This window comes from Trichosurus vulpecula, chromosome 9, assembly GCF_011100635.1.
Source record: "Trichosurus vulpecula isolate mTriVul1 chromosome 9, mTriVul1.pri, whole genome shotgun sequence".
NCBI classification, from domain to species: Eukaryota; Metazoa; Chordata; class Mammalia; order Diprotodontia; family Phalangeridae; genus Trichosurus; species Trichosurus vulpecula.
The window spans coordinates 7,681,335-7,791,935 of record NC_050581.1 but is presented as its reverse complement, the minus strand read 5'-3'; the positions used below and the strand labels follow the sequence as shown (position 1 = coordinate 7,791,935).

Sequence of the window (110,601 nt, the reverse complement as noted above, 5' to 3'; positions counted from 1 at the left end):
CATGTGGATTTTTTTAAAAATACAATTATGTCCGCATAGTCAATGATTTTTTTTAAAGGAATATTTAGGTTTGTTCCAAATTGCTTCCTTGCAGGTGCTGTTTTCAGCTACCTTGTTTTCAATTACTCTTTAGAAGAAGCTCAGGCAAATTACGAGATGTTACATCATGCGTTCATTTGTTTTCCCCTTGGAAACTGCTCCCGAATAATCTGAATATTTTACTTTACCACATTCTACCTAGCAGTGCCTTCATTTCTGGATTTGCTTGCAGAATATACAAAGGATAGTCCATGTTGAAAATCTAGTAGTAGGAGTTGGCAGTTTATATGTATATATGTATATGCATGTAGTGAGAATGAGGTTACAGTTACAGATGCCTCCGAATGTAAAATTAAAATAGAAAGTAGTTTCTCATGGTCTGGAAATGAACTAAAATACTAAATGAGCCTGTTAGTTTCCCTACCTGGACTCTTCCTTTCTTCTATTCAATTTAGATCAATTCAGTTATACAGGATTCTGCTAAGTGGCCATTATGTGGGATACACTGCTTAGGTCTTTGGGAAATATTAGAATAGAGATAAGGGCAGGACCGGTGGTTTCATTGATATAAAATATTCCCTAGGTGAGGGCACTCCCTCTACCAATGCAGGTTGACTTCTCCATTAGAAGGTGAGTCCCTTAAAGACAGGGCTCTTATTTTCAAGTGAAGACAAGCTTTCTCTCCTTCCCATCTCCCCCCTCTCACCTGAGAAAAATCAAGAAAAACAAACCTCCTATTACAAACATGCATAGTTAAGCAAAACAGATTCCTACATTGTCCAAAAAAAAAAATCTTAATCTGAACTCTGAGACACCATCACCTCTCTATTGGGAGGTGGGCAGCATGTTTCATCATGAGTCCTCCGGAATTGTGATGCAACCTAAAGTCTTAAGATTTTTTTTTATTTAGTATTTTATTTTTTCCCAATTATATGTGAAAATAATTTTTAACATTCTTTTTTAAAGAATTTTGAGTTCCAAATTCTCTCCCTTCCTCGTGGCTCCGCTTATTGAGAAGGCAATTTAATGTAGGTTATACATGTTTGGTCATGCAAACATATTTCCATATTAGTCATGCTGTCAAAGAAAACATAAACCAAAAAAGAAAAACCAAGAAAAATCAAGAAAGCAAAAAAAAAAAAGTATGCTTCTATCTATGTTCAGACTCCATCAGTTCTTTCTCTGGGGATGGATAGCATTTTTCATAATGAGTCCTTTGAGACTGTCTTGGATCATTGTATTGCTGAGAATAGCTAAGTTATTCACAGTTGATCATCTTACAATATTGTTATTACTGTGTACAATGTTCTCCTGGTTCTACTCATTTCACTTTGCATCAGTTCATGTAAGTCTTTACAGATTTTTCTGAGAGCATCCTGCTCATCATTTCTTATAGCATAACAGTAATCCATCAGAATCATATACCACAACTTGTTCAGCCATTCCCCAATGGATGGGCATCCCCTCAATTTCCAGTTCTTTGCCACCAGAAAAGAGCTGCTAAAATATTTCTGTACATATAAGTCTTTTTCCTTTTTTTTTTTTTTTAAAAAATCTCTTTTGGGATAGAGATCTGGTTGGGCAACTTAAAGTATTAAAGAGTGTCCTGGAGCATTAAAAGATTAGGTGACTTCCCCTGGGTCACATAGCCAATATGTGTCACAGGCACAATTTGAAGGCCTTCCTTCCAAGAAAGCCTTCCTTCTTGGCTATGTGACTGGTATCTGTTACATCGTGTTGCCTCTCTACGGGAAATGTAAAGACAAATAAAACATAATTCCTGCCATTAAGGAGTTTACAATCTGATAGGAGGGTAAGTCCACAAATAACTAGACAAGGGATGTGACATACTTGCTACATTCTAAGCAAGCCTATGGTGCTTATCTGCCCAAGACTTTGTACCTTCCCCATATCAAATGCAATTTGACTTATGTTAGAAGCAATTAACTATGCCATTTAAAGTAGGATTTTCTGGAATTAGGAATTATATAGGAATTAAGAATATATATATATATATATATATATATATATATATATATGAATTAGGAATTATATAGGAATTAGGAATATATGTAGGAATTAGGAATTAGCAATTATAAAAAAGTAACATAAGACCTATTCCTCAGTTACTCCCCTGTGTACTATATTTTAGAGTTAGCTACCTACCTTGTCTACCCTCAGTCCTAAGCTTGTAAAATAAATACCATAAAAAGAGGGCAAGTGCTATGAGGGTTCAGAAGAGAGAGATCATGTCTGGTTGGAAAGATCAGAAATCATGGAAGAGCCAATACTTGCAAAGAATTTTGAAAGAAGTATAGGCTTTTGATAGGTAAAGATTGAGGCGGGGGAAGGGAACAAATTCTAGGTGGGAGAAAGAACATGAGTAAAGACATGGAGGTGGGAAAGTAGATGGTATGATGAGAAAAGAATAAGTAGTCTAGTTTGTAAATTGCATGAAAACAAGTAATAGTATTTTATTTTTCCCCAATTATATGTAAAAATAATTTTTAACATTCTTTTTTAAAGAATTTTGAGTTCCAAATTCTCTCCCTTCCTCCTAATAGGAGTAAGACTTGTAAGTTAGGTTAGTCATATATGTGGAAGCCTTGAAGTGTATGGACTTAATTTTTTTTTAAATTTATTTAACATATTTAGTTTTCAGCATTGATTTTCACAAGAGTTTGAATTACAAATTTTCTCCCCATTTCTACCCTCCCCCCCACTCCAAGATGGCTTATATTCTGGTTGCCCTGTTCCCCAGTCAGCACTCCCCTCTGTCACCCCACTCCCCTCCCATCCCCTTTTCCCTTCCTTTCTTGTAGGGCAAGATAAATTTCTACACCCCATTGTCTGTGTATCTTATTTTCTAGTTGCATGCAAAAACATTTTTGTTTGTTTTTGAACATCTGTTTTTAAAACTTTGAGTTCCAAATTCTCCCCCCTCTTCCCTTCCCACCCACCCTCCCTAAGAAGTCAAGCAATTCAACATAGGCCACAAGTGTATCATTATATATAACCCTTCCATAATACTCATGTTGTGAAAGACTAACTATATTTTGCTCCTTCCCAACCCATCACCCTTTATTGAATTTTCTCCCTTGACTCTGTCCCCTTTCGAAAGTGTTTGTTTTTGACGACCTCCACCCCCATCAGCCCTCCCCTCCATCATCCCCCCCATTTTTTTTTATCTTCTTCCCTCTTCTTTCCTGTGGGGTAAGATTCCCCATTGGGTATGTATGGTATTCCCTCCTTAGGCCAAATCTGATGAGAACAATGTTCACTCATTCCCCCCTCATCCGCCCTCTCCCCTCCTCCCACAGAACTGCTTGCTCTTGCCACCTTTATGCGAGATAATCCACCCCATTCTATCTCTCCTTATCTCCCTCTCTCAGTATGTTCCTCTCTCATCCCTTAATTTGATTTTATTTCTTTTAGATATCTTCCCTTCATCTTCAACTCACCCTGTGTCCTCTCTCTCTCTCTCCCCCCCCTCTCTCTTTCTCTCTCTCTCTCTATATATACACACACATAGATATATACATACATACACATTCACCCATATATATACATAAACATATATATATATATATATATATATATATATATATATATATATATGCATATTCCCTTCAACTACCCTAATACTGAGGTCTCATGAATCATACTCGTCATCTTTCCATGTAGGAATGTCAACAAAACAGTTCACCTTTAGTAAGTTCCTTGCAATTTCTTTTTCTTGTTCTTTTTCTTGATTACCTTTTCATGCTTCTCTTGATTCTTGTGTTTGAAAGTCAAATTTTCTATTCAGCTCTGGTCTTTTCACTGAGAAAGCTTGAAAGTCCTCTATTTTATTGAAAATCCATATTTTGCCTTGGAACACGATACTCAGTTTTGCTGGGTAGGTGATTCTAGGTTTTAATCCTAGCTCCATTGACCTCCAGAATATCGTATTCCAAGTCCTTCGATCTCTTAATGTAGAGGCTGCCAGATCTTGGGTTATTCTGATTGGGTTTCCACAATACTCAAATTGTTTCTTTCTGGCTGCTTGCAGTATTTTCTCCTTGATCTGGGAGCTCTGGAATTTGGCGACAATATTCCTAGGAGATTTCTTTTTGGGATCTATTTGAGGAGGTGATCGATGGATTCTTTCAATTTCTATTTTGCCCTGTGGCTCTAGAATATCAAGGCAGTTCTCCTTGATAATTTCTTGAAAGATGATATCTAGGCTTTTTTTGTGATCATGGCTTTCAGGTACTCCACTAATTTTTAAATTATCTCTCCTGGATCTATTTTCCAGGTCAGTGGTTTTTCCAATGAGATATTTGACATTGTCTTCCATTTTTTCATTCCTTTGGTTCTGTTTTATAATATCTTGATTTCTTATCAAGTCACTAGCTTCCACTTGCTCCAATCTAATTTTTAAAGTAGTATTTTCTTCAGTGGTCTTTTGGACCTCCTTTTCCATTTGGCTAATTCTGCCTTTCAAGGCATTCTTCTCCTCATTGGCTTTTTGGAGCTCTTTTGCCATTTGAGTTAGTCTGTTTTTTAAGGTGTTGTTTTCTTCAGTGTATTTTTCAGTATTTTTTTGGGTCTCCTTTAGCAAGTCATTGACTTGTTTTTCATGGTTTTCTCGCATCCTTCTCATTTCTCTTCCCAATTTTTCCTCTACTTCTCTAACTTGCTTTTCCAACTCCTTTTTGAGCTCTTCCATGGCCTGGGACCAGTTCATGTTTTTCTTGGAGGTTTCTGTTGTAGGCTCTTTGACTTTATTAATTTCTTCTGTCTGTATGTTTTGGTCTTCTTTGTCAGCAAAGAAAGAATGCAAAGTCTGAGACTGAATCTGGGTGCGTTTTCGCTGCCTGGCCATATTCCCAGCCAACTAACTTGACCCTTGAGTTTTTCAGTGGGGTATGACTGCTTGTAGACTACAGAGTTCTATGTTCCACGTTTGGGGGGGAGGTGCCAGCTCTGCCACACCAGCACTGCTGCTTCCCCAAGAACCCCCAACCTGAACTGGGCTTAGATCTTCAGCAGGCTGTGCACCCCTGCTCTGATCCACCACTTAATTCCTCCCACCAGGTGGGCCTGGAGCCGGAAGCAGCAACAGCTGTAGCTGCCCCACCTCCGCTGCCCCCGGGGTTGGAAGCCGAACCGCAAACTTCTTCCACTGCCGCAGCTTTTCCCACTAACCTTCTCAGCAGTCTTTGGTGTTTGTGGGTTGAGAAGTCTCGTAACTGCCGCAGCTCACTGATTCAGGGCGCTAGGGCATGCTCTGCCCGGTTGCTGGTCTTGTTGGTCCTTGCCGCTCACGCTGGGCTCTGCTCTACTCTGCTCCCAGCTTCCAGCTCCGTGTGGGATAGACCTCACCCAGAGACCATCCAGGCTGTCCTGGCTGGAGCCCTGCTTCCCTCTGCTGTTTTGTGGGTTCTGCCATTCTAGAATTGGTTCAGAGCCATTTTTTATAAGTTTTTGGAGGGACTCGGTACGGAGCTCATACTATTCCCTGCTTACCAGCTGCCATCTTGGCTCCGCCCCCCGTATGGACTTAATTTAAGGAACCACTCGAAGTTTTAAAGTTAATGTGATTAGAATAGCTGTGAGTAGAACAGATTGAAAAGGGGAAAAGATTAGTGGTAGGGAGAACAGCTTATGCAATTCCAAAATGATGTCACTGGAATACGGATGTGGTTTTGTGGTATTTATTTTCCTATAATCTACAAAGAATTGGATGATCCCATTAGGTTTAGGAAACTACATAAAAGGGAGGACCTAGGTAAAGATGGTGGTGAGCATAGTTTGCTTTAACATGCTTGGTATTGTTCTTCTAATGATAGAATAATTGAAATTCAGAGTTTGAAGGAACCTCGGAGGTCATCTAGTCAACCCATACCTAAAAACAAACAAACAAAAACTACAACATTCCTAATAAGTAGCCATCTAACCTTTCGCCTTGTAGTCCTCAGTGGGAAAGGGGCCCCAGGCAGCCTGTTTTGATCTAGGACAGCTCTCATTCTTCACAAGTTTTCCTTTACATCTAGCCTAAATCTACTTCTCTGCAATTGGCTCTCATTACTGCTTCTAGTTCTGGCCCCAGCACCAACTAGATCAAATTGAATTCCTCTGCTACATGACAGACCTCTACACATTCAAAGCTAGCTACGACGTACCCTTAGCCCTTCTCTTGGTTAAACACCCTATTTTTGGTAGTGAGGGAACAGAATGCCACGCACTGGAGATTTAATTCTGTCCATTTTGCCTGTACTTGTTAGCAGGTAAAATATGTAGTTGTCTGATGGTATTTACAATGAATTGTTTAGGAAAACAGGAGCAAACATTCAAGAAAGGCTTGTGGAGCAGTATGGTAGTTCTGCTATCGTCTGCTTCCCTCTCTTTGTGGGCTTTGGTGATTGACCCTCAAACATGGGAGCAAACATTCAAGAAAGGCTTGTGGAGCAGTGTGGTAGTTCTGCTGCGGTGGTCTAGCGTTCCACTACCCCCTGCTTCCCTCTATTTGTAGGCTTTGGTAATTGACCCTCAATCCCCGCGGTGGGGTGGGGAGCTCAAATGGCCTGTCTACATCCTTTGGGTATGGGGGTTACTTGTATGGGTCATGTACTCTTCTACACCAGAGCTTAAACTTAGAGTGGACCAAGTAAAACGTTTGAGTGACGATAGGTTCCAAATTCAGCCTTGAGTTAACATATCTTTGCCCAGTGGCCAAGCTCTGTACCCTGTCACTGAAGAACAGTGCGTGACACTGGGCACCAGAGTTTTAGGGAGCCTCCCAATAGGGCTGCAAGCATAGGAGCTTATTATCCAAGTCATTCTGGTTTATGCTCATATATACTCACACAATTATTTATTTTCAACCAATCAATTAATCAATAAAGATTTATCAAGCATCTACGTGTCAGGCACTGTGCTAAGTGTTGGAGATACAAAAAGAGGCAAAAGACAGTCCCTGCCCTCAAGCCCACGATCTAATCGGAGAGAGGGGCCCAGTAAAGTCTCTATCCATCCATTTGTGTGGAAGTGGTAAGCTGTCGCTCTGGAGGAACTTTGTTGCCATATCCGTCCATAAACATCTCAGAATTCCAAAGAGAAATTTGGAATGTTAATCCAACAATATTAAAGTAAATTTAAGGTGTAAGAAAGTCTTCATCAAGAGCTTCCATTACTCCTGGAGCTTTCCAAGGTGAAGCATAAGGCTATCATTGAGAGTACCATGCTATAGAGGAGGGGGTCTTAACCTTTTCTGTGTCATGGATGCCTTTGATGGTCTGGTGAAGCCAATGGACTCTTTCTCTAAATAATGTTTTTAAATACATAAAACAAAATACACAGGATTAAAAAGGAAACCAATTATATTGAAATAGTTACCAAAATTTCAAAGAAAACCCACACACATAAAAGGATGTTCATGGACCCCAGGTTAAAAACCCCTGCTTGAGGTGGGACATTACTGCCACGTATGAACACTGTTTTGAGCAGGTGAGCACAAGAACCGACACTTCTCTCTCCGATGCCTGGCACCGATGCCACTTGGTGGTTTTGCGCGGTGCTGCTGTTGCAGCTTTTGCCGGTCACAGTGTGTGCTGACGACTAGATTTCGGATTTACCGCAGCAGATCCTGTCTCTTTCATCACCTGTAAGATTTGGTAGTCTGATGAACTTTTGGTTTGATCTAGCATAGGCTCTATTTTTCTCTCTTGGATCGAGATTTGCCCACTTTTCCCTAGGAGACTTTTTACTCCTTTTTAATTGCCTTTCAGTATTCATCTCTACAGGCCAGGGATTCATCAAGTTTGTTCTTGGGGTAACTAGTGATAAAGTCAACCACAGCCTATATAAAAGGCTTCCCCTTTCATGAAGCTCTGGGGGTGGAGATGGGAGTGTTGAAGGTACCTCTAATATCCTCTCCTAAAGTGGAAGTTTAGTTTGACCACTTTCCCCCATCCATTGACAAACCTACCAAGTTTTACAATAATTGGGCTAATACCAGGCTAGGTGGATTAACGAGAACTTAGCTAGAATCTCTGCTGAATTCCCATCATTCCAGAGTCTCTCAAAATGGACAGATCTGATATCAGCTTAAAAAATTTCTCTTATGGAGAACAGTTAAGTGCATCACCGACTTCTCTGTCACAAGGGGTGGTCACATGCTGCCAGTGGCTGTGGTGCCAAAATGGCTGGAGGTGGCCCAATGCTGCGGAGAGTGAAAAGAAAAACACAAAACATGGGCCAGGTGGAGGAGTAAAGAACAGCTCCGTTTATTTAACTGAGGGACAGGACTTATATACCTTTCAGGCAAGCAGAATCACCAAATCCACTTGCATAATGCATGACTTCCTCATGCTTTTGTTCCCCTTTTGTCGCAAACAATATTGTGTTAATAGCCCACGGGTGGTATTTAGCACATGTGTGTCATAGGGGTTTTGGAGAGTGCACATGTGTACCAAGGAGGCTTGAAGAGCCTTCATCCTGAGCAGCATGTGCATGCTGAGGCGGGGGATGGAGAGGCCACCTGCCGAGTTATCAGCCCAAGGGCAAGAACAGGCCTCTGGCCTGTATCTTATCCCAGAATGGACTTTCTCAGAGCTGGCCCTCTACAGTCACATACTGTAAGGAGTCCTATCTTAAATGCAGCTTCCATTTTCTTTAGAATGAATTTCTTGGTACAATGTAATTTGCCTCAAGATTTGGGAGGGAAAAAGTGGAGACAGAAAGAATCCCAGGTAGTAAAATGGACAGTTGTGATTACATAAAATTGAAAAGTTTTTGCACAAACAAAATCAATGCAATTAGAATTAGATGAGAAATAGATAACTGGGGAAAAAATCTTGGCAGCAAGTTTCTATGATGAAGATTACACAGGGATATAGCGATACATAGGGAATTGATTCAAAATTTTAAGAACAAGAATCATTTGTTAATAGACAAATGGTAAAACATTTTAAATAGGCAGTTCTCGAAAGAATGAAAACAAGTTGTCAACAACCATACAAAAAATGTATCAAATGACTAATAAATGTAAATTTAAACCCTGGGGTTCCACCACACCCTTATCAGATTTGTAAAATGATCAAAAAAAAAAAGAAAAAAAATTGTTGGGAGATTAAACACACTAATGAACCATTGTTGGAGTTGTGAACTGGTTTAGGTATTATAGAAAGCAACTTAAAACTATACTAAAAAACACTAAATTGTGTCTATGTTTTCATTCAGCAATACCACCATTAGGTCTGTACTACAAAAAGATAAAAAAGGGTGTCAGGATCCCTATACCAAGACCACCCTTCTCATTGTACTCCTCCCTTTTTACTATTAGGAGACACCCTGTTTTCCAGAGCTAAGGCCCAGCAACAAGCAAGTTATGCCCCGAGCTTGGCATAACAACAATCCTTTGTTCTTGCCCTCTGGATGAACTCAGCTGCAGCAAAATCCCAGAATTATTTCATACCAGCACCAGGTGGTCTCTGAGCTGACAAATACCTGCAATACACACACCCTGATCATGGAGCCCTGCCCCTCATTGTCAGGGCTACAGCTTACTGAGTTGTCACTAGTATAGGTAGTGAGATTTGCCCCTGCTAAAGTGGGTCTCCTACTAGAAGAGGGCCTGACACATGTGTCCAGTTTCCTTCCTCCAATGGAATAAAGAAAACTTTTTGCTTGTGACCACTGTTAGCTCTCTACTTTCATTTTGTTTTTATTTTATTTTTATTTTCTGAGTTGTGATAACCTGTGGTATTTTTAGAGTTAATAGAAGTTGCAAAACCTCTGTGACCCTTGGCCATTTGTTTTCAGGGTTGACAAGAGAAAGGACTTATATGTATAAAAATATTCATAGCAGCATTTTGGTGGCAGCAACAAACTTGAAACAAACTGGGTGCTCATCGATTAGGGAATGACTGAAAAAATTATGGTATATGAATGTAATGGAATATTATTGGGCTGCAAGAAATGGGGAAAGGGATGGATTCAGATGATAATGACAGCTAGCTATGGGTTGATGCAGAGCAAAATGAGCAGAACCTTGAGAATAATTTATACAATGACTACAACATTATAAAGAAAAACAAGTTTTGAAAGGCTTACAGGCTCTGATCAATGCAGTGACCACGCATGACTCCACAGGCCAGAGGACAAAGCATGCTGCTCTTAGTAGGAGTGCTCTGTGGTCTCCTGTGAAATTAGCTGCTACATTGGGGAACATCTTCCAAGATCCTCTCTTGGGAGCCCCACATATGTTTGGGGATCCTCTGACTTTGCCAGCTTTCTTTTTGAGCTAATGTGCTTGTCCTATAATTGGATGGGTTTGGACTTTCATCTGAAATGCCCTGTTAATGTGAAAGGGATCCAAAGGAGAAAAATAGAGAGTTCTTCTACGTGTTGTAGGGATCTGTGAAGAAATTTTGTCTGGGCCTTTATTTGGCTTTCTCTGTACACTAGTACATGACCCTCTGGGGAAACTGTTACCCCACCTGGGATTGGCTATGTGCTAGAATTTTCACCCAAGGTGGTTTGGTTTCTCACTTGGATGTATGTATGGTGAGGTCTTTCAGTTGACCCATGGATTAGGAACCTAATGCCTGCTAGGAGAGTTCCACATACTCTGGGAGCTAATTTGGGATTAGACTTTTCCATTGAGAGGGATATCTCATTTTTCTCTTTCCTTTATTTTGTTTTAATTTAATTTTTTATTTAATTTAAAAAATTTTTTCATTTTATTTGTGTTTTCTCTCTCTTTTTTTGTGTTGAGACAGGCCCTTTCTTATAAGTGCTAGGCAGATAGTAAAACCTGTAATTTGGGCATTTTAAATGGAGCTCCACAGTAACCTCAAGCCCCATTTGTGCAACATCTCCATCCTAGAAAGCTAAGGAGTATGACACATTAGATTTCAAGACACAAGAAAGAATAATTTGCTTTATTGAATCAGGTCTTGCCATTTATTTGCCCAGTTTGAGAGCCTTGATTGAGTAAATGTTGAAAGCCGTTAAGTACCTTATAGAAACTGTGTATCACAAAAAATAAAATAATAAAATTAAGGAAAATCAGTGTACCTGCTCTGCTCTGGCAGGTTTCTTCTTAATTTTCCTGATTTGCTCCTCTGTGCAGCAGATCCCAGCATCCCTGATTAGAATGATCCATACCCAAGCATTCCTTAAACCAGCACCAGTTACATTTTAGATTCTCTGTTTAGTTTCTAGTCTACAGTTACATAAGCTATTAGTAGTCCTGGTACAATATCACATTTCTGGTGTCTCCTTTTATCTACATAATCAATCTGGTCAGCTGAATAAAACATCAGCAGAAGCAGTGAGATACCCACTCCAGGACCAAGGTTAAGCTAAGCACTCTGCACTCTGCCAAGGCCTAAGAATTCAGGGTTTCTTAAACTTTTTCCACTCGTGATCACTTCAGCACTTCTTAAACTGTGGGAAAGTCTCCATAAATCACTTTGCAAACTTTAAAGTGCCGTACGAATGTTAATTATCATTGTTATCGTTATCATCATAGCACCAGCCGAATGTCTGCAAAGAGAGTCCTTTCCGGTACCCTTCATCACTTACCCTGGGACCAATCCTCTCCTGGGATTAGCAGGGGCCCTATGGCAATTTACGTATGGTCATTGATCCTTCCCAAAGCCTGAGTGCTGGATAAAGTGGCTCTTGGAACCTTGAGTAAAATGTGTGCAAGTGTGTCATTCCACATGTTATATCGTAAAAAGAGAGAATTCCAGCCTCATAGTCCAAAAAAATTCCAATCCTTTCGGGATCGTGATCTATTGCTATTCGTGTCCTTTCTCCATTATGAAATGCCCAGTATTCTAGATCGAATCTTTTTAAACACCAAGACTCTCGATTAAACCCCAAACGACTGGCTTCAGAATCTCCTTTGCGCTCAATAGAAGAATAGGCTACCCCTATCCACCATCCTATCCCAGACTTGAGTAAATCCACCTCCCAATAATGACTCCCAGAAAAGAAAGAGTCCCGGCTCAGCACCTGCCACAGTTTATCAAACCTCTGGGGATTACATAATTGAATCTTGCCAATCAAAACACAGGTCACAGTCAAACGGTCTTCAGACAGCCGCAGCCGGGGATGCATTGTGTCTGGCTCCAGGGTTGGGATTCTGGCATCTGTTTAAAGACAATGCCCCAAATGAATTAGCCATTCTTTCCAAAATATAGCAAAACAACAAGAATAAGACACCTGAATAATCTGAAACATTCAGAGAAGGATATTTTGGTTAATTGTAAGTTAATCAGGCCCTTGGTTATGTTTCAAGCTGTGTTAAAAGCCTTTCTAAATTGTATCAGGTTTTTTTTATGCTTTTGTTTTTTTGCCAGTATATGACAAAAATTTGGCTCTTCCTTCAATGAATGAGAATCTTGAAATCATGACAGATACATCACCATGAAGAACTATGATCATTAAATGGGACTGTAGATGTAAATGGTATAGAAGTTGCTAGTCGTCAGGGATTTATTAAGTTTTCTGATTTGCTTTTCCTTCCTCCCCCCCACTCCCATCCTGCAGTGCTTATACTATGCTTAGTGCCGGGTCCCACATTTTGGGACAGATATTGATAAGCTGGAGTGCACCCAAAAGGGAGACTAGGACATTGAAGGTTCTTGTGATCATGTTACACAAGGATTATTTGAAGGAACTAGAGATATTTCACCTGAGAAGAAAAGCCTTGGGGGTTGGGGGTGGGGGTGGGTGGGTAGCTTTCTTTAAATGTTTGAAGGTCAATCCTATAGAAGAGACATTAGACTTGTGATGCTTGGCTCCAGAGGACAGAACTAGGAATACAAGGATAGAGTTGGAAGGACCTCATGGGCCCTCTGGTTCAACCCTCTCACTTTAGAGATGAGGAAACTGAGGTCAAATTTGAACCCACATGCTCTGATTTCAGGGCCCAGAATCTGTCTGCTTCACCAAGCTGTCTCTTAACTGGTGAGAAGCATCAAGTCAGATTTAGGATTGATGTAAAGAAAAACTTCCAACAGTTAAAGTCATCCAGAAATTGAACAGGCTGCCTTGGGAGGCACTGGGTTTCTTCTCACTTATGGATGACCACTTTGGACAGACTTTATAGAGGAGACACCTGGCCAGATACTGATAAGACTAGAGGGACTTTAAGGTTCTTTCCAACTCTGAGATTCTGCAAAATAAGAACAGCCCAAAAATACAAGTTTAGAAAGGTGGAGGCTATATAGGAGGATATGAGGTTTCTTAATTCATAAATGTTATTCACCAAATCTTGGAATCCCCTAGGAGCAGAGATTCCCCTTTAAAATACAGTGGGATAAATTTGGAACACAGAAAGGGAACCCTAACTTTACAGAACAAGTGTTCATTTATGGAATTCACCATACCAAGATGTGGTAGTAAGACCTGGGAAAAAATATTTTAGAAAAGGTTCAAAAGAAGGGGTTTGGACAAATCAAACTCATGGAAAATCCATTTCAAGAGAAATTAGTAAATTTAGGGACATCCCTAAACTTTTCAAGTTGATGATATCACATGACTTAATGTTTATCTTCACAAGCTGGAATTCATTTAATCCTCTCAACATCCCTGTGAATTCACAGGGTTGCTCCTTTTCCTCCTCACTATTATTATTAGGCTTGGAATGATGATTTCATTAATTCAGGAAATTCCATTGACTATTCTGCAACTCATTGTCTTAGAGAGTTATTTGGTGGCCCTGAGAAGTTAAATGACTTTTCTAGGGTCGCATGATATATCAGAGGTGAGGCTTGACTCGAGTTCTTCCTAACTCTATCCACCATGCCCCAATGCCTCTCAAAGTAGTTACTACCATCCTCATTTTACAGTTTAAGAAATTGAGAATCAGAGAGGTTAAGTGTATTGACTAAGGCCACACAGGTAGATTTGGGACCCAAACTGAATTCTTCTGACTCCCAAATCTGGATTCTTTCTATTATACATGCTGCTACCAGGGAAGAAAATATTGCTCTCTTTTGGGGGGGGTGATTTCTTTCTTCTTTTTCTTCCTTCCTTTCTCTCTTTCTTTCAGAACTAGGACTGTATTTCATTGGCATAGCAAACCCCTACTGAGGAAATTCCTCTCAAGTTCAGACAGGCTTCTGCTTTGCATTTATAGTCATAATGAGTTGCCTGTAGCACTGAAAAATTAAGGGACTTGCCCAGGATTGCAAAGTCATTATATGCCAAAGGCAGCACTTGAACCCAGGTCTTCATGACTCCACAGCTGGCTCTCTAACCACTCTACCACACTGCTTATAATCAATGTCCTTTTACGGTTGTACCTTGGTGTCACTGTGAGAGGTAGAAGCCTGAGCTTGATGAGCCATGAATCTGACTCAGTGTGACATTTTTAAGGTTCTTAAAATATTAACCCGGGTATGTGCATCCTCTTAAGCAATTTTCCATACTTCATAATAAGCAATTCAAAACATTCTGTCTCTGTCAGAGCTATGAAGATACAGCTTCCCTATGCTACTCATGAACTCTTCCCTTCAGCTCTGTCCTACTCAGCAAAGACGGCATTGGTTCATAGAATGATTGCCTGCTTATCTTCCTCCTCCTCTTGACATCATCATACTCTGTGGGTACTCAGATACTTTTACCTGGAAGGCCTCCAGAAACTTGTAATGATTAACTGGAGCATGCATGCAATTATATTTAAATTTACTCTCACTAATGCCACTCCAAGGTGGACAGCACGGTGGCATGGCAGGAAGAACACTGGAAAGTGAATCTGGACACTCGGCTTTTAGTCTTACTTCTGCAATCTGCTTATGGGAACCCTCAGGCAACTTACTTAGCCTAAGTCTCAATCTGCTCTTCAACTGGCCCAGATCTCTAAGGTTCTTTATGGCTCTAACATACTATGATTCTATCCAGCATCCACATTTAGGCCTCCATCTCCTGACTCCCACCCCACTTCAACCTATGTGAATACATTAAAAACTGGGCTAATATATTCTTTATTATTGTCATGTCCTCATGTGGGCCAGAGTCATTACTGAGGATCATTTTATCTATTTGCTATGATGTCTCTGGAGAGATTTAGGACTTTTCTCGTCAGTATATTTCCGAAAGACGATTTGCGTGATTTGTTTAGAATGCTGCAGTACCAATGGTGTGGTCACTCACTCAACCCCATGAAGAGCTGCAGGCACAAGAGGAACAGGCATGAAGGCGAAGCAGCCATGAGTAAGTCCTGTTATGTCCCGTGCTAGCTGAACTGTACAGTCTGTCTGCTAGTGATACAGTTTAGTAACAAATGACTTTTAAGTAATACCAGACAATATTTTTTAAAGTTTCACATAATGGTCACACCCCACCTTTGTGCAAAAAAAAATTTGGCATAAAATCTGTAACGATTATGCAGTGAGATGTGGTAGGTACTTGATACAACGCTTGCTGCCTTGTCGCTTACCAAAGCCTTCTCTTTTCCAGGGGAAATATCCTCAGTTTTTTCAAATAGTGCTTGCATCACATGGTATTAAGTCCCCTTTCTGTATCAATTACTCTATGCTTGACTAGGCTCCAGAATCATAGAACTGCAGAATTAGAAGGGAACTCAGAGGCCACCTTGTCCAAAATCTACCTGAAGCACTCCATAACCCATGGGGAATTATCCAACTAGTGGTCATACTGTGTCTGACGCTCATTTGGATACCTCGGGTAACCTGCTACCTCTCCTGAGGCAGCTCATTCTGTTTCTGGACAAGTGCTCATTCTTAGGGAGATTTCTTTTACAGTATATTGACCTGAAACATGCCTTCCTGGAATTTCCATCCATTGGTCCCATTCTGCCATCTGCGGCCAAGCAAAATTAATGGCATTCTTCTTCCACATGATAATGCTTCAAACATCTGAAGACAGCCATCATGCCCTTTCTTTGTCTTTTCTCTTTGCCTTTTGTTTTTTGTCATGCCTTCTCCCTTCCAAGCTAAACTGGGGGGAGGGGGGATGGGGGGGAGGAGCGGTCTTTAGCCTGATGTCTTTCACCATGCTCTCTTACCCCAAAATGAGAAGAAGTGTGAAAGAGTGGAAAGAATACAATTCATCAATGAATAGGTGTTTAAATCCTGGGCCTGTCTCTCTCACACACACACACACACACACACACACACACACACACACAGTACTGCCACTATTTTTATCCCCACTTTTTACAGATGAGGAATAGGAGCCTGAGAGAAGTTAAATGATTTGCCTAGGAGTAAAAAAAAAATTAGGTATCTGAGGTGGGATTTGAACCTAGGTTTCCCTACTTCCAAATCTGGTGTTCATTCCACTCCACCAGGCTTCCTTTCAGTCATGTAGCCTTATTGGACTTTGATCTCTTTATCTATGAAATGAGTTGGAGTAGATAATCCATAATCTTAGAATACTATCAGATCAATTTTTCCAACCAATATGCATGTATTATGATTCTGAATCACTCTTTATCTGGATTCTCACCTATGACGCGGCTTATCAGTTTCTCCCCAAATTGTGACCCTTAGAATTAGAAACTTTCAGATGTGTGCTCTCCAGGTAAAAGTGGAATGGAATGATCACATCCCACGTTCTAGATACCGTGCTTCTATTTACGCAGATTTCATTAGTTTGTTTGTTTGTTTTCTGGCTACTAAGCAGCACCACTAATAAAAATAGTGCTTGATCTCCACCCAAATGGCTTGGTTATCTCACGTGGAATATTTTCTAACCCACGTCACTCTCAACCTGTGCCTGCACAGTTGATTTTTAGAGCCTACGTGCAGGACTTTGCATTTATCACTGTTAAATTTCATCTCAGATTTAAAAATCCTTTGGGGCAGGGGTGTTGTGGTCCAGTGTGGTTTGACTTTCCATGACCAACACTGATTCTAATGCTTTAAAATGCAACTAAAATACTTTGTTTTGACGAGGAAAACATTTTAAAATAATGAAAGTATACTCTATCTCAATTTGTATGTGAAAATAGAAAGTGTCATAGATTTATGCCAAAAGTCCACAGCCTTATGCTATTCTATGTTCCTTTACACACCAACGTTACCTTACATTTTAAGAAGAGTGAACGCTCAGGTGTGGGTGTTGTTTTCAGCAATGTGCCGGGTTTCGACTTGGACGATACAGAAAGCTGACTGCAGATATCTAGAAGAAATTGCAAGAGACTTGTTACGCACCCAGAGAAACAACTCGCCGTTCTAGTCTGTAGTGGTTTTGATTCTTTTTTCTGAAGTAAAATTTAACCTTACTGTATTACGGGTGATTGAGGAAGAAGTTAGGAAGAAAAAAAAAAAGCATATTTACTGGTAGCAATACAGGAAGGCAGCCTCAGTCTGTACCAGATGATAGGCAGAGAGAGACTATTCTAGTCCAAAAGCAAGTCTTGGAAATTGGAACAAGGAGTTAGGTAGGGCTGATAGTTCCTAAGAAATTGAAGTGGAAAAGCGTGGCTGGGCACATACAAAAATGGGAAGATGGTGGGCACAGTGTTTTAGAGATGAGGTAGGGTCAGATAACAAGTTTTTATTACAGGCAGGTAAATTTAGGATCAACAGTATGAGTTAAGTCAGTGGTCCCTGGGCAATATTGATGCATGCTTTTGCACCTGATCAAGAAGAAATTACAAAAACAGGTGGTATAATCTTCTTTTCTCTTCTCCTTTCTTCTCCCCTCCCTTCTCCTTTCCCCACCCTTCTCCTCTCCTTCCCCATTCCCTCTCCTTTCCCTTTCTCCCTTTCTTCTCTTCTACTCTCTCTCCGCCATGTCCTTTTCCTTTCTTTCCTCCCTCTTCTCTCCCCCATCTCTTTTCCTCTTATCTCCTCTCTCCTTCCCATCTCCTCTCCTTTTTCATCTTTCTTCTCTTCTCCTCTTCCTTCTTCTATGCTTTACCATTTTCTCTCCTCTTCTCTCTTTTGTTTTCCTTTCCCATTTCCTTTCCTCTCCTCTCCCCTTCTCTTTCCCTTCCTTCTTTCCTCCCCTGCCCTCTCCACCTCATCTCCTCTTTCCTTCCTTTGTTCCATCCTTCCTTTGCTCCTCCTTTATTCCCTACTTACTACGTGTGGAACACTGTGTTAATTCTGTGCATACTTCAAAAGTGCTTGGAGTAGATTTATTTTTGATTTGGGGTGTCTTATTGTGGCATTATTTAACCTTCTGGAGGCTTTTCACTTTCTTTTCCCTCTCCCCAAATGTTCACGTATTGTGTGTTCCTCCTTTTTTCCTTACTCATTGTTTCAGTTGTCCTTTTCACTTTTCTGTAAAGTACTTTTCCCCAGAAGGATTTATTTCATTCCCCTTAGCTTCAGTAAAATGATTTACCTTCTTTAAGGCGAACTTCCAGTGGCAACTGCAGAGTGGTAAAAACAGCCGTTGCTAAGTTCCTATAGTAGGTCTTAGCATGTTCGAACTTGACAGGTACTGGATGGCATAGTTCTGTAGGAATCAGCTGCTGCCTCATTTCCTTTTCTGATGCTGTATATTCCTAAAGGTAAGAAAATTGATTTTATGTTTGGTTTACACAAATCTGTGAAAGGGAAAAGAATGTCTCTGCCCTCTTTACGCCTACTTACCCACAAAACTCAGAAGCCCATTCCCTCCACTGACTTTCACATTATTTAGCTTGGATTCCCTCCAGTGAAGTCCTACTCCGGTGTCTCATTGTGGGACGGAAGTGACCTATGTTCTAAAAAGCTCTTCTAGGAGAGCATAAACATTGACAGGTAGGGGCACAGAATGTCTATCATTCAAACAGCAGCCTGGCTAAGGGCAATGAGTCTCATCAATCTGTGGCTCACGAAGCATTTATTAAGAGCCTACCCTTCACCAGGCACTATACTGAATACTGGGCATACAAAGCCAAAAGAAAACAAAAACATTCCCTTCCCTCAAGCAGCTTACATTCTAATGCGGGAGACAACATATATAAATCAGAGCATACACAAGACATAGGAGTAGATGGAGTACAACCTTAGGAGGGGTTGGCACTACCAACTGGGGAAAGGGGGAAGAGAAGGGACTGGGAAAGGCCTCCTAGAAGAAATTGTGCTAGAGGTGAGTCTTAAAGAAAGTCGGGGGTTTCATGACTCAGAAGTTAGGAAGGCATGGGGAAAAGCCAGTGCTAATGAGTATTTCTGTCATGACAACTCTCAGAGATCATCTACTAAACTGCAAAAGAGTTACTATCTGTGTCAATGAACGGGCAGTGTTGGGTAATGGATAGAGTGCTGGAGTAGGAGATGGGCAACCTTGGGTTCAAATCCTGCCTCTGACACTTCCTAGATGTAAGACCATGGACAAGTTAACGAACCTCTATTTCCATATCTGTAACATGGGAAAAATAAAACTTTCAGTCCCTTTTACACAGGGCTGCTGAGAAGCACAAATGAGATAAACTATACAAAACTCTTCGTAAACCTTAAAGCTTTATCTAAATGTCCACTATTATACTGTTATTATTAAGGGTGCACTTACAGCATAGAAAGCAAAAGTCCTTGAAGCATGAGCTTGAAAATATGAGCATATGCCTACAAATAATATATTTTATATATTGTTATTTATATATTACATTTAAATTTATAAATATAATTGTATAATATGTATAAATATATTCATATTATGTTTTTATTTATATATTATGTTTTTAATATGATAAAAGTTTATTTTTCCAAAATAGTCAATTTTTATTTTAAAAAATCTAGTCAGAAGCTCACATTTCTATAGTACTTTAAAGTTTATGAAACAAATTTCTATAGCAACCCTATCGGAAATTGCCAGTAATAGGATCCTCATTTCATAGATGAGGGAACTGAAGCTTAGAGGAAATGGTCACACAGCCAGGTCTTCTGACCTCAAGGCCAGCTCCCTTCCCAGCATACCACACTGCTTAACAACATGATAACTGGAAGGATTTTTTTAAAAAAAGAACAAATAAGAAAATAAAATATATTAAGATAGTGTATAACCTACCCTCAACTATACACTCTTTGGCAGCTTGAAGAAAGGAAGCCTTATCTATTGTGACTTGGACAAACCACATCAGTAATACTGCATTCAGATCAGGACACAACACGATAAGAGGACCACCAATGAACCAAATACATCCAGAGAAGGGGCCTCAGAACAGTCAAAACCATGCCATGGCTGACAAATATTAATTAAGCAACAACTGTACACTATGCTAGGTGCGAAGAATGATGATGAAGTAACACCTAGTCTTTGGTATTGAAGACGGTTCAGTCTGATGGAAAAGGGATGACAACAATATAAACATAAAATCAGACAGGATTATATTGTATTATGTATGATATATCCATCTCTAGAACTCTCCGTCTGTCTCCATATCTATGCCTACCTATGAATGAAACATAGGACATATAATGAGCAGTTGTGGGAATTGAGCAAGCTTGGTCCTGAAGAAGGCAAAGAAAGGTCTTCAAATAGCTGTCTTCAACTATCTTAAAGGCTACCATATGGAAGAGGAATTGGAGATACTGTGCTTATCCCCATGAGGGATAATTAGGACTCATTTTGGTTCAATATAAAGAAGACCAATGGCTGTCCCCAAATGGCATGATTGACCTTTTGAGAGTGTTGGTGTTGAGGGAGATTCCTGTGTTGCATAAGAGGCACAGTGAGATAACCTCAAAGGTTCCTTTTTTAAAAGAAGGACACTGTTGGGATATTAGAAGGATTTTTAATGAGTGTGGTCCTTTGGATATTCTATGTTGCAGATGATGGTCCCCCTCCAGCTCTAAATCTATGATCCTATGATATGTTTATTGAATCAAGCCCTTGAACACTGTAGGGTCTCCTAAATGGGATTCATAATCATTCAAGAGACTTCAGCTTAATTATTCACATAGGAAAAGCCGAGTGCATGAAGAATGACTTGGGTAGATGGACAAGCTCTTAAGCTGGTCCATCAGTACATATGTCTTGGATAGACACTGTGGACAAACAATGAGCAATGGTCAGAGCTGAAGAGCAAAGTGGAGTGGACTGCCTTTGGGTTATCAAGCAATCACCTTTGATGACTCCAAGCTTCTCCCTGAAACAAAAGCCCATCTTTTGAATAATGATACTTTTCTGGTGATCTTATATGGCTATGAAATACTACAATGTCCAAAAAATTACAGCTGTAGGTCACCCAAAGGATAATGCAAAAGTAGGTGGTGGGTATGAGTAGGCTGTAAAATGTTACCAACAAGGAGCTACTGGAAGAAGTCAGGATATCATTAAAGACATCTCAGCTTTAGCCACAATACCAAGGCCAGGGAAAATGGGAAGCATGTGACTAGACTGAAGAGATGGCTTTCTTTTTCTTTAATATTGTTGGAGCTCTTTGAATTCAAAATTGATTTAACCCTTAAAAAGAATAAAAACTTTTCCCCCACTAGTCTAGAATCTGGCATAGATCTAGAAATGTCGAAAGATTGTGAATTTTCCCCCAACCTTTGGCAAGGCTAAGGTAATAGGCTACCAAGACTCTTAATGAGGAGAAAGTTAATTTTACAGAATATGACCTGAGTAGACTAAAAGGAGCAGAAGAGTTTTAAGGATCCATGTGTTCTGTGTTCTCTCTTTGATTTTTCTTCCTGGTGGGAAGAGAAAAAAGTGACAGCACACCTGTCTCTTCTTTTCTGTCTGTGTTTTCCTGTTTATCTATCTGCCTTTCTTTGGTCTGAAGTTGAGAAGCCTACATGATTCTCATGTTAACTTAGGTCCCACTAGGTACAGGATTGGCAATCTAGTTTCATCCCATGTACAAGAATGCTTGCTTATCTGCATTATATCTTTAGGGTTTTTTTGGTATTTTTTTTGTCCTAATGATTTAGTTGCTACTGGGAACTTTGTGAGGAAGCTCTCGCTATCAATTTAAGTCACTGGGGTCACCCATTCTGCAACTGACAGTGTTATAGGGTTGTCTGGGACAATGACGAGTTAAGTAACCTAAGATCACACAATCAGTGTCAAAGACAGGCTTTAAACCCAGGTGTTCCTGAGCATGAGGTCAGCTCTTTATACCTCATGCCTCTCATCTTTAGAGTTTCTGTTAAGAAATGTATTCTCAATTTGTAGAAGTTGCATAGATTTTATATATTTCTACTGAAGTAGGAAGTTGTCTGAAAGTTTAAGTGCTTACTAATCATCCTTATGAGGTGGTGCAGTGGATAGAACACAGGAAATGGGGTGAGGAAGACCAGCCTTAGACGCTTCCTAGCTAGGGGACCCCTGGCAAGTGACTTAACCCTGTTTGCCTCAGGTTCCTCATCTGTAAAATGAGCGAGAAGGAAATGGCAAACCACTCCGCTATCTTTGCCAAAAAAATCCTAAATGGGGTCATGAAGACTGAACTGAAACTACTCAACATCAATCATCCTTAACTATTTCTTTCCAGTTCTCTTGAGAAAAATGGTCTCTATTTCTTAATAGTTTCTAGAAAGTTTTCTCTAGTGTACCCTGATACAGCAGGAGGGACAGAAGAGAGAGGAAACATAAGCATCAGGGTATAGTGGACAGAAAACTGGCCTCAAAGCTAGAAGACCTGGGTTCCACTTTGTAAAGCCAATCAGAGATCTTTCCTACCCATTGAATAGGCTTCAGGTGGGGCTTTAGGTGGGGCCAAGGGAGGTCTGATTAGATCTCTGTTCCCAAGTAGGGAACCCCTAGTTACTAGGTGCTAAACCAATGTGGAAGTGAAGCCCTCAGGACCCTAAGGGGAGTTGCTAAGACCAGAGCCAATGGTATGTGCCTAAATTCTGGTTAATCAGATGATGTTCTAGTTGATGGGATGACAGTTAAGGACTGTATAAAATGACAGAACAGAGCTTGGAGAAGCAGAGGAGGAGGAAGCAGGAAAAGGAGAAGCAGAAGGAGGAGCAGCAGAAGGAGAACCAGCAGAAGCTGGAGCCATAGAAGCTGGAGAAGAGGAAGCTGAGGAGCAGAAGAAGCTGAAGTACTAGGCACTGAAGAAGCCTAGAAACTGAAGGAGCAGCAGAGGCTGGAGAAACTGAGGATTAGGAGGAGCAGAAACTGAGAACTGAGGACTGAGAGCAGTGTTGAGGTTTGGGACCTGTGAGTGATCTTCTTACAGACCTGAGTTTAAGGCCTGCCTCTTACACTGATTGTGTGATCTTGGACAGGTCACTTAACTTCTTAGGGCCCTAGCATTGGGGGGAAGCACAAGTATGGTTTGGCTTGCTGCCATAGTATTTTTCTGTAATCTCCTGGTTACTATTGTGAGGTGGGTTTATTGGTTCTGGAAGGTTTTTGCCACAATATTGAATTAGGGGCATTAGTCCTTGGGTCTGGTCCTTTGGAGTTTAAATAAATGCTTTAATTCCTCTGCCTTCTACTTACAGAATTCCTTATATCCTGCGATTCTGAACCATTCAGGCATGCTCATGGTCTTCTTTGAGGTCATGAATTTTGTCTTAATGATACAGAGTTCCTCCTCTGGCACATATTGGCTGTGTGACTCTGAGCAAGGCGCTTAATTTCTCAGTGCTCTAGGCAACTAAAATTAAAAGTTGCAGAGAAGTTTTTGACCTAAACTGGTGATTTCACCTGGGTAGGAAACTCTAGGAATGCAGATCAGCAACTGTCCTGCTATTTATGATCTCTGAAAGTTGCCTGGGGGGCACTAAAGGGTTAAGTGAGTTGCCCAGAATCCTATAGCTGGAAAATGTCAGAGGAAGGTTTTGAACCCACATTCGTCTCTTGACTCTGAGGCTGGCTCTCTATTCAGAACTCCATGCTGTACTACATATTCTTGTTGTTTAGACGCTTTGGTTGTGTCCAACTCTTCGTGACCCCTTTTAGAGTTTTCTTGGCAAAGATACTGGAGTAATTTTACCATTTCCTTTTCTAGCTCATTTTACAGATGAGGAAACTGAGGCAAATAGGGTCAGTGACTTGCCCAAGGTCATACAGCTAGTTAGTGTCTGAGGCTGGATTTGAACTCAGGAAGATGAGTCTTTCTGATTCTATGCCTAGTGTTCTATCCACTGTGCCATCTAGCTGCCCTGTACTATGTTTACTGAATTGAATGTTAGTTTGGGTACACAGCAGGCAATAATTATTTGTTGAAGTAAATAAGAGTTTGACTATACTGAACCACTTATTTTATGTCTGGGTTTGATCACCCCTGGATGGAGTTACTATAGACACTGGAGACCTGTGGGTCTGAGAAACTGAGACAGGTAACAAGTACCAGGAGGTCTTTCTATCGCCCTGCTCCCCATCACTGCGGCTATCATTGAAAGTGATTCCACCGTGCTGTCCCCGCCACCACTGGGATGGAAAGAGGCTGATGGATTCAGATAAATGTACATTTGGAGCAATTCTCTAGAAATTCTACTTTTGTGTGCAGAGACACAGAAAAGGGGGGAAATGCAAGTGTGTGTGCACGCCTTTAATGATGACTCAAAGTTCACTGACCGGTTAATTTTTGGACTGTCTGGCTACTTTTAAGATAAACTGTGGAGGGCATATGCTTTTGGTATGGGTAGAGTAAATGCTATTTCCTTCTTCTGCCCCTTTTCTAAATGCGCTCCAGCAGGTGAAACGGGGCGGGGGGGAAGCTAGGTGACGCAGCAGATAGAGCACTGGGCTTTAAGGCAGGAAGACCTGAGTTCAAATCCAGCCTCAGAAACTTCCTTGCTGTGTGACCTTAGGCAAGTCACTTAAGCTCGTTTTGCCACTGGAGAAGGAAATGGCAAACCGCTCTACTATTTTTGCTGAGAAAACCTAGAGGTCCAAAGAGTCACGAAGAGTAGGACATGACTGAAATGACCAAGCAACGACAAGGTGAGAAGGAGTTCTGTCTTTTTACAATATCTGGACCAATCTAAGCTTCCTTAGCAAATGATACTATCCATTGTAAATGAAGTCTTATGCTGTATCCCAAGCAACCCCATTTTCTCATTGTGAAGCAATGCACCAATGCATGAAATGAGAAGGAAAAAAACCAAAGAAGACAGGGCTCTTAAAGTGCTTCAAATGCCACATAAATATAGACACTAATCACTATGAACTAAGATTAGTGGTTGATGACTTAAGTGCCAGAAATCTCTTGTTACCTGTAGCAACCGAACAGGATCTTGCTGTTGGTGTATTCTTTGGATCTTCCTGGAAAGGTTGTCTATGATGTTAATTCGTTCTTGACCCAATTCCACTTGCTCATGATATGTTCTAAATGCCTGTTCTGTGTTTTTATCAAGGAATTTCTTTGCAACCATTTCCTCTTCATCAAGTAATAACCGCAATTCACTAAATTTTCCTGTTAGCCAGATTTTGGTAGCCTCAGAATGTTCCTAAAAATAAAATGATTTTTAAAAAATTTCCAACTGATCATCCATTTCTCATACATGGCTGACTAGCATTATGCCAGGGACTAGGGATAGAAGTGAATATATGTGTGTGTGAGGCGGGGTAGGGGTAAGGGAAGGGGTGGGGGGTGTGTAGGATGGTAAATACTCCTCTGAAACCTGGAGAATAAAAAACATTCCCTGAGCCATCAGGTTCCCTTCTTTAAAAAAATCAATTTTTTTCCAATCACAAGTAAAGACAATTTTTAACATTCATTTAAAAAATTTTTTGAGTTACAAATTCTCTCCCTCCCTTCTCCTTCTCCCACCCCGAGACAGTAAGCATTTTGATACAGGGTATACATGTGCAATCATGCAAAACATATTTCCATGTTAGTCACATTGTGAAAGACACAGACCAAAAAAAGCCGATGAAAAAATAAAGTGAAAATGGTACGCTTTAAATCTGCGTTTAGACTCCATCAGTTCTTCCTCTGGATGTGGACAGCATTTTTCATCATGAGTCTTGTGAAATTGTCTTGGATCATTGTATCGCTGAGAATAGCTAAGTCATTTACACTTGATTGTCATACAATATTGTGTTACTGTGTCCATGTTCCCCTGGTTCTGCTCACTTCACTTTGCATCAGTTCATGTAAATCTTTCCAGTTTTTCTGAAAGCATCCTGCTCATCATTTCTTATAGCACAATAGTGTTCCATTACATATACCACAACTTGTTCAGCCATTCCCCTACTGATGAACATCCCCTCAATTTCTAATTCTTTGACACCACAAAAAAGCGCTATAAATATTTTTGTACAAATAGGTCATTTTCCCTTTTTTTTCCCCCCTAAAATTCTCTTTGGGATACAGACCTAGTAGTTGTGTTGCTGGATCAAATAGTATGCACAATTTATAGCCCTTTGGGCATAGTTCCAAATTGTTCTCTGGAATGGTTGGATCAGTTTACAAGTCCACCAACAATGCATTAATGCGCCAATTTTCTCACACCTTCACTAACATTTATCATTTTTCTTTTCTGTCATATTAGCCAATCTGATAGGTGTGAGATAGTACCTCAGAGTTGTTTTAATTTGCATTTCTCTAATCAATAGTGATTTAGAGAATTTTTTTCTTATGACTATAGATAGTTGTGATTTCTTCATCTGACCATATATTGATTGGGGAATGACTTGTACTCTTATAAATCTGACTCAGTTCTCTATATATTTAAGAATGAGGCCTTTATTAGAGACACTTGCTATAAAAATTTTTCCCCAGCTTCTTGCTTTCCTTTTAATTTTGACTGTATTGGTTTTGTTTGTGCAAAATCTTTTTACTTTGATATGATCAAAATTATTCATTTTATATCTCATGTTCTCTATCACCTGCTTGGTCATAAATTTTTCCCTTCTCTATAGATATGACAGGTAAACTATTTCTTGTTCTCCTAATTTTATGGTTTATGGTTATTCTCCTAAGTTTATGGTTTCAACCATTTGTGTCTAAATCATATACCCATTTTGACTTTATTTTGGCATACAGTGTAAGATGTTGGTCTATACCTAGTTTCTGCCATACTACTTTCCACAAGTTCCCTTCTTAACAGGTGGTCAGAAGGGTGGTACAGATTCCCTTCTCAAGGGAAACAATTTCATCAGAGAGGGCCCAGACTACCCGGGGAACTGACCTCCAATCACCCCCTTGAATCCCTCACTCCCTCTGACCTGCTATTCTTTGTGTTTTGGAGAGGGGAAGGCAGGGCAATTGGGGTTAAGGTGACTTGCCCAAGGTCACACAGCTAGTAAGTGTGTCAGATGTCTGAGGCCGCATGTGAACGCAGGTCCTCCTGACTCCAGGGCCGGTGCTCTATTCACTGTGCCACCCAGCTGCCCCTTGACCTGCTATTCTTGTTACACTAATTTTCAACTCTGGGTATTTCATACCTTCCCTTTCCAAGCCTCATTTCTGGCTCCTGGACCTCTAAACGTCCCCCAGTGCCTGGGGCCTCTTCACCCTGGATGATTCAACTATCCCCATGGCCTTCTAAACATGGAGCATCCCACTCTATAAGACTTTCCCCCTTCTCCCATTGATGAGTGCCTCCAGCAGCCACCATTTTGTGGAGGTGCCTGGACTTGCCTTTATTCTCCTTCTGGTTCTTTTCGTGTACCTTTTTTCTCCCCTTTTCCCCTTTTCAGCTCCCTTTTGTGTGCTGGCTTCCTCCATTAGAATGTAAGCTCCCTGAAGACAGGGACTATTTTTTTCTTTTTGCTTGTATTTGTTTCCTTAGTCCTTGTTTAGACATTTCATTTGTATCTGACTCTTCTTGATCCCATTTGGGTTTTTTTTTGGCAAAAATACTAGAGTGGTTTGCCATTTTCTTCTCCAGCCCATTTTACAGGTGAGGAACTAAGGCAAATCACCAGCAGCAGCAGTAGCAGCAGACTCCCTTTATTCCCCACTTCTGGTTCTGTTCAGGTACCTTTTTCCTTCCCTTCCTTTTCAGCTCCCTTTTGTGTGCTGTCTTCCCCTTGCGAGCAGGGACTACCTTTCTTTTTGCTTGCATTTTTATCCTTAGTACTTAGCACAGAGGCATACAGCAAACCTTTAATAAGCACTTCTTTCTGTTCTTCCTTCCTTCCTTCAACACTTCCTCCCTTCCCTCCCTCCTTCCTTCAACACTTCCTTCCTTCCCTCCTCTCTCCCTCTCTTCCTCCCTCCCTCCCTTCCTTCCTTCCTCCCTCCCTTCCTCTCTCCCTTCCTTCCTCCCTCCCTCTCCCTTCCTTCCTCCTTCCCTCTCTCCCTCCCTCCCCTTCCTCTCTCCCTCCCTCCCTTCCTTCCTCCCTTCTTTCTTTTTCTCCCTGTCTGCCCACTCGCTTTTCTAGTCTTGCTCCTGGACTGCTCAATCCCCAAATCAAGCCAATTTCATCCAAATTTATGCTTCGCTTTTCCTGATGGCTTCTCATTGCTTCTTAGCAATCCCTTTATCCTAACTTATTGATTTCCTATCTCATTGTGCACAGTGACTCTTTCTAAACTTTGAAATCCTGTTCAAATACTCAGCCCCTTTCTCTTCTCTATACCAATAGCTTATTATTTCATTTATGTTTATCACTGAGAAATGTAGAGCCATCTTTTGTGATCAATCTAACAATCCTGTCTTCAAACCTCAAAACTTCTCAAGATATTCCTCCTTCCTTCCTGTCTTAGAGTTGAGGTGTCTCTATTCCTGCTTAAGGATAACTATTCCTCCTGTTCTAATGATCCCATTCCCTATCACATTCCTAGGATTTTGTTCTTTTGAGCATTTCTTATGAATTTTCAATTTCTCCCTTTCTAGTGACTCTTTCCCCCCTCCAACCCCTCTGTGTTCAGATCTCCATTCTCTTAAAAATATCTTTGGACATTGTGAACTTCACACATACACCCACAAACATGAACATTTCCACATATAAAGAACAGAGAAAAGAGGATTGTACATAGAGCAGTGTATCTATTTTCTACAGCTTTTTAAAGTATAAAGCTAACGCAGTAGGACCCACACTGTCCTGCTTTCTGAGTCCCCCTTTGAACTTCCTTCTGCTTTCTTCTGTTCACTTTCAGTTTTCATCAATGACCTCTTGAATTTTCCTATTCTTTTTCAAGATCATTACTATCCTCTCTCTCCGCACAAAAAAACCTGAAAGACGTTCTTTGTAACAAATGAGTATAGTCAAGCAAAATGAATTCACACATTGATCATGTCTAAAAATGTAAGTCTTATTCCGTCCTTATGTCCACCACCTCTCTATCAAGATTTGGGAAACGTGTTTCCTCATCAGTCTTCTGGACTTGTGTTTGATCATTGAATTAATTCAAGTTCTTAAGACTTTCAAAATTGTATTCCTATATAATGTTGTAATAATTGAATAAATTGTTCTATTTTTTCTACTCATTTAATTATGCATCAGTTCACACTAGTCTTCCCAAGTTTTTGTGAATCCATCCCTTTGGTCATTTTATGGCCCAACAGTATTCCATTCCAACCACAGATTGCAATTTGCCTAGCCACTCCTCATTTGCTGGGTACACGTTTTGTTTCCAGTTCTTTGCTATAATAAAAGTGCTACTACAAATTCTTATTTCTAAGAATAACTTCATTAATGCTTTTTATCCCACTGAGCTAACTATAGTCTCTCTCATTGCCAAATATCTTTAAAAAGTAGCCTACATCTGGTGTCTCTGCTGCTTAGCTCCCGCTTACTTTTTAACCCCTTGCAATCTGGCTTCCCTTTGTTAAAACTGCTCCTTCACAGTTCGGCAATGAGCTCTTTATTATAAAATCCATTGGCCTGTTCTTAGATTTATCCTTCTTGATTTTCTTGCAGCATTTGGCCTTCTGCCTATCCCCTCTATACCCATACTTTCCATTCCCTTGGCTTCTCTAATCCCTTTGTTCCTCTTGTACCTCTCAGACTACTCCTTCTCTGTTTCTTTCCCTGGCTCTTTTAGTTTGTATCTGTAATTCCATCAGTGTAGGGAACTCCCTGGGAGGATCCTCCTCCTACCCAACGCAATTTGGTTTCAGAGTTCCCTGTGAGAAACAGTGAGAAATAAAGTAGCTTGTCCAGGACCAGAGGTAAGAATTAAATCCAGGTCTCTTTGACTCTGAGATAAGTTTTATATCCACTAAGACATGCTGCCATTTTGCTGGCTCATGTCCTTCCAAAATTCTTCTACAAAGGACTTAACCAACGTAAAAAGTGAGTGGGTACAGAGGCTTCTTCTGAATTTTTGTTTTGTTTTGTTTTTGGAGCGGGGAAGGCAGGGCAATTGGGGTTAAATGGCCTGCCCAAGGTCACACAGCTAGTAAGTGTGTCAAGTGTCTGAGGCCGCATTTGAACTCAGGTCCTCCTGACTCCAGGGCCGGTGCTCTACTCACTGCGCCACCTAGCTGCCCCCCTCTAAATTTTTTTTGATATTACATATCTAAAGCCTGAAGTATACAGGTTATCCACCTATTATCCATAGCTCTCATAACACGATGTTAACCTCCTTTGGTCATATATCTCTTGGCTGAGATCCTTTACACTTTTTCTTACATCTGAGTCATCATCGAAAAAACAATGCAACTTACTTATGTCCATCACCTATGTCTTAGCTGCCCTGAATGTGATCTACCATTACATGCTTGTGCTGGGAAAATAAGTTACTTCAGCCCCTATTACTCTGTATCATTATTTAACCTTTTCACACGTTCTAAAGCATTTTCTGTTGCCTTTAAGAGCTCCTTATACTCTAATACTGTAATATGCATTACGTTTACTTGTGTAATCTTGTCCCACTTAATTGTAAGTTTATTGAAATCAAGGACCACTTCTTATTTATCTTTGTATTGTTTGTTCCTCTATACCTACCTGGTCCTTCTCCATGTCCCTAGCTCCTACCAGTGGCTAACACAATGCATAGTTCATACTAGGTACTTAATATGTGTTTGTCAAACGAACAGATGAATGGCTCGTCTGCTTTCTCCAACTAGACCATGTACTTCCAGAAGATAAGCACTGTATTTTTTTTCCATTTCTTATGTATACTTCCTCAGAATCAATCCTGGTGCTATGATTATAGGTACTCAAAAAATTCTTACTGAATAAATGAATATATGAATGAACGAATAATAGAAGAAAGTTTTAATACCTGTACTTGTTTGCCTTGTGACTGTCCAGATTCATTCCTAGGGAAGAGGGCTTGCTAGTGGAAGAGATTCAGACTTTTAATTGCTGGTGGCTCTTAAAAAGAAAGAAGTCCTCTCTGATAGAAATCTATCCTCCAGTTCACAAACAGTAAGTGAATATTCCATCCTCTGCCCCCCACAAAAGGGAGGCCCTCAAAACCAAGCTAACTGCTGTGCCTACTCCTTGGTCCTATTGAATCCTCTCCTGTGTTCTTGCTGTGTACATGGAAACGTTCTTTTTTTCTTTTCTCATTTTGTATTTAAGTTCAGGTTGAATAAAAAAATTTAAAAAAGGAAGACATGAACAAGAATCACATAGGGTAAGAAGATATGGATGGATTATGATTGGCATTAGTGAGGAAGCACCGACAACTATGAAATCATAGATTCATGGAAGGATCAGATTTAGAATTCAGTCCAACATTCTATTTTGTGCCTATCTTGTTTGGACCCTACCTTTGTCATCCGTCATTTCAGTCTCCTAGTTTCCTGTCATCTGCAAATCGGATAGGCATACCACCTATGTCATTATATAGGGCTAGGGACTAAATCTGTGATTTCATTGGTATGGGAGAACTCCCAGGTGAGAAAACCCTCTTTATTAATGAAGGACAGCACCTCTTCTGAAACCTCCAGTCTTAGAGAGTTGCCTAGAACACTGGGAGCTTGGGTAACTTTCTGGGGTCACAGACACAATGCATGTCAGAAGCAGGACTTGAACCCAGGTATTCCTGGCCTTAAGGCCAGTTCTCTATCCATAGTCAATAACAAGCATCAGAAGTGGGATTTGAACTCAGGCCCTCTGACTCTGGGGCCAGTGCTTTTTCCACTGTACCACTAATAACAGGCAAATACATATACAGTACTTTGCAAATATTAAACCTTTATACATATCACTTCTGATCATTATTTACCTCAGTTACTGACAGAAATGCTGAAGTGGAGTGGAGGCCAGAGTCGTAAGGCCATTGCTAAAACCTCCAAAGAGACTGAAGTTAATTCATTAGTCAATACTCTTTGAATATAGCCATTCTACAAGCTATGAATCCACCCAACTATAACCTCCTACAGCCCACATTTCTCTGCTTTCTCCACAAGGATATTATTATAGACTATTAGATTCCTTTAAAAGAAAATCCAGATAATAGCACATCTATGTCATTGCATTGATTGGTGGTACCTCCTCAAAAAAAAGTTTGGCATTAATTATTCTTTATGAATCCATGCTTGGGTCCTGCTCCTGCTATCTCCCCTTCACATCAGGAATGGTTATGGGGCTAGCCAGGCAGGTAACCCAGTTACTTGGGTTACCCTCCATGAGGGGTTAGTTAAGTCTATAATTTGTTCTGGAAAGCAAGATACTTATCAACACCTGGAGCCTTAGGTCAATAGAAACACTCCAAAGGCCAGAAAAACTCTGGCAGAGGCTAGGAGAGAGTTTATCCACAAAGCAGCAAGCCCAGGAGCTAATTCTTTGGTAGTTAACAGGAAGATTTGCAGAGCAGGTTCAAAGGGCCAGCTTTACTGATTTCAATAGGCTTGGACTTGATGCTTTTTGCAGCTTGAGCAGTTCTAGTCACCCTTTTAAGCTGCCAGGTAGTATGCCGACCACATGGTCCTGCCTCCCATCGCTTGCCTGATGGGTAATATCTAGGTAGAAGGTGAGCTGGCTTCTGGGGAATCACTGTTTATAAGAGCTTATAAACTATCCACTTTATAATAGAACTTTGCTAAGAATTGACATCAAGCACGTTGATCTACAGTCTGTGGAACTAGCTTTCATTTCCCTTCTGAAAACTGGGACTTCTATTTACCTCTAAGAGTTGGAATACCTCTCATATTCTCCTAGGTGGTGGCTCAAAATCATACCCACAAACGTTTCCAGAACTTTGGGATAAGGGTGGTGTGGTGTGGTGGAAAAAGTATTGGATTTGGATTGGATTTGGAATCGGAAGACCTAGGTTTGAATCCCAGCTCTGCTCTTTGCTACCTTTGTAGACTTGGGCAAATTACTTATTCTTTCTGGACTTTAGTATCCTCATCCGTAAAATCAGAAGGTTGTGACTGCAAGTTCCTTCCTGCTCTTAATCTATGATCTTATTGTAATCTATAGCTCACTTCTCAAGTGTTGGGTTTATATGGATTGGATTCAGCCCTGGGGTACTTCACAAATCGCTCTATTTGGCTTGTGTCCTACACCTGGGGTCTGCTTTGCAAACATCAGAATCTGGCTTGTTTTGCTCTCACCCAGGAAACACTAGAATGTACTTTGTGTCTAGGTCTCTACAGAAAAGGCTAAAGGGTCCCTATCTCATACCAATGTAGTATCTGACAATAATTCAGATAAAGGACGGACTTTATTTAACTGTTATATCTGTATAGACATCTACTTATATATGATATCTATCTAAAACACAGAGCACTTACAGATAAATCCACGAATAATCAAAACTTGATGTCCTTCTCCAGTTGGCACTCTTCTTTTCCAAGGATCCATACATTTCCACATACTTATGGTGGTATCCTAAGGTTGAGAGTATTCTCCCAAAATGGGAAAGCACTGAAGGTGGAGGGAAGGGCAGAGAACTGACCCCTTCTCACCTAGATCTGCACAGTCTATTTAACCCACAATATTAGTAAAGAGTGGGTTTGCTCCTCCATATCACAGGTCTGTTTCTCACTGCCCTTTCCTCTTTGTTCTAGAGTTCCTTCATTTGGTCCAGAAATTTGGCATCATCCAGGAACTTCTCCTCTTTTATACATAAGCTTTGGTTCAAGAATTCTGCATTGCTGTGAACAGATCCAAACATTCTGAAGAACAACTTGGAACTATGTCCAAAGGGCTATAAAACCATGCATACCCTTTGACCCAGCAATACTGCTACTAGGTCTGTATCCCAAAGAGATTAAAGAAAAGGGAAAAGGGCCCATATCTACAAAAACAAAGAACTGGAAATGAGGGGATGCCCATCAATTGGGGAATAGCTGAACAAGTTGTGGTATAGGATTGTGATGGAATACTACTGTGCTGAAAGAAACGACAAAGGGGATGGTTTCAGAAAAACCTAGGAAGATTTATACGAGCTGATGCAAAGTGAGCAGAATGAGGAGAAATTGTACACAGTAACTTCAATATTATAGTGATAATCAACTGTGAAAGCCTTCTCTACTCTGTTCAATACAATGATCCACGATAATTCCACAGGACTAATAACGAAAAATGTTCTCCAGCTCCAGAGAGGGAACTGGCGAACTCTTGAGTACAGCTTGAATCAGATTTTTTTCACTTTCTCCTGCTTTTTTTCAATATAGCTAATCTGCAAATGTGTTTTTTATGACTTTGTGTGTATAATGGGAATCATACTTCTTGCCTTCTCAATGGCTGAGGGAGGGGGTGGAGGGAAGGAGAGAATTTGGAACTGAAAATAAAAATTAGAAAAAAAAGAATTTTGCATCGTCCAGGAATGCCTCCTTTCCTCTCAAGGAAGCCTTGTTCAGGGGCTTGGGGTTGTTCATAAATTCATTTCTGTCCACAAAGCTTTGATCCAGTAACTTCCCTCTCCCTCTTCGTTAGTTTCCATAATGCCCTCTGTCAGCTGTCATCTCTGAGGCTACATGTTTCTCTTTTCTCAGTCCCTCCCATCCCTCCTCTCCTGGACTCATATCTTTTCTCCTTTTTTTCGGCCATTTGGTTCCCTAGAGAGGCCTTAGAGAAGTACAGGCTTTCTCACTGGGGAACTGAGTCCAAATTTATTACGTGTAGCCTCTGTCCTCTCTGCGTCTGTCAGGTGTGGTTCTCTTTGTCTCCAACGCATTCATCGGTTTGCTAATTGTTTTTTCTTGTTTTCTTTAAATTATATATATATATATATATATATATATATATATATATATATATATATATATATATATATATATATATATATATATATATATATATATATATATAATGTATGTGTATATATATATAATGTGTGTGTGTATGTGTGTGTGTGTGTGTGTACACACACACATATATATGTATATATTTGCCAGGAATGGTTCTCTGGGAAGGGTGAGGGGGAAGGACACAAGCGAAAACGTAGGTAATATAAAAACAAAAGATAGTAATAATTTAAAAAAAACTTGTCCCTTCTCACCATATTCCTGTAGCACTTTAGTTGGATTGGCATCTTTCTAATTCGCTAGCTTTGAAATCTGAACCTTCTTTGATTCTTCCCTCTTCTTCATCTCCCCTCACCCCCCCCCATTAGGCATCAAATCCCTTTCTATCTTTTGCACCTCTCTCATGCCCTGCCAAGGGCCTAGTCTAGGCCCTTATCACCTCTCACCTGGACTATATTGTAACAGCCTCTTGATTTTGATGTATATATGAGAAATACTTCATTTGTCAACTCTTAAAATTGCATTTCCCTCTTCCAAGTCAAATGTCATCTTACAGCCTCACAAATTGTTAAGAGCTGGAAAGAACTTTGGAGATCAGGGATCACAGATCTGGAGTTGGAATGTACCTCAGATGCCATCTAGTCTAATCCCCTCATTTTACAATGAGGAAGCTCAGGCCTAGATAGAGTATCTTGCATTAGTAAAAAAGAGGTAGCAAATCACTATACCAATGAAATCACAGGTTCAAACCCTATTTCTCTCTCTCTCTCCCTCCCTCCCTCCTTCTTTCTTTTTCTCTGATCTCTCTTCTCTGTCTCTCTCTCACTGATCTCTCTCTCTCTTCCTCTCTGATCTCTCTTCTCTGTCTCTCTCTCACTGATCTCTCCCTCTCTTCCTCTCTGATCTCTCTTCTCTGTCTCTCTCTCACTGATCTCTCTCTCCTCTCTCTCTCTCTCCCTCTCTGATCTCTCTTCTCTGTCTCTCTCTCACTGATCTCTCTCTCTCCCTCTCTGATCTCTCTTCTCTGTCTCTCTCTCACTGATCTCTCTCTCTTCTCTCTCTCTCTCTTCCTCTCTGATCTCTCTTCTCTCTCTCTCTTCCCCTCACCCCCCACATATATCTATCCCTGTAGAAATGCCAGCTGATGTCACTTCCTCACTAAAAACCTTCAATAGATCCTTTTGCTGTCGTTGAGTCCTTTCAATCACGTCTGACTCTTCATGACCTCATTTTTGGGACTTTCTTGGCAAACATACTAGAGTGGTTTGCCATTTCCTTCTCCAGGTCATTTTACAGATGAAGAAAGCTGAGGCAAACAGGGCTAAGTCCCTGCCCAGGGTCATGCAGCTAGTAAGTGCCTGAGGTCAGATTTGAACTCTGGAAGATGAGCCTTCCTGACTCCAAGCCCAGTGCTCTGTATATACTGCACCACCTAGGTGCCTTTCGATAGCTTCTTACTGTCTACCAGATAAAATTCAAATTCCTTAGACAGGCATTAAAAGTCCTTTAGAATAATAAAACTGCTGGACACTTAGATCATTCTCTAATGTTTATAATGTACTTTACACACATCTAATTTGAGCCTCACAAGAGCACTATGGGATAGTTACTGGGCAACTTGCCTATTGTGCTGTTATACCAAGAGTGAGCTGGACACGCCACAGAGTATAAGTTTTAAATGGAGAATTTATTAGCCAGCAGCCATTCGGGGTTCAACCCAAATCAGAATGGCCAGGAGTTGGGGTGAAGAAGTCGTACTTATACAGCAAAAACAGGGTGCAGTGGTTAAGTCCGGGGGAACAGGAACAAAGGTCCTGACAGATCAAAGATTCTGACAGGTTATCATTAAGTGGGATAATCTTATCTATTGACATTCCTTGGAGGAGTCAAGGAGCTCCAGGGACATTTGTTAAATGCCAAAAGGTCTGAGTTCATTCTTTCTTATGCAAACTGGGGCTTTCTCAGGGGTCTCCTTAGCAATAACTGATTTCTCCAGTACCACAGCGCAGCTAGTAAGTGTAGAAGTTGGGTTTGGAGCCCTGCTTTTCCCGACTCCATCATTTCCTGCTCTGTACCATGTGACCTTTCACAATGAGTCTCTATTGACTTTTCCAGTCTTATTTCCTGCTAGTCTCCTACACTACCATATACTGTAGCTAAATTGAATTATTGTGTTGTCTAATTGAATTACTGTGCTGTCTCTCCTCTTGGAATGTCCTCCCTAACCCCTTGCCTTCCTTCTGCCAATATTTCTTATACTAGTACATGACATACCACAGACTGCAAAATTTTCTAAGGATTAGGGTATGAACAGGGACTAGATCTGTGATTTAGTACAGTATGGGGAACTCCTGGGTGAGGAAAGTCCCTCTACCAATGTAGGTTGGCATCTTCTCTGCTAGATTCTCATAAAGCGTTGCCCAGTGCATTAAGGGTTTAAGTAATTTACCCAAGATCACATACCAGTATATGTCAGGGGTAGGACCTGAGCCTAGACTTCCTGTCTCCCAGGCTAGGTCTCCATCCATGCTGCTTCTCTTTTGATGATGATACAATAAAATATACTAGACCAAGTATATACAAGATACAGGACATAAGTATTGAAGAATTCAGAAGGCACATGAGGGTCTTGTAGTAAGTAGATCAGGTCTCATTACGAACATTAATTATCACTGCATCATGGTAATACAAGTTTCCATATGTTATTTACTTATGCTTCCTGACTTCCATCTGGCGAGCTTCATCTTGGGATAGGAATCTATGCAAACATACGTTGGAACAGGGGTGGAATGGCTGACAACACTGAAATTTGGACAATATGGTTTTTTTCTCCTTAGCGGCAATCGTTTAGCACCAGATCTGTTTTAGACAAACTGATGCCCAAACGGAACCATGTTTCTGTGCCCTTACTAGAAGAGCATTATCTTTCTTGGAGATAAGTCTTGTGGTTGCTGCCTTGAAACATCTGTACAACAGTCAGTAAAGAAGGGTTTCCTCTTACCTTCAGATCACTAGCAGCCTTACTGACTTTGCTGATGTTGCCAGCTTCCTGTTTCTTCTTCAAGGCTAGCTGCTTCAAACACTTCTGAATGTCTTTCTGTGTAAGATGTTGGAGAAAAACCACATTAGCACGCCTGAAACTTCAGGACTCTTCTCCTGCCCTCTTACTGAAGCTTGCTTCTTCCTGTGTGACAGTCTATGACTATCTCTGTCCCTTTATGGAATCACAGATTTAGAGGTAGGAGAGACCTCAGAGGCCATCGAGCGTAACTCTCTCCTTGTATGGCTGAGCAGACCGAAGCACAGAAAGGCTGAATAACTTGCCTGGGTTCGTGCAGCTAGCAAATATCTGAGGCCAACTTCAAACTTAGGTCTTCCTGATTCCAAGTCCAGCACTCTGCCTAATTGCCTAAAGCAGAGGTAGGGAACCTGCGGCCTCCAGGCCACATGTGGCCCTCTAGGTCCCCGCATGCGTCCCTTTGGCTGAATCTAAACTTCACAGAACAAATCCCCTTAATAAAAGGATTTGGTCTGTAAAACTTGGACTCAGTCAAAAGGCCACACCCAAGGACCTAGAAGGCCACATGTGGCCTTGAGGCTGCAGGCTCCCCACCCCTGGCTAAAGTTTTAGTGAAGAGTCTGGTTGTGCCCTTTCCAGGTGACTTTGCCCTTTTCTATGATTATCTTTCCATATATCCTCATCCTTCTTATCCTTTACCCCCATTCTCCCAGCCCACTGTTCTCTTAATTTGGGTAGTGCTGCCAAACTGTCTTAGCCCGTTGTTTTTTACCACATCACGTCTCTCTCTCCCTCCCTCTAGATTCTTCCCCCCACAACAATGCTACTTGCTGCTACTGTGACTCTGCGAGGCCAACAACACCAGCACACAGGAGGGCTGCCAGCACAGGTTCTTTGATCTGCTTTTCTAAGGAAAGCCACTTTAAGGGGTTTACAATCTCACTTTAATTAAACACACGTATATCATTCACTTAGTTCAGGGGGAGAAGCCAGCACCCTGAACTTCAGAGCAAATGCAAACAGAAATTACAGAGACAATATAAACAGAGCAAATAACACAGTCACAGTAGTGGCAAGTAGCACTGTTGTTCCAACGTCTCACCCTGACCACTTACAACCCTTGTGATCTGGGCAAATCAATTAGTTTTTTGGGGCTTCAGTTTTCTTCATCTGTAAAATAAGGGATTTGGACAAGATGATCTCTAAGGTTCCATCCAGCTCTAAGCCATGGTCTTAAGTTGAGAAATTGTGTAGTGATTTAAAAGAATCTTCAAACTTAAAATTTTTTTTTTCTTTGAAACTGCGTAAAGACGATGCTTCCTTTGTTCTTAAGGATGAAATGTGGAGCAACCTTTTCTGTAAAAAACTCCCCAAAATAAAAGGACTGCCTTTGGTGGTAGTGAATTTCCCATCACTGGAGGTTTTCAAAGAGGAGGCAGGCTGATCACTTTTTTAGGGATGTTTTAGATTTCTCCCACCTCGGTGATTTTCTTATTCTCAAATCACATCGACCAATGAAAAAAGCATTTATCAAGCACATATTATATGCTGGGTACTGTGCTAGGAAGTGGGAATACAAAGACAAAAATGAAATAGTTCCTGCCTTTGGGAAAGCTTATCTTCTATCAAGTGGAAACAACGTGTATACATATAAGCAAATACAAAATATATACAAAATAATTACCAGATGGGGTGGTAGGTGGTGCAGTGGATAGAGCTGGGACTGGATTAAGGAAGATGAGTCTTCCTGAGTTCAAATCCAGCCTCAGAAATCTACTAGCTGTGTGATCCTGGGCAAGTTACTGGACCCTGTTTGCCTCAGTTTCCTCATCTGTAAAATGAGCTGGAGAAGAAAATGGCAACCATTCCAGTATTTTTGCCAAGAAAACCCCAAATGGGGTCACAAAATGTCAGACAGGACTGAAAACGATTCTACAATAACCACAATAAAAATTACCAGGTGATTTTGGCAGGAACTGGGGAGAAACTTGCTGGATAGGGTCAATATTGCACATTAAGCTGTAATAGTGCAATGGATCTGAAGGATCCCATCGATGTGGCCATTCCTTCTACTGGTGCAGATCGCAGCCCATCCAGGCTTTCTCATGATGTGATTCTTGTCCATGTCCTCCCCTTGTTCCTCTCTGTGCTTGAGGACTTCCTTCAGGTTATTTTAGATTTCACAAATACCATAAGATCATAGATTTCAAGCTAGAAGGCACATTACAGGTCATCTAGTCTCATTCGAACCAGGAAAGTGAAGCCCAGAAGGGTTAAGTAACTTGTCTGACATCACACATGAAGTACGTGGTGGCTAGGGTTTGAATCCAGGTCCTCTTACTCCAAACACCAGACTCTTTCTGCCAGACCACAACACTCCAGCTGTCCAGATGCTTCCCTCTCACTGTCACTACATACTGCTCTCCCCGCCCCCCTTTTCTGTCTTTCATTTCCTCAATGATACAACTCCATCTACTTCTTGCATGTAAGTCATTGTTGGAAATGTGTTGTAGCCGACTTGAGCTCACCACATACCTCTCCCTCAACCCCACATTTTCACAGTGTATGCCACACTGGGAACTGGAGGGACCACAAAGAAGTATAAGGATAGGATTTACTCCTTACCCCCAAGCGCCTAATGATCTAGCAGGAAGGCGAAATTACTACATGTGAAATAGCAGAATAAAGGCCTGCTGAAGGCAGATTCTGTTTCATTTTTATCTTATATACCTTGTGCCTGCGGCCGCTAGGCGGTGCAGTGGAGAGAGGGCTGGGCTTGGAGGCAGGAAGACTCATCTTCCTGAGTTCAAATCTGGCCTCAGACATTTACTAGCCATGTGACTCTGGGCAAGTTACTTAACCCTGTTTGCCTCAGTTTCCTCATTCATAAAATGAGCTGGAGAAGGAAATGGCAAACCACTCCAATATCTGCCAAGAAAACCCCAAATGGTGTCACGAAGAGTTCGACATGACTTAAAAATGACTGAATAACTGAACCCTGTGCCTAGCGCAATATGGATTTAATAAGTATTTGTTGAATTGAGCTGAATTATAAAGTAATAAATAGGTCCAGAAGAACTATATCCCATGCTACTGAATTGCTGAGTCAGTGTCTGTATTCTCTGAAAGACTGTGGAGAAGAGGAGAGATGGGATAGAACTGGCAAAGGAACAACTCTGTCCTGATCTCCTCCCACTTCCACTCCCCCAAGGGAAGAGTGTAAACTCTAGGCCAGCGAGTTTGATTTCAATTTCTTACAATCAATCATTCAGACTCATTAAGAGCTTCTTAGATGCTGGCAACATAATGTATTTTTAATAATGTATTATTAAAGGGATGATTAGTGACTATCTAGAAAAGAAAGCAGCCATTATGAAGATTGCTACTGTGATGTGACAGTAGAAAGGGGAAGGATTTGGAAAGACTTTGGGCAAATCTTTTACTTACTCTTGGTTTTCTCACCTGTAAAATGAGGATGCTGGCTAGATGACCTCTAAGGTGCCTTCCAGAAACCAAGTGCTAAGGACACAGTGGAGATTTGGAAATAGGATGGAAATCATTGCGGGAGGGGAGAGCTGAGTCATTGCCTGAGGCTTCAGAGCAGAGCTTTGGAGGATGGCTAGGTAACATTTTACCGACTGAGGCAGGATGTGGGAAATTAGCTTTGTAGCAAGTAAGAGGCTAGAAGGGGGTAAAATATTACTACTCCCTCCTTGCTCCTCCAAAAAATGGTTAACACCTCTCAAAAATCTCTTCAGCACCCTGCAATGTAAATACCATTTAGACAAGTTGATGATGTGCCCTGGCACTGGTAGGTTTAGCTGGTGTCGTGTCCTGGCAACCTTCCAAAGACTGGGCAATAATAAGAAATGCTTCCTGTACCCAACTGCCTGCACCCCTGCCTCCATGTATTTCTTGCAATGCTTTCCCTCATCTCTACCTTTTGGAATCCAAATTCCTTTCCCTTCCACTCCCAGGTCATGCGCCACTTCTTACCTATGGTGTAGGGTTCACCCTGATCTCCCCAGCTGTAGTACTATGTTGCACAAATTTCTTTGGATTTAATTTATTACATACATTTTGCGTTTAATTACACCTCTCCTTCTCCCCGCTTCTGCCTCCACTGTAAAATGTATGTCCTCTGAGGGCAAGTACTGTTTCCTTCTTTTTTTTGTCTTCATATCTTCCTAGCACTGTGTCTGATGCACTAGGCACTTAAGTGCCTGTTGAAATGAACGAAGCTCACACTTACGAAGCACTTGAAGGTTTACAAAGCACCTCCTTCTCCCAATGAGGCAGGCAGTGTAAGTATGATTATCCTCATTTCACAGATGAGGGGAAACTGAGACTCACGGACGGTTAAGTGACTTGACCAAGGTCACGCAGCTAATAAGTGTCACAGTCTGCATTCAAAACCAGCACTGATTTCACTGCTCCACACGGATTAAACAGAGCCAAGAAGTGTTCCCACCACACAGAATAAGTTTCCCACTGGCTTCGATTTCTCAGCCCTAAGAAATATGCTCGGCGGGAGGCCCGTTGGGAGACATCTAAAAAGGGAAGTGGGGTAAAGGGAAAGGGCTTCCTTCCATCCCCAGAAGACGCGGCGTGTGACCTGTGACCTCGCCGCTGCCGGGCACCAGCTGCCCTTTTCTTCCCCTGCGGGGCCCCTCCCGGCTCGGCTCACCTGCTTGATGCCCACTTCCTCGTGGACAAAGCGTACGGGATGGCCTCGGTGCGACCCCAGCAGCGGGCACAGGGCGCACACGCAGCGTCTGCAGCGGCTGCAGAACAGCTCGACGGTCCGGTTGCTGTGCTCCGAACACAGCCAAGTGGGCGTCGGCTCGGGCTCCGCGCGCCCCTGGGCCTCCTCCGCCGCTGCGGCTGCTGCTGCTCCGGGCCCCGCACCTCCTGGGCGTCCGCACCAGCTCCCGGGCTTTCGCTGCGCCGCAGCATGCGCGCTATTCGGCGCTGCCCCGGCCTCGAGGATTCCCCAGGGTCCCGGGTCCGCCGCAGCTGCTGCCCGAGGAGCAGCCATAGCCATCTGGGCCAGGGAGGAGCAACATGAGGAAGCGAAACTTGTGCATCCGCAAAACCTTGTTGTGTATCCAGAGCAAAGGGCGGGAGAGAGGCAGCGGGCAGGCCTGCGGAGCTTTGATGGCTGCTTAACCTTTAAACTTCCCCTCCCCCTTCCCCTCCCCTCCCCTTTATTTAATAATATAACCTTTATTTAATCCTTCCCTTCCCCCTTCCCCTCCCCTCCTCCCTCCCCTCCCCGTTCCCCTCCCTCCCCCCCTCCTCCTCCGCTCCCCTCCTCCTCCCCTCCTCTCCTCTTTATTTAATAATATAACCTTTATTTAATCCTTCCCTTCCCCTTCCCCTCCCTCCCCCTCCCCTCCCCCTTCCCTTCCCCTCCCCCTTTCCCCTCCCTCCCCCCCTCCTCCTCCGCTCCCCTCCCCTCCTCCTCCCCTCCTCTCCTCTTTATTTAATAATATAACCTTTATTTAATCCTTCCCTTCCCCTCCCCTCCCCCTTCCCTTTCCCTCCCCCTCCCCTCCTCCTCCCCTCCTCTCCTCTTTATTTAATAATATAACCTTTATTTAATCCTTCCCTTCCCCTTGCCTTCCCCTTCCCTTCCCCTTCCCCTCTCTCTCCCTCTCCCTCTCCCTCTGCCCCTTTTTCTGTCTCTCTCTCTCTGTCTCGCTTTCCTTTCTTCCCTCTTTTTCTTTCTTCCTTCCCTCTCTTTCATAGAGTAGGACTAACAGTTCTGTGTTTTGAATTTTAATATTTCATTTTCCCAATTGTTGAAAAAAACCATTCTTAACCTTCGTCTTCTAAAAATTTGAGTTTCAAATTCTCTCCCACCTTCCTTCCTCTGTTATTAAGAAGGCAAGCAGTTTGATGAAGGTTATATATGTGCAGTCATGCAAAACATTTCCGTATTAGTCATGTTGTGAAAGAAAACAGATCCAAACCGACAAGAAAAATGAAGTAAAAAAAACCTTGTATGTTTCCACCTGCCTTCAGACCCAATCAGTTCTTTGTCCTGAGGTGGAGAGTGTTTTTCATCATAGGTCCCTCAGAATTGTCTTCACAGTTGATCATCCTAGGATATTGCTGTTACTGAGAGGCCCGTAGATGATGGCAATAAGGATTTAGATGGGGATGATGTAGACAGAGTGAACCTCAAAAGATGAGACAGAGGGCAGGATAGGAAGGAACATTTAGGTGAGAGAAGTATGCTGACTCCTCCTGGTCACGTGTCTTTAGGTGAATGGGAGAAGGCACACAGCCCAGACAGAGCAGCATCTTTCTAGATTATTTTTGTTGTTCAGTTGTGACTGACTCTTCATGACCCAGTTCGGGGTTTTCTTGGCAAAGATACTGGAGTGGTTTGCCATTTCCTTCTCCAGTTCATTTTATAGATGAGGAAACTGAGGTAAACAAGGTAAAGTGACTTACCCAGGGTCACAGAGCTAGTAAGTGTCTGAGGTCAAATTTGAATTCAGGTCTTCCTGATTCTGGGTCTGCCAGAATCCGCCACCTAGCTGCCCTCAGGTTTTTTTTTTGTTTTAGAATAACAATAATAATAGCCATGACTGAGTACTTAAGAAGAGTCATTTTTTAAATCAGTATTTGCAATCCCTTCACCGAAGGTGATCATAACCTCTCTTCACTTGAGTGATTTCATGAGTGGCTGTCTCCCCCCACCCCCACCTCCATTCCATCATTTAGTAGGTAGTAGATGAGCCTCTACACACTTAGCTTGGCAGGTCCTTGCTCAAAAAGACACAGTCCATTTCTAGCTGAAGCCTTTGTGGTTTGGTAAGGCTGCCAAAGCTTGTGCCCTACTGGCACCGACTTGGAGAACTTAGGGTCAATTTCACTTCATACTGAAATACTGGAGTAGGACTTTTTGGAGTGAGTGAGTGAGTGAGTGTGTGTGTGCGTGTGTGTGGTGGGCCCGTGATTACATTGCTGTAAGGAGGAGCTCTTGGTTGGGAAACTCCCTCCATTAATACAGATCAACAACTCCTTTGCTACTTACAGTGTTACAGTTGCCTAGGGGCGCTGAAAGCTTTACCCATTATCACACAGCTAGTGTGTATCAAAGTTAGTGAATTCAGGTCCCCCTGATTCCAAAGGCAGTCCTTACTTGCTATGCCTTGCCTCCAAAGAAATGAGAGGTTAAGTGATTTTCCTAGAGTCACTGAGCCAGTGTGAGTGAGAGACAAGACTTGAACTCTGCCAGGTTTTGTTAATGCTAAGGCCAGCTCTATCCCCTGTGTCAGGCTGCATTAGTGGACAACATATGGTCTCTTCATATGGCATAGTTATGCTATGGTCTTGGTCACTCACTTCTAGATACAGTTTGCTATATCTATATCAGATATATAGATCTCTCTCTCTCTCTTTCTCTATTGTTTGTCAACCTCTTTCTTAACATGTGGTGCCCTGAACTGAACAGATGTAATTTTCCTTGGGCAGTTTTGCCTAAGGGACCCCACACGATAGGGGCATACTTCTGGGGGTGGGAGTGGAGTTTGCTTCCTTTCTACTTTAACTGTCTCCCTCTTTCCCTTTCACACCAGTCCTCTAGGTCTTCTGTGTCCTTCTCCTAGGCCTTGCCTTTTCTCCAGAGTCTAACAGGGATCTGCATGAGGTTAATAACGCTAAGGGCTGGAGATTCAAATCAAAAAGTAAAACAGTGACTGCTTTCAAGGATTTCCCATTCTAATGGGGGAGATAACACATATGGAAGATTTCATTTGTAAGTCAGATGGAAACGTCTCATGGTCCTAATGATGTGGGGCAGCTAGGTGGCACAGTGGATAGTGTGCCAGGCCTGGAGAAAGACCTGAGTTTAAATCTGACCTCAGATACTTCCTAGCTGTGTGATCCTGGGCAAGTTGCTTAATCTTGTTTGCCTCAGTTTCATCATCAGTAAAATGAACTGGAGAATGAAAAGGCAAACCACAATTTTGGCCAAGAAAACCCCAAAGGGGCCACAACTGAAATGACCCAGCAACAACAATAACCTTAGGGTGCCCCAGCAAAGATGTTAACAGCTCTTCTTTAATGCCATGTCCAGTGATAAAGTGGTAGCGGTTTCTGAAGTGGAACTATTTGGACTTTGAGGCAAGAACTTTCTCTTTGAGTCTTTAGTAGCCGTGGCTTTAACAGCTGCAGGAATAAGCTGCCAGGCTTGCATCTCCAGAGGTGGCCAGCCACAGAGGTAGTCCTCCTGGTGTGACTGTCTTCTGGACTGCTATTCCCCTAGTCCTCTGGGCCATGGCCACTGTCAGGACTCCCTCCCCACAGCCACATTTGCTCCAGTCTCAGTAACTCCAAGCTATGGTTCTGCCCGTTAAGGAGGATACTTTGGCTAAGAAACATATAAAACAATGGTTTCTTTGAAACCTGAGAACTTACTAGAGATTCTGGGGAAAAACCACTTGAGAGCCACACTCTTCCCCTTGAGCGTGAATCACAGGGAAAATTGCCAAGTCTGCTTCCCAAAATCCTTCTGCAAGAAAATCTACCAGATTGTTTCCCCGAAACATTCCTTTTGCAAACATAACTGGGTTTCCAACCAAGCTTGAGGTGTTTCTGCATGTTGTTTGCGAGAGGGCCAAAGCTCTTAGCTAGTGGAAAGGAGGCTGACTACCACACTGCATACCTGTGTAAAGGATTTACTGAGCTGGAGCTGGAGATTCTTCAGGAGAGATAAGATACAGATATGTAGCGGAAGCTGGCTCTTCAAGATGTTGCTGATTTCAATCTGGCTTCCCTAGAGACTGCTAGAATAGACCGCCTTGGATGACAGGAGTCTCGTCTCTTGGATGCGCTGAGACGTTGTCTCACTCTCAGAGGAGGGTTGTTGCTGTTTTTTCTGGTCCACTCTTCTAAACTGTAGAGAGTCTTCAATTGCTGGTTGCTGTTTTGCTTGAATAAATGGTTTTACTCTTTATTTGCTTTTTGTGTAACCAGTGTTTGGAGGGAAGAAGCTAAAGTGGAGATTGTAAGCGAAGGATCATGTTCTCCCTTAAGAGTAACCAGGAAAGCGGCTTTCCTTCTGAACCATGAAACATTGTATTCCCTAGACCGGAGATATTTGAGCGGGGCAAATAGGTAGAATTCTAGCCTGATAGCCTTCTCATGGACTGGAAAAAAGAGTACCCAGCTTTGTGGTGCTACTGACTTTTCTTCAACGGGCAAGGAAGATCCCTGGCTTTCCTCCCACCAGACAGAGCTGGGTCGATTCCCAGACGTTGTCACCCACAAGCAGCATTTATACATTTAAATAACTCACGTGGGGGCATAAATATCTTACATAGATAATGACACGCCTAGAGTTTGAGTCCTGAAATCTTCAATGTCATTTCCATGAGGTTCAAGATTGACATTCTGTTTGGCAGGCAGCACTAAACCAGCAGACTCTTCCCAAGCGGCATCTCATTTGAAAGCAAAGTAGGGCAAAAGAGATGCTGCTTTTGGTTACCAGTGTGAATTGTTTTTCAGGTTTAAACATCTGTTTTTATTAGAAAGAAATGGAATGTAGCAGCTTACATATAACACACAAGGGCAGGGTCCACGAGTAGGCCAAAGGTTTTGTTGGGTGAACCACATGCATTTACATGGGTGCACTAGCGCCCAGTAGGAGGAGGCCACACGATCTCCATAAATGAAAGATGGGCCAACTCACAGCCCATCCCACTCCTTTCATTTTCTTGATTTTTCCTTCGAGCAAAGTGAAGTAACATACTATTTATTTAAAAAACTATGTGTTAAAAAGTAGAAGTCTAGGCAGTTATTTATTATTTTGTTACATTTGTTTTTCATTGCACAAATCCACAACGTCTATTTTTTTTTTACAAAGATACAAGGAATTTAAGAATTGACAATAAAATGATTATTCAAATAGTTTTAGGCACAGTTTAATAAAGCATAAACCAATTTTGTTATTTGATCTTCTGTATAATATGGTTTTGAACAAATTTGAAATGTGCTCACAGGCAAGGGGAGTGGAGGAAACAGATTTAGAACTCAACACTTATACAGAGGCATTTTTCCAAAGATTATACTCAGGGGCTGATTCCATAGCTGTTGTTCATGGAAAAGTAAATCAGTAAACAAACTATTATTGGGTCAAGTACATAGATCAGTGAGCACTCTACTAATTGTGCATATGACTAATTTTAGCCTTATTGGGTCACATACATAAACAAAAATACAATTAAAAAAAGACTGGTTAAAAAAATATTGGGTAAAAATTACCGGTCCCTTTCCCTAGCTGTCAAATAATTTAAATAATTTATTCTAGACATAAAAAAAAAGAAAATGAAAAAAGGATTTCTATCTATCTCAGAGAAGCCACATACTATTTTTAAACATGAAATTTTGGTCACTGATATATGAGTTTTACTTGAGAAGTAGTTGACATGTTTAAAACATAGTATGCCATGGATTTCTGCTCCCCCAATTATCAGCTGTGATTCATTCTTTTCCTCAGTGCAGTAAGGCATGTTTTGCAGACAATGCTTGTATAAAAATAAGTTCCAGCATTTTAAAGTATTTACAGGACAGAGCGTTGCTTAGGTGAGAAAAGCATGCCTAAGGAGTTGTGGCCTAGTGAAAAGACAGATACGGTGAGGCCCCAGCCTCTCAGGATATGGGGGACATGCAGATTTAAAATACAACCAGATAGGGCATGATATACCCTCCTCGGTTGCTCAGAGTGGAGCAGTGGGAAAGGCATGAGCAGCAAAGTGCTTCATGGCAGCCTTGATGCTCGTAACTCATTTGGATCTTTTCCATTATTTTTGCAATGGCTTCTAGAACACCTGTGAGGGTGAACTGTATAGGTTCTCCATCACGAGCCATAAAAACCCAGGTTTCCAAACAGTAATATAGTAGCCCTGCAACGATAGAGAGTAAAAATCGCCTCTGACCCACTGGCTGAGTGACTTTTACTCTCAATAATCCTTAGTGTGTTGCTGGGCTATTGTACCAAGGAGTACCAAATGTCTTTCACATTTTTTTTAAAGGAAGAACAAGTTTGGATTTGATTATCTGCATTCTGGGACCAGAACCAGAACCAGAACCTGAACCATAACATCTACTGGCAAGTAATCTCTTCAATTTCTATGAAAAATCTCTATAATTGACCTTAAGTCGAGAACCAGCTACTCAGTTTAATCTGAGTACATCTGTCAAGGTCTCTTATTTCCAAGGGGAAAAAAGAGATTTATTTAAATCGATCTGTTTATGATACAGGGGCAGTACGGTAAAATGTACTGAGTGCTGGGCTTGGAGTCAGTAAGACCTCCAGTCAAGTCCTATCCCTGATACTTACTAGTTGTGTGATCCTGGGCAAGTCATTTAGCTAGATGCTCCTCCGGCAGCTTCCTAGGAATCTTCTCCTAAGGGCTGTGGCCTGTGTCAGTGGAAAGAATCCCTGCAGGAGGAGATCCCCGTAAAATCCTTCTCTCACTTGCGTATAGCAGTATGCAGAGCGCTGCTCTCTCTCTCTCTCTCTCTCTCTCTCTCTCTCTCTGAATACTATAGCATTTTTTGTTTTTGCTTCTATGGACTCTTTTTTAAAAGAGAGACAGATAGATAATGAACTGAAAGCCCAACTATTATTTAAAACGATTTGATTCAAAAACCTCTATGAAAAGAAGGCAAGTAGAAAATTGGGCACTACTGACCACTGGCATTTTTTTGAATGAATTAAATTTTTGTTTTCCCACAAAAATATAAAAAGAGTAGTTATTCTTATGAGATTTGGAATTTAGTTGATAGTTGTCTGGGAGTTGCTCTGCATTCTGAGGGTCAGGAAAATAGTTTCTTTCTCTCCCTCTCAGTATGTGCCTGAACTCATGTGTATATTTTTGATCTCCAATTCCAGCTGTTTGACTTGGACTTCTCTCTGGTTTACCAACTCTCGGAGTCTCCGAATTTCTTCTTGTTGTCGATAAAACATGTGCAGCAGCTGGAATACAACAGACAGGTTAATCTGGTGACTATGGTTGGGGTACAAAAACTGAGGAGTAGGTATGCCAGGCAGCAGAACAGTAGGTAAGCACTGGGGATGGGGGAAATGCTAGCTTTTACTGAAATGTTTTATTCATATTTCCTGTCCCTACCCCCACTGCCACCCCTGATTTTTTTTAAGTGGTTGTGTTAACATGACTTGGATCTAAAGGAACATTTTAATGATATATAGCTATTTCATTGCTGAATTCCACTTCTTCAGTTACTGAGCCACAAAGGACTGAGTTTTGTCAATACCTGGTTTCCCTTCCAGTGGGTGGACAGACCAACTGCCACTGTCTGTAGAAAGGTTTGGAGTGATGGCATAGGGGCAGGGGCTGTAGATAGAGGATCTGGAATAGTTTATTGATCAACCCTTTGAGTGAACCCGCATCTGCCTGCTTCTTTGCATTGTTGGTGCATTGGGGAGTGAGGGATTGGGCAAAGGAGAAAGGGAGAAGAAAAGAAAGGGACGATAAGATATGGTTTGAAAGGTCTTTCCAAAGAAATTTATTGTCACTTATGGAAGGAAAGTGAAGGAAAAGAGCTGCAAATCCTCCAAAGATCGTACTCTTTCCAAGGGAACCATTCTAGAAGCCATTATAAATATTTGGCTTATTGAACCTTGATTTTATAAATTGCAAGTGTATCTTGAGTAACCTATGGTTATAGCAAACAATAAGAACTAGGGGCCAAAGGTAAGGAAACCTGAGTATTTGAAATATAAGCAGGTGCCAGAAGGTTTTAAACAAAATTACATAAACACTGGTAATCAATAAACTGGGGTTTCTGGCTTCCATTTCTGAAAGTGGCATGGATATAATGCTGGGTCTTAGTTTTACCATCTGTATAATGGGATTAAAATGCCTGTGATTCATTGAGCTGTTGGGAGGTCTAATTTTTTCAAAGCATTTGTAAAATTTTTCAAAGCATCTGTACTACCATATATGCCTCTGACCTTCACATTCTCTTTCCTTCTACCTCTTCCTCTAGTTTTTTTCTTTCACCTTCTTCCCAAGCCACGTGTTGTCTCTCATCTTTTTTCACTTTTCTTCTTCCTTTCCTTCTCTCCCTTTTCCCTCCTTATTCCCTTGCCTATATCTGGACCTCACAAACATAATGCTTTATGCCTCTCTAGAGCTGATCCCTATCTTAGGCATCCAGAGAAGCCCATTCCCAATGATCAGTTTTCATACGATCTTACCTCGTTTTCTGTTTTTGGTGGAGGACATTCAAATGGATCAAAGCCATTTGAAAGCCAAGATTTCCTGTCTTGATCCATTCCTTTTCTTGATCCTCTCTCATCCTGGAACCTGTATGGCTTCTTGGCATCTTCAAACGCTGTTTTCTTTTCTATCCTGTCTTGATGTCTATTTGATTCCAGAGGTATAGAATTGGATAGTGTCCTTTCAGGAAACTGTCGTTGAGAGTTTGCAAGTTCAGACCCTGGTCTCAGAGATACCAGCAATGGCCCTATGAGACAAACAAAGTGAAGTGAACACACCATTCCCACATCTTCACGACACATAGAGGCAGGAAGGAAGCAAGCTTCAAGGGTTTAAAGCAGCGATGTCAAACTCAAACAGAAATCCATACCTAAGGATTCACGTGTTTTTTTGTTTTTTGTTTTTCGGGTTTTTTTTTGGAGGGGGGGGAAGGCAGGGCAATTGGGGTTAAGTGACTTGCCCAATAAGTGTGTCAAGTGTCTGAGGCCGCATTTGAACTCAGGTCCTCCTGACTCCAGGGACAGCGCTCTACTCACTGCGCCACCTCGCTGCCCCATACCTAAGGATTCATACATGCTGCATGCCGACTTAGTTTTAAAATGCGATATCATCTATCTAAATTGTACTTTTATTTATTTTGTTAAATATTTCCCAGTTACGTTTTCATCTGGTTCCAGCCGCACTCAGGAGTGCTGTGGGCCTCGAGGCATGCTGGGTGTTTGATACTTCTGATTAAGAGGAATGACACAATCTATGCCGCTGTTTCCAAAGAGCAGCCTGTTAGTGGGCTCCCAAATGCCTAGATGGGCTTTGTTTGTGTCAGGGTGGGATTCCCACTCAGCAGAGGGAGAGAAGAAAGAAATGCTGAGAGATGTTATCACCGAACACTCACTAAGAACATTGGCCATGGGCAGACAACCATACAACTGCTGCAAAGACCTTTGATGAAGAGGGGATTTTATATTAACAAATAGGAATGGACAGTGGAACAAATGTTGGACTTGGAGTCTGAGTTTATCCTCTAGTTCCATTACTTACTAGCTGTGTGCCTATGAGTACATGGCTTTGGACCAGGATGTGTTCATCATCTTATTATGTTTCTGGATCCCTCTCACATTCAAGCTATGTACCCAATTTTCCAGAAGTGATGCTGATGATGATACTTGGCTTTTTACCAAAAAGGTACAAAATGAACTAAATGTTTCCTTTACAAGGACTCTATGAGTTCTAAACACATTTAAAACAAAATCTTTTATTATTAGTTCAATTAAGACAACAGAGATATGACCCTTTAGATCCAATGACTAGATCAGTGGTCTCCAAACTTTTTGGATTGCACAGAAAACATTTTTTGGAGCCTACATCACCGACAGGTGCATGTTTACTTACTTATAAATAACTAAATAACTATGGTTGAGATTCCTAAGTTCTTCACACACTATTGTATGTACATGTATTACTGTATTATTATGTATGTTATTTATTTTATATTATAATATATTACTTATTATATGATAATCATATAATTATTATAATCGTATGATATATGTGAAATATAGCAATGTTTTAATATATTATGTATTATTTATTATATATTAAAAACTGAAAGTATGAAATAAAGATGAAATAATATTTTATTCCAGAGTCAACAGGGATCTACTAGAGTTTATTGAGTAGGGGAATGATATGGCCAGATTTTAGGAACTGACTTTGACAGTTGTGTGTAAGATGGATTGAAGAGGGGAGAGCTGAGACAGGAAGACCAATTAGGGTGTTATTGCATTGGTACAGGAAAGAGGTGACAGGACCTTAACTACAGAGGGGTGGCTACGTGAGAGGAGAGAAGGAGGACAGATGTGAGAGATGTGGTGGTGGAAATGACGAGATTGGCAGCTTATTAAATACGTGGGGTGAGGGAGAATGAGGCAATCAAGACGGCACCAAGTTTGTGAACTTGGATTACAGGAAGAATTTTCTATATAGAGAAATTTAGAAGATTTAGGTTTTGGGGAAAAGATAATGTAATTTTTTGGATGTGGACTATGTGAAAATTTGTTTTGGTTGATTATGCATATTTGTTATAAGGATTTTCTTTTTCTTTTTTTATATTGGAGTATGGGAAAGAGAGAAATGTTTGTTAGTTGAAAAATGAAATTAAAAAGAAAACAATCCTTTTTGTTTGGAAAAAACCACAAAAGATAATGTAATAAATTCTTCAAAGAAGATCACAACCCACTCAAAAAGGGAAGGGAAGTGGGGCTCATCACAACCCATCTGAAAATGGCGTAGGTATCAGATAGGTTGCAGAATCCACCCTCAAAGTCATCTGTCACAGCCACAAAGTAATCTGAGCAAAAGAGAGTAGGTATGTTGTGCCACTAGGTGGCATAGTGGATAGAGTGCAGAGCCTGGAATCTGGAAGGCTCATCTTCCTGAGTTCAAGTTTAGCCTCAGACACTTACTTAGCTGTGTGACCCTGGGCAAGTCACTTAACCTTTTTTTGTCCCATTTCCTAATTTGTAAAATGAACTGGAGAGGAAGGAAATGGCAAACCATCCCAGTATCTTTGCCATGAAAACCTCAAATAGGGTCACAAAGAGTTGAACACAATTAAAATGACTAAACAACAGGAAATGTTTGGGAAATGCTGAGGAAAAGAAAAATGCTTCATGCCAGCCTTGGATCCAACCGTTCACTGGGCCTTGATTAAAGGCGTCATATTTCACAATATTGTTGAACTGAAGCCACAGGAGGCCAACTGAATGATTTTTATTGTTGCACCAGAAGGCAAATACCTATCTCTGAAATCCTGACCTTTATTCATTCCATTCAGCCACTCCTGTGCTGTCAGAGCTGGCTGGACTCCAGCTGTCAAGGGGTAGATGTCTTCTTGGTAGGATTCCGACTACAAAAACAAACAAAAAGAGGTAATGTGGTCAAGGCCATGAAAACCTAAAGAAGCTGCTGCTGCCAACAGACACTATATGTAGCCTAAGGAGGACTTTCATTTTTCAGGCATACAATTTGGTATGGTTAGACCAATTTTTTAATGTTCATGTTCTCTAACACATGCATTCTAATTTAGACTTAAATCAACCATGCTATGATAGGCCATCATTCAATCCTGATGTTTCACCTTACATGTAGAAAATTGACAGCAATAACAAAATATGAGAACATACAATGTTGGAAGGGTTGTGGAAAGGGATATATACTCATGCATTGTTGGTGGAACTGTGAATTGTTACAACCAATTTGGAAAGCAATTTGGAATTATTCAAATGAAGTGACTAAAATGTCTATACCCTTTGACCCAAGGATTCTACTGTTAGGCATATACACAAATGAGATCATTAATTAAAAGTTCTCATATACCCAAATATTTATAGCAGCACTTGGACCTCAGTTTCATCATCTGGGGAGTGACCCAGATAGCTTCTGAAGTTTTGGAGCTGGAATGCTCCAAATCTATGATCCTATTAATAAATTGGTTTCCAGAGAAGAAATTATGGGAACCTTGTGGGGAATTGACCCCATCTTAGAATTTGTGACAGAGGAAAAGAATGCCAGGCATAGTCTAATGTTCATCTTAGACTTCTGGAGAACAGATTTCAAAGGTTTCAGAAAAAAGTATAGCTAAGATGCAGTGGCCTAAGACTCTAGAGAATAAATCAGTGCATCAGTGTTCTGAAGCTTTCAAGATAATTCTGAAGACATAGAGAATTCCAATGAGGAAGAAGGGGAAGGAGAAGGTTTTTAGGGAGAAGAACATCTGTGCAAAGATGACCCATCAACCAAGTTAGATTTTAAAAGATGTTCAAAGGATGGCAGCAAGGGCAGGTTAAAAAACCATGAATTTCAAAACTTGGCAAGTGCTTTTAAAACATTCTCAGGAGTCCTTAAACTCAGACTGGTTTGAAACTGGTGAAGGATAACAGAAAGGGTTAGGTAAATTTTTAACATATGGGGAAAAAAGGAAAATAAAAAAGGGATAAGAATGCTGTGCAAGGGGAATGGGATGACAAAAAGTGATGGCGCAAAGGTGGAGCAGCTTCTCTGTTCTCTGCCAAGGAAAAGAATTTTTTTTTAATTGAAAAGAGACTTGATACTAAAGACAAATAGAAATTTTAAAAGGTTAATAATGAGTTGACACTCAAGATAATCAGGACAGGATGAGAGCACCAAGTGACCCTTGATAAGGTCAAATCACTAGGCCAAGGTGAACAACAAACAAAAGTTCTAAAAGGATCTTGGTAATTGCTGCCAGTGACCTTTGAATGGAGAATGGTGCCATGGAGATTGGACAGGAGAAGGGCAAGTGCTGTCCTGAATTTTGAAAAGAAAATGAAAGTGCAATCTGAAAACTACAGGGAAGTGAACTTAGCTTTAATTCCTTGAAAAAATTTAAAATTCTATTAATTTTTTGATGAATATATGTGATAATTAATGACCATTCAGAAAAGGACGCAGTGAACACAAAGGTCCACAATGGTTTCATTAAGAACAGTCCACGCCATTTAAAAGAACACATAGAAGAAAACAGAAGGAGATTCAGAGGGAGATACGAACAAATGAGACGGCTTTGAAATCAATGTTTTCTACCTGCATACTCGTAGCGAGGTACAGATTGAGATTTTTTTTGACATATCCAATGTCAGAATTTGTTTGGATTATATATATCTGTAAAAGTTTTTTTCTTTGTTTTTTTCAAATGGGGCGGGGAGGAAGATGGGAGGGAGAAAAGATGGATTTTCATTAATTAAAAAATTTAATAAAGAAACTATTGAATTTATTATACACTTCAAAACAGAAAGTAAGGAAGATGCAATGGAGATTCAGCTTCATGTGAAATCCCCTTTTTCTTTTCTTTGTATGCAGACGTGTTCATGTTTATTAATGTTTGTCAAATTTAGATAAAAAACACACCAAAGGGTATAGTTTATGCCAGACACACCCCCCCTCCAGCTTCCCACCCCTGCTTTGGAATACTTTAGATCTCTCTTACTAGTTTTAGCCAAGAGTTTTGCAAATTGTTGTGGACAAGAAAGAGAGCTAAAGTACACTACAGTTATATGGATTTGGAACTGAATGACTGGGCCCAAAGAGTTATTATTAATGGGTTGAGGACAACTTGAAAGGAGGTGGCATGGAGGGCAACAAGGATTTGTCCTTGTGCCACTTGATATTTTCATCAATTACCTAGATAAGGGCAAACACATCATTCTTATCAAAATTTCAACTGACACAAAATTGGAAGGGACAATTAATTCTTTGGGTGATAGATTTGGAACCCAAAATGTAACAGGATAGAAGGTTGAGCCAACTCTAATGAGATGAAGTTTAATGGGAATAATGGTAATGTCTTAAACTTGGGTTCAAAAATCAACTTGGTAAGTACAAGATGAGGAGGTGTAACAACAATTCAGCTAGCAGCTGTTGCGAGGTGTAAGATCCAACAAGACCAGCAACAAGAGCTGCCAGCACAGGTTCTTTGGATCTGCTTTACTAAGGAAAGCAACATTAAGGGGTTAACAATTTCATTTTAATCCAACATACAAATATCATTCACTTAGTTCAGGAGGAAAAGCCAGCAACCTGAACTTCAGAGCAAATACAAACAAGTTACAAACATACACAATATAAACAGACCAGATCACACTTCATAGTTACCAAGAAAGCATCAACATCTGGGTTCACTAGCCAGGGAACTCTTAGAGCGGATGCCCAGAGTGTCCACATTAACACTCCTCCAGGAGGAGTAACAGCCCCCAAATAAACAACTCTGTTCTCTCTTTTTATACCATCCTTAGATGTCATCACTACCAGAACTTAGGTGCATACTATTGGCTCTGGTCTTAGCAATTCCCCTTAGGGCTCTGGGGGCTTCCTGCCTCTCTCAAACTAGCGCACTAGTTTGCTAACCAGTTTGGGGCTTTGGACCTAGTAAGATTCAACCAAAGACACTTAATTAATTTAGCATTCTAAAACAGTAAAAAAAAAGTCCCACCTTAATTACCAATATAGGAGGTATGAAAATAATAATTCCTTTGAAAAAGATCTTAGGGATGCCGGAAGGATGGAGGGGGTTTGGTGGGCTGTAAGCTTAACACAAGCCAGCAGTGTGGTATGATAGACAAAAAAGCTAAGACGGTCCTAGATATCATTAAGAAAAGTGTATTCAGAACAGTGGAGGTAATAGTCTTGCTGTACTCTATCCTGTTTGGGTTGCATCTGCCATAGTTTTGAGAGCTGCATTTTAGGAAGGACATGGAAAAGCTGGAGAACATCCAAAGGAAGACAATCAGTATGGTAAAGGCTCTTGAAATCATGCTATTTAAGGATCTGGAAAGAATGAGAATACAGTTCATGTCAACGTAGAAGCAGAGGTTTATGGGCCATTCACTCTGATGGCATAGTTAGGTATGGTTAAGGGTTTCCATCAGTGGTGTGCTGTGGTTGACCTCTCTTCCCTATGATAGCTAAGTTATGGAAGCCACTTACCCGTCGAGGGACAATCATTGATATAGGCTCGATGAGACCTTTGGTTGTTATCAGTTTGTAGAATCTGAATATCTCACAGGAAGATACATCCAGACCTCTCTTTGGCATGATTCCTAATGGAAAGATCCAAAAGAAAGAAGAGATCATGGGAAATGACTAATACCTGAACAATAGTCCATGGGATCCTACAGGGACATAGCTCTCATGGGCAAGGTTTGTGTTCTAGCTACCTTTATATCCTTAGAAACTAGCACACTGCTTTGTTCGTGGGTGCTAAATAAATGTCTGTCAAACTGCTGTTGAGTTGCAATCAAATTGTATACTTCCTACTCAGTGAGTATGTACCTGAAAATTCAGTCAATGGCTTTTCTTCCTCTCCTTCTCCTACTCCCCTTGGGATACTATTTGCCATCTTTGTGAGGTAGGCCATGAACATGATTAGAGTATTCCCATTTTTCTGAAAATGGGGATAAAGAATCATGTACAGTTGAAGTGTACACCGAAGACATATCACCAAAAGTGGCAAACCGAACCCTGAGCATCCAACCACAGATCGTGCTTTGAGATCGAAAGTGTCTTAGGATAGGAGGCTGGAAAGACTCTTAGAAAAAGTGTGGCCTGGAGAACCAAAGTTTAACTTACACCTCTGCTCCTGACTCCTAGTCCATCGGTTAAATCATTGATTAGCTCATGAACTTCACTATTGTCCTTCACGTCAGTGTTTTTCAGACAAAGGAGAGAAAATAGCTTCTCTGCTAGGTTCGAGTCTAATATGTTTAAAAAGAGTTTAGGACCTCTAAAGAAGCAAAAGGTTTTCCAAAAAAGGAAAAGTCCTCTTTACCATCTCCGTTAATGGCACTGCCCTTCTTCTAGCCTTCCCATTCTGGAAACCTTGGTTTCATCTTTCATTCATTCCCTATCGAATTAGTCACCAAATTCTATCTTTTCTTGCTTCAAAGTGCCTTTAGTTTTACTCTTCCTCTCCATTTCCACTGCTACCTCACTAGTCTCGGCTTTTATCACCTTGCATAAGAATTATAGCAACAGTCTCTTAGCTGGTCTCCCTGACTTAATCTGTTCCTCCTTTTAATCCATCATTGCCTGAATCTTCTCTGGCTCACTATGGCCTGCTGCATCAAATACATGAACTCCTCTACCTGCTTTTCAAGGCCCTCCATTATCTGACTCCATCTGATATTTTTAAAGACCCATCACTTCACTTTCTCAATGGGAGTGAACTCTAATCCACTGATGCAGATCACAGCCCTTCCATGCCTCATTCATTTGTGGCTAATAAAAGTTCACTGCCTAGTGGCCAGCCTTAGAATGATAAGCTGTCTGAAGTTAGGTTGACAATGACAGATAGCCTACCACTAGTATACTCAAAGTCTTCTCAGCTCGGTTCAGACCTACTAGAATGTACCATCTGTGGATATAATCTTTAAGGATGCAAAGACACCACCATGACATGGCATAATGAAGTAGAACCTTACGGGAGCAACAATAATTTGTATAGAACATTCTAGTTTATGAAGCACTCATTATTAGATTTGGCCCTTTCGACAATCCTGTATGGGAAGACAAAGATTATTTCTACTTTAGAGAGAAGAAAAGTGAGGTTCAGGGAGAATAAATGTCTAGCCAGTAAGTGGCAGGTCCTCCTGACTCCAGGGCCAGGGCTCTATCCACTGCACCACCGTGCTGCCTCTTTTGTGTCTCCTTGCAAAGAAAAACTCCTCTCTTCAAGTAGGAACTATGCATAGAAGAAGAGGCTAGGGGAACTTTGATGGTAATCAGCTGCTTTCTCTCTCTTGATTCTTAAACCATTAGGATCCAGCTTCCAACCTCATCATTCCACAGAAACTGCTCTCTCCAAAGTTACAAATGATTTTTTGATGGCCGAATCTCTTCTCAATCCTCATTCTTCTAGACCTCTTTGCAGCCTTTGAAACTGTGGGCCACTCTCTTCTTGATGCTCTCTTCTCTCTAAGTTTTTGGAATACCATTCTTTTCTGGTTCTCCTACGTATCTGACCCCTCTTTATCAGACTCCTTTGCTGGAACCTCAGCCAGGTCATTTGCTCTAGCTGTTAAGTATCTCACAGAGCTCTTTCCTGGGTCTTTTCTCTTTACACTCCTTCACATAGTGATCTCATCAGCTCCCATGGATTTAATTACCTCTGTACTGATGATTCTCAAACCTACCTGTCCTTCTCTAACCTCTTTGCTGACCTCTTGCATCTCCACCGACCTTTCAGACATCTCAGACTGGATGTCCAGTAGACATTTTAAACTTGACTGGGTCCCAAATGGAACTTACTATCTTTCCCCTTAAGCCCTCCTCCCCTCCTAACTCCCCCACTACCATCAAGGGAAACACTCTCCTTAGTCCTTTAGGCTTATAATCTAAGTGTCCCTCAAATCCTCACTATCTCTTTTCCCCCCACCCCCGCCCCTTACCCAATTTGGTGCCAAGGCCTGTGGATTTCTTCTTTGCAACATTTCTCAAATATGCCTCTTTCTCTTCTGATATTGCCCCTACCCTGGTGCAGGCTCTCATCACCTCACACTTTGGCTACTGCAATACCTGCTGGTGGGTCTGGCCTCCTTAAATCTCTCCCCACTCCAAACCATCCTCCAGCCACCAAAGTGACTTTCCTAAAGCACAGATCTGTCCATGTCACCTTCCTATTCAATAAGCTCTGCTAGCTCCCTATCACCTCTAAGAACAAATAAAAAATCCTCTGGCATTCAAAGCCCTTCATAACGTACTCGCTTAGCACTCCCCCCACCCCGCCCCAAACCTTCCACTCTTCTTACTCCTTACTCTCTCTATGTGATATTGGCCTCCTTGCTATTCTGCAAAGAAGATATTCCATCTCTCAGTTCTGGGCATTTTCTGTGGCTGTTCCCCATTCCTGGAATGCTGTCCCTTTTCATCTCTGCCTGTTGGCTTCCTTCAAGTCTCAACTTTACAGACAGTCTTGCACAATACCTCTTAATTCTGGTGTCTTTCCTCTTTTTAGTATTTCCTGTTTATCCTGTACATAGCTTGTTCATATTTATTTGTTTTTTTTTTATCTCTCCCATTAGACTGTGAGCTCTCTGACTGTCTTTTGCCTCTAGTTTTGCTTCTTTTTGCTTCCCTATCACTTAGCAGGGTCTCTAGCACCTAGTAGGTGCTTAATAAATATTTACCGACATTGTCTTTAGGATAGGGACAAAAAGTGTAAGATATTTGGATGCGGAGCAGAGAGTTTGGAACATGAACATTCAGTATATGAATCGTGGCTTTGGGGGTGAGGGTCCTCTCTTCACAATTTTTTCCTTGTCTCTTCTTTTTCTCATTTTCTTTCTTTTTTTTCTTTTTGCCTTCCCTTTCTTCTTTTTCCCTCCTCTCCCTCTCTGTCTCTGTCCAACTCTGTCCTTCCTAACTTTCTTCTCTCTCTCTCTCTGTGTCAGAGGAACGGAAGACCAGGCTCCACAATCCTGACACAGTAGGAGCAGTAGAAAAAATGGTAACAGTTAATTTTAACTTCTCCCCTTACCTCTTCCCCAGACCTCTGGCTTTCAAAGAACCTATCTTGGACTTCCAGGTAGTGGAAAGAGCCACCACCATCAGAGTTACCCTACCCCTTTGCCCTCCCCCAAGATGTTTGCTCATGGGACTTGGATGAGATAGGAACCAACAATTCTATTCCTCCTGATGGGATGGAGCACCACAAGGCTTTACTATCTGCCTGGTGGTCCCTAAGCATTGTCATCTCAACCACCAAGGACCTCTGAGCTCAGTCACCCTTCTCACTACTATGTTCGTAGCATTTCTGAGCCTTTCTATTTACCCTACAGTTGATGGTTCAGTATCAGAAACTGATCTGATTTAATAGTGGAAATGATATTAAAGAAGTTACATGAGCATTTTCAAGGACCACAGAACCTTTTCATCTGCCTTGCAGTTAAAACCTCCTACAAGTGTAGTACCTACCATTAGAATAGAAGCTCCTCGTGAGCAAGAATTCTCTCTCCTTTTCTATTTGTGACCTACGTGCTTAGCCCAGTGTTTGGCATAGAATAAATGGTTCATGAATGTTTTTTCATTCATTCATTAAGTCATGGAATCATCTTCCTGATGTCACAGTCCTCTTTGAGAATGGACAAAGCACAACCTGTGAGTGGTCTGAGCTGCCCAATGGGGATCCAACTGGCCAGTTCCAGTTGCGCAACTCTTCTCCCCTACCCTGCCCTCCCCTCCCCTCCCCTCTCCTCTGGATGTCATGCCCTGACCTTGGGGTACTCTGACTAAAGGATGGTAAATTTTGATGGCTGAAGTCTATGTTGATATCTTGGGGTTTCCTGGCTAGATTTCTTTCTTAAAGCCCATGCCTGAAACCCAATTCACTCTAGCTCTCATTGATTGGCTAACAATAGGCCCCTGCCCAAACACCACTTAAGGATTATTTTTTGGGCCCTTGATGGCTCAGAGTGAATGTAAATAGCAATTGTTTCTTTTTGGCCAGAAACAACCCTGAGGGTACTCCCCATTTTTTTTATTAAAAGGGCCATCCCTTGGCTAACTTCTTAAATAGCCCTAACCACCGAATGGGTGTTGCCTTGGTCGAAGTGAGAAATGGGGAAAGACCAAGGTCTTCCACTGCATCCTGGACCATCTCCAGTTGTCCTGATCCATATCTGGCCACTGCATTCAGATGGCTCTGGAGGAGAAAATCCAATTCACTTGCAAGTCATGGCATCATCTTCCTGATGTCATGGTCCTCTTCGACAACATGAAGGACAAACTACATTCATTCTAAAAGAGCTCTGGAATAGGATTTGGAAGATTTCAGTCCTAGTCTTGGTTCTGCCATTAACTAGGTATGGGATCTTTGGGTGTCATTTAATCTCTCTGAGATTTAACTGTATTATATGTAACCTAAAGGATTTGCCTGGGTGATTTGGAGGTTTTCTAGTAGCTCCAAATTTCAAACCTACAAGCCCTCATCCTATTCAATCCCGTCCTATCCTTTTTATGATTCTCTTTAAACATTTTTCTTAGTATATTGTTTTTAACATCACCTTCATTTTTGCATATATCCTTCCTCTCTTCCCTCTCTAACAAGATCTTACTTTTATGGAACTACAGTTATCCCTTCCACATTGTGTGACTTTCCCCTTCTCACTTTTGATATATCGTGGATGGACACAGGAAATAAAATGAGAATTTGGGAGGAGTTTTGTGGAAGCTGCAGATGACTTGTGAAGGCCAGTAGATGACAGAAAAAGTTTAGGAACTCAGAAATGCATAAAATATATTTATAGTATTGTATGATATCAACATATTTTTATCTTTTAATGCCATAACAATTCAGACTTCTCTGGTATGAAGGGAGGGTCAGAAATTTTTATGTGGATTTTCCAGATCATGGCAGGGACAGGGGGGCTCCCCTAATCCCTGCAATGTGGAAGGGGGATAACTACAGTGTGTCCCAATAAAAAGAATAGATCTGGAGTCAAAAGACTTGAATTTGAATTCTCCTTCTGCTGTTTATAATCTATCAATTGACTACAGGTGAGTGATTTTACCTCCTAGAACTGTTTCTTCATCTCTAAAACAAGGGTGCTTTTGACTGGGTTGTCTTTATGATTCATTCTAGCTCTTAATGTGATAATTCTCTTTTTCAGTTATAAAGCCTATAAGCCTGTTTGATAGCGCCACCTTATGGTCAATGTGGGAACTGCTAGGTCCAATCCCTCTGTGAGTCCCTCCTGGTTTTCCCAAAGCAGTTTATTTTGCCCTGGCTATTTCTCATCCATCCACTTGAATCTCTTACATTTTACAGAAATTTTAAGCTCTTTCTATTTTTTTTCCAATCAATAAATATTTTCAAAGTGCCTACTATGTGCCAGCTGGGGCAGCTAGGTGGTGCAGGGCCTGGAGTCAGGAAGATTCCTCTTCTTAAGTTCAAATCTAGCCTCAGACACTTACTAGCTGTGTGATGGTGGGAAAGTCACTTAACCCACTTGGCCTCAGTTTCCTTATCTGCAAAATGAGCTGGAGAAGGAAATGGCAAAGCACTCCAGTATATTTGCTAAGAAAACCCCAAATGGGGTAATGAAGTGCTGGACATGTCTGAAAAACAACTGAATGACCACAGAAATGTGCTACATGCTGGGGATACAAAAAGAGGCAAAAGACAGCCCCTGTCCTCCAGGAGCTTACAATCAAAAGGGGGAAGCTTACACAGAGCTGCCCTGTTGCCTAATGCAAATTCCTCTCTTACTCTTTAAAGCCTTCAAAAGTATTGAGAGATCTCCTTCAGATTCTCCCCCCAAATCTCTCAGATCTGTTCTCTCATCTTTCACTGATTAAATCTGCTTTTCTTCAAGAACCAGCATTCAAGGTAAATAAGGAAACTTGCTTCTTATTTAATATCGTTTCTGTTCTCAGTGACTAGTACTGCAAAGTACATGGCAGCTTCTCTTTTTATTACAAATATACAGTATATTGTAGCTATATTGTAGACATATATGGTCTATATACTATGGGACCAGACCACGTACAAGAGAAGATGCACAGACTGCAGACAAAGTCATTCTGAAGTCACTGAGAGAAAGATTTTCAAGATATCTATAAAGAAGGTCCAATATGGAAGAACTGGGGAAAAAATTGTGAATTGGCATTATTACCAAAAAGTGGTCATTAAGACGCCTGATTCATATTCTTATCTGCTCATTTTTATAAGAATCATCCCAGGATCACAGATGTAAATCTGGAAGGGACCTTTGGGGTCACTGAGTTCAATCCCCTCATTTCGTAGATGAAGAAAGCAAAACAAAAAAGGTTAAATAACTTGTCCAAGGTCACACTGCTAGTTAAGTGTCTGTAGCAAGATTTGAATATATGTCTTTCTGACTGTAGGTCTAACACTTTATTTATGACATCACACTGCCTCTCTACAAGCATATTAAGGATGCCCTTGGAGGGAAAAAAAGAGAGAGAAGGAAAGAAGCAGGCTTTTGCAAATTATTCATTATCAAAGATTGCATCTTCAGTTAGACAACTGACTAAAAGGTACAGTCCACAAGATCCCTTGGCGTTCCTTGTTTGTTACTTTTTAAAGCATTTGACTCAGTAATGCAAAATGCGGTCTTAAAGGTTGTCCTCTAATAATGTGTCACTAAAGCAGATTTGAGAATCATATAACTCAATACATGCAGCTACAAGGGACCTTCAAGCTGTATTCTCTCCTCTTACAGAGTTTTTGACATCATCAAAGCGTCGCCTGAATGACCAGAGCCGATTGGTTCTTGAGTGGGCCCCTCCCCCTAGGACCCTGGTAGGTTCACATCCATGTAGACTAGGTTAACACCCAATAGGGCATGGCTCTGGAGTCAACACCTCCCCTCAGCCAGCCCCATGAATAGTCACAAAGAGGTGGACCTAAACCCACGTGGTCTAAAAGCCTCTGCTGTCCCAGACATGTAAACTAGGCCCTCCCCAGAGTTAGCCTTACCTTGGGCCCCACCAAGGTTCCACACCTAACAGGGCTCTAGGCCTGGGGCCCAGCACCCAGAAAGGCTCAATGAGATAAACTGAGTCACTCAAAGAAAACAAAGGCCATTCTGCTTACATATTTACAGCGAAAGGAGGTTATAGAATATATCAGGGATGACCTCTCTGCAAGAAATGGCGTAAAAATATTATTCAGGGATTATAGAATTGGAAAAGGAAGTGAGCTGGCCATGTACTGAGAGTGAGGGAAAACCAATGAACAGACTGCGTCTTATACCCAGAGAATGTTAGAAGACCTAGCAGAAAGCCTTTGGCCCATTGGCTAGATCCTCAACAAAGGATTTATGGGGGGTATGGACAAGAATTACACGGAATGAGCGTGTGTGGCACCCAGGAAGGTGCACCTGTATCAACAAGATCATTGAGGTATTGAAAAACAGTAGATTAAAAAGGCCCTCGTAGCTTGTCCCGAGAGCCTAGCCACGAGGGAAATATTGTTTTCATAGGAAAATGTATTCTGAGGTCCAAACTCAATTCATATGTTATCTAGGAGGATAAAGAATTAACCTGTTAGTACCAATTCATACCCACCAGGATTACTGGACAAGGAGCCCAGGGCCCTGAGAGACTGAGACACGGGATAGATAAATGTTCAAGGGAAAAGGGTCAAAAAATTTCAGAGCCTAAGGTAGTGGGATCAGAGAAGAGTGAGAAACCAAGATAATGTGAAAGCACTGGGATAGTAGGAGAAAACATTAAAGTAATTATTTTCCATGCATATCTTTTTATGTCAATCTATGGTCAAATTCCTAGTTAATTATCAACCCTACTGAGCCTGAAGGTCTACTTTGCAGAGGCAATAGTTATCCATTTAAAATTCCATTGTCTGAGCTGCCACGGGAGGCTGCAGAGATTTAGTGGAAAAAGCACTGGGCTAGGAATCAGGGACTCCTAGGTCTGCCACTAACTAGCTCTTCAGGTTATCTAGAGAAAAGGGAAGCAATGGCCTCCTCGATCCTGCGCTGTCCAGATAATAACGATAAATGATAATAATCATAGCTAACACTTATGTGGCACTTACCATGTGTCAGACACCATGCCAAGTATTTTACAATTATTATCTCACTTGATTCCCATACAAATCTTGGAGGTAGATGCTATATTTATTCCCATTTTACAGATGGGAAACTAAGGCAAACAGAGGTTAAGTGACCTGCCCAGAATCACACAGCTACTAAGTGTCTAAGGCCATATTTGAACTCAGTTCTTCCTGATTCCAGCCCTAGTGATCTATCCCCTGCCCAATATAGATAAAAGGTGAAATACTGTGTTTAGTGTATGGTATTACATTTTAAGAGGGGCATTTACACAACAGGGCAGGTCTAGATTTAAAATAAAAACCTTTTATTTTCCATTCCCACTCTTGTTTCTCAGTAGTCCTTACTCTTTTTAGGGTAGAGACCAGGTATTGCTCCATTTAACAAAAAAAAACAAACAAAAAAAACAAAACCTGGAGATGTTTAGGCTGGAGAAGAATATACCGGAGTATGTATCTGTGTAAGGATATTGCTATCTTCAAATACCTGAATAGGGAATAGAAATGAGACCTAGTTTATGTGACTCTATAGGTTAGAACTGGGAAGTTATAAGTAGGTAGATTTCAGCTAAGTAGAAGGAAGAACTTTCTCACATTTAGAGCTGGCCAAATGATGGAAGAACTCACGGCACAGGGGCCCCCCCCAAGATCTGGCCTTGAAGCCACAAAGGCCTGGGTTCAGTTTCTGCCTCTGATACATTCTGGCTGTGTGACTGGGCAAATCACTCAACCTCTCCGTACCCCTGGCAAATCTATAAGGTTATACATTCCAAAGACGCTGCCAAAATGCCTTGGGAGGGGGAATTTCCTCATGTGGAAATTTCCTCTATCTGTGGAATCGTGTCTAGTCCCTGTTCTAATAATAAGACTGCCTTGTGTGAAGTAGTGGATTCCCCGTCACTGAAGACATACAATCAGAGGCTGGACGGCTGTTTGTTAGGGATTGGGAAGAGAGAACTCAAGCTTCACATACATGTTGTACTGGAGAGACTTGGAGACGCCCCCTAACTTTGAGATTCTGTGATTCCATCGATTTATGTCCATTTGTAAGTCATATTATTTCCCTGGGACTCAGGTTCCCTATTTATAAAATAAAGGGGATTAAACTTTATAACCTTGTTCTCTTATTTATTCTCTTATCATGGGATTATTTTATGATTTACACCTCACACCTGAAGTATCCTCACAAAGTTGTCCCGTGCACTATCACTTCAAACTGTGTGTTCTGAGCTTCTTAATAATAATGATGATGACGATGGTGTTTAGCCTGGAGACGATACAAGACCACTCCAGGTACATGCTTCTTAAGAGGTAAGTACTGCTTTGAAAGTCAGTGAATCAAGTCTGCACCACCGATCCAAACAGAAAGTCACGTACCCTAGGAAGTGTGTGCCTCTTTCATACTCACCGATTCCCTTTTGAGGGAGATACGAACGATACTCTGTAAGATAGTTCAAGTGTGGTTTGTCTGCACTAATTTCATAGTACCGAATGTTCCCATCACCCTGTGAAAGAGAACAGAAAGGAACAAGGAGATAGGTTGGTTTCTCATTTGGCCTGGAACACTATGAATAAAGCAATTCCATTTATTTTTATGTTCAAGTGAAAACTAAAATGCCGAGGAAAATCGTAAAACTGAAACAATAAAGAATTAAAAACCCTTTTATTTTCCATTCCCACTTTTATTTCTCAGTAGACCTTACTCTTTTTGGGCAGAGACCAGGTATTGCTCCATTTAACAAAAAAAGTAGTTGCTTCCAAGTTTTTAGGTATCTTTTCCTTTCCCTAGAGCTTGCATTTCAGAGATAGGAGAATAGTTGTGGTAGAGGGTGTGTGTGTGTGTGTGTGTGTGTGTGTAATAGCAGATAACAAAAGGGAAAGTAAGGAGCTGTCACCATTTTTTTGAGGTTGAAACATCTTTTAAAGTTCAGATAATAGGATCAAAGATTTTTGAGCTGGAAGGGATCTTAGAAGTCATCTAGCTGAGCACCCTCAGCTTACAAGGGAGGAAAATGAAATTTAGAGAATTTAAGTGACTTATCCAAGGTCATATAGGTAGTAAGTGTCTGAGGTAGAATTTGAACCCAGGTCTTCTGAATCCATACCCACTCTACTCCACTTTCCACTCCACCATACTGTCTCTCTCAGCCTATGAATCTCTTACTCTACAACTCATGATGGCACGGATGTGACCCTGGAAGCAATATCAGCAGGAAGCTGTATCCTACCAAGCTAGAAATGCCTTTTTTGGAGGGGGGAGGTGTGGTTCCTTGCAATGGGCCATGTATCTGATGTCCAAGGAAAACTCTGGCTAAGTTCAGAGAGGCCATAGGTAGCTGAACCCGAGTCATGGATAATTTTCATCCCAGTAACTCATGAAAGTTCTATATAAAGGTATCTAGACATTATGATCTGCATTTACTTCAGAGATTGGTTATACATACTGATAAAGCATAGCAATCAGTTTAAAAGCTTGAGGTTTAAAATGTATCTCCATTAATTTTTTTTTAAATTTCTCTTCTAAAAACATTTATAGCCTCAGGTCAAAGATGAAATAAAGAAGTCAGTACTCAATTTCATATTCCCCCCTCCCCCACCTAAGAACTCAACTACTGTATTATTGCCGTAGTTTTTGTTCTTGTAGTCGCAAAGCTTACCTTGCCCACCACATAGAGCATATTGGTATCTGAATCATAGAAGGGGAACAATACACCGGAAGAGCCATCTAGGTCCTCTTCAATTAAAGGCACAGAAAGGTCTTCCTGTTCAGGGAAGAAGAAACAAAAAAAGGCCATTCAGTTACTTGTTTAGTTGTAAACCAACGTACCCCAGCCCAGGTTATACCATGTACCAGGAAAACTTCTGAATTCTCTGTGACTAACGGTTCCCTCATTTGCAGCATCAATAGACAAGATTCATAGGGCCAAGGAGGATGGCTTGGTAGCCAGGGAGAAGTAAAAATAAAGACGAAAAGAAGGAGTCAGTCTTTAAGTTAATAAATTTTAAGAAATAAAGACCTTTGGTAGTAAAAAGTATGGCAGACCAGTAACATTTTTCCTAGGATCGGCAGTGTGGGAAACACTACCACAAAACACCTTTCGTTGGTCTAATGTTGTAATAGTCATCTTAGTGAATCCACAGAGTCACAGAACATTAGATCTGGAAGGTAGATCCTCTTGAGAGATCCTCTAGTCCAACCCCATCACTTTCATAGATGAGGAAACTCAAACCCTAATAAGTGAAGTGATTTTCCCAAGGTCATATAGTAGATATACTTAGATTTTTAAATTACTAGGCCAGTGTATTTTCTATGATTCCACATTGTTCCTCTAAGAATAGCCAAACAACTTATTCCCAGTTTGGAAGAATCTTCAAAAACGATGGGTGCTGCCTTCTGCATCATGGATCTCCCATGGTGAGGCTGGATCCTTGGCACTCCCAACCAAAGCATATTCCCCAAAGCATAATTACATCAACGATTTCCTCAGAACTGTATCCTACATTTCAAAACAGTAATGAGAGTGGCTGGGTTGGAGGGGAAAGAAGAAAGACTTTATCCCTGTCAAAATCTCATGAAATAAAAGCAGAAATGGGTTAATCCTTAGAGCTGGGGTATTGTAGGAAGGAAAAGATATACAAGAGGGATAAAAGGGGAAAGCAAAGCTCAGTGATCACTGGTAGGTGGGGAAAAAAAGGAATGGCTTAAGAAAGCTCTCTATCATAGTAATCTGATTTAATTTGAGTAAGCAAAACTTACAGCAAAAACTTGCTCTATATATACATGGATGCTTGGGCACTATATCAGTAGGTCTTGTGTGAACCATTGGGCTGGTCTTATTTGAAGTGCTAGGGAAATTACAAAATCTAAAAATGAAAGTGAGTCCTGGTTTGTACAGCCAAAGAAACTATGTGTTAGCATAAAAGAGACAGGAAATGGTAAGTTTGGGGCAAGTATCTTGACTATTTTTTGGAGCGTTCTCTTACTGAGGAAAAAGAGGGTTGGGTCTGAAATGGTTAGTATCATTTGTCTTCATTGATCAAGCTCAACAAATAATGCATAACCCTCCATTCCCTTTGCCTATGGGGACAGAATCACATTTAGGAATACTCAATCTGGAAAGGGCAGAGCCTCTGGAACATTTTCTGGATGGTGATCCAGGAGAAATAGAATCGAATATCTCAGGAAGGCTACCTTGTTTGGAGTTCATGTGACTTAGTATAGAGCCTTTAGCTCGGTGCTTTTAGGGATGGGCTTTAGTTGGGATTCACCAGTGGCAAAGATGACCAGGAGGGGCCAAGCCAAGGTCTACAAATCCCAGAGTTCAGCCATTTTTGAGTTGGCCTGGGTCCTTGTTTTGACTGTACAGAGCCCTGGCACTTTTTATGTTGGCATAGGCAGTTCACCCTCCATGTTAATGAAGGACCTGGAAAATGTTCATCTCATGACCAGGCTCAGAGAAATCAGATTGATGTATCTCTTTGATTCTTCCTAACACTGAGAGCCTATGTCCAAGAGAGAGTTGTGTCCAGTTGTATTCATGTACTGGAAAAGAACTTCAAGGGTTGGATCAGGGAGGCTATAATCCAGAACAGGTGACTTCATATAGAGCTTGGCAGGAAGAAATGACTGAGGAAAGCTCTAGGTTTGCCTGCCAGCAAAGCTAAACCTTCTGGGGTGGAGGGAATACTTAAAGAACACACACAGAATCAAAACAGAACTTACACCTGCCTCACAGGGTTGTTGCAAGAACCAAAGGACATAATATAAGAAAACCGTTTTGCAAACCTTAAAGCTATTATAAAGGAGCAGTTTTAGGCTGGCGGTGGATAGCTCCTGAAGATGGCTGAAGAGCAATGGTGGAAACAAGAGAAAGAGTCTGTGGTCTGGGGCTGAAGGCGTAGAATAAGCAGGAAGAACTGATGGAACATTATGGAAGGAGAGAAGTTCACCTTCTTAATCCAGTATGTTGAATTCACAACATGAAAGTAGAGGGAGGGGAGAAAGAGAGAGGGACTTAATGGTGGGCTCCACAGGTCGAAACCAAGAGCAATGATAGAAAGACTAAGCTTGATATAAGGGGGAGAAGCCTTCTGGATAATTAAAGCTTTCCAGAGGAGGAAGGGGCTGCCTCAGCATTCTCCATTACTAGTGGTCTTCAAGCAAAGACTGAATGACTGTTGGAAATATGATAGAAGGGATTTGTAAAGGTATTGGCTGGAACAATAAGAGTTGGCATCTGAGGTCTCTTCCAACTCTGACATTCTGTGACTCTGAAGAGGTAGCAGCTGTATAGCCAGAGTGAAGAGGGTTCAAAGCAGTCCATAGTGGTGAATTATGCTCTGGGCCATACAGGAATGTCAGGGAGTTGTCCTCCTGATCCTAGTAATCAGTGGAGTAGGACTGTTAGAAAGACAGACCTTGGATAGAGTTTGGGATAAAATATAGTTTGAAATATAGGAAGATGTTGGAAGAGTGAGTCTTTGGTTCGAGTGAGTCTGAGGAATGAGTGAGAGAGAGAGAGAGAGGTCTGTATAGAAGTGTTGTAAGTATTAGCTTACGTGTTTGGCAGTGTTTAGGAATTTAAGAGTTTGCTAGGCAATGTGAGGGTAAATTTTGGGGAATTTGGGTACCAAATCTACCTCCTAGCCCTAGGTCCCAATTCTGTGTTTGGAGTCAATTAGATTTAAGCTATGGAAGCATGGGAAGAAGTTTCTAGGGTCAGGCTGAGGCAGGCATCTCTTATCTACACAGATGGTTAGAAACATGTGGTTCAGTGAGTCTGGGTGCTTGTGCCAACATCCAAGGGGGGATACTAGTGTAGCACCCAAACTGACACTCACATTCATGGGTTGGGTCCCTGGGTGTATGACTACAACTAAGGTTCAAAGAATTCTGCGGGTTTGCAGTCCCAAAACTATAGCTTCCAAGCCTCCATTGCTGTGTGTATCTTTAAGAATCAACCAATAGGTACAATTTGTTTGAAGCAAAGGCATTTACTTAAGTGGTATAGTAAGAACAGTGGCTAAAAATACTTTCCCCATAAACCTGATACATAGTGATCAGAAATACATGTGATGTCAGTAGGTGTAGTAGACACATAATCAGAGCATGCTGGTAGTGAGGTACACACGTAGTGGACACAAGTGGCCAAGGCCACTCATACCCTTGATTTTGTGGGGCCCCAATATCTTTCCTCATCTTATGGCATCCTCACACCACTCCCCGCTGGGCACAGTGTCTCTACTGGGAAGGTCAGTCAGCTTGGCTCTCTGTTCTTCTTCTTCTTTGCAGCTCAACTACCATCTGCCAGAATCCTCTTTTGAATCCATAGCTGGCTTTCTTCTCTGCTGCAAGAGGTCACATTCCTCTAGGCCATTTCCTGCGTTGATTCTTTTTCTTTCTGCTCCATCCTGAATTCTGTATCTCCAATTGGGCAAGTGTAAGATATCACAGCCAGTGACAGCAGAGTGGGGGAAGACAAGGGAAGAAGGAGAGAAATCCCTTCTCCACTTCAGTATCAAGGAATGATCCCCTCTCAAGAGATGGGTTCTTCTTCCTAGGCTGGGTTTCTTCTCTATTCCTAGGGAGCACACTCTCTAAAGCTTTCCTTTACTGAGTAACTGGCTTACTGAGTATAACCTTTTGTTAAAGGGCCACAAGAATACGGTTGATCCTCGGCTAGCCAATAGCTAACTGCCTTCTAACCTTATCAAAGAGAATTTCTTCACACCTCTTAAAGGGGTCATAAAGTGAAAATGCTTCTTTGCCTCTGTTTAAGACACTAACCGCCCAATACTTCCTATTATATCAACTGGGCTGAGGGATGGGAAATCTGTTGCTTGGGGTGGGGTATCCTGATCAAGTCCTCTGCTTCTCCCACTATTCTAGCATTTGGGAATGGTGATAGCAAGACTAGATAAATTCTAAGACATTGGAATGCACAGTGTCTAGTCTCTTGTAGTCTCTACATGGTGGGGGCGGGGGGGGGGGCGAAGGGGGAGGGGAGTACTATGAGGATGCATATAGACCTAGAGCTCCAGCACAAGTGTGTTTGTGTATTTGTGTCTGTATGTGTGAATAGGTCTGAGTCACTCTTCATGTCTGACCCACAGATGAGCACAATCTCCTCCTCTTTATTTTCTTGTTTCACTCCTTTTTTTTATTTATCTGCCTTTTTACCTCAGCCCCATCTCCTGCATGAAGCCTTTCCTGAATCTCTCAACCTCTGTTGCCCTCCCTCCCAAACTATCTTGTGGCTAACCACTTTGTGTTTATCTGTATTTATTCATTTCATATGTGTGCTGTATATACCTTTATATGTAACTATCGTCTCCTCCATTAGGATGTACTTACATATGTACTTGTCTCCTCCTTTAGAATGAAAGCTCTATGCAAGTGAAACTATTTCATTCTTTGCACTGGTATCCCCACTGGCACATAGTATGTGTTTAACAAATTTGATTTATTAAGATATATTTTGTAGTCACCATCATATATTCTGAGACCTATTATAAGGCTTGGTGCCCTAATTTCAAATCAAGTGAATTTTAAGGAAAGCTGTCAGCACCATGGCCAGGGGAAGCAGCTGGCTTGATCTACATTGAGTCAGGGTAAAAGCCAGGGAGCGTTTCCTCTTCATCTCTACTTCCTGCCTTCCCCTGACTTTGTTAAAGTCCAGTTAAAAGCCTACTTTCCTGATCCCCCTTAATCATGCAGTCCTAAATCCATAGTCCAACCTGTGTGCTAGTTAGTGGAACTACAGCAATATGTCATTGTAACACAGATTTTTATTCTATGAATTCAGATGTATTCTTCTGAACACAACCATATATATATATATGTATGTATGTATGTATGTATGTATGTATGTATGTATATATATGTATACCCTAGGTATTTATCCTTTCCCCAGGTACCAGGATGAGAAAAGGGTTTCATTGCATTTATTTTATATAAGGACTCCCCCTCCCCCCCACCTCCCCCCAGCTACTCAGATGTTGGTCCTCCCCTGATCTGGTGATGCATGTAAATGTAAATATTTCCCTTTGTTGATTATTTGCAACTTATCCTCTATAGCTTGTCTATACATAGTTGTTTATATGTTGTCTCCCCCATTTGGGAGCTCCTTGAGAGTAGGGATTGGCTTTTGCCTTTCTTTATATCCTTGGCACTTAGCACAGTACCTGGCACACAGTAGGTGTTTAAAATAAATGCTCATTGACTGATTGGCAGAGAGTTAGTTTTCTGTAAGGGCCATGTTTGGTATAAGGCCATTCACGGAATGGTCTTCCAGAGGCCATCCCAGATGAATTTATGATAGAGTCCTTATTCTGAGGCTCTGCTTTATAACCCTAATGGCATGCTTGAGGCCTCAACTATAAAACTGCACTGAGAAATAGTTTGTGATCACTCAAATATATTAAGCCTAGTAAGATATGGTAAGGTTTTTAGTAAGATATGGTAAAGTTTCTAATAAGATATGGTAAAGTTTTTAGAACCATTTGAAGAAATACATAAAACGGTGTAAGCACTAGTTTTCTAGGCTCCACAGCCATAACAATCTCCTGTTCCCAGGTATTTTGCCTTGCCAATCAGGTACTGAGTCATATAGGCTTTCTCACCTGATGGCACTGAGCCAATCAGGTACTGAGTCACGTAGGCTCTGGTGCCTTCTGGCTCTGAGCCTGTATAATTTGGGAATTGATCTTTCGCCTTGGGGGCTTGCACATGGGAAGGACCTTTGATTTTCTGGACAGGGCTCTGGGTAGCCTTTCGTTAAGGAGTCCCCTGCACCCCCCCAGCTACTCAGATGTTGGTGATCCTCTAGTCTGGTGATGCATGTAAATGTTAAAGTATGTAGCAAGATTACTAAGACGGCTGCAGCCCTGTCTATTGGATCACTCATCAGTCTCTGTGCTAATTTCTCCGTGTCTCTCTGCTTGTTCTGTTGAATTAAAGTAAGATTACTAACCCCTTTGAAGCTGTCTTTCCTTTAGAAAAGCAGGTCAAGAACTTGTGCTAGCAGCCCGCCCCGTGTGCCAGTGTGGTTGCTAATACAAATAGTGGAATTACAGTAATATGTCATTGTAACACAGACTTTTATTCCATGAATTCAGATGTGTGCTTCTGAACATAACCGTGTATATGTTATACTATACCCTAGGTATTTATCCTTTCCCCAGGAGGAGGAAAGGGTTTCATTGCATTTATTTCCCTTAAACTAGGACATGGACACTATCACAGATATACTCACACACACACACATATGCATACATACATAAACACACACAGTGAAGGACCATGTGTAGCCATACAGAGATATAGCCTTAGGTATACAACTTGAGTATTCACTGGAGGAGAGGGAAATTCCCTTTCTAATAGGCAGTTCATGGCTACTCTTCTTGCCACCCTGAGCCTAAGCTAAGGTGAAGGGAACAAGCCAATTGTCTGGCTTCAATCTCCCTTGATCCTCTGTCTACTTGGTAGGGAAGAGGTGACTGAGCAGGAGAAGGGGAGAGAGAAAAGAAGAAGTAGAATTAGGGTTGGGGTTAGAGTCAACAAAGGAATGAATCTGAGTGGAAAGCAACAAATGACATAAAAAGAGGAATGAGACAGGTCTAAGGAGTCCCAGCCTGGTCCTTGCTCTGACTCTACGCTTTGAAAGTTGACCCACTCACCTCATTCCATAGTGCAATTTGCCTGTTGTTCCATCTGGACGTTCCAGTGGACAGCAGTTTTTTCATGTTTCCTAGAAACAGCACTTTGTTGGCTCTGTGAGACTTGTAGTTTGCTTCCTAGAAGAAGACACATAGTATATGAGCATGAGGACATAATCTGAGTGGATCAGCGATTTCCCCCCTCTTTAAAAAAAGTGGTGGGAAGGATTGAGTTTATAACTTTGTGGAATATTCTGGTAAAGAGTTTCTCTATATGATGATTCCTGAAGATCCTCTGTGTGATTATTCTCTGAGAATTGCTTGAGGAAGCTTAAGGAGTTAACAAAGTATATGGAAATCCATGAACATGAAGGTGGAGAGAGTCTGAATGAGAATAAAACTAGAACTATTACAAACTCTGTCCAGAAATTTCCTAATACAGGTCATGAAACTGGCTTAGAGATGATAAATAGTAGTGATGGGAAATTAAGTTATTTTTAAACTCAAGTTGTTTTTAAGCATTAGGTGTACATGCGTTGCTCTTCAGGATTCATGGAATCCTAGAGTGGGAGGAACCTCAGGGTCAGCTGAGTCCAACCCCTACCTGAAACACAACCTCCTCGACCACAGTGTTGGGAGGCAGGAATCGTTCCAACAATGCTAGGATATCAGAACTCCAAATGGTTGAGAAGCTCTGCTAAATATCTTCATATTTTGTGCAAAATAGTGGCTTACAGACATAAACAGGTTGTCTTAGATTTGTAAGAAAGAAGAAATGGAAAATCACAAAAATGATTTATACTTTATGCTTCTGTGATTTAATTGTTGTAAGTATTCTGTTAATCGGTGTAGACAATAACCCCTCTATCTCTTCCTAGATCCCATGTGAGGTCTTGGAGGGTTACTGTCACTCAAAGATTTATCACCCAAATTTACGGCTCTCTAAACTTTGCTAGGTAATCTTCAAATGGTGTATATGAGTTAGTGTGGAATAGTGGATAAAGTACCAGACTTGGAGTTAGGAACCCCTGGGTTTGAATCCTTCCCCAGACACTGGAAAAATCATTTACCTTCTCTCAGTCTCAGTGTTTTCATCTGTAACAGCAGCCACAGGAATGAGGTAAAGGTAATATGAGATAATTTATATAAAGTACTTTTCAAAGCTTGACATTTGAATGTAAGCAATTATGCTTTTCAAAAACAATTTGGTATACTATGTTTTCATATTTTTATTTTATATTTGTATACATATATATATTCTATATTTTTATATTACCTACATTTTCCCCTGTATCTCTTGCCCTTCCCTCTCTCTTTCTATTATAACAAAGATTACCTATTAATCTTATACAGTCAATCACCGAACATGTACTTAAGGTCATTTCTGCTTGAAAGACATTGTCATGGCTTGAATTGTGACAATGTAGCCCTCAAGAACTCAGGGTCATCTCTAGAGTACAATGAGCCATCGGAGGAAGACTTCAATGAAGGGCAGTAAAGAGAAAAAACCTCAGAATATAACAATAAAGATGGCCTTTTGGGAGTTGAGCCTTCAGAGTAGGGAAAATTTTCACTTCCTTCCCCAAACTGGACAAATCACTTCTCTCCAGGCTTCAATTTTCTCTTTTGCAAAATGAAAGATTTAAAATATATGATTTCTAAGACTCCTACTTCTAAGACTCCAAAGTAAAGGGTTTTTGATTCTATGTTAATAGACATGAAATTTTTTTGGTATATGAAGTACTGTACAAATGAAAAATAAAGGTAAATTTGGCATTTTTAGATTATTATCTTCTAAGTTTTGATACAGACAGAATAATAGAACTGCAGAGCAAGACTGCTCTTGGAGCCCATTAAATTCATACCATCCTCAACGAGATCCAATATGACTGATCTTCCAGCTTTTCTCAGCACCTCAGTCTGTCCTTTCGGGTAGATCTAAAAGTTAGGACTTCCTTATATCAAATAGAAATCAGTCTTTGTAATTTCTATGCCTTCTTGCTTTTTCTGCTCACTCCAGCCAAGGAGAACAAATCAGTCCCTCTTCTACATGACAGTTCTTCAGATACTTGAAGACAAAAAGCACATATCATTTCTTTGGGCTAAATATCCCTAAGCTGCTTCGATTGGTCCCTGTATGACATGGCTTTGAGTCCCCTCACCATCTTGTTTCCACTCTTCTGGATGTAGTCTATCCACTCCATCAAGGTCCTGCTTAAGATGTGGCACCCAGGACTGAGCTCAATGACTTCATTAGGAGAATAAAACTTTGCTAATTTCTATGGTTGTTCTGTTGCTTTTTAGTCGTGTCCGACTCTTTGTGTACTGGAGTGATTTGCCATTTTCTTCTCTAGCTTATTCTACAGATGAGGAAACTGAGGCAAACAGGGTTAAGTGACTTGCCTGTGGTCACAGAGCTAGGAAGTGTCTGAGGCCAGATTTGAACTCAGGAAGATGTGTCTTCCTTACTCCAGACTCAGCCCTCTATCCACTGTGCCACGTAGCCATCCTACCAAATTGTACTAACTACACCTTGGGGATATATGCATGGGGGGAGTCGGTTTAAATGAATAAATGTGAATTATAGACTTAAAAATGAAATGCAGTTTTATTATTTTTAAGAACATGAAGCAATTTCAATTAGAAAGTTGCAGAAAAATGAAAGAAAGTTCCTTAACAGGGTCATTCACCTTGCAAATGGGAAAACAACTTACAATGTAGCATAAATAAAGATGAAAGTGGATGAGAGAAAAAAATGAAAGAACTTTTGCTTGTTCCTGCCCTAACGAAGCATGTCCAGGGTCCCTGCTTTGGTATTTAGGTGCTTCAGGCTATCATCTCATTATGTGATGGTCTTCTTGCAGAAGAGACGGTATCTGTTTGGAACATCAAAACCTCTCAGCCACCAAAAGGCTGTATTTGTGCATCACCAGATGAAAGAGGAGGAAGCAGAGAACAACATGTTCTTAAGAGGAAGAGAGAGAAACAGAACACACTCTGGAACGGTGCCATTGTTTAGATAGTCCAGCTTCAGGCAGTAGCACCAAGCTCAGTGGTGAGCTCTCATTTTGAAACAGAGATTGTGAAGCAGGTAAGCAAAGGACCAGAACCCAACCCCTGGCCCAAGTAAGAAATAAAATGCTTCCACTGAACTTCAGATTCTAGTTTTTTTAAAAGATCTTTTTAACTATAAGAGAAGAATAATTTGTAATCAGTTTATCTCTTGCTATTCAATCGTTTCAGTCATGTTCAACTCTTTGTGACCCCATTTGAGATTTTCTTGGCAAAGACCCTGGAGTGGTTTATTTCCTTCTCTAGCTCATTTTACAGATGAGCAAACTGAGGCAAACAGGGTTAAGTGACTTGCCCAAGGTCACACAGCTGGCAAGTGTCTGGGGCACAAAGATGAGTCTTCCCAAATCTAGGTCTGGCACTGTATTCACTGCACCACCTATCTCTATGTAAATAGGAAAGGGATCGGGACTAGACCTGTCTTTTCATCGGTATAGTGAACTCCCTCTACTAATGCAAATTGGTGCCTCCTTTGCAGCTTGTAGTCTCAGAGAATGGCCTAGAGTGCTGATAGGTTATGTGATTTGGCCAGGATCACCTCTCCCTCATGTTTCAGAGGCAGGACTTAAATCCGGCTCTTCTATATTCTAAAGCCTCTCTATGTCATTCTATCCACAAGGCCACATCATCTCTCTATATGCAAATGAATGCTTGGAAACAGTTTGTTCTCAAGGCTAAGCTTTCCTTCTTGCAATCCTGTTTGCATTATTCATTTGCCTAGCAAACATGTTTTTCATAGAGAGCCCAAATATAAATTTCAGTCTAGCCTCTGACCAAATTATTGCATAAATCTATGATGAGAGACCAGACATGATGGTCTGGTCTGAATTAATGTGACTTCATCATATGCTTTTATGCCATTTGTCCTCTCACCAGTCCTTACGGAGAGAAAAAACCAGTAAGACATTTATCTTATTGAAAAGCATAATGTTGCATATTGCACCTGTAGGACTGTTCCTGCGCGGGGGTCAAAAATCCTTATCTTTCTGTCCTTACAGGTGGTTGCGAGCAGGCTGCCATCTGTGTTGAACGACATGGAGAGGATCACATCTTGGTGAAAGTCAATTATCTTCACTGGGTTCACAATTACAGGCTCTTTTGTGTCAAGGTTCCATATCATTAACTAGAGAATAGAGAAACGAAACTCTTAGCATCTTTGGCCCCATCTCATTCACTCACCTGACAATGAACACACACACAGGACATGGCAGACATACTGTAAGTATTCAACAAAGTAGTGAAACATGGTAGTCCCATGTGGAATCATCTGGAAATGGGCTGGGTAAGGTATTTGGTTCCATTGTTCTGAAGTAAACATAAAATTCAGAGGCTGGAGTGATGGAAGAAATAAAACAAAAAGACCACAGATTTAGCACTGAAAAGGGGGTCCTCTGGCCCAACTTCCTCATTTTACAGATGAGGAAAATGAGGTCCAGACACGGTAAGTGACTTGCCCAGGATCACATAAATAGTAGAAAGAGTTAGAATTTGAATGCAAGTCCTATAATTCTAGTGGATTTTTCTGGACACATTGAAACATCTGTGTAGCAAGACATGGTTCCAGTAAGTTCCTATACACACATATATTACATGCGTCTATTTATACCCACATATATAAATATTTTACTTTCCTTTCTCTTTAGACTTCCCTCATCTATCCTGTACTTGACATTTGGATATTTAGAAATGAATGATGCATGGGATAAAGGTCCCCAGGCAAAGACTAGGGAGAGGCATCTTGCCCCAGTGGCATTTTCCTTCAAATTGACTAACCTTATAATCATAACCAGTGCTAAAGAGAATATTAGCAGCAGTTGGGTGCCATTCCAGGAGTCCAACCCTCCGCGCATGACCGAGCAGCTCCTTCCTTGAGACAGTGATGTTTCTTGACAGCAACTGCTTTGGAATATCCCATATCTTAATCTAGTAGCAGGCAGGACAAAACAATACGTTTTATAAAAGCTAAAAGCTAATCATTTGGGAGATACCTCATCATTGACAACCATCCCCAACACTGGCAGGACATCTTGTGAATTATAAAAGACTGGACAGGCACCAAGGCTCTCCACTAGCCCAGAGTTCAGGCAGACCAGCACTCACACTCTTGAGGATGGCGAACCAGTTTCCTCGCTGTGCAAGGTACTCTTCAATGTCTCATGCTCCATTCTCCTGCTCCCTCCTCCACTCCTCCCCTTTCCCAAGATACCACAGTTTTAACAAAGCAGGCCTGGGGGAGGGGATTTCTCTTTTGGAGTGAAGCTGGGTCTCATTCTGGGATTGCCCTTGTCTGGATGGTCTCTAGAAGACTAGTTATGAAGACCCTATGGAAGACTACATGAATACATTGAAAGAGGCTGAATAAATGCTTAAGTTAAAAACATCATCTGGGTGCCTCATTCAAGGTCTGTCTGCCTTAATCACAGAAATCAGGATTATATTTCAGTTATTTCTACATTCTATTCTACACATTTCATAGATATCTACAATCCTTTTTTTTTGGAGATAGAAAGTACAATTCAATTTGGCAAGAATTTTTTGAAGCCTGCTAGGTGAAGAATGATGCCAGGGATAACACCTGGATCTAAAATGAATGAGTGCCAGTTGGCCACTTTAGATGACAAAACACCTGCCTCCAGAATTAAGGAAAGTGCCATTTTGTGTGGTATAGATGCTTACTCCCAGATCCAAATCCTTTTTCAAGGGAGAGAGAAGGAAAGTCACTGCCACTAACATGGGAGTGGCTATAGATTCCTTTATCAATGAAGAAATGATTGCTCGGGCAGCTACGGGCTGGTGGTTCAGTGAAAGAGGCAACTTAGCCCATGGTACCTCTGTGACCCCAAAGAGCTCATTGGTTTTACATGTTGACTCTATTTCTAAGGGAATAATTCCCTGCAAGATCAGGCCCAGAGGGAATTCCATTAGTACAGTCTAGCCCTCATCAAGGCTAAATGGGTCTGTAAATCATTTCAGGACATCCACTCAGAGCTATTTCCTGCCAGTAATTTTTGTGCATACTTCTGCTACTAAATTAGAACTGTACAGACAGAGTTGATGGCAGAATATACTCATTAGTGATTTGATAATAACATAAAGGATGAGCTGGGAAAGTCATGTTAAAATCAGTTTAGGCAGGGAGAAGGGTAAATACGAAATTTAATTGACATCTACTGGAGATAGACAGGTTAAGGAGCCCACAGACTAAGGAGATCAGGTCTTTGGGCTGGTCTTTAAAGGACAGGTAGGATGGGTAGGAGGGAGGACATTTGGATATAGAGACTGGATATCAGGTACGGGAATTTTTGTTGTTCTGTATCTTAGAAACTTTCAAATGCAGTAGTTATGCCTTTTGGAATGCTTTCCATATTTTTAATAATTTTTTTTTCACTTTAAGGTTCAGTTTTAACTTATTGATATAGTTAGTGATAGGAAGTGAACCTATGATTCATTGATATATGGAGTTCCCTGGTGAGGAACCTCTCCCACTAGTACAGGCTTGTACCTTCTCTGGGACTTATAGTTGCCTAGAGTACTAAAAAGTTATGTGACATGTCCAGGGTCACACTGCCAGTCTGTGTCAGAAGTGGGATTTGAACCTAGGTCTTCTTAGCTTTGATGCCAGCTCCATCTACTACGCCATGCTACTTCCCAGCAGTGCAGTAAGTTTCTAAAAATAGCTTCAGGGTCCGAGTCACTATTTAACCCCATTTTCAGATGAAGTTATTAAGAGTGCCAGAAACAAGCACAGAAACACTATGAAGGCCACTTTATTCTTCCTCATTCCAACTATCTTCTCAGTGAATGATTTCTACTTACTTAAGATTGTCTCTGCTGGTGTTTTCAGGAGAGATGGGGCACTTAGGGATACAGGTATGACATTAAAGGTGGATTGATTTTCATTTCCCACAGATGTGTTGGGAGAGTGGGATGCAGAAAGGTGAGAATTTACCGTGGCATCTTCAGAACAGGAGGCTATTACAAAATCATCAAAAGGGTTCCACTTGATGTCCAAAACGTTGCCTTTGTGGCCACAGACCTTTGGGTAATGTGGATCGAGCTTTCCTGTCTGCAGAAGAAATGACAGAAGAAATCTTTGTGAGTTGGGCTGCGTGTAATCCACATGTACAAGAGAGTATCTCCATAGACCTTATCACATAACTTTGGAGAGTGGAGTTTCAACAGGATGGATGGTTTTGCTTCGGCAGTGAGATTGTTCATAGGCTTTTAGAACACTGAGAATGTGCTTAGTTGGAACTCAGCAACCCAGAACCCTAGAGCTGTAAGGGATTGCACAGGCCATTCATCCACACCGCAGACATTACCGGACAGCTAGATGGCACAGGGGGTAAGAGTGTTGGATTTAGAGCCAGACGATCTGAGTTCAAAATTCTGCCTTAGACACAAGCTGTGTGACCCTGGGCCAGTTACAACCTTTCTCAGCTTCAGTCTCCCTCTCTATACAATGGGGATGATGATAGAACCTTCCTCACAGGATTGTTGTGAGTCTCAAAGGTGATAACATATATATGCCTAGACACATACACACTACATAGATAATACACGTATAGCGCTTTGGAAACTTTAGAGCATCAACCGTGCTGGCTTTAAGGGTCTACTGTGTAAAGGATGCTGCGCTCAGGGACACAGCAAGTTCAGATAAGACTCGATCTTATGAAGCTTATACATTGGCAGGGGGCTAAGATACAAACAGATATTACGCTAATTGAAATAAGAATTTATATTACAGAAGCCTAAATAAACTATAAGTAGTTTATATAGCTAGCATATAGACATATATACTACTTACATATAGCATGCACGTTACACAGAAATACAAATAAACTTTAGTTTCTATATTTAGTGTGTAGATGTATATACTATTTATGTATGGTAGACATGCTACAGAGAGAAAGTTTATATTATAGAAGTACAAATAAACCATAAATAGTTTATATATTTAGTATATAGCTATGTATATTATTTACATATGGCATACATACTGCAGAAGAGATAGTTTATATTACAAAAGCATACACAGTTTATATAAACAGATTGCCAGGTGAGGTCTGAACGGGAAAGTCATTCCAGGTGTACACTACGGCCAGTTCCTACGGGCCCATGAGAGCCAATAATTAAATTTTCAGTGTAAGGATTTATATCTCAGAAATGAGCAAACAGTACAAATTAGGGCTTGATATTTTGTTTTGTTGATTGTCAAGCGATTGGAGAAACTATTAATAATGCAAGTTAAATATAAGGGTGCATTTTTATTCTCCTTTCTCCCACAATCCCCCCCTCCACCCAACCCAGAGAGCCAGATGTTAAACATTTAACCAGAACACCCCTGGTCATAACTGACAGGGAAATTCAGGATGTTTTATAGGGGAGGTGGGTGTTGAACTGGGCTATCAGACATAGGTAGGGACTTTTCCCAGCAACCCTGTAAGGCAGGGGCTATCATTATCCCTGTTTTACAGTTGAGGAAACTGAGGCAAACAGGTTAAGTGACTTGCCCAGAGTCACTGAGCTTCTGAGGCTGAATTTGAACTAAGGTCTTTCCAACTTCAGATCCGGTGCTCAATCCTCCATGGCAAACAAAAATTAAATACCTAGCCCAGAGTCACATGGTTAGTAAGTGCCTGAGGCCTTATTTGAACTCCGGTCTTCTTGATTCCGTGCCCAGCGCACAGAGGTGCACTACAGCACCATTCAGCCGCATCACTAGTACAGAGTGCAACTCATCCGTGCTTGCTCTTCCTGTGCAATTCTAGATCATGTTTCTAGTATGACGTGATGGGAAGTGTGCTAGATTTGAAGACAGAAGCCTGGGTTTGCATTCTAGAGGTTGTATTACCCAGGGGAAACCTATATTGGATTCCGTTATCTCCTCCACAGAATGAAGGTGTTAGACTAAATTAGAGTCTCTTTAAAGTAGGACTTCCTCTCATATATCTCATGTAGAAGACCTAACTAACATAACAAAGACTTGACATTCTATAGGTACCAGGGTGTATTTGGTGTTTCTATCTCTTGCTATATCTACTTCTTTTTCCTGATCATTTATTTTCTTGGCATCAAATCACTTTGGGTAACACGCTACAATCTAATGATACCCACCGCATCGCCCCATTATACTTTGTGTCAACCAGGATTTTGATTATTCAAGGTAAATCCCCTCCAGAGGTGTGCTGAAGCTAGCTGAACCTGCTCAGGGGGGTGGATTGTTAAATTTTCATGTGAATATTTATACCTGAGGAACTAGCAACAAATGAATCAAATCAGGGCTTGATTTATTGTTTTGTTGTCTAGAATTAAGAAAGCAATGGAGAAAATGTTTATGATGCAGATTAAACTTAAAAGTGTATCCAGAACATATCTTTCCCCAACCCGCTCCAAGCTGGTTGTTAAACATCACATCTTTGAGCCTGCTTTTTGTCTGGAGCATATGGTACATTTGTGGGTGGGGCTTTGGAATGACTCTGGGGCTCACTGAGGAGGCATTACAATATTTCATAGCATGATCCAATTAGCACAACATCTTCTGCACATAGGAAGATCTGGAGAACCTCAATATTTATAAAAAAAATCCCTTACTTAAACTATCCAATCCAATCCATCAACCATTTATCAAGCACCTATATATTGTATGCAAAGCAGCAGGAATTCAAAGACAAAATGAAAAACATCAGACTATTGCAAGGCATTTTTCATGGCCCTCGTGCATAAGAAGATCTACAAGTATGTTTACAGGATATATCAGGTATGGCCAGACACACACACACACACACACACACACACACACACACACACACAGAGACACACACAGACACACACACATACACGCCTCAAAAAATGTGTAATTCTGTCTTACTTTAAAAGTTTATTTATTAATTTTTTAAAACTAAGTTTAAATATGTTTTAGTTTCTTTAGTTTGATGAATAAAATAATGTTGAGCATTCAATAAATATTCATCTCTAAAAATAAAACTCTTTGGGTACAGAGCCTAATGAAATATGCTGCACAGACCTATGAAGGGTTTATTAAACAAAGTTATCTGTGTGCTTGCATGCATTAAGGAAGCTTGTCCTTGGTGTGCGAAATTGCACAATAAAACCCACAGGGATAATGGAGAAAATGAGGTTAGGGAATAACATTTAATAACATTTAAAAATTTCATCAGTGACATACCCAAAAAAAGAAAGACAGGAACCTAATAAACATGATAGCACAGTTTTATACGCATTAAATGGTCAGGAAGTACATAAATACTAAAATAAATAGTAGTGTTGTCTGGTGCTCCAGTTTCCACATGACATGAGCTGGCCAACTGGAGTAGTTGTAGGGGAGAGAGTGACCTTGGTGAGACCCATCTAGGGGGCTGGACCTCAGTCATGGTGGAAGGTGGACGGAGGTGGGAGGGTTGGACCAGTTCTCAGCCTACAGCTCCTACCGCATCCGAGTATATAACAAACACGGTGCTTTGCCTTGAAGAAGGCCTGAAGTTTGTTTGTGGAAATGAGTGTGTCGGAGGGGTATTATCTTGTGAGTTATTGTGGAGTGGTGCTGTTTTCTGTGTCTTCTCGCTGTTTTGCAAATCACGCACAAGCTAACACAAAATCCTCATTCTGCTCAAATAGTTCCCTAATACATCAATTGTGTTGGAACAAATTTGTGTTTTCAAAACAAGCGTTGCAGCAGAACTGCACGTACCAAGTCCTCTGGTTGGTATCTGAAGTCCTTCACAGATCTGGCTGCAGCTTACCCTTCCAGCGCCTTCCAGGCTGAATACATGTCTCTCCCCTTTATATAGTCAACGAACGTTTCGCTTCCCGTTTTTACGTCTTTGCATTAGCCTGTCCCATGCCTGGAAATGCGCTCCTTCACTTCCAAGCTTTTCAGAGTCCTTAGCTACCTTCAGTGGTTGGGTCAGTTCATAGCTCTACCAACTGTGCATGAGTGTCCCAGTTTTCCCACACCCTACTTCCTTTTGAAAGGAATGACCTTTTTTCTACAGGGCCTCTATTTTTGAAAAGGCTGCCAGAAGGGGAACTGGAGAGAGTACTGGGCCTGGTGTCAGAAAGAAAGTTCAAATCTGGCCTCGGACACTTACTCTGGACAAATCACTTAGCCTCTTTCTGACTCAGTTTCCTCAACTGTAAAATAGAGATCCCAAGAGACCTACCTCACGGCACTGTTGTGGCGATCAAATGATATAATATCTGTAAATATCTTAGCACAGTATCTGGCACTGACAAATGCTTGTTCCCTTCCCTTTCCCCTGTAGTAAGAGCTGACTGTGGAGTGATGAAGACTTGTGTCTGCTCTGACTCATTCCAGTTATATGATCCTGGGTAAGTTATTTGATTTCTCACTGTCTTAAGCAAGTCTTTTTTTTTTTTATAGGCAACAAAGAAGGTGCTGACTTTGACTGGTAGTGGCTGTGTCCTCATCTGGAAGTTCCATATACAAATGAATCATAGGTTCAGTGCCTGTCTAGTCCCATACTTTTGAAGCGATTCACACCCTTCTCAACTATCCTGGCTTATTTCCTGCAAGAAGAGATTCATGTAAGATTTATTTATTCAAGACCCAGCCAGGCAGAAGGTTGACCTCAATCTCAGAATCAGTGGTGTGGGGATACCTCCTAAGTAGTGAGGAGACATTTGTGCAGTACTACTCTAAGGAGGGGTAGGATTTGCTTAGGAGAACTTTGGCGGTTATAGAATCATAAACTTTCAGAAATGGCACCTAGAGGATTACCTGGTTCAGTCTCCCCCGAGCAGGAAGCCCTTCTCCAATATCCCTACTAGGTAGCCATACAGCCACCACTTGAAGGCCGTTTGTGACGGCAAATTCATTACCTCCTAAAGAGTTTGGGGTAGTTGTAACTTTTGAGAAATTTTTATTTTTTTAAAATTTACTTCTATTGAACCTAAGTCTGCCTTTCTATAGCTTCTGCTCTTTGGTCTCAGTCTTCGTCTCAGGAACTGCGCAGAATAAATCTAATTCCTCTCTCATAAGATAACCTTTCAAATATCTGAAGACCTCGATCACATCTGCTGTGGCCTTATCTTTTCTAGTCTAAAAATTTATACCTAGCACCTTCAAGAGATCTTCTTATGACCTCTCTTTACCCGCCTGGTTGTCTGCCTCTGGATGTGCTCTGCTTTATCTATAGCCTTCTCAAAATGTGGTGCCCAGAACCGAACATAATGTCCCAGATTCCCTATGACTCAGGGCAGAGCGCAGCAGAACTGTCAGTCACCTTGTTCCGGACACTCTGTTTCTCAGCGCGGCCCAAGATGGCGCATACTGTCAATTCATGGTAAGTTATTTTTTAAACAGGAATGACATATACGTCTCCTGAGCATCCGTCTAAACAGAAAATGTGATGCCTGAAGAGCCTCTGTTCATACAGAGACTACATTTTAAAGAAGGCAACGAACGATGAGAAGGGGCCTCTTTCTTTGTCTTCGGCTCTGCCACATCCAGAAGCATCGTTACTGCGAAGTCTAGCAAACTCAACTAACTCACGCCGTCTCTCTTACCACCAGCTCTTCCCAGTGATCATCCCGAGTCTGCTCAGCCGGTCGCCACAGCGATCTAAACACATTTAAATAAAGGGTATTCACAATTCAAATGATGGAGGCCCTGCCAAATAACTCTGATTCCCTCATGACCATCCAGGTAGAGAAAGGAAGACCATTTACTCCCTAAGCCCAGCAGTCGTGACTTTGTGGTTGGGGATGTTGCTGAGAGGCGAGGGTCAATATTGGAAAATGTTAGTGGCACGATGGATACTCAAGCATGTTTGTGGCTAAGTGCCTTAAAAGCATCATTAGGGTAAGGCTATTTATGCTATTTATGCTACAACCTGTCATTTCACCCTCACGCTCTGTGGTTGATGAGGAAAATGCATGGGGGACGAAGGCATTTTAAATAAATAAATCAGCCATGTTACTGAGTGCTGCTGAAAGGATTTGCCATAAAGGCTGCTACTGTGAACACTCTATCCCAGCAGCCCCCACAGGGATGTGTTGAGGGGAAGCGGCAATGTCTTTTTTTTTAAATAATCTAGACCTTAAATTTGTGAGTCCTTGAGTTAAAACCCTGGAATCTGGACCAATAAATGCAGGTCTATCTTTACTTCTGAGAATAAGAACAGGGAAGGCCCTGAGATTAGAATGGGAGAGTTTTACTTCAGGGACAACTTGAGTATAAAGAACCCTGATAGAGACATTCTTTGAAAAGAGAAAGGATGGGGCTGTGGAGGAGCATTTTTTCCAGTTCCCAAGATGCAGAGTTATTTTGTTCCAAAGTGCAAAAACAAGTACTCTTAGGGCTAAACACAAAGGAAAGAGTAATAGCTGAGTCAGCACATCTCATCCCCTGCCCCACCTTCCTCCTAATCTCAGTATTACAAGGTTGATTCCTAAGTTATGTGGAAGAATAAGAAATGTTTTATGCTTCCAACTAGTTTAACTCCTGGTAGAAAGAAATATTCAGATACATCAAGGAAGATCCATCATCATCCCCATACCTTCCCACCCTTTCTGAGACACACAACAAAGCTGTAGCACAATACAGCATTAGTTGACATAATGGGTATTCCATATGGTTTAAAGAACCCCAGAGGGACTATTGTCTCATCTGACAGTGAGTGGAAGCTTGAAATAGAAGGAGCCCCTTGATCACTGAGGAACTGGGGCATTACAGGAGGCTGCTTGAATGATGGAGAGGCTGGGGTTGGAACCCAGTCCCCGGCTATTGATGGCATGACCACTCAGGATTAGGGACAGTCTGGCTATTTGCTTTATTTGCTCCTAAAAGCCTTACATTCATGAGTGGTTGAGAGATGGGGAAGAGGGGGAATTCCTGAGAATCAGGGGAGTCTTATGTTTTCCAAAGAACTAGAGTTTAGAAATACATAGCCACTTTATAGACAGTTTCTTGGATAAAGATCTCACATCTCAAATATATAGAGGATTTTGTCAAAATTTTAAGAACATGAGTCATTTCCCAATTGATAAGTGGTCAAAGGATATGAACAGGTAGTTTTTCATTGAAGAAATCAAAACAATATATAGTCATATGAAAAAATGCTCTAAATCATTATGGATCAGAGAAATGCAAATTAAAACAACTTTGAGATATGATCTCACATCTATCAGATTGGCTAAAATGATAGAAGGTGAAAATGACAAATGTCGGTGGGGATGTGGAAAAATTGAGACACATACACTGTTGGTGGAACTGTGAACTAATCCAACGACTCTGGAGATCAATCTGGAATTATGCCCAAAGAGTCATAAAACTGAGTAAACTCTTTGACCAACCAAAACCATCATTAGGTCTGTTTCCCAAGGTGATCGGGGAAAAAGGAAAAGAATCTATGTGTTCTAAAATATTTATAGCAGCTCTCTTTGTGGAGGCAAAGAGCTGGAGATTGAGGGGATGCCCATTAATGGAGGAATGGGTAAACAAGCTGTGGTACGTGATTGTGATGGAATACCACTGCACTGTAAGAAATGAAGAGCGGATTGATTTTAGAAAAACACGGAAAGACCCGCAGAAAATAATGAAAAGTGAAGTGAGCAAAACCAAGAGAACATTGTCTACAGTAATAGCAATGTTGTTCGAAGAATAATTGTGAACAACCAAATTATTGTGAGTACTAGAAATACGCAAATCAACTATAAAGGACTTATGAAGGAAGATGCCATCCACCCCCAGAGAAGGTGCTGATAAACAGAAATATGCATAGGTATGTATAACATGGCTTTACATATATTTATAAATCTGTGTCAAATGGTGGCCTTCTCTAGTGTGGGGCGGGGAGAGGGACTGTACAGTTCAGAACTTAAAATGTAACAAAAAAACATTAAATTTTAAAATGTTTAAGTCAACCAAAAAAAGTCAACAACCACCACCACAGAAATGTATATATACAGAAATGTATATAACATAGGGTCCTAACCTCCATTAATATGAGATAACCAACATTTTGGATCAACTATAAATCAACATGCATTTATTAAGTGCCTACTATGTACCAGGGGATACAAAGGGAAAAATGAAACTGTACCTCATTTCAGAGAGCTTGTGTTGTATAGGGGAATGGAATTCTATCATGTGGTAGTGTCCAGGGAAAGGAGAGGAGAAGGAAGGGAGGTTTGGTTTCTGTCTCATCCCTGAACCTGCCTACGGACCAGGAGCTATGCCTGGACTAGCTGCCTCTGTCTTCTCTACTAACCATGCCTTTGTTAAGGAAACCCCCAGAGGGGATAGGGATTTTTTAATATAATAATTATATTATGATAATAACAGCTAACATTTCTATAGGGCTTCATGATTACAAAGCACTTTTCACATATATCTTATTTGATCTGGGCAGCAATCCCAGGTTGAGTAATGCTAATGATATTATCCCTACTTTGCAGATCATAGGCTCCAGATACTGCAAGAACGAATGGACCTTAAAGGTCACCCAATTCATTCCCTCATTTTCCAGAAAAGGAATGGGCAGTACAGATCATCCAGCTACTAAGTGGTGGAACTGGGAATGGGAAACCCAACTCCTCTGACTTGGGATTCAATAAGCTCCAAGCTGCACCATGCCCAAAGTGAAGGAGCCATCTGCGACTACAGAATTACAAATCTAAACAAAACAAAGGAACAAAAGGAACTGAAGCTCATCAGACAGGCTTTTAGTTATCTACCTTCATTAGGAGTTCTTGGACCATCAAAGGGCTACTTTAAAAATAATCTTAGTTACAAAAGATTAGGGAACATATAAATATAAATATATTAAAAATATAATAGCGTTTGGCCAAGCTCAACAATTCTACTTTGATGGGTTAATAACTGTCAAAGATGACGGTACCCATCAGTTAAACCCTCCATCAAGTTGAGAATTTAATGGAACTCCACGGAAACAGTCTCATAGAGCAGGAACCCTTTAAAATACCAGCTTTGATGACAGGACTAAGATTGGTATCATAATTTGGTTATATTAGGTTTTATTGGATGGAACAATGTCTTGGGGGACATGACAAAAATCACAATTACAATGCTAGCAACATTCCCATTTCATATTAAGGTTTGTAAAGCAGTTTACGTATATTATGTCATTTGATTCTCATAAGAACCCTGTGGGGGAGTTACTATTATTAACTCATTTTACAGGTGAGGAAACTGAAACTCAGAAATTAAGGGGTCTGTCCCGGGTCGCACATCTGCTAAGTGTCAGAAGTGGGATGGGAATCCAGGTTTTTCTCCCTCTAAATCCACTATGAATAAACATTTGACATACTTAAATGCATGGACTAATAAGCTGCATTATAGTAAGATTCTGTGACAGTCTAACATGCAGCTGAAACTGCTCTTTTCAAAGTCCCCACGATCTCTTAATGGCCAAATGTGATATTCTCTTTTTCAGGCCTCGACTTTCTCAAACTAGCTGCTGCATTTGACACTGCGGACCACCCTCTTCACCTGGATACTCTCTTCCTTCTGGGTTTTCATGACACTTTTCTTTCCTACTTCTCTTCCTATGTCTCTTTTGCTTGTTGATCGTCCCGATCATACATTTAACTTTGAGTGGTGTCCCAAAGCTCTGTCCTAGGCTCCTACCCTTCCCTCTCTACACTCTTTCTCTTGGCAACCTCATGCTCCCATGAATTTAATCAGCAGTGTGCTAGTAACCACTGTCTGTCTGAAAAAGAAATGTAGGCATGCCACACTTTTAAGCTTAATCTGCATTAACATTTTCTGCATCATTTTCTTAAGTCTAGACAATACACAAATCAAGCATTTCCTGATTTCCGAGGTGTAAATACTCACACTGAAAATTTAGCAATCAGCTCTCACCAGCCAGTTCAAACCGCTTCAAGCCCGCCCTTGGGTCTAATTAGCTCTCTATGCAGGTGACTCCCAGATCCATACTTCCAGAGGGGGCTCTCCCCTAAGCTTCAATCCTGCATCATCAATTGACAATTGGACATTTCAAGGCAGATATCCTAGAGATATTTCAAACTCCACATGGCCAAAACAACTCATTAGCTTCCCCTCAAACCTACTCTCTTCCAATTCTATAAAAGGTAATGCTATTTTTCCATCACCCCCCCCTCACTCCACGTATCCAAACAGCTGCCAAACCTTGCCATTTCTATCTCTACGACATTTCTAATATCCAACCCACCACCTTAGCTTCCCTGTCTCTTGTCTCTTCACTTCAGTCTATGCTGCTCAATGCTAACAGAAGATTTTCCTTAAGCACAGATCTGACCAAGTCATTCCCCCAGTCCAGGGCTTCTTAAACTTCTTCCACTTGTGCCCCTTTTCACTTTTTGGGCAGCATTTGTAGGTGTTGCATGGCCTGCATGCATGTGAGGTGCAAAGTGCACGTGCTTTGTGTTCAGTACCAAGGCTGCAGTGAAGTCGGGCATTGCAAGTGCTGCCAGAAACACCTTGGAGTCATTACACATTTGATTTTTAATCAATTTTTGGTTGTTGGTCATTCAAAAACCTTTTACTGTGGCCAAATTTTTTGTGACCCCAATTTAAAAAGTGCTACATAGTCAATAAACTCCAGTGGCTTCCTATTGCCTCTAAAATTAACTATAAATTCCCATGTTTAGCTTTTAAAGCCCTTCACCACCTTTCCCCAACCTATCTTTTCAATGTCATTGGAAATGACTCCCTATCCTGCATTCGGTAATCTCACCAAACTGGCCCGCCCGCTGATACTTACACATGACAATATCCTTCTCCCTTCTTCATGCCTTTGTACTTCTCCAAAATCTGGAATGCAAATGCACTCCTCTGCCTCAAGGAATCTTTAACTTTCTATGTAAAGACTTAAAGCTCTCAACTACTAGTGTACTCCCTTTCAAACTATCTTGTATTTAATTATTTTAAATTTATTTGCATTTATTCTCTTTTGCTTGTTGTTTGTCCTTCGTTCTTGAAGAGGACCATGACATCAGGGAGCTGTTGCTGTGACATGCAAGTGAATTGGATTTAAGTGAGGGAGGACTGTGCAAGGTCACCAACCTCACTTTCTCCTCCGGAGCCATCTGGGTCCAGTGACCTGATACAGATCAGGACGACTGGGGATGGCCCTAGATGCAGTGGTATTTATCTTTATATACTTACATATGTCCTTTTTGTTTCCTTCGTTAGAATGGAAGCTCCCTAAGGGTAGGGATTGTTTTATTCTGTCTTTGCATCCCCAGTGCCTAGCACAGGGCTTGGCACACAGTAGCTACTTAATAAATGCTTGCTGATTTATTAGCTATAAAATGTTTTATTCTAGTTCTTAATGAAAAATATGACAAATATATATATTATGTATGTATATATATATATAGTGTGTGTATGTCTATATGTATATAGATATATGTGTGTATGTGTGTATATACATACATACATGTAAAGCCTCAAGTAGTTTCTAGCACTCATGGTCATTATCTCTGGTACTCTGAAGGCTGCATGATTCCATCAGGGTTTATCCTTTCTCCTTGATGGCAATCATCCTTTTCCTTACCCCTGTCATGGCTTTGCAGGTAGTCCTCAGGTGTTATTGTGATTTAAAAAAAATGTATCGCTCATCTGTTAATCTTCCAATGATGAGTTTCCACATTTAGCTAGGTTGGTTATCAGATGAGAGGCCCAGTCTGTCCTATACCAGAGCTTTCTCAATGTGGAAGGACCTTCCAGAGCCTATACCTAGTTGACATAACTTTTGAGTACCCATGGTCCCTTCCATGCCAGAACGAGGCATCAGAATAGGACTTTAGTATAGGATGTAGTCATCTAGCCAAAAGAAATGGCAAGATTTTAGGGTCAATCCCTTATAAATTTACTGCTACTGTGAGGACAACAAGGTTTAGTGGAAAGAGCAAAGAATACGGGATATGGAGTCAGAGGACCTGGGTTCAAGTTTTATCTCTGCCAAATATTACCTGTGTGACTTTGGACGAGGTATTTTCTCTCTCTGAGCCTAACATTTTCTCATCTGTAAAATGAAGGGGCTGGGCTGGCACCAGATGATCACTAAAGTCCCTTCCAGTTCTATTCTAAGAACCTATGAACCTAGCTACGTCATCATTATTGATAACAAAAATTTATTACTGTAGGCAACTACAGTACATTATGCTAGGTGTTGAGAATAGGAAGAGCTATGCCTAATTAAAAGGGAGATGGATAAGGGAAAGATTCATATGAGAAAGAGAGTGTTAAAGATGTGGAAACAAAAGGTGAATAAAAGAAAAGAGGGGGAATTGTGGGAAACAATAGGAGAAATTCTGTTTCCACAGGATTAAAAGTACTCCTCCCAGCTTTGAGTGATAGCAGAATGTAAGTCAGAGGTGACAGGCTTTAATTAGAGCTGTGACCTAGCAGAATGAGGCTTCTGATCAGGTAAAAGGTTAGAAGCTTGTATGCATGCTTAACGAACTTGTTGAGGAGGGCATAAAGGCTGGCATTTGTCTCAGCTAGTGGTACTCTCCATTTGGGATCCCCCCTCCCCCCGTTCACTAGGAATGTGGAATAATTGGCTAAAATAAAACGAGAACTTTCCTGGCTTCACATTTTTTTTATATATATAGTCCTTGCCTTCCCTGGGTCTACAATGTAGTTGTGGAGACAAAAAGAAGTACAAAAATGACAGCAGATGAATGGTAGGGATAGAAGGCATTCAGGGGAGTTCAGGTGGAGGGCTGGAGGATCTAGCTTCTTTAATTCTGTTTGCTTAGAAAATCCTTTCTTCGTAGATAATAAAAATATAGACTTCAGCTCATCACAGTCTGAATGATCACCTTTTAGTATAGTCTGAAATCACAATGTTTTACTGTATTTTGGCTGAGAATTTACTCAGTCCCTAAGTTTCTTTTAGGAATAAGAAATGCTTCAGCCCCCCAAAGTGGGCATCAGGGGATTGGGCCAGTGGCAAAGCGCACAAGGTATTCCTGTACTTAGCTTCAGTTTAGTCTTGGTTACATCAGGTAGGTATTTTCTGAAGGAAAAAAAAATTGCTTTTGATTCTTGCTTCTGTGTGTTTTAGGGTATAGCTTTTATCTTCTAAGATTTGGATAGCTTGATTTATCCTTTGAACAAATATACTAAGAGATTGCTCAGACACGTGGTAAACATTGATAGAACACGGGAGAACAAAGAGTTTCCTTCTAATAAGGGAGGGTTTTAATCATACTTCAGTATTCTCTCTGTTGTCAGTGACAGTCTTATCACTTTTTTCTGTTCAGTATTGGTGGAAGAAACTGGCGAAGTTTCACCTGGAGAAGAGAAGATGAAGGGGGAATGTGATACTTGTCTTCAATAACTCAAAGCCTGTGATGTGAAACAGGAATTACCTATTCTGTGTGAATTTAAAGGGCAAAATTAAGATTGAGGCTAACAGTTATAGGGAAGCCTATTATGGCTCAATAAAGGAAATTGTTTATTATCAATAATGATTGTTTAAAAATGGAATGGTCTTTGACAAGTAGTGAGGAGCTTGTCACTGGAGGGCCTCAAACAAAGGTTAGATTATTACCCAACAGTGCTACCGTAGAGGAGATTAACTCTTTGGTTGGCATTTGGACTAGATGTCTAGGTCCTTTTCCAACTCTAGGACATTAGGCCACTCTGATCATTATTTTAGGAGCTCAGCATTTGATTCCACATTCTGAGGATTGGTCATATAGTGAAGTTTATGCTTTTCAATCATGGTATAATTCAACAAAATATGAAAGAGCCTCTGTTGTGACATAATTTATGTTTTGTGATCACATACAAACTAGCTAAAAAGTCACCCTTGGATTATTACAGTAGCTAATTGATCTCCTTCAGGAGAGCTCTACTCTCTGACCCTATCTGTCCTTCTGATACACTGTTGTGGGATTAATCTTCAAAAACACCACTTTGAATGTTACTCCCAATTATTCTCCACTGTTCCCAGGATAAGATTTAACCTGCTTAGCCTAGTATTTGAGGTTTTCTATAAATGTATCTTTCCCTACTCCACCATATGAACCCAAACTCTTCTCTGCATTTTCTCCAGGTGTGCCACCAGGAAGCCTTTTCTCCCTTCAGTTTCCCCTGCCTAGAATGCCTTTCTTGCCTCTCTCCATTTGTCTAGGTTACACAGGTTCCTCAAGGCTCTGACATGAATGACTTACTTTGGAAAAAAACCCAACAACAAGGTAACAGAGCTGATCTCAGGGATCGGGGTTTAGAACCTCGACATCATCCTTAACTTTTCTCTCTCCCGTACCTCCGTATTTGATCATAATTCAAGTCTTGCCAATTCTGCCTCCACAATATATCCTATGATCTTTCCCTTTCATTCCCCTCACATGGCCACTACTCTTACTTGGGCTCTCACCATCGCTTGGATGGATTAGAACAGCAGCCTCAGAAATGGACTTTCAGATTTTAGGCTCTCTCTTTTCCAACCCATCCTCCACAGAATTGCTAAATTGATACCTCTATGGAACATCTGACTATATCACTCTCCTACTCAAGGACAGTCTGTGGTTCTTTATTGTATACAGGAAAAGAAAGAGCCTCCTCAGCTTGGCATTTAGAGTCCTTCACCATTTGGTTCCAGCCTGGCTTAGTGGGCTTGTTTCACATTCCTCTCCTTTATTTCTCTATCCTTCAACCTAATGGACCTGCTTTCTATTCCCTAAGATAAGAATTCCATTTCCTTCCCCTATGTACCTTTGCACAAGTTTTCCTCCATGCCTTCTACTTTAGGGTTGATAATAAAGCAAAAAAACCTCAGCTATTTGGATATTATCTCAACCGGCAGACATGGTTTCCTTGCCTTGCTTGGCATGAGATCCAGCTAAGGCAGATTAACCCAAGAGTATGTACAGGTAAAAATGGAAAGTGGGCAACCAACTGTCTCAGCATCTGGACATCTGACTTGGAAGTGGGATTGCCTTTGATACCCTTCATCCTGTTCACATATTTTTTGGCTGGTTCTTGGCCTATTCTGAGGAGATACCAAAGAGTCATCGGAGATGAAAAGTTCTGGGTTATAGCCTAGCTTTGGACTGGAAGGTCAAATACTGAAGCTGAAGTTTAAATACTGTGGCCACATAATGAGAAGATGGGAGTCATTAGAAAAGACCCTGATGTTGGGAAAAAAGGAAAAGGGGACGGTAGAGGATGGGATGGATAGATAGTGCTACGGAAACAATGAACATGAACTTGGACAGACTTGGAGAGATAGTGGAGGACAGAAGAGCCTGGCATACTATGGTCCATGGGGTCACAGAGAGTCCAATGCAACTGAACGACTGAACCACAACAATATGATCTTGGCTTTGACACTTACTCTGTGACTATGGGCAAGTCACTAAGCATCTCCAAGTCTAATTTTCTCTGTATGTCATATAGTGATAATGATACTTGCCTTTTCTATCTTACAAAGTGCTTTTTTAAAGGAGTTTTCTAGAACTTAAAGAATTAATTTCCATGCTGTTGCAAGGCATATAAAAGGAATGTTTCATGTATGACCACACAGAATAGTGAGGCAGAAGCAGACATTTCGTTACAAACCATGCTACACAACAGTGTGGAATGACTGAAAAGGGTTTGATCTTGAAGAAGTCAGAATTTCATTTTGGGCCATTCTGTAATTTTCCTGTTTCTCCTGAGGTTTTCTTTCTTTAGGAAAGCCCCTCCTAAGGCTCCACTTGAGACACTTTACACTTTTGAACAGCTGTGTCTCAGTCCCTGCTTATTAGTTGTGTGACCATGGGCAAAGTGCTTAATTCATCTGAGTCTCAGTTTCACCATCTGTAAACTGGGGGAGTAATATTTATACTACCTGCCTCATAAGACTGCTGTGAGGATATACTGAGATAACTCATATAAAAGTGCTTTGCAATTAGAAAACGCAATACAAACACATGAGCAGTTGTTACTACCTAAATGCTTTAAGATCTATGGAGCTTTAATATGTGACCTGGGGTTCTCAAAGGCCATGGCACTGGAGTTCAAACACTAGTAGGTCTTCCCAAGCTGGAAAGGATCTGCCTGGTGGCAGACTCTGTGTCTGTCATCTGAGAACCAGACTAGTAAATAGTGGAGAGGATTACCATCAGAAGGTTGGATGCCCAGTGATGAAGTGATTTGGATACAGGAACTCACGAAACCAAACCTCCTCAAACATAGAAGGCCTGTGCCCACACTGATGAAACCACAGATCCCTAAAGAATTGGTGTAATTTTGTAACTTTAATAAAAATGCTTTTCATTCAGTAGTCTTTCAAAGACAGCGATTGTTTGTGCCCATAACCCATGTTTAATTAATTTATCAAGAAAATCTAGGATGAGGTGAAGCCCAGGGAAATGTGATTAAGTTTAGGACAAATAAAAGGGAGTCTTGTTTTCACACAGGATGTCATGCACTTTTGGGACTCATTGCTTCAAAAGTAGCTCTGGCAGGAAATTCAAATGGATTAAAATTTATTTGTAGGTTGGAAGTGTTGTTTAGTGAAAAGAATATGGGACTTCCAGTCCAAAGACTTTGGTTTAAATTCTGTCCCTCACATTTACTATCCATGTGATCATGTTTTCTAAGCCTCCGTTTCCTTTTCTATAAAATGGAGATATTAATCCTCATCTACATACATCCCAGCATCATTATGGGGAAAAGCACTTTAGAGATTATAACTATTATTAATTGGACCAGACCCATTACTTCAGTAGTACAGGGAGGTCAACACTTGCTTTGCAAGTTCTGTCTTACAGAGTTGCCTGGGGATACTGAGAGGTTTAAGTGACTTGCTTAGGTTCACACAACTGGTGTGTGTCAGAAGCAGGACTCAAACCCTGACTTTCCTGACTTCAAAGCTGGATCACTCTGTATTCCTCTCCGCTGCTTCTACATGACTTTTATTAGGGTTTGGATAAACTTCTGAAGGGCAGAACTATTCCATGATGGCTGAAAGAAGCTGGGAATACACCTAATATTTAACCTTGAGAGCAGGGAGGACAACCCTACTCTGATAGATAATCTTTCTTGGAACTTGTGATGGCAAGGGAACCTTGGACAGAACCCTGGACAGAGTAGCTCATGACTCAATTCAATCTCTATGACATTTGTCATGTTCTAAACCAGAGGTATCAAACACATAGTCTGTGGACCACATCAGTTGGAAACACTCCCAGGTACAGCCCAAACCAGATTAAAATGCAATTGGGAAATATTTAACAAAATAAATAAAAATGCGATAAAACAAAGAGAACATTTTATCTTAAAACAAAGTCAATATGCAGTCTTCAACGTATGGAAATGTATGTATGGAAAAGTAGCCACCGTTTCTATTTGAGTTTGACTCCACTGTTCTCAACCACAGAATTTCCCACTGTGTATATCAAGCTTCCCCTATATAGACAGGGAGAGAAAGAGACAGTGATCCCCAGTGTGCTATCACCAGATGGAGTATGGATCAATCAGTTAATAAGCATTTATTAGCGGCTAGCTATGTGCTAAACACTAGGGATACAAAGAAAGGCTTGAACAGTCTGCCAGCAAGGGCCTTCCATTCTGGTGGAAGAGACAGTATGTACATAAATAGGCACATTCATGATTCATACTGAATAGATGAAAGGTAACTTGAGGGGGGAAGGGTAAAGTTGCCTGAGAAGAGGGATAGCAAGTCATATAGAGTGGCTTAGAACATGGAGAGGACTTTAGTGAGCCTGAGCTTGAGGAAAAAGATCGATTCAGGGTGACAGACAAGGGCCAGGGCCCAGTATGTCCACAACGCTATGGCATCAACCACTGATGTGACTGATGGGCTTTGTTACCTGTTGTATTGGAATGACAAGGAAGGCGCCCCCTCCAGCGCACTCTGTCACGACGGCGATGAAATGGGGGTTGACGGCACAGAAGTGGTTATCGTGGACGCTCCTGGTGATGGGCACACAGTCATAGCAGTTCTCTTTGCTGGCAGGTTTGCCAAAGACATGGCGGAACTTTGAGCTTCGATACTGAGGGTGCCATGACATCTGCCAGAAGAGGAAGATCAAATGAAAATCTCATGTGGACTCTTTTTTTTTTAATATAGTGGCGCAGATAGAGAGAGAGATTCCATTTAACGTAACTGCAGACAATATAAAATACTTGGCAGTCTACCTGTGAAGACAAACCCGGGAGCTAGATGAACTCAACTGCAAAACAGTTTTTCACACAACAAAGACAGCTCTAAATGATTGGGGAAATATTAATTGTTCATGGGTAGGCTGAGCCAATATAATAAAAAGACAATTTTGCCTAAATTAACTTATTTATTCAGTGCCATACTAATCAAACTACCAAAAAATTATCTTACAGAGCTAGAAAGAATAATAACAAAATTCATCTGGAAGAATGAAAGGTCAAGAATACCAAGGGAAACAATAAAAAATATGTGAAGGAAGATGGCCTAGCCATAGTAATGTAGTATTTGATAAATGCAAAGATCCAAGCTTTTGGAACAAGAACTCAACATTTGACAAAAATTGCTGGGAAAACTAGAAATCAGGTTGGCAGAAAATAGGCATAGACCAACATCTCATACTGTATACCAAGAGAACGTCAAAATGGATAAATGAATTAGGCATAAAGGGTGATATCATAAGCAAATTTGGGGAGCATGGAATATTTTACCCGTCAGGTCTACGTATTAGGGAAGAATTTATGACCAAAGAGGGGATAGAGAATATTACCAGATGTAAAATGGATAATTTTGATTACATCAAATTTAAAAGATTTTGTACCAAAAAATCCAATATAGTCAAGATTAGAAGGAAAGCAACATTTTTACAGCAAATTTCTCTGATAAAGGCCTCGTTTCTCAAATATATAGAGAATGGAGTCAAATTTTAAGAATATGAGTCATCCCCAAATTTATAAATGGTCAAAGATATAAACAGGCAGTTTTCAGAAGAAATGAAAGCTATCTATAGTCATAGAAAAATGGTCTAAGTCACTATTGATTAGAGAAATGCAAATTAAAATAATGCTGAGGTACCACCTCACACTTATAGGATTGGCTAACATGAAAGAAAAGAAAAATGATAAATGTTGGAGGGGTTATGAGAAAATTCAGACACTGATACATTCTTGGTGGAGGTGTGAACTGATCTAACCATTCTGGAAAGAAATTTGGAACTCTGATCAAAGGACTGTGCATACCCTTTGACCCAGCAATACCACTACTAGGTCTGTATACCAGAGATCAAAGGAAAAGGAAAAGGACCTATATGTGCAAAAATATTTATAGCAGCTGTTTTTGGAAATTGAGGAAATACCTATCAACTGGGGAATGGCCAAACAAATTGTGGTATGTGATTATGATGGAATACCAAGGTGCTATAAGAAATAATGAGCAGGATGCTTTCAGAAAAACCTGAAAAGATTTACACGAACTGATGCAAAGTGAAGTGAACAGAACCAGATCAAAGCATATTTTTTAAAACTTTATTTTTCTTGTTGTTGTTGGTTTTGTTTTTTGTTTGTTTTTGGTCTGTGTTTTCTTTTGCTATGTGGCTAATATGGAAATACATTTTACATGCCTGCACATGTATAATCTATATCAACCTGATGAGTAGTTCAGCAGAGTAGCAATAGTAGATAGCTTGATGGCCTTAGAGTAAAGACCTAGGTTCAAATCCCACCTCTAACACTTAACAGCTGTGTGACCATGGACAAGTCACTCAATTGCTTTGATCCTCAGTTTCCTTATTTGTCAACTTGGGATAATAATACCTGCAGCTCTCATTTCTCAGGGTTGCTGGGAGCCTTATATGTGATAATGTTTATAAACAACTTTACAAACTTGAAGTGCTCCAAATAACAACTATATTTATTAATATTACTATTAATAAACTTAATTATTAATAATGACAATAATTGTGCTTGCATTTGCTTATTTTTCCTCAGCTATGGAGCAGCTATACATTTGAATAGGAGAAGACAGAAATTGATTACTGTTACTTAAACAATCTATCAACATTGAAAGGAGGGGGCAAATCTAAGAGACATTTTCAAAAAGATGATAAAGAAAAAGAGATAAAGGATGGAGAAGAGTTTAAAAATGATTTAAAGGTTTCCAGTCTGAGAAAAAGGGAAATGATGGCCTAATTGGTGGAAATAAGAAAAAACCCCACAATCTTAGGGGTGTTTGTTTTGGACCTATAGGACTCATAGGTAACTGGCTAGTTACAGCTCATTTCTCTTCTCTCCTTGTTGCCTGGCAGGAAAGCCACACACACACAGGTGCTTTCATGAAAGGTTCTGGACAATGACCAGAGAAAGCATTCATGGTGAAGAATTATTCTCTATAAACAGTCAGCAAAACACTATTTATACAGACCATTTACTAGGGATAAAGAAATAGCTTTGCTCTATAGAAACCTTCTTTTGTAATGATGTTTGCTATAATGCAATTTTTACCTGGTACAGTAATAAACGCAACGTAAGGCTTAACATTTGGTCCAGATCCTGCCCTTGAATGGAGGCCAAAGCTCTCTGCTGACATTATCTCATGTCTATTCAATACCTCCTTGGCCACATAAGTAGGACATGATTCTTATTTAACTCTGTAGGTCATGATGCTGATGTTTTATTAGTAAGTGAATGTTTGTAGATTGTATTCTCCTATGACAAGGCATTTCCTGGACGCAACTGAGACTCTTATTGAGGAAAACGTACACATGTGCTTTTTTGTGTGTGACTACCACTCAACTTCCTCTAAAAAACACTTATGCCATCTAGTAACGGTTCTTTTATTCCTAACTAAAGACTAGGATGCAACTTAGACAGTGGAAAGGCGAGGGCGCATTATGTTTCTGAAATGTTCTTTCTAGTTTAAAAAATGCTCCGAGCAGCACTATCCAGACCGCAGGCTCAATAAAATTCAGGGCCTGGTATAGCCTGTTCTCTGAAATTTACACCTATCCCCATCATATTGCTTCAATTCAAGAAACATCTATGGGACACTATGTACTAGAGGCACAGAGACAAAAATAAAATAATGCTTGCCCTCAAGCACCTTATATTCCACTCTACCCGGTCTCATTTCTGAGGTCAGGAGGTGATCCGCTAGGCCAGAACCAACTCTGGTGTTGCTGCCTCGTAGATGAAGTGAACCTGAAATGGATGTGGCTTCCAATGGAGTTGGCTGCCATGCTTTCTACTCTGCCACACGAGGCTTAACTTCCCACATGCTCAAACGGTCTGTTCCCAGTGAATTGTTCTGGCTTACACCTATTTTCCCATGCCTTTGATGGCACCTTTGCTTCATCAATACCTACGGGTCCCCAGTATGAGTTTGGCTATTACAGGCAAATGCAAGAAATAATTCTTGCACTGGCTTCTCAATATGCTTTAAACTGTAACAGGAAGGGTGGCCAATTTTTATTTCATTTCCATTCTGAGCTAACTCCCTAAACACTAGACATGTGTGAAAGGCTGCTCTAGTGCATGACACCTTCCAGATTTTCAGAATAAATGCTTTCGGAAGTTCAATAATAAAACTAGACTCAACATTTATTAAGTGCCTCCCAAGTGAAAAGCACTGCTGCTTTCAACGATAGCCAAATCCTTTGATCTGTCAATGGCCCAAGACCTGTTCATTAAGAACAATTCCTAGAATCCGTGCAATTTTGGTTCATAGCCTCCTGGTTAAAGGCATGGATGCTGACTAGTGAAAAATCATTTTGGATGAGTGGAGCAAATGGCAGATTCATTTCCCCTCTGCAGTTATGTTTGGCTCTCCTTCAGAATGGGGAGCTGTCAGTTAAGCTGATGTCATTTGGGGGGGGGGTAACCTTGACAGCATTTTTAGATCCAGGGGTTAAAACATATTTACAAAGTCTGAAGCTGACTTTGCCTTAAGACTCTCAGAAATGCATGATTATCTTTTGGAGAGCTAGTATGGCCACTGTCAGGACAAGTAATCAGGGTGCCTGAGGCAAGTAACTGGAATGCTCAAAAGGCAGTGCTGTAGCAAGCTCTACTCAGAGCTCTTGGGCAACACACCTATTTGTACTACATGACCTCATTCATTTCTGTTAAGTTTTCCCCACTGGCCACATGGCACTTATATGGTATAGCAAGAATGCTGGACCTTGTCGTCAAGGAAGACCTCTGTTTACCCCATATTTCACACTAGCTGTATGACTAGGGTCAAGGCACGGGATCATGGAATCAGAGTTAGAGTTGGGAAGAACTAGAAATGAGTCTAACTCCTTCATTTTAGAAGTGAAGTAATGGAGACCCTTTAAAAAGGTTAAGTGACTTGCCCAAGGTCACACAAAGGATATATGACAGAGTCATAAAGTCGGGATTCAAACCCAGGTCCCCTCTAGCTCCAAAGCAGGGATTCTTTTTTTTTAAATTAATTTTTAGTTTTCAATTCACTTTTTTTTTAATTAAGATTTTTTTATTTTTAGTTCACTTTTATAAGATTTTGACAAAGCTAGGATTTTATCTAGTATTTGTGCCCTCCCTTTTAAACAAGTATTTTGATAACTATGTTTCAGTAGAATTGGTTTCCTTTGTAACAATATGTATATTATGTTAACCATTTAACAGCATTCTTCTGAGAACAGGGCCCATAGGCTTCACCAGACTGCCAAAGGGGTCCATGACCCCTCTCTCCCCACCCAAAGCTTAAAAGGCAGCATTCTTTCCACGGCACCATCCTAATTCTCACTTAACCTTTCTGAGCCTCACTTTCTTCATCTGTAAAATGAATCTAATGGCTCATAATAATAATAATAATAATAGGATGAGACCCAAACAAGTTAATCTTTATGCAATGTTTTGTAAATCTCACGGTGTTTACAAAATATCAGCTATTCTTATTTTTTAACAACAATCAGGAGAGCCACAACTGTACTTAAGAGTGACCTTCACAAAATTCCCATATAGATTCTATTATTGACATCCACTAAAGCCACAACTCAATACAGCATTACAATGTAGAGATTCCTTTAGATTTGCAAAGACAATGCCGGCGGAATAGAAGTCTTCATTGGTCACACCAAGCTCAGAAGACTTTGGGTATGAGTCTGGCAATGGACTGTGGACCAGGCTTGTTATCCGTGAGGAGGTCCATTTTACACCCACTAGCAGGATGGCCACAGAAATTCATAAAGAGCTTCTACTAAGAGGTGAAGGATTTGGAGAGAGTATACTGTACTCTTGTGAAATCCTGACCCTTTTTAAGGGTTAAAGTAGGACAAAGACCTTGCCAAAGGTACCATTAGTTTATGTCCTCATCATGCAAGCTAGCTCGTTTTAGTGCCAACCAGGTGATATCATGTGGCAGTGAGCCAAATGCATCGAGCCAATGAGCCAGGCCAACTCACACATTGTCTTATGTTTTGTATCATCAGTGATGGACTGCAGCAATAAATTGTGTTCACAGAGCCATCACTTGGCTTAAAAGACGTGCAAATTTAGAGACATCTCCATTCCAAATGTTCAAATGGACTATTTGTGCCTGATCTGTGGTCAGCCACAGTTGGACACATGATACATTGACCCAGACGCAGCGATGTCATTTTGATTACTCTTCGATCACAAGGAACAACGACCACCATCCTCAGACAAATTTATGGCCAAAGAAGGAAGCCTGGAGAAGAGTCTAAGGATAACAGGGGATTAGGAAATAGCATACAAAGATCCCTAGGTCCAAGGAACCAGCAATATTTGGCCTAGATGAGAGAAGACTTAGAGGCAAGAATGATTATTATTTTCAAGTATTTGAAGGCATGCCAGGTCAAAAAAATTTGATTTTTCTTACTTGCCTACAGAGGGCAGAATTTAAAACAGTGGGTAGCAGTGAACATGCTACTTTGGCAGGTAGTGAGCTCCCCATCATCAGAGGTCTTCAAGTAGATCATCTAGATTACTTGTTAAGGACAATGTTTCTGTGTGTGGAGGGGTGGGGTGATTGGTTCCTACTCAGAAATGCACTGGACTATATGACCCCTGAGCTATTTTCTAACTTGGAAACTGGGATTCTGTGCCTTAGCATTCTTCCTTTCTTTTGATCACTGCTGGCTTAATACAGAGGCTAAGCTGGGCTCCTCATAAGAAACTCGGATATCAATATCATATGTTGTAGATCATATATCTAGATCATATATTATATATCTCCATCTATATTATACATCTGTTTCTATATCCACATTCAAGTCTGTCTACATCTACATCTGCATCTACACCTACACCTACACCTATATCTACATCTACATCCCATCTATACTCCATTATCTGTACACATTGTCTCTCCCATTAAAGGAGAAGCTCCTTCATGGCAAGGATTATCTCACTTTTCTCCTTGTTCTTTCATTTTCACTTCTGTCTTTTGCCATTAACAGTGTCTAGCATACAGTTAATACTTAATAAATGCTCGTTTGTTGGTTGATTGATTACCACATCTTAGTTAGCTTCAGGTAAACTTCCACAGTGTACACATAGGGAAATAAAGTTGCCATGGTAAACTTTGGCAGGATAGATCATTGGAAGGGCTTAGTTATAATCATTCTTTTTTTTAATTTATTTTTATTTTTAGTTTACAACATACGGTTCTACATAATTTTGAGTTCCAGATTTTCTCCCCTCCCTCCCGCCTCCCTCCCCAAGACGGCATGGAATCTCATATAACTACCACAAAAGTCATAATCATTCTAAAGTAGGTAACACAGTATGGTAGAAAGAGTCCTGACCTGAGAGTGCTTAAAGTATTGCAATGACCCCTAACTAGGTGTCCCATGGTCCACTCCTTCTATTCCAATCCATCCTTTATGGTTGCCAGATTAATCTTCCTTAAATACTGCTTTCAGCATAAAAAAAATCCTTCACTGGCCCCCCATTTCCTAGTTCATCACATCTAACCCCCTTTACTTTCAAAGCCCAAACCTGGCCCCACTCTTTGAGGGGCAAGTCACTTAACCTAAGATTCAGCTTCCTCGGGTTACACTAGATGGTCTGAGATTTATGAATATATGATCTTATGACTAGAGGTCTCATAATGTCTCTTCCAAATCTAACCCTATGACTTCATGATAATATGAGGAAATCAATCCAATTTTCTCATGTCTTCAGATTCTTTTTCATTATTCCAGCATGTGAAAAAAACTTGCCTGTTTGGAAATATTTCATACTAAGGAAAAAACAAAACAAAACACAACCCTGACATTTGCACAAACAGGGATGAGATTGTCTCAATCTCAGCAATTCTTTAACTCTCAGAAGCCTACGGTAATCAAAATGAAGCAGCCAGGTAAGCAACTACTGATATTGATTGCTTAGGAAATGAGACAAATTAGATAAAACTTCATCTGCCAAAAGTAGATTCAATAAATCAATAAATCCACTAACATCCTTTTCTGAAAATGAGCATTTATGCTATCTCCTACATACCTTTGAGGCCATTTGGTTTAGAAAACTTAGAGGATTCTAGTCTTAGATACGTCATAGACTAGCAACTAGTTGCTATATACTATATCTGTCACATGCTAGCTTCAGAAAGTGGATCCCTTTTTCAGAGTTTCATTTTCCTCACATGTAAAGTGAGAAGAATGGATTGCCTGATCTCTGTGGTCTCTTTCTGCTGTAGCGTTCAGTGAGTCTATTATTATTTGCTTTACTCTAACACTAAACATTTCTTTGGCACTTGAATACTTTCATACTTCTCAGAAACTGGCAAAAATGCTTGATTTTTAAAAATTTTGTATTGTAATTCAATTAAATTAGCAAACATATAATTATCTGAATAACTAAATTATGGCTATAAAAACACAAATACCCAACATGATCATTTTAGGAGTAAGTCATATGTAATACTCTTTTTAAAAATATCTTATCAATGTCTTTTGTCACTGGAATGTTTCTCAATATTCTCCTCTTCCCCCTCCCAGACAGCCATCCCACATAATACATAATTTTTTTTTTAAAGAAAAAGAGGAAATACTCCTAGCAAAAGCAATCAATCCATTACCAAAGTCTCAAAGTAAATGCAATGTTCCGCGCCCTTGGACCTACCACTTCTGCAAAGGATTAGTATGGGGGTGCCTTCTTGCTTGTACCTTCTCATTTCTCCTACTTGAGGCCATGCTTGCTCTTTATAATTTTGCAACATCCATTTTTCATTGTTTTGTAGCTGTTCTTTCTGTTTACTTTATTGTAATCTGTGTAATACATGGTTAATGTCCTTAAACTAACAAAGGGAGATTTTTTAAAAAAGTGTAATACATGCTTTTCCTCAAAATTTTATTTCCTCCCTTCTCTTAAAAATCTTCAGCTTTCCCATCACCATTTTAAATTTATGAAAAATCTATATCTTTGTATCTTCTATACTGAATGAGTTCTCAACTAGCAAAATTAAAAATAGTTCAAATTTCTATCAGACTTTACAGTATATAAAATGCTTTCCTCATAACAATCCTATGCGGTCTTATGAATATCATGCTTCCCATGTTATAAATTGAGGAAACTGAGGCTCAGAGATTTTCAAGTGCTTGTCCATATTCGTTAGGCTACTAAGTGGTAGAATTGGTATTCAAACTCTATCTCCTCAGATTTGAGCTATTTTCCAGCACTTATCACAATGTCCAGAACATAGTAGGTGCTTAATAAATGCTTGTTGACTTTATTTGACTTTCAACTAGCAGACTGTCCCAGGGATTTGTGCTTGGTATTTTTTATATAGCTGTATGATAATTAGTGATTTGGATACAGGCATGGGTGGTACGTTCATTGAATTTGCAGCATGGATCAAATTTGCAGATAATAGAGCAAGAATTCAAAAAGATCTGGACAGGCAAAGACTCTCGGGCCAAATCTCAAATGCTCAGATAGATCAGCGTTCTCATCCATGTGCAATGTATTCCCTCCAATGATGAAGAGTGTGATTCTTCCACGCCTGCCATCTTTTGGGACTTTTACCCATGTCCTCTCATAAATTACACATAAAAAGTCCTTCCAACATGCTAAAGGCTTTTCTCACATCGTCCTGACATTATGAGAATATTAGTGGAGCTTGCAGGTGGAATTTAACAAGGAAAAATGTAAAGTTTTACAGTTGAGTTAAAAAAATGAACTTTGTAAATTCAAAATGGGGGAGCATGGGAGAAAGCAGTTCATCTGAAAAAGATCTGAGGGTTTTAGGATACTGCAAGCTCCATATTAGTTAACAGTGCAATATGGCAGCCAAAAAAAGCTGCTGTGATATTAGATTCTATTAAGAGAGTTAGAGTGTCCAGGAGACAGGGGTGATACTCCCAGTGAAGTCTTCCCTGGTCAGATGAGGACATTAACAAGTTGAGGAATGTTCATAGAAAATTAACTAGAATGGTGAAAGTACTGAAGTCCATGCCAATCAAAGATCCATGAAAAGGAGCAAGGATATTTTTCCCTAGAGAAAAAGAGGCATTTGAAGTACATGATAGTTATCTTCAAGTATCAGAAAGGCTGTCATGTGGAAGAAGAAATGAATTATTCAACTTAGCCTCAGA

The 110,601-nt window shown here is 40.8% G+C and overlaps 2 protein-coding genes across 3 annotated transcripts; both read right to left on the bottom strand.

Moving 5' to 3' along the window:
* Nucleotides 1-10,938: 10,938 nt before the first annotated feature.
* Nucleotides 10,939-43,156, bottom strand: TRIM14 (tripartite motif containing 14). 2 transcript variants are annotated; one of them, XM_036739481.1, is made up of 6 exons: nt 42,659-43,139; nt 37,954-38,049; nt 25,122-25,355; nt 18,361-18,523; nt 17,095-17,187; nt 10,939-12,185 (listed from the first exon to the last, which is right to left on the bottom strand). In XM_036739481.1, the coding sequence occupies exons 1-6, from the start codon at nt 43,013-43,015 to the stop codon at nt 11,650-11,652; spliced, it is 1,479 nt and encodes a 492-aa protein (XP_036595376.1). In that variant the 5' UTR covers nt 43,016-43,139; the 3' UTR covers nt 10,939-11,649. The 2 variants fall into 2 exon arrangements, with proteins under 2 accessions (XP_036595376.1, XP_036595377.1); XM_036739482.1 differs by lacking the exon at nt 25,122-25,355 and having other exon boundaries at nt 42,659-43,156.
* Nucleotides 43,157-49,824: 6,668 nt separating this feature from the next.
* On the bottom strand, nt 49,825-101,097 carry CORO2A (coronin 2A). The gene is made up of 11 exons (XM_036738574.1): nt 100,897-101,097; nt 83,018-83,134; nt 80,842-80,991; nt 80,012-80,191; nt 76,018-76,134; nt 68,997-69,101; nt 67,748-67,844; nt 57,735-57,847; nt 54,048-54,138; nt 51,212-51,480; nt 49,825-49,966 (listed from the first exon to the last, which is right to left on the bottom strand). Exons 1-11 carry the CDS (start codon nt 101,095-101,097, stop codon nt 49,835-49,837), a joined length of 1,572 nt encoding a protein of 523 aa, XP_036594469.1. The 3' UTR covers nt 49,825-49,834.
* Between the last annotated feature and the right edge of the window lie 9,504 nt (nt 101,098-110,601).

Bases quoted from the DNA above. Each gene is read 5' to 3' on its own strand.
- CORO2A (XM_036738574.1), bottom strand. From the start codon at position 101,097: ATGTCATGGCACCCTCAGTATCGAAGCTCAAAGTTCCGCCATGTCTTT. The intron at 69,102-76,017 runs GTGAGTGGGTCA...TTCCCTGAACAG, and splicing joins AAATTGCACTATGGAATGAG to GAAGACCTTTCTGTGCCTTT. The intron at 67,845-68,996 runs GTAAGCTTTGCG...TCTCTTTCACAG, and splicing joins TGCTCTATGTGGTGGGCAAG to GGTGATGGGAACATTCGGTA.
- TRIM14 (XM_036739481.1), bottom strand. From the start codon at position 43,015: ATGGCTATGGCTGCTCCTCGGGCAGCAGCTGCGGCGGACCCGGGACCC. The intron at 25,356-37,953 runs GTAAGAGGAAAC...TTTTATTTTTAG, and splicing joins AGGCTGCTAGTGATCTGAAG to GAACATTCTGAGGCTACCAA. The intron at 17,188-18,360 runs GTAAATCATTTT...AATTTCTTCTAG, and splicing joins GGAAGTTCGCCTTAAAGAAG to ATATCTGCAGTCAGCTTTCT.